General features: G+C 42.6%; 3 protein-coding genes and 1 pseudogene across 27 annotated transcripts in view; 3 read left to right on the top strand and 1 right to left on the bottom strand.

The window, feature by feature from the left end:
- Positions 1–1828, top strand: part of LOC124003067 (progonadoliberin-2) — a 2161-nt gene extending 333 nt beyond the window's left edge. Inside the window, exons 2-4 of the mRNA XM_046311096.1 lie at positions 658–803; positions 954–1037; positions 1535–1828. Coding sequence (XP_046167052.1) covers positions 666–803; positions 954–1037; positions 1535–1573 — 261 coding nt within the window. The 5' untranslated portion in view covers positions 658–665 and the 3' untranslated portion in view covers positions 1574–1828. The remainder of the gene's footprint in view (positions 1–657; positions 804–953; positions 1038–1534) is intronic.
- Positions 1829–8967: 7139 nt separating this feature from the next.
- LOC124003065 lies at positions 8968–13068 on the top strand. Its single transcript, XM_046311095.1, has 6 exons — positions 8968–9198; positions 10265–10624; positions 11285–11383; positions 11552–11638; positions 12099–12132; positions 12503–13068. Exons 1-6 carry the CDS (start codon positions 9150–9152, stop codon positions 12519–12521), a joined length of 648 nt encoding a protein of 215 aa, XP_046167051.1. The 5' UTR covers positions 8968–9149; the 3' UTR covers positions 12522–13068.
- Positions 13069–23882: 10814 nt separating this feature from the next.
- LOC124003066 lies at positions 23883–30811 on the top strand (annotated as a pseudogene).
- A 1727-nt stretch (positions 30812–32538) lies between these two features.
- LOC124003062 (calpastatin-like) lies at positions 32539–100275 on the bottom strand. 25 transcript variants are annotated; one of them, XM_046311068.1, is made up of 33 exons: positions 100105–100274; positions 98105–98194; positions 68640–68735; positions 47720–47785; positions 45943–46092; positions 45507–45602; positions 45011–45139; positions 44069–44191; positions 43650–43694; positions 43431–43532; positions 43228–43308; positions 42680–42715; positions 40019–40105; positions 39772–39852; positions 39212–39286; positions 38979–39053; positions 38661–38702; positions 38393–38491; positions 38183–38299; positions 37931–38044; positions 37549–37662; positions 37074–37319; positions 36856–36954; positions 36476–36592; positions 36091–36204; positions 35799–35888; positions 35490–35594; positions 35179–35271; positions 34691–34729; positions 34441–34554; positions 33273–33302; positions 33039–33145; positions 32539–32829 (listed from the first exon to the last, which is right to left on the bottom strand). In XM_046311068.1, exons 1-32 carry the CDS (start codon positions 100156–100158, stop codon positions 33047–33049), a joined length of 3018 nt encoding a protein of 1005 aa, XP_046167024.1. In that variant the 5' UTR covers positions 100159–100274; the 3' UTR covers positions 32539–32829; positions 33039–33046. The 25 variants fall into 25 exon arrangements, with proteins under 25 accessions (XP_046167024.1, XP_046167025.1, XP_046167038.1 ...); XM_046311069.1 differs by lacking the exon at positions 100105–100274 and adding an exon at positions 99329–99701; XM_046311082.1 differs by lacking the exon at positions 37074–37319 and having other exon boundaries at positions 100105–100275.
- Positions 100276–123917: the final 23642 nt, after the last annotated feature.

The following is a 123917-nucleotide window of genomic DNA, read 5'->3' as shown; positions in this document are numbered from 1 at the left end:
TCACATATTCTTTATTTTCAATCCTGCCTTGGTGGAATCTTGAGAAGAAATGACCTCAACAATTGCCTATGAGAAACTAATCTTTAAAACCCACTGCAAAATGTGTTTGTGGAGATTTCCCCCCCCCCTGCATAAATATTATTTGATTGTGTCAAATATATCTCCTGCGTTGGATAAGTTATGAGTGGCACAAGAAAAACACATTTGAAACTTTAAGGCTTGTTGTTGCGTGTTGCTGTTTGCCTGTCCAATTGTTCCTCTTTGCCAACATTTGGATACCCTGATTTGCAAGTCTGGCTGATCAGAAGGCGCCATCACACTTCTGACACCAATGTCACTACCAGCAGTAGTAGAACAGGCCACATAATCTGCGTTTACACAGACAGCCTAATTCTGATCTTTTGCCCAATTATTGGAAAAAGATGTGATTGGTCAAAAGACACATTTGTTTAGATAATTTTGGGGGGGGAATTGAGCAGCCTGTTAAAGCAGCCTCTCGCACTTTCTCTCGATACTGAGGCATTAATTGTATAACCAGCCCCCATCCCTCCCTTTCTTTCCTTGTGAAAGGTACACCTTATTGCACAGACTAGTGTTGCATGCTGTCTTCACCTACAACTTCCCTCTCCTTACACCTCTCCATCCCTCTCCACTCAGATCCAGTGATGGTGAGTGTGGCTAGACTGGTGTTTATGCTGGGGCTGCTGCTGTGTCTGGGAGCCCAGCTGTCTTCCTCCCAGCACTGGTCCCATGGCTGGTACCCTGGAGGCAAGCGGGAGCTGGACTCATTTACCACCTCTGAGGTGGGTCACAGTACTACAATCTCAATGACTCAAATGGATATTACATACAGCACTTTTCATCAGGAGTCAAGACGGGTGTTTTTAGCACCTGTCTGGGTAACACCCAGTAGCCATTTGTGTCACCATCATGCTGTTATCTCTCTGTCTCAGATTTCAGAGGAGATTAAACTCTGTGAGGCAGGAGAATGCAGCTACCTGAGACCCCAGCGAAGGAACATCCTTAAAAACGTTATTGTGAGTGCAGTGGCGGGACGAAAGTAATACATTAATTTAATGATACTGTATCAGGTGGCAATCATATAGGGCAGGGATAGCTCAAATCTGAGCCTGAGGGGACGGAATACTTCTCGTTTTCTTTTCTACATGGTCGATGAATAGGCAAATGTTGCGGAACATTGCATATGTGATGCCCTTTTCACTGTCAGAGGCATGTTTGTTCTACATAATGTATTTCTATCTGATATTTCCATAATGTTGTGCCCTGATGAATGTAGCCCTGGTGTTCCAAGTCTAAATCAGTCCCTCATTCAGGGTGAATAATGAAATGCCACTAGTGTGTGCTCGAGCATAGTATTATTATTTGTCTACAGATGTTACAAGCATGTTGCACATCCAGGGGTGGAAATGGTGGGGGGAACCGGTCCGGAAGTAAAATAACTTTGACATGTGGAATAAATTAAGGCAAAAAAAATACTGTACCTGTAATTCATGTCATGTTACTCTCTTTGCAGTTGGATGCCCTGGCCAGAGAATTTCAGAAGCGAAAATAACCTTAGACAACCTATCAACCGTGGCTGATTTAAATCCTTCCTTGTCTCTGTCTGTTTCCTTCATGACCTCTATTCTAATCTCATGTGATTTGGTCCAATGTTGTGGTTTATCCACTTTGATAATCATATAGCATCACTCTTTACCATTGCATTCTCCTTCTGTCCCCTTTTTGCTGCTGTGGACTATCAATTACAGATGTAACATCATGCACATGTCATTTCCTTTAATAAAGTATCTATTTTGTTATTAATGTCTTCAACATTGTCCTCTCTTTAATTGATTTGTTTCAACAAAAGAATAGGTCAAGAGACATATGATGAGAGCAATGTTATCCTTTTTGAAAACATGATTTGAAAATACAAACAAAAAGAAAAACAAACATGTTCTCAGTTATTATATGCACATTGAGTACAAAATCCTAACTTTACAGCGAGTAAATAAGATCTCAAAAAGCAGAGAGGAAGAGGCAAAGCGAGAAGGTTTACTCCGCTCAAAGTCTGTCCACAAATATAAGACCACTAAGGGAGGAATATTTGTATGGTGGTCATTTACCTTCACCATTTTAAATATCAACTTCAATGGGGGTAAAGTCAGAGTTGGGACATCCCAAGGAACCCAGACAACAAGGACCATTCTGCAACATATTTTTAGTTATCTATGCAATGCACATGCGCTGCTCAGGTAGGAACAAAGATGGAAGAGCAAAGTATGTTCTCCGCTGCTATTGGAGTCAGATACTAAAAATAACATTATTTCTACTCATAACGTGGGTTCTGTATAAACACTAATAATACCAATGTTTCACAGATTGAAAGTGAGTTCAATAAGAATGTGAAATTACAGTTCGTAGCTAAAAAGCTAGGTGGCAATGCTAATGTCTTTAGACAAGGCAAGGGCATTCTCAAATTAGGGAGCTAAGGTTAGTTCACTAACTGTTAAATGTCGAATAAGGCACTGTAGCATATGATAAGGTCAACTTTAGCTAACAGCTATCCTAGAGGACCCATTTCCGTCGGTAAACAATCGTCTTTCCAACTTGAATGTCGTTTTGCACTTTGCCTTGTACCTACTCCAATAGCTAGGTCCAAAGGCACGTTGTGTTAGCTAATCCAAGTTTATCATTTTAAAAGGCTAATTGATCATTAGGAAACCCTTTTGCAATTATATTAGCACCGCTGAAAACTGTTGTTCTGATTAAAGAAGCAATTAAACTGGCCTTCCTTAGACCAGTTGAGTATCTGGAGCATCAGCATTTGTGGGTTCGATTATAGGCTCAAAATGGCCAGAAACAAAGAACTTTCTTCTGAAACTCGTCAGTCTATTCTTGTTCTGAGAAATGAAGGCTATTCCATGCGAGAAAATGCCAAGAAACTAAAGATCTCGTACAACGCTATGTACTACTCCCTTCACAGAACAGCTCAAACTGGCTCTTAACAGACTAGAAAGAGGAGTGGGAGGCCCCGTGCACAACTGAGCAAGAGGTCAAATACATTAGAGTGTCTAGTTTGAGAAACAGACCCCTCACAAGTCCTCAACTGGCAGCTTCATTAAATAGTACCCGCAAAACACCAGTCTCAACGTCAACAGTGAAGAGGTGACTCTGGGATGCTGGCCTTCAACCTCATGAGAGAAAAGAAGAGTGATTTTTGTTAAAAAGAAAAAGATCTTACCTCTTCTATGCTTGGGCCAATATTTACCACAGGGGGGCAGCAGTCGATAATTCCAACTCTGCAATCTTGGAGTCTGTCACTTCCATGAAAAATACTCAAATGAACAAGCACACATGGTCTTCAACAAATCTACTTTTCTAGATTGTAAATTAGAAAGCATATATGTTATGTTGGCTATAAAATATATCAGGTTCTTAGAAATTAGGGCTGAAATGACTTTACTATTAGTTAGCTACAATGCTGTGTTACTCTCAGTGTAATAACATTAGCTGTAGGAGGAAATAAAAACAAATGTATCTCTGATTGAATGTAGAGGTTGCCTGATACCTCGATCTACATACCGGTAGATCTTGTTTCGAAGAGAGTGAGGATCTCTGGAACAATGTTCTGCAGAAAATGCAATGTGTCTGTGTTGGGTCAAACAGGTGCAAGTGGTAAAAATGAGGACACTTGGCTTGCTATGGTTTATTGTAGAATGAATGACAGTTTATATACAGCAGTTACATCTGGTGTATATTTGAACAATGTCAATTGGATCATTGTTATCAAGATTCCATGTTTTAATGACTTTTTTTGCAAACAATAATACAAACATACAGATGGGAAATAATGCTTGAACATTCTTAGATCTCCTACACTGTGTTCCTGAACAGACATGAGACTAAATATTTCTCCATTTCAGCTTTGTGACTCAAGAGCCCAACAAAGGCTTGACTGTTCTGAGGCGCGTAGAGATGCTCTGAAGCACTCTGAGATCTCCTGTTTTCAAAGAATCCTGTGGTTTGGTTCCTTGTCTCTCTCAAACCCTCGACCCCCGTAGAGCCGTGCTGTGCCCACATCCTCCTCCTATACGACCCCCACCTAGGCCTTGTTTCTCCCCTACACACACACTCTAAAAAATCAAGCTCCATAGCCATACAGTTTTAGTTAGGCATTAACAGCTTACAATTTCAGAATGCTTTTGCTTTACTGCAGCAAGGTACATTGTTAAAGGGAGGGTTCACCCAAATTACCAAATGTATTTTGTTACTCAGTCCTTGGAAAGGGTATGACAGCTTTGGTTTTGTTTACCTGACCTGACTGTTTCCAAATGCCAACCTTTTAGCATTTGTGGCACAAATCCAAAGCAAATCAATGGTACTGATATGAGCATTTTTCACACTTCACTTAAGTTACTTGGACATGAAGAATGTAAAATGCTAATATCAATATCATTGACTTGCATTAGATTAAGCATTTGGAAACACTGGCCTGGTAAATAGACCAAAGCATGGATTGCTGTCATATTTGTTCATAACTTGTAATTTGGGTGAACTTTCCCTTTATGACAAACTATCTCGCAAGATGACGTTAAATGCCAAGTTTATTAGCAATTATATAACAATAACCGTATTTTATGAATAGCATTTCTGAAATTTTCAGTTACATGGACTTTTAAGCACTTTTTTACTGCATTGTAGTACAGGGTAACTTTGCATGACCCCAACTGTATTTCTCCTGCAATATATACAGTGAGCTCCAGAAGTATCGGGACTGTGACACATTTTTTGTTGTTTTGGCTCTGTATTCCAACATTTTGGATTTGAAATTATACAATGACTGAGGTTAAAGTGCAGACGGTCAGCTTTCATTTGTGCAAAGTCCCCCATTTTAGGGGACCAAAAATATTGGGACAAATTCACTTAAGTGTATTAAAGTAGGCTATAAGTTTAGTTTTTGGTCCCATATTTCTAGCACACAATGATTATATCGAGTCTGTGACTCTACAAACTTGATGAATGTATCTGCTCTTTGTTTTGGTTGTGTTTCAGATTATTTTGTGCCCAATAGAAACTAATGGTAAATAATATATTGTGTCATCTTGGAGTCACTTTTGTTGTAAATAAGAATAGAATATGTTTCTAAACACTTCTACATTAACGTGGATGCTACCATGATTACCGATAGTCCTGCATGAATGGTGAATAATGATCAGAGAGAACGTTTATAACATTCCCTCAAGACACACAAATATCGTACCCTCAAGACATGCTATTCAAACCAAACTTTATTTGTCACATGCGCCGAATACAACAAGTGTAGACTTTACCGTGAAATGCTTACTTACAAACCCTTAACCAACAGTGCAGTTCAAGAAGAGTTAAGAAATGATTTACCAAGTAGACTAAAATAAAAAGTAATAATAAAAAGTAACAGAATAACGAGGCTATAAACAGGGGGTACCGAGTCAGTGTGCGGGGGTACAGGTTAGTTGAGGTAATTTGTACATGTAGGTGGGGGTGAAGTGACTATATATAGATAATCTCCCCTGTTATTGTAATGGTGAGAGGTTAGCATATCTTGGGGTTAGGATCTTTGTGCGTCTAACGTTCCCACTCATCATTATTCATTCAGGACTATCCGTAGTCATGGTAGCATCCACATTGATGTAGAAGTGTTTAGAAACATTCTTATTTACAATAAAAGTGACTCCAAAATGACACTACATTATTTACCATTAATTTCTATTGGGCACAAAATAATCTGAAACACAACCAAAACAAGTAGCAAATGCATCCAACGAATTTGTAGATTCACAAGCTTGATGTAGTCATTGCGTGCTGTGAATATGGGACTTAACTTTTGACTACTTTAATATACATATAAGGGAATTTGCCCCAATACCTATTAGTCCGTCCCCCCCCCCCCCCCCCCCATTTTAGGGGTCTATGTACGAAAGTACTGTAATCTCTAAACGGTTCGCCCGGTATGGATAAGAAATACCCTCGAATTAAAGCTGCCAGTCTGCAGTCTGCACTAACTTCATAGCCATTGTATAATTTCAAATCCAAAGTGCTGGAGTACAGAGCCAAAACAAAAAATGAAATAGCACTGTCCCAATACTTTTGGAACTCACTGTATCTGATGTAATGTTCCTACCGAAAGGAAATCTTTTGGAAATACAAAAATGAACCAATTTTGCGGATCGTTCCACATTCTATTGAATTGTATCCCTTAGTTGGTGTGCTGTGTGCGTCTCTCAGGGTGCCCATATAAAGGCAGGCATAAAGAGGATATAAGATAATGTACGTGAACAAAACACGAAAGCATGATCACATGTGGGTTGTAAGTGAGTGGTGTTAAATATATTTGTTCATGAGAACCAAAATTAAAAACGTATCCACAACATTGAAAATCTTGCTGTAAGGTTGTGAACAAGTAAATGTGAGTTACAATATTTGCTGTGAAATAGAATGTTTTAATATGAAAAATAGGCTACTTATAACTGAACTTTTGTTGTAGGAAAGGTGACCTCAATGCTGCTTCACATCTCACAGTGGTAAAAGGTTCATGCTTTGTTGAAATTGTCAAGACTCAGACATTTTCAGGTATTTATCAGGTTTAGCAATTACAGAAATACTCATTGAGCTTCATTTTTGGTTGGTTTTGTATTTCTTTGACATGAACTGGAGTTAAGGTAGCTTGATCTGCAGCCGTGCTCCAGTACTCAGTGCGGCTGCAGCTGGGCTAGGTCACACACCTGGGCAGAGAGGTTAGGAGAGGTGAGACTTGGTAATTGTGCAAACTAGTCACACCAGAAAAGCTTGGCCTTAGTTTTAAATGCATTGGTATAAAACAATTCCATATACAGTGCATTCGGAAAGTATTCAGACCCCTTGACTTTTTCCACATTTTGTTACGTTACAGCCTTATGCTAAAATGTATTTTCCTCAACAATCTACACACAATACCCCATAATGACAAAGCAAAAACAAGTTTTTAGAAATTGGCAAGTTTATTAAAAATAACAAACAAATACCTTATTTTCATAAGTATTCAGACCCTTTGCTATGAATCTCAAAATTGAGCTCATGTGATTATCCTTGACATGTTTCAACAACTTGATTGGAGTTCACCTGTGTTAAATTGATTGGACATGATTTGGAAAGGCACAAACCTGTCTATGTAAGGTCACACAGTTAACAGTGCATGCCAGAGCAAAAGCTAAGCCATGAGGTCGAAGGAATTGTCTATAGAGCTCTGAGACAGGATTTTGCCATGGCACATATCTGGGAAAGGGTACCAAAACATTTCTGCAGCATTGAAGGTCCCCAAGAACACAGTGACCTCCATCATTCTTAAGTGGAAGAAGTTTGGAACCACCAAGACTCTTCTTAGAGCTGGCTGCCTGGCCAAACTGAGCAATCGGTGGAGAAAGGCCTTGGTCAGGGAGGTGAACAAGCACCCGATGGTCACTCAGACAGAGCTCTAGAGTTCCTCTGTGGAGATGGGAGAACCTTCCAGAAGGACAACCATCTCTGCAGCACTCTACCAATCAGGCCTTTATGGTAGAGAGGCCAGACAGAAGCCACTCCTCAGTTAAAGGCACATTACAGACCGCTTGGAGTTTGCCAAAAGGCACCTAAAGACTCCCAGACCATGAGAAACAAGATTCTCTGGCTCTTTGGCTTGAATGCCAAGGGTCACGTCTGGAAGAAACTGGCACAATCCTTACAGTGAAGCATCGTGGTGGCAGCGTCATGCTGTGGGGTTGTTTTTCAGCGGCAGGGACTGGGAGACTAGTCAGGATGGAAGGCAAAGATGAACGGAGCAAAAGTACAGAGAGATCCTTGATGAAGCCTGCTCAGGATCTCAGATTGGGGCGAAGGTCCACCTTCCAACAGGACAATGACCCTAAGCACACAGCCAAGACAACGCAGGAGTGGCTTTCGGACAAGTCTCTGAATGTCCTTGAGTGGCCCAGCCAGAGCCCGGACTTGAACCCTATCTAACATATCTGGAGATACCTGAAAATAGCTGTGCAGCAACCTAACAGAGCTTGAGAGGATCTGCAGAGAAGAATAGGAGAAACTCCCCAAATACAGGTGTGCCAAGCTTGTAGCGCCCTACCCAAGAAGACTCGAGGCTGTAATCACTGCCAACGGTGCTTCAACAAAGTAAAGGGTCTGAATACTTATGTAAATGTGATGTTTACGTTCATAAAAAAAAGAGCACCGATTGTTTTGTCATTATGGGGTATAGTGTGTGTAGTTTGAGGGGAATAAATACACTTTTTTTTTTTTATTTTTGAAAAATAAGGCTGTAACCTTACCAAGTGTGGGAAAAGTCAAGGGGTCTGAATATTTTCCAAAGGCACCATAGTACAAAAATAGTGTAGACCAGCACTATTGTTACAGATTGTAAATACTGCGGACCTTGACTGAAATTTCTGCCTATGTTTCTAGATGTTCATCGGTTGGGAAAAGTAATTGTTGATATTATGGAATTGTTCACTTTGTTGGTCCATGAGCGTTACTTTATTCTGAGTAGATACATCTTTGTGTAGCATCCCCTTTACTGCAAAGTAATAGCAGTATATTACTGATGAGGGTTATAACTGGTGAGGTAAGTTTCTTAAAACTAAGTGAAATGATTTAGAAAGTGTCTGGGCACTTCTACAGCATACCGCAATAAACATTTTGAATTAGGAGTCAAAAGTGTTAATGTATACAAACTTCAAAGGATTATGTGTTTTTTAAATTGTATTTTACATGACTGATTCATACACTATTGATAATAGTGTATGATACTGTGACATATACAGACAAAGCCTTTTGAGCAATCAACAAGAGGATATGAAGCGTCTTATATGTGGAGAACTTCTGACATGTTGCCATTAGATATACATTGAACTTCATCTCATCTCTTCATTAGAAGTATGTGTGTGTGTGTGTCTCACTCTCTGATAGGCCTGGTGCGTGGCTGTGTGTTGTCACATAGGGGTGTTACCCAGGCGACACTTGGCCATGTTAGTTCAGTTGCTCCCCTGTTCTCTGACAGATGCAGAAAGGGAAAAGAAAGCAGTTTTGCCGACCCTCAGCTAACCCTCGAGACGACACGCATCATAAACACACGACCACTCAAGATGACCCCGTTGGCACTGGTATGGACAACGGTGTGCTTGTGGAAAACAGGTAAGGACCCCAATATTCTCTCTACCTCACGGTCAACAAGTTCTTTTCTGTTGAGGTCTCAGGAACAGCGTGAGGCCTACCTTGACAACTAGTGAGAGTCAGAATGACAAGTGTTATCGCTGTTGTTATTTACTTCTCATTCCATTTTGGCGAAGGTTGTTATTTCTGTCGAGACTTGTGTATGTTTGCAAGAAGGTTTGACACCAGGAAATGCTAAGTGTTAAAGGAGCGTGGATGAGGCCCCAGTGTTTTCTTTGTATGAAGTCATGTCAAATAGTTTTGGTGATTTGAGTGATACGTTGTTTTAGTGATGATCGGATAAACGTCAACGAAAAACAGTAGGCCGGAGCCAAAAATGCACAGACCTTCAATGATTGTCACATCTCCAAAACATGACTGACATTCAACGACAACCAATAGCTTTTCTTAAATCCAAACGAGAGCTCTGAAGTTAAGATGTGCATACATATTTCCGTGAAGCATTGCATGTAAAGAAGCGAAGCGAAACAGTTCAGTATTGTCTCTCGCAACGTTTGCCTCAGAATGTCACCTTTTCTAGATAAGTCTCTCGTCTAACCTTTCTGTCATGTTGCTACGTGTCATGGTTCCAAGGTGCCATAATTTAACACTTCCATTCTTGCAAAATGATTGGTTTGATCACAGTGTTCGTGTCTATCCCTCCACCACGTCAGGTTTTTTGCTTCATTTTAAAATGGAACAATCTCGAACCCTTTATCTCATTCTGTCTCGCTTGATGTATTTCTGGGTAAATGTACCTGTCGTAAATAAAACAGGTTTCAATAACACTGTTGAAAGCACAATCATTTATTTACAGTGAAGCACAAGCAAATAATGTTGCAATCCAGTAAAAAAGAATTGTCAGGGCAAAATGATGTAAGAGCATACCGGTGTTACGGACATCCGTCATGTCTTCTTATCATTGTGATCTCTGTCCAGCATGCACGAATGACAATAGGACCTTATTTCATCAGTATAGTTGGTCTTCTTTGATGTGGCGACAGTTTGTCCAGCCAAACTCAACCCCCATTCACTTCTCCTTTTTCAGTGTACAGCCTGACACCAACCGAGTCCCACTTCGTCCAGTACCCCCCAATCAACAACACAGAGGTCGTCAGCTGTGAGTGTTCCAGCCGCTCCTGCCAGACAGTCTTTTGGTTCCGCACACACCACAACAACTCCGGCTTCCAGTTCCTTCTCAGCCTCAACAATGCTGAGCGGACCATCTTCGGACCCGGGGTGGATGAACACGGGTTCAAGGCCAGTAAAAGGGACATGGGGAGCAAGGTGGTTTTCATACTGCGCATCATTAAAATAAAGGCAGAGGACGCAGGGTTGTACTCCTGTATGCTCCAGAACCAGAAAGTGAACGAGTTGTGGAGGCCAGGAGTTCTTCTCAGACCCGGAGGTGAGAGGAAGCCATTACTCTGCACGGCACTGACGCTTCCCATTGTTCATATGACTGATTAGAGATGAGAAGATTTCCTGAATCAATCCAGAATTGTGGGTCCTTCTGTAGCTCAGTTGGTAGAGCATGGCGCTTGTAACGCCAGGGTAGTGGGTTCGATCCCCGGGACCACCCATACGTAGAATGTATGCACACATGACTGTAAGTCGCTTTGGATAAAAGCGTCTGCTAAATGGCATATATATATACATACAGAATTCCTACATGTCCCTCCTAGAACGAGTTACACGACTGTGGACTCACTCACATCTGCCATATTATATTTAGAATGACCCGGGAACACAGCAGTTTCCTCATTTTCCATGTTCTTCCCGAAACAGTTCAACCTTTGATTCAGATTTCTCTTTGTGTCCCTTCAGAACTGGGTTGGAATTCATTACCAAATATTGTGAAGTCAGAACGTCAGTGCGGAATTCAGCCTTGTTATAGAAAATAAAATCAATTAGAAGTTTCCCTTGCGACCAGTTGCAGACCTGTATTTTGAGTTGTCATCCTTAAGCTTCTTCATCTGTCCAAATCTCTCTCCGTTATGTTTTGTTTATTTTGTTTCTCTCACGGTGTGTCTCGTACGTTTGTCTGTCTATTTTTGTGTCCCACCAGAAACTCGCCCAACATTAACCCCTGTCACGAAGCCCAAGGCCAAGCCCCCAGGAATCCCAACCGGCCGCTGCACCAAAAGGAACTATCAAACCCCAGAAGGTGAGGTTCATAACTTTTAAGAAGTCTGTCTAATAAGTTGTTTGTTGTCTATGTAACAAGTTGAATGTGTTACAGGTTCATTTTGTATGTCTAGTTATGTTACAACTGGTTGTATGTTGTGTTACAAGCTGCTAAAACACTGTAACAGTGTGTTGTATTGGGTTCCAGGCTGTGGCTACAAAGTCCTGTGGCCGTTGGTCGGAGTACTCCTCACCCTGGCTGTGGCTTTGATCTACACACTGTACTACTTCAGCCGTGAGTGTCTTTTCGCCTTGCTTACCTGCCGGTAAAGCAACATAGCAGAAGCACCCAGCTCCCGTGCTGTTTGTAATTTGGATTGTCAATTGTCAAAGACACTGCTCACGCAGGGCCTCATCCTTACCTGAGATGTACGTGCTTAACTCTCGTGTAAACTGTGTATTGATGTCAATGGAATATTTGCGGGAAAACTTGAGTTACGTGGATATCAAATTATAAATGAAGCCCGACCAGGGACGAACAACATTTTAACCTGCAACATTTAATGTTTGACAAGGGAAAGACAATAAAGTGCATTATTTTGGGAGTAAGCAACAACATCGTAATTGATGTATTCTGTGTGGGATATCAGTATACCTGCAGCTCCTGTGGGGTTGAAAGGGGGAGACAGTAATGTATTCATGTTTATGACTGTTAGTATGCTGTTCTGAATTAATTGTGTGCGTGTGTGTTGCAGGACTACCCAAAAAGTGTCGACATCAGTTTGCCAAGTAAGTTCCATGTGATGTTTATCTTCTCCTCTCCCCTTTTCTCACAACACAATAAAATATCTCTACCTGCTTCTGTATGGATTTATGTTACTTACTCTTTGAGTCTTTGATCTGAGCCTGTATTCATAAAGCGTCAGAGTAGGATCAGTTTTGCCTTTTAGATCACAGTGAGTACGATTACATGGACAGCGGGGACCTGCTCCTATACTCTGAGATGTTTTGTGAATACAGGTCCTGGTCACGCTTCTAATCTCAAATGTTGTGTGATCGATCTGACTTTCTCTATAATTGAGACAATCTTTGTCCCTGTATTCATCTCTGTGTAGTTGACTCTCTTTGACTGTTTGTCTGTTTTGTGTCTGCTTCACAGGAAAAGACCAATGAAGTAAGACAGAGAGCCCGCATTGCAGACTCTGAGACAGTGCTGTATGTGTCCTTGGCTCTCCTTCCAGGAATCCAATTCGACTGAATCTGAACACAGTTTTATTAGCATGTCACTTTTCTATTCTTTGTTCATTGCAGCAATGAACTTACCTGAAAATGTAACTGTCTAAAAGGAAACTCTTAGGATGCTGTCCACAATGTTACTGCCTCTGGCTATGGTTTTCTAATTAAGTGGATGTATTTAACAGAAGACATTTTTTATGAACTGATATTACTCTCATGTGCTAGTATACCACAAATGCAGCTTTTAATAAATAAATCAAATACATTACTTGTAAATAGGTGCATACTGTATATCTATTGTGTTGTGTTTGCCATGCATTGCCCATCTGGAAGAACAATACCGTGGTTTGCCTATTGATATTTGGCAAAACTGTACTTTCAATAGAGTCAAAGCAATATGAAGCATTGTATTCTGGTTCAGTAGCCTAATGTGATTATTGTCTGTGTGCATCATGTGTTGATGAATATATATATATTTTTTATCATTCATTACTTCATGTCCATTTACTGTCATCTTATCATAGGGACCAGAGCGAGGTGTGTGTGGTATTTCCTTGTTTAACTGTTGAGTGGGAGACTTTTATAATCTGACTGCGTTTAGACACAAACATAATCAAGCCTGCTCCACCATTTCACTTCATATTGCATTGAACAGAAAGCAGAGACATGTGACACACTATATAAAAACTGTCTTTCTTGATGTCAACCACAATATTAGTGTGTATATATATATATATAATAAACACAACGATAAGGCTTGTATGAAACAGCATGCACACCTGCAGCAAAAACATCTGTCTTCCGTGGTTCTTCAGGTCTCAGCGAGTGAACAAGACCCTTTCCTGTGTGACAGAAAGAGAGGGCACGAGAAAGAGAGAGGAGAGAGCGCACTGTGCACACTGAGACGCTATCACTCTTTCTCTGTTCTTTCAACTTTGAGCCCCTCTTCTTGACACTGAAACAAAACAACCACAGAGCGACCACAGAGCCCGCCACAGGCAGAGACAGAGAGAGAGAGAGAGGGAGGGAGGAAAAGTGAGAGAAAACACTGTCGTCAGACATGAAAAAACCCTCAACTTTATTAAAACTCCTCTCATTGTGTTGTCTCATTCTTTATTTCATTTGATATTTTGTCATGACTAAATAAATGGGAAAAGTTGACTGCAGTGGTTGAGATGGTGTAAGATAAGTGGGCATCAGAAATGTACACAGAATTTCAGTTCATTGTTTCACTTTATTTTACAGAGTTTTTATCTAATCACTTTGTAATAATTAGGGTAACATGGGGTAACTAGCCACCTGGGGTAACCATTTCCTCCCCCCAACACATTCCCTGTTTGCTGTCACAGATCCCCCCGGAACTTTCATCACGCACACCTGTCCCCTAATCCCACTGATTAGTATTTGTATATATGTGCCCTTTGTTCACCATGGTGCTGTCTATTATTGTTACAATGTCCGTTGGTGCGTGCGAGTACCTGAGTTGTGTGTTTTGGCTTTCGTGCCATTGTGGATTGCGCAGATGATTACAGGTCTCGTCCCTTGTGTTAATCATTGTGCGCGTATGTTCATTATTCGAGGTACTCCTCGCTCTTTTGTTTGGGTTTCAACCCTTTGTTTTTTGTATAGTGTTTGTTTGGTCTTCGTCCCCGTGCCTTTACATGGCACGCCGTAATTTGGGTAAAATGAAAACCCTTATTACGCATTCCTGCGCCTGTCTCCCTTATCATTGTAACCAAGGTCACAGTTTCCACTACTCTTGCTCAACTAAAAATGTTATCTGTCTCATTTAAGTCACTTTAACAATTCTTAGGTAAATGTATCAAATATTTCATCATTTAGATCAAGTTAAATATATAAATATATATATATATTAATCTGATTAAGTTAGATCTATAAACTTGTGTATAGATACAGTATATACCATTAGGGGAGCCTAAAGATAAATAATCCACTTGTTTAGAGATACACATTTTTATCAGTTTTTAATAAAGCAGTAGATCTCACTAAGGTGAGAATGTTGGGGGTAACTGCCTCCCCCCTCCAATGGGGCATCTTGCCCATCCGGCAATCCAGTGCAAGTGAATGGTGCCTAAACTAGCATTTACCAAATCATCTACAAGTAAATGAATCGAGTTACACATCTTTTATACTTTACGATGACTTGGAAATGGTTTGTCGCGTGGCACCTTACACAGCACTAGTTACCCCACGTTACCCTACACATAGTTTAAAAAAAATATTAATTGAAAAAAGCATCACTATGTATTTGGTAGCCTATGGTTGACAAACGATGTTTCTTTGTCACAGGTAACAGAACAAAAGTACCCATTGATACTATACTAAATACATAGGAAAACACTTTATTTCACAGTCCTGGTAAACACCAGTGGAAACAGTACTATCAAATTAACATTACTCATTTCACTTGCCCTAAATCAAGCATCCTATGTTCTTGCTCTGCACATCAACATGTTCCAATTTAGTGCACATGTTCACAACAGCCAATACATCTATCTGGAATGGTATTTGGTTATCCTAAAGAGAGATGTACTGAACGTGTATTAGAATAAAAGGTATATACAAAGAATAGTAATCACTTGAGAAAGAATATATCAATGATTGTTACGGAAGCATATACAGTAAAAAACTATCATTGAAAAGTAATCCTATGTTTTAATATATGGTATCTGTATGAGCATAGTAAAAAATAATGTATATCACTTTTATAAATATCCACTTCAACAAACACACTTTAGCCTATGAATGTAATGTGTAATAAGGATTATATGAAAAAACAAGAGTACTCCTAAAATTCTTCTTCTCTTTTATGTTTTTGAAAGATATCAAATCAAACTTTATTTGTCACATATGCCGAATACAAGTGTAGACCTTACCGTGAAATGCTTACTTACTACAAGCCCTTAACCAACAGTGCAGTTCAAAAAGAGTTAAGACAATATTTACCAAGTAGACTAAAGTCAAAAAATATATAAAAAGTAAAACAATAAAATAACAATAACAAGGATATATACAGTGGGTACCGGTACCGAGTCAGTGTGTGGGGGTACAGGTTAGTTGAGGTCATTTGTACATGTAGGTAGGGGTGAAGTGACTATACATAAACAGTGAGTAGCAGCAGTGTACAAAATAAATGGAGGGGGAGATCAATGTAAATAGTCCGGTGGCCATTTTATTAATTGTTCAGCTGTCTTACGGCTTTGGGTAGAAGCTGTTAAGGAGTATTTTGGTCTTAGACTTGGCACTCCGGTACCGCTTGCCGTGGTTGTAGCAGAGAAAACAGTCTATGACAATTTTATGGTCTTTCCTCTTATTTGACGAGAAAATGAAACAACCAAACATAGCTTTTTATGATACAAACAATAGTACTATATTTTAGTTAGAAAAGTATATGTATAAACCTTTGCACAAAATATTATGTAAGTATTGCTGAAGATATTGTTGCTCTTCTAGTCTCATCATGTTTAGTATTAGTAGTCTCAGTTGTAGATTTTTTTTTTAACCTTTATTTTACTAGGCAAGTCAGTTAAGAACAAATTCTTATTTTCAATGACGGCCTAGGAACAGAGGGTTAACTGCCTGTTCAGGGGCAGAACGACAGATTTGTACCTTGTCAGCTCGGGGATTTGAACTTGCAACCTTCCGGTTACGAGTCCAACGCTCTGACCACTAGGCTACCCTGTCCTTCTGACAGTAGCCATAATAGTAAACTTGGGCACATCCATTTCTGTTACGTTTTCTATTGTTACACCAAAGGGCAATCTACAGCAATGTCAAGAACCACATTTATTTACACTTGTTATTGTTTGGTTTTCCCCCTATTATGTGCATATAGCCGACACCACAGTCCCTGTGCATATAGCCGACACCACAGTCCCTGTGCATATAGCCGACACCACAGTCCCTGTGCATATAGCCGACACCACAGTCCCTGTGCATATAGCCGACACCACAGTCCCTGTGCATATAGCCGACACCACAGTCCCTGTGCATATAGCCGACACCACAGTCCCTGTGCATATTTGGTCAAATACTTTACCAAACATTTTTCATCTATGATCACTCGGCCATGGCTTGGTTATGTAATGTACGAAACATTGAAATATAGTTGACTATACACAGTGATTAATTCAACAATGCTAGACAAAACATTTGACAAAACATTTGAATGGAGTGCTGTATACAGTTTACATTTACATTTTAGTCCTAAACAAACACAGACAAAGCATTAGCTAAACTTAACGCATAAAGTTAAGACATCAATCTTTAGAAACAACGGAAACAATGTCAACCATGATAATAGATATCTCTCTCAGACAGCTTAAACTGAGAACAAATTATGTTGAAATATTTCAAATCTGCATCTTGAAAGGCCTCATGTCATTGGCTTCAGCATTCCCAATTAGAAACCCCTTAGCAAAATGTATTTAACTAATGTAGCCTTAGTTAATTTACAATGGACTGATAATATACTTGATCACTATTGTTTTACACACTGTCCTAGTGTCTTACAAATGGTCCTATTGTCTTACACATTGTCCTATTGTTTTACACATTGTCCTATTGTCTTACACATTGTCCTATTGTCTTACACATTGTCCTATTGTCTTACACATTGTCCTATTGTTTTACAAAATGCCCTATTGTTTTACACATTGTCCTATTGTCTTACACATTGTCCTATTGTCTTACACATTGTCCTATTGTCTTACACATTGTCCTATTGTTTTACAAAATGCCCTATTGTTTTACACATTGTCCTATTGTCTTACACATTGTCCTATTGTCTTACAAATTGTCCTATTGTCTTACACATTGTCCTATTGTCTTACAAATTGTCCTATTGTCGTACACATTGTCCTATTTTTTTACACATTGTCCTATTGTCTTACACATTGTCATATTGTCTTACACATTGTCCTATTGTCTTACACATTGTCCTATTGTCTTACACACTGTCCTATTGTCTTAAAAATAGCCAATTCCATATACTTTTTTGGGGGGTTACACATCTGCGAGTGTATACTTGCATAGGTGCATGTACGTGTGTACATAGACTGAAAGTATTTGTCCTTTTGTAGGCCTGCATAGTAGCAAGCTACTGCTCCGTGTCAGCTGTCATGGGCAGCTTAGTTGTTTGGAGAAGGAGGTGCTTTCTGTGTCCATAAGTGTCCAGATATCGGTGTCCTTTGAGTTGCTTAAATCCTTCTCAACTGTAATGAGATTTGTTGATTCAAATAAGGTATTTAAAATCTGTCTGTCTGTCTGTTTGCCGAGTCGGCCATGGCTACTTACTGTACGCTGAGTTCACCCAACTGAAGCTTCTCCGTCTCTTCCCTTCCCACAATCCATAGTGCCCCTATAAGGGCAGGGGAAATGATCCTAATACTGCTTTTGTTGCGTCTCCAATGACAGGAGCCTTCTTCTGACTACATGTCAATGGCACGTTACTCACACTCTTCATTTGTCTAATGTGGTGCTTGGTGCTAAATGTTCAGGGAACTCTCTTTCTCACCGGCATCCCCCGGTCATCCCCCCCACGTACACACACACTGTTTGGGGTCAGAGAGGCCTCGGTGTGACTAAGACAGGGAAGCCCAGGTGGGGGTAGACAGAAAGCACCATGGATGGTTAGGTGAGTCAATGCCGATACAAAGGAATGGAAACTGGCTAACTGTCAGGGCCCCTCTGTTTCTGTCTGACTGGCTCTTCCTGGACACCCACCTTCTAACTACAGAACACACCAACACAATCCCCCCCTGCTGACTGAAAAGGTTATGAGTTATTGTCTCAGTATACAAGATGACATTCAGATTTGGGTTACTATAGTATAATCTAAAGTAAGTAAAAGTGCTCTCTCCTTTTCCAAAGTAAAGTAAGGGCATGAAGTGACACACGCTGTCATTGCAACATGAACAAGACGAGAGGAGCACTTCATCTCTAAAATGGAAAGTCAAATGGAAGCGTTTTTACGCCCACATCTGCAGGTCGAGTGAAGATTGCTTCATATTGAAGATACAATGCATTTGGAAAGTATTCAGACCCCTTGACTTTTCCCATATTTTGTTACATTACAGTCTTGTTCTAAAATGGATTAAATTGTGTTTTCACTCATCAATCTACATACACTACCCCATGATGACAAATTAAAAACAGTTTTTTTTTTAAATTGTTGCAAATGTATACATTTACACAAGTATTCAGACCCTTTACTCAATACTTTATTGAAGCACCTTTAGCAGCGATTACAGCCTGAAGTATTATTGGGTAAGAAGCTACAAGTGTGGCACACCTGTATTTGAGGAGTTTCTCCCATTCTTCTCTGCAGATCCTCTCAAGCTCTGTGAGGTTGGATGGGGAGCGTCGCAGCACAGCTATTTTCAGATCTCTCTAGAGATGTTCGATTGGGTTCAAGTCCAGGCCACTCAAGGACATTTAGAGACTTTCACCGAGCCATTCCTGCGTTGTCTTGGCTGTGTGCTTAGGGTCGTTGTCCTGTTGGAAGGTGAACCTTCGCCCCATTCTGAGGTCCTGAGCGCTCTGAGCAGGTTTTCATCAAGGCTCTCTCTGTACTTTAATCCGTTCATCTTTCCCTCGATCCTGACTAGTCTCCCAGTCCCTGTCGCTGAAAAACATCTCCACAGCATGATGCTGCCACCACCATGCTTCACAGTAGGGAAGGTGTCAGGTTTCCTTCAGATGTGACCTTTGGCATTCATGCCAGAGTGTTCAATATTGGTTTCATCAGACCAGAGAATCTTGTTTCTCATGGTCTGAGAGTCCTTTAGTTGCTGTCATGTGCCTTTTACTGAGGAGTAGCTTCTGTCTGGCCTCTCTAACATAAGGGTAGAGAGTGCTGCAGAGATGGCTGTCCTTCTGGAAGGTTCTCTCATCTCCACAGAGGAACTCTGGAGCTCCGTCAGAGTGACCATCGGGTTCTTGGTCACCTCCCTGACCAAGGCCACTCTGCCTCGATTGCTTGATTGCTCAATTGCTCAATTCCTTCGACCTCATGGTTTGGTTTTTGCTCTGACATGCATTGTCAACTGTGGGACCTTTCCAAATCAGGTCCAATCAATCGAATGTACCACAGGTGGACTCCAATCAAGTTGAAGAAACATCTCAAGGATGATCAATGGAAACAGGATACACCTGAGCTCAATTTCAAGTCTCATCGCAAAAGGTCTGAATACGTATGTAAATATGGTGTTTCTGATTTTAATTTGTAGTAAATTTGCAAAAATGTCAAAAACCTGGTTTCAGTTTGTCATTATGGGTATTGTGTGTAGATTGATGAGGATTTGTTTTTCTTCGTCCATTTTAGAATAAGGCTGTAACATAACAAAATGTGGAAAAAGTCAAGGGGTCTGAATACTTTCCGAATGCACTGTGTGTATTGAAGCTAAAGTTATGTTTCCACACTTTTACAGGATGTATAGGCTACAGCGTTGCGCCACAGGTGATGTCACTTGGCTGATCGCATGAGTTGGTTTCTGAAGCCTACACTCTTCCGGTAAGTCTGTCTTTGAGTCAGGACTCTTTCCATCGAATGTACAGAAGCTTCTTTTTATATATCTTAGCTAACTGAAGAGAAACATACCGGAACAAAGGTATTAGGAGAAAGGACACCGGATTTTCTGGAACAGACCAGTAGAAGTGAAGGGAAGAGGAGAACAGGCCAGTAGAAGAGTAGAACAGACCCGTCATTGGTTCTGTCCAGCGTGCTGAAACTGTCATGTCCTTGGCTAAGTTTTGAGAGTGTGGCCAAACTTCTAATATAATGCGGGCGACACATTCGCCTACGCCAACAATTAGGCAAGAAATGATTATAATAGCCATTATCGGGCTGGTGAGACTGTAGCGTAATAGCCTATCCATGTTGATATGCGTAAAGGTGATAAATGAAGTGGATACATGAGTCTACAATGAGTCTTGACTACAAACGAGTTGCCTTTTGAAAAATGTAAATGTCTCAAAACATTGGGTTCTGCAGGCGGGTTTCCTTGCTCATTTTGACCTCCATCCTCAAATCCTCCCCACTGAGTCATCGATACAACAGGTGCAGTCATTCTCGTTTCCTCGACTTGAATCATCAATGGAAGTAGGCTAAAGTTAAACGTGGCAAATTTATATAAGGAACATCCCGTTGGGCAGATATATCAATTCAACGTCTATGCCACGTTGGCTCAACGTGGAAACAACGTTGATTCAACCAGTTTGTGCCCAGTGGGATGAGTTTGGAGGGTTAAAACGATGAAATATTAAGGCATTAAACATCTCTCTTAAAGCCAACATTATACCGAAATTATATCTAAATCCAAACCTAGTTTCCCGCAGGCTACTAAGAGAGACACATCTAATTTTCAAAACGTTCAAAAAAAAAAAAAAATAAACTGTCATACAGATTAAAACCAACCATTTCCGGTGGATTGACAATGAAACCCTGTTTAAAGTATCCTCCTTTTTAAATGAAACCATACAGAGTTGGGTACAATTCCAATAACATCCTCCAGAAGAGACAGAACAAATATTACAGCAAATGAAAAACATCAATGTACTGATAGAGGAAAACCTTGTTTCTTTGATAAATAAAAAGGTATAAGGAGGGTATCATGTTTATGAATGACATTGTAAATAAGGACGGTAAAATTGTCACACCAGCAATTATCGAATGTGTATGGAGACGTGTTCTCAATTACAAAAGTAATTCCAACTCACGCAGATCTGCCACAAAAATGGAAGTAATTACTAAAACGAAAAAGAAATGCATGGGTTTGAAATGCATGGGTTTGTCTGTAACTCGTAAAATGGAGCAGTTTCACTGAAGGTAGAGAGGTTTGACAACTATGCCGTATAAAGTTCAAGATAGTTGGGAACAGGGGTTTATGAACGTATATACAAAACAACAATCGATACATCAATCCGTTATTTTCACTTAAAATATTATATAAAATTCTTGCCACAAAAATAATGCTGAATATAGGTTTGATTTATTTTACCTTTATTTAACTAGGCAAGTCAGTTAAGAACAAATTATTTATTTATTTATTTTTTATTTCACCTTTATTTAACCAGGTAGGCTAGTTGAGAACACGTTCTCATTTGCAACTGCGACCTGGCCAAGATAAAGCATAGCAGTGTGAACAGACAACACAGAGTTACACATGGAGTAAACAATTAACAAGTCAATAACACAAAAGAAAAAAAGAGAGTCTATATACATTGTGTGCAAAAGGCATGAGGAGGTAGGCGAATAATTACAATTTTGCAGATTAACACTGGAGTGATAAATGATCAGATGGTCATGTACAGGTAGAGATATTGGTGTGCAAAAGAGAAGAAAAGTAAATAAATATAAACAGTATGGGGATGAGGTAGGTAAAATTGGGTGGGCTATTTACCGATAGACTATGTACAGCTGCAGCGATCGTTTAGCTGCTCAGATAGCAGATGTTTGAAGTTGGTGAGGGAGATAAAAGTCTCCAACTTCAGCGATTTTTGCAATTCGTTCCAGTCACAGGCAGCAGAGAACTGGAATGAAAGGCGGCCAAATGAGGTGTTGGCTTTAGGGATGATACACCTGCTGGAGCGCGTGCTGGAGCGCGTGCTACGGGTGGGTGTTGCCATCGTGACCAGTGAACTGAGATAAGGCAGAGCTTTACCTAGCATGGACTTGTAGATGACCTGGAGCCAGTGGGTCTGGCGACGAATATGTAGCGAGGGCCAGCCGACTAGAGCATACAGGTCGCAGTGGTGGGTGGTATAAGGTGCTTTAGTAACAAAACGGATGGCACTGTGATAAACTGCATCCAGTTTGCTGAGTAGAGTATTGGAAGCTATTTTGTAGATGACATCGCCGAAGTCCAGGATCGGTAGGATAGTCAGTTTTACTAGGGTAAGTTTGGCGGCGTGAGTGAAGGAGGCTTTGTTGCGGAATAGAAAGCCGACTCTAGATTTTATTTTAAATTGGAGATGTTTGATTCTTATTTTCAATGACGGCCTAGGAACAGTGGGTTAACTGCCTGTTCAGGGGTAGAACAACAGAATTGTACCTTGTCAGCTTGGGGATTTAAACTTGCAACCTTTCGGTTACTAGTCCAACGCTCTAACCACTAGGCTACCGTTGAACAGTCAGCCCTGTGCAGCACGAGGAAACTGAATCAACAGATCATCTCATTTGTTACTGTCCTTCAGTGGCTCGCTCTTGGAGTCAGGTCCAGGAATGGTTGTTAAATCATAATGTCTGTGTTCAGATGGACCTACAAACAGTGCTAGCAGATCTTGAACAAATAACACGACCAATCAATGGTAAATATGATTATATTCTTAGGTAAAGTATTTATTTTTAGGGCAATCACTGTAGAAATTGTACAAATACAGAGGTTCAAGACCCTCGTAAGACATCCCAGTAAAATAGTAGGAAGTATTGCAAAAGGAAATATTAAAATTGTAGAGTACTGGGAAAGATGGGTTAATCTGTGGACATCTGAGGGTTGAAATGAAGATTAGAGTGCACTGTGTGAGTAAAAAGTAGCTGTAAGTGTTGTCTATTAGTTTACTCCAATCAGGGAAGGGTTGGTTGGGTTGAGGAAAAATAATTTACAAAAATGTACTTTTGGTGAACTATTTCTTGCATTTAGGGGGCGGTGTAACCAAACATTTATTCACATTACTCTATATTTCATGAATAGGCCTTGTTATGTATGAGCTTTATAGTGTCAGATTGTTATCAAAATTGATCCAATAGTTATCAAAATTAATTTCGATTCAATGTTATTGTATTTGCACAAGAGAGGAACCCTAACGAATCTTATAAGCAGAGCCTCACCCTTCAAAACAAAATGTATTTGAACGTTATCTTACAGTATGTCAGGATCTATGGCTGTGTGAAACTCTTTCAGGGTTATTTCAGATGTCTAATCTGTTAATGTCTAGGGTATCTATTAAACTTTGACACCATGCACTGATTTAGGCTGTAGATGAGTGAAATATAGGCCTATAGCCTAATTTGGACATGATATAGGCGTTCTACGTGATAAGTACATTTTGTTGCAAATATAATAGCAATACTACAAATAAATAACATGTTAAAAAATGTGTTAACATTATTTGAAACAAATAGTCTCAAGGCTCGATAATAGCCTTTATAGGTATAGGCCTGCTGATGATATTTATAGGTATAGGTCTGCTGATGATATTATTCGGATATTCTTGCAACAGATGTTTATCAACCGGGCAGCACAGAATCTCGTCCTCAAAAGTGCAGCTGCTGCTCTTGTCTTACATTCATTCCCCCTCCGTTGAAAGTTTGACTCCATTCGTATTTGGCTTAGTCTTTACCTCGTTTTTGTCGCCACAATGTGCTGTGGGTGAGCGCACAGACCGCGTGCAATTTGTGCACAAAGCCGCCAGCCTGTTGTGAGGCGCCGCGCGGATTGGTGAGCTCTGCTTAAGCAGCCTTTACAGACCACCTGCAATGACTCCTGCAAATGATTCGATTTAACAGTGATGAGAAATGACTTGAGGCGGGGTTTAAGGTCGTTTTGAGCTCCTCATCATACCGGGTTCTACTGTACATACCATGATGGAGATCTTGGAAGTATTGCTGTGCCAAAATAGATGAAAATGGGCCAAAAGTGGTTGCAGACACTTGTTTCACTGTTCTTTTGTCAAGGTAAGCATGGTATAGCCTATGGAGTTTTTCCCTTCAATGTAGGGCGGATAGTTTAAACAACAGTGATCGATGGATTTCCACGTCGCCAGAATACATGCACTCTAAAAGGCCTAGTTCATAAGTGTGGCTATATATAATGTTTGAGCTTTTTCAATCTGAAATACAATTAGCCTAGGGAGGCCTATATGCACAACGTTATTGGCATTCATGTAGTAAACTGACTAAATAGTCAACTTTTATTGGAAGAAACAATACCATTGTAATAAATAGCATTGTCTACTGCTATTTAAATTTCGATGTGAACGGTAAATTAATTTATGTTGTATGTTTTAGGTCTTATTGTGAACAAAATGGTTTTAGGCGTATAAGCTTGTAACCCAGTTGTATAATAGATCACGTTTCAGTCATTTCCTTCTTTAAATAATAACTTATTTATGTATTTATTTGTTGAATCTCAATTATGTTCACAAACGCTATTAAATATCTCTCGAACTGAGTTCTCTAACATAGAAAAGAGATAGAGCCCGAAACCTAGGGGCAACATGTTGATTTGGTTTCGAGTGAAGGACAACGCTGGAATGGAGTTTATTGCAACGGTAAATTCCAATAATTAAGAAAAGCACATACTTTTTTTGACTCCGAAGTGTTCAGTGGGGACCAGAAAAACAAAGACATCTTGATATTGAAGGCTTTCAAAAAGGCCCGAGATAGTGTGGTCTACAGCTGTGCATCAATCAATAGTAATGCGCAAGTATTTGGTGATGTAATTTGACTTGCTGGGCCAGGTGAGTTAACTAGCTGGGCTACATTTTATACATTAATTTGATCAGAATAATCCAGTTCCAGACAACAATGGCAACAAGGGTTTTTCAATCAGAGGTTTATTGTGGCCAAAGTTAGCCTAAATAAGTTTTAAACGGTCTGAAAGTTATCCCTGCTAACACACCTCACTCCACTTAAAACAAACACGACAACGCCCACCAATGACCACAGGCATAGAGGTAACCAGATCTACAACTGCCAAGTTTTGCTTCATCATCATCAACATGATTTAAATCATCATTGATAGGGTTGTTTTGGATAACCAAAGTTACACTGACTGGGTGTTTGCCATTATCCAATGTGGCTGAACAAAAACGTGTTCCCTGTTTGACTTGTGCTTTTGCAGTGGGAAAGATGGACCCTAGTGCATCCTGTGATCTGATCATTTGGGCCCATTTGCTGCTGGCTGTGGCTTCCTCTTCCTCCTCCTCCTCTTCATCCCTATATGCCACTGCAATCGCGAGTCCTGCATATGTCTACACCCACTCATACCCTCATGTATTTACGAAACACCCACTTACAGTATATACACTCACACGAAACACCCACTTACAGTATATACACTCACATGAAACACCCACTTACAGTATATACACTCACATGAAACACCCACTTACAGTATATACACTCACATGAAACACCCACTTACAGTATATACACTCACATGAAACACCTACTTACAGTATATACACTCACATGAAACACCCACTTACAGTATATACACTCACATGAAACACCCACTTACAGTATATACACTCACATGAAACACCCACTTACAGTATATACACTCACATGAAACACCCACTTACAGTATATACACTCACATGAAACACCCACTTAAAGTATATACACTCACATGAAACACCCACCTACACTATATACACTCACATGAAACACCCACCTACAGTATATACACTCACATGAAACACCCACCTACAGTATATACACTCACATGAAACACCCACTTACAGTATATACACTCACATGAAACACCCACTTACAGTATATACACTCACATGAAACACCCCCTTACAGTATATACACTCACATGAAACACCCACCTACACTATATACACTCACATGAAACACCCACCTACAGTATATACACTCACATGAAACACCCACTTACAGTATATACACTCACATGAAACACCCACTTACAGTATATACACTCACATGAAACACCCACCTACAGTATATACACTCACATGAAACACCCACCTACAGTATATACACTCACATGAAACACCCACCTACAGTATATACACTCACATGAAACACCCACTTACAGTATATACACTCACATGAAACACCCACTTACAGTATATACACTCACATGAAACACCCACTTACAGTATATACACTCACATGAAACACCCACTTACAGTATATACACTCACATGAAACACCCACTTACAGTATATACACTCACATGAAACACCCACTTACAGTATATACACTCACATGAAACACCCACTTACAGTATATACACTCACATGAAACACCCACCTACACTATATACACTCACATGAAACACCCACCTACAGTATATACACTCACATGAAACACCCACCTACAGTATATACACTCACATGAAACACCCACTTACAGTATATACACTCACATGAAACACCCACTTACAGTATATACACTCACATGAAACACCCACCTACAGTATATACACTCACATGAAACACCCACTTACAGTATATACACTCACATGAAACACCCACTTACAGTATATACACTCACATGAAACACCCACTTACAGTATATACACTCACATGAAACACCCACTTACAGTATACACTCACATGAAACACCCACTTACAGTATATACACTCACATGAAACACCCACTTACAGTATATACACTCACATGAAACACCCACTTACATTATATACACTCACATGAAACACCCACGTACAGTATATACACTCACATGAAACACCCACTTACAGTATATACACTCACATGAAACACCCTTGCCCACCAAGCAAAAGAAGAGCATTGAACCTAGTTTATGGAAATACAATATCAAAACAGAAGCATATGCTTCATACATACAGTAAAATATGGTGGTGGATCAGTGATGTTATGGGGCTATTTTGCCTTCACTGGTCCTGGGGCCCTTGTTGAGGTCAACGGCATCATGAACTTTACCAAGTACCAGGACATTTTAGCCAAAAACCTGGTGGCCTCTGCTAGGAGGATGACACTTGGCCGCAGGTCATCTTCTAGCAAGACAATATCCCCAAGCAGTAATCAAAATTCACAAAGAAAAGGTTAATTGACCACAGAATCAACATTTTGCAATGGCCATCTTGGTCTCTGGACTTGAACCCCATTGAAAACCTGTGGTTTGAATTGAAAAGGGCAGTCCAGAAGTGCGGACGAAGGATATCAAGGATCTGGAAGGATTCTGTATGGATGAATGGTCTAAGATCCCCCCAAAATGTGTTCTCCAATGTCGTTATCCTCACAATAAGTTTGAATAATTTTGACCCCTACCTTATTTTTAAACTTGTTAAACAAAATCAATTTTTTTGTGCAATTTTAGTAGAATAAAATAATATACTATAAACCCAGGATTTATAATACAATACTTTCCCATTTAAAAATAAATAAATAATGAAACATACAAATGTAGCATACAATATAGCTCAGTATTTGAATAATATATTTTATACAGTCATTTTTGATAATATTTATCAAGGGTGTCAATAATTTCAGGCCTGACTGTATATGTTTCCATAGTAAATACAGTTGAAGTCGGAAGTTTACATACACCTTAGCGAAATACATTTAAACTCAGTTTTTCACAATTCCTGACATTTAATCTTAGTAAAAAATATCCTGTCTTCGGTCAGTAAGGATCACCACTTCATTTTAAGAATGTGAAATGTCAGAATAATAGTAGAGAGAATGATTTATTTCAGCTTTTAATTATTTCATCACATTCCCGGTGGGTCAGAAGTTTACATACACTCAATTAGTGTTTGGTAGCATTGCCTTTAAATTGTTTAACTTGGGTCAAATGTTTTGGGTAGCCTTCCACAAGCTTCCCACAATAAGTTGGGTGAATTTTGACCGATTCCTCCTGACAGAGCTGGTGTAACTGAGTCAGGTTTGTAGGCCTTCTTGTTCGCACACACTTTTTCAGTTCTGCCCGCAAATCTTCTGTAGGGTTGAGGTCAGGGCTTTGTGATGGCCACATTTTGCCACAACTTTGGAAGTATGCTTGGGGTCATTGTCCATTTGGAAGACCCAAGCTTTAACTACCTGACTGATGTCTTGAGATGTTGCTTCAATATATCCACATAATTTCCATCCTCATGATGCCATCTATTTTGTGAAGTGCACCAGCCCCTCCTGCAGCAAAGCACCCCCACAACATAATGCTGCCACCCCCATGCTTCACGGTTGGGATGGTGTTCTTTGGCTTGAAGGCCTCACCCTTTTTCCTCCAAACATAACGATGGTCCTTATGGCCAAACAGTTCTATTTTTGTTTCATCAGACCGGAGGATATTTCTCCAAAAAGTACAATCTTTGTCCCCACGTGCAGTTGAAAACCGTAGTCAGGCTTTTTATGGCGGTTTTGGAGTCACAAAAACTTCTTCCTTGCTGAGCGGCCTTTCAGGTTATGTCGATATAAGACTCGTTTTACTGTGGATATAGATACTTTTGTACCGGTTTCCTCCAGCATCTTCACAAGGTCCTTTGCTGTTGTTCTGGGATTGATTTGCACTTGTATTTTTTTTCACCCCCTCTTTCTCCCCAATTGTCATGCTATCCAATTGGTTGTAGTTACTGTCTTGTCTCATCGCTTCTACTCCCGTACGGGTTCGGGAGAGACGAAGGTCGAGAGCCATGCTTCCTCCGAAACACAACCCAACCAAGCCGTACTGTTTCTTAACACAGCGCACATCCAACCCGGAAGCCAGCTGCGCCAATGCTTCGGAGGAAACACCGTACACCTAGCGACTTGGTCAAGCGTGCACTGCACCCGGCCCGCCACAGGAGTCACTAGTGCGCGATGAGACAAGGATATCCCTACCGGCCAAGCCCTCCCTAACCCAGACGATGCTAGACCAATTGTGCGTCTCCCCATGGACCTCCCGGTCGCGGACGGCTGCGACAGAGCCTGGGCTCGAACCCAGAGTCTCTGGTGGCACAGCTAGCACTGTGATGCAGTGCCTTAGACCACTGCTCCACCCGGGAGGCCTGATGTGCACTTTTCGCACCAAAGTACGTTCATCTAATAATAATAATAATATATGCCATTTAGCAGACACTTTTATCCAAAGCGACTTATAGTCATGTGTGCATACATTCTACGTATTGGTGGTCCCGGGGATCGAACCCACTACCCTCGCGTTACAAGCGCCATGCTCTACCAACAGAGCTACAGAAGGACCACTCTAGGAGACAGAACGCGCCTCCTTCCTGAGCGGTATGACGGCTGCGTGGTCCCATGGTGTTTATACTTGCGTACTATTGTTTGTACAGATGAACGTGGTACCTTCAGGCGTTTGGAAATTGCTCCCAAGGATGAACCAGACTTGAATGAACCAGACTTGTGGAGGTCTACAAAGCTTCTAAAGCCATGAATTTCCCAAGCTGTCACATGGGAGACCCATGTGGTGGCGCACAACTGGCCCAGCGTCGTTCGGGTTAGGGGGGGGGGGGTTCGGCCGGCAAGGATGTCCTTGTGCTCTATTGACTCAGCTATAATTTATCATTGTGTATTTCAATGTTATACATTAATTTGTATTATTATTATTAATAATAATAATATCAATATTTATTTTAAAATATTTTAATTTAAAAGCTAGCCACACCAATGTGTCGTAGGAAACACCATACACCTGGTGACCGTGTCAGCACCCGGCCCCCAACTACGATGCAGTGCCTTAGACCACTGCGCCACACAGGAGGCCAGATTTATATTTAAATGTTACAATTATTTGTATGCCCACATTATTACAAAACAAAGTAAGTTTTACCTATTTATTATGGCAAACAGGTCCGAAAATATATTTTTTGCTCATCTTTATCAAGAGTGCCAATAATTATGGACCAGACTGTTAAGACTCTATTCAATCTGCATCACGGAAATTCAGCTTTACAGAGTGACATAAATTTAAAGGCAATGTTCCTGCTTTGGTGGAGACTGCTTTCATAGTAAACGCACACAAGGTGCACACTTTTGGGAGTTTTCTCCCCTAAACGACCTAACAGAGTCGTTAGAAAGACAAGCTTCTCTTTTGTTTTTCTCTTGTACTCAGGCCGAGAATGGGAGCACCAGGGAAACATCCGATAGCCAACAGACTAGTGTAATCTTCAACATGTATACAATGAATTACCTCTCCACAAGCATCTAAATATTCATTTGTTTTAAATTGAGAGGTGTGTTTTAGTGTAGGATAGTAAAAACATCAGGTATAGTAAAACCAGCATGTACAAGCTACATAAGAACACAAAAATAACATTCGTTAGTTGAAATATGATTTTGCATAATATATTTTATGGAATATTATTGGTCAGTGTTTATAGTAAAGTAATTACAATTATTGCTGGGGTGGGGGAAAACAAGACAGACCAAAACAACTACATAAAAAAATATTGAACAGATTGAAACTTCAACCTGACATTCACAATGTAGTTAGTGATGCTATTGACACGGCTGTTCCTTGTCTTTTCTTCTCACAGACAATGATTTCCACTGCGAAAGAGGGAAACAAGATGGCGCAACGTTGTCTCTTTGCTATGAACCATTCAATTGATTATATTTGATACATTTGAACTGTAACACAATTTATCTAGTTGAAATAGCCTAGTTCTCACTCTCTTCCTTTCATCAACATACTGGCTTTACGGCAGCTTTGTGAAGAAGATTCATGTCATTACTCTAATAAATGGAGATGTATTAAGATGCTTTTCACTTTCTGACTTCCATGTCCTGTAAATATTACCAGACACAAGCTCTGCAGTGAAACCCCCATAAAACTATTTTAACATTTTATGCCTCAAATTGTTGGACTACTTCCCCATACTATTCATTTTTGTATATTTGGAGGAAAGCAATATTTTTGGAATACTTGAATGATTGTAACATAGTGTATGTAAAATGTGAGTGTTCGTGTAACTGTAAAGGCATGTTAATGTTAAATCTCCATTACTTTATATTACTCATCTCTTACAATCTGAATGATGAGACAGAAATGGTAAAGCTACATCTTTTTTTATTCAAATGTTTTGTTTACAAACACTTGACATCTATTGAAATTATACTCTACAAGCATCCAAGGCTGTTGCACTTCGAAAAACAGCCAATATCAGAGGAAGCAGCGTTGTAAAACTTAACTAAATGTACAAACTTTTTGTTGCTTTGCACAAGATAAAGATTTTCCTAATATTGCATGCGAAATTCTTTCTAAAATATATTTTAAAGTATTCTGTCCTGCAACAAAATATACAGTAGGTTCCCTATACCAAATTACCCTCTTACCAATTGTGTATTCTACTAGTCATGAATGGTTTTTGACATTTTATAGGGCAAAGTACATTTAGGCTACCCCATGTTAGAATCAAAATGTTTGTTTTTCTGTTGTTGAGGCACAAGCAGTTACTATAGACACTTGAATACTGAATACACACAGCAAACCAATTCTTTTTGATATTTTTATTAAATTAGAATTCCCATTTCCAAAATATCTCTCAAGTTTTGAGTTTGAGACCTGCACCGAAATACTGTAAGTAGAATTCTGTCATACCAGCTTTGGACTTTTTGAGTAGAAGTGATAGCTCTTGGGACTGTTTTACAGTATACAAACAAAGGCAGTTCACAGAGGTAGTGACCACCCAAGTTTACTTGTAAGTGCACTTTCGGAAACCAATACATGCTTCTACGAGGCAAAGTACACACATATAGACCCTTCTGTAAAGCGATATCTATCAAGAAAGTAAATATATAGTATTGCATGAAGCTATCAGATGCATCCGTACCAAGCAGATCACTTCCTGTAAATCCTTTTACACATTTCAATATTGTAAACTAAGTATTATCATCAGACTAAGCAAGACTATGCTGTACGCTAGTGTCTTATGTTGGCTGTCCACATAATAGAAAACATGCTTTTCTGTGTACAGCTAGATTGCAAAGACATCACAATCCTATATACCCACTATACACTGTTCCTAAACCCAGATCACGCTCACTATTACCCAGATCACGCTCACTATTACCCAGATCATGCTCACTATTACCCAGATCACGCTCACTATTACCCAACATTGTAGCAATGTTGAAGCAACATCACTGCAACATTGGGGCAATACAGACTGTTAGCTAGGGCAACACCTCCATTTTATTTTTCTCACAGGATTGGACAGCTGCTCTGTCATTCATGAGGAATAAATTACAACAAACTCTCTCTCTCGCCTTCTCTCTCTCACTCTCTCTTTATTTTGCTCTCCTCATCTCAAAGGAAAGAAACCAAAACAAGTACAATCTTCTGTCATGTGCGAAACCAAGCAGGAAAGGCATTGCACACAGCATGTGTCTGTGTCTCTGTGTGTGTGTGTGTGTGTGTGTGTGTGTGTGTGTGGTCATGTTTGTTTTTCATCCAGTATACATTCTCCACCATTTAGAAAAATAGAATCATCGTTCACAGCAGCTCCCTCTAGTGGCGCCTCCATGTGGCAGGGGACATGTAGTGCGCTAGAAACCTGAAAAAAAAAACATATATCAGTCAATCTCACAGAAGACGACAAAAGAATCCTATACTATGATACTAAATCAGACTAAATTGTAAGTATGCTAGTACATATAGAAGCCTGCATTGCAGTATCACAGTCACATTGTTTCAAGTTGGTTGAGTCTTGTAGGCTACTTTTGAAATCTGTGCTCCTAAGGTACTTGATGGTCAAGTCCTTACCTAGAGGTCTAGCTCTTGCCACCCTTATTTTTGGATCCTGGCACTACATCTGAACTCATCTTTCCAGACAGGTGGTCTTTGGCAGATGGGTTCTCCTCCTGTTGTTTCTGAGACAAAAGGTCAAAGGTCAAGTCAATTAGAGGACATTTATATCAAATCACATGAATATGGGCAGTATCTCAAATGATTATTAGGATCTAATTTCCTTTGATTTTCTTAAGGTCTAGTTCTTACCTTTGACTTAGACCGTGACTTGCTGTTGCTCTGCAATAAACAAAATGTACACCTTGTTCAGTGTGGATATAACTTCAGGGAGGGCTATGGTAAAGTGATACGGGAGACTTGTAATACGTCTCAATAAGACTAGAGGGCGCTGTAAGACAACCAACAACCATATCTGTTGCTCCATAACCAGAGAATCAATGGCAAGTTCATCTTCCAGTGGAAACTGGTGGGCGGAGCTGTAGGAGCTATTGTAATGGCTGGAATGGAATTCATGGAACGGAGTCAAACATGCGGTTTCAATATGTTTGATACCGCTCCGTTTATTCCAGCGCATCCTCCTATCGCTCTTTCTACCAGCCTCCACTGTTGTAGGTTAAATTTTCTACTATGGGGAATAGTAGATTGACATAGGCTAGTGATTTTGCTGTTCGTTACTCGTCTTGTTGGCTGAGGATAAGTAAATGTGGACAGTAAGTATAACATCTTCAAAGTGCGCATCGGAATTAGGTTAGAAGGACCGCAAATCATTGCATCCTCGACTTGCCTGTTCTGTTAGAATGAATGACCATAATCTAAATGGGATTTCTGTCATTCTGAGCATCGTGGGTGGACGGCCCTAATCAGGTTACGCACCCAATGGGTATGGGTAATGCATAATATGCTAAGTATTTTTGCAAGGTGTCATGCATATGAACTCAAGATAGTTTTTTATTGTTACAGAGCAGACATCATCATGCCCTGTCTATACAAACGTAAAACAAGCAGGCCCCCTTGGAGGTTCTTGAAAGAGCAGCCAAGGAAGTAAGAGAATAAGTCCATTTGAGCAGCAGCAAGTGATGAAACAAATAGACTGAATGACACTTGAAGAAGTATATTGACAAAAAAAAGATGAACATGTACCTGTGTGAAAGAGAGGCCATGATAGAGTAGCAGAGGCACATAAAGGTCTTATCTGATAATGACATGGAGTCTGAGCTAAAGAAATAAAAAATATCAAGAATTTTGCAGACCAGCTTCATCATGGGCTTAGTAGCCTCAAATGCAGAGAGCGTATAAGGGAGCAACACCTGGAGAGTGCGTGACGCACATGCATTTGGTAAGTCTGTATACCAACTACTGAGAAGTGCTTAAATCAAAACGCGTCAAAAAAAGTCTGAATCGGGCCCTGTGTACGTACCTCCAGACTGGGCTGTGTCTGCTTTGTTGTCACAACTGAGGTTGCAGCAGGACAAGGTGAGGAAGAGAAGTCACTAGACAAGAGGTCGAGGGCACTGCTGTCATCCATAGATGGCTTTAAGGAAGGAGGAAGATGGGTCACAAGTGTACATACGGTTTACATGAATTCATGTGGCACTGTGTTCAACACAGTATGACATTGAATAGGACTGATCTGTACGATTATAGATACAATTGGACAGAAACGCTACCTGCTTGGGCCTAACATCCGCCTGGGCTTTGGCCTCTGCCTGTGAGGAGAAAATACACACAACCTTATTAAAATATACAGCCTTACTTACACCTGGGGTGGCAGGTAGCCTAGTGGTTAGAGCGGTGGGCCAGTAACTGAAAGGTTGCTAGATCGAATTCCCGAGCTGACAAGTTAAAAATCTGTAATTATGCTCCTGAACAAGGCAGTTAACCCACTGTTCCTAGGCCATCATTGTTAATAAGAATTTGTTCTTGACTTACTTGCCTAGTAAGGTCAAATAAAAAAATATTAACGTTTCCCAAACTTGGTTTTTGCATATTTTCGATAGAAGAGCGTAAAATAACATAAGGGCCGTTTACCACCATTTTATTTGGTGTATTGCATTTACCACGTATTAGCGTTAGCATTTATGCTATCATTAGCACATTACATTAGCATCTTCAGGAATACCCCTTTTATTCCCTACTACAACCCTGTCTATGTTACCTTAAGGTCTTTCTCTGTGTGCCGGTACTCAGCTGGAAGGCTGACATCTCTCTCCCCCATCTTGATAAGCTTCTCCTCCATGATCTTCTTCTCCTAGAATAAGCAGAGAGCAGACTCCGGTAAAACAACAGATAGCAGTAGCTCATATAGGCTAAAGGTTTCACTGCAGTGAGGTAAGGCTTATTTTTTTGACCAAGGAATAGCCTTCAACAGTTGTATTGCACAAGAGTGAATTTCCAGTCGGTCACACGTTAAACTAAATACATCATGTGTAGGCTTAATGAAGCCTTCATATCACTCTTTATAAGTACCTTGACGATGTCCCTGACTGAGACAGGAACGGGCTCTGGGATAGGAGTCATGTTCACTAAGGTGTCTGACAAGGCATCCAGAGCATCTACCGTCCCTGTAGACAGCTACACACACACACACACACACACACACACACACACACACACACACACACACACACACACACACACACACACACACACACACACACACACACACACACACACACACACGGTTACATGTCACTGCTTACAATGGGTATCTGACTGAGCCACTAAATGTGAATTAGGCAGGACAACAATAATCTCACATTGTGTGTGTATCAGTACCTGGCGGTTAGCAGCAGATTTGACTGCAGGGGCAACAGTTGGAGCTACAAATTCCCCTGCCAGGGCATCCAAGGCAAAGTCATCTGTGGCCTACAGACACAAAGGAGGAGAGGAGAGATGGAGGGAAAATGTATATGTGAAGTGAGTTGTTCTGCTACCGATGAAAAACGAAGAGACACTTAAAGCAACCAGACATAAAAACACGTATCGGCTGGTCATAGTTTTATAGGGAGCAGACCAATCACTGGATGGTTTGATAAGTGAGTGACCAATGGTAGAGGGTGTTGTTCACCTGTGTTGGACGAGCTGGGGGGCAGAGGACAGGAGCCTGGACAGTTGGAGCCACAGAGGAAGACATGAAGTCACCTGACAGGATGTCCAGAGCCTCACCTGAGTCCATGGAGGGCTAGAGAGAGAGAGAGAGAGAGAGAGAGAGAGAGAGAGAGAGAGAGAGAGAGAGAGAGAGAGAGAGAGAGAGAGAGAGAGAGCAGGGGAGGAGCGGACGGGAGAGGATAGGGAGGAGGAGAAGTGAAGAGAGGAAGAAGAGACAGTTATGATTATCAAATTCCCTTACACCAATAACTCCTGGTTATCTTTAGTTCTGTTTCTTCTCATAGTGAAAAGTAATGTATTTGTTGATCTCCCAATGACCTGTGCTTTGCGTAAATGAGGCTCACCTCTATCTTGAGAGGAGGCAGGTCTTTGCCTTTGTCCTCTGTGAACCTGTACTCTGGTGGGAGAGTGTCATCCCTTTCACCCACAAGCACAGCTTCCATCTCTGTCAGTTTGCCCTCCTATACAGCACATATAATAAATATAAAAAAACACACATGTATACACACACACACACACACACACACACACACACACACACACACACACACACACACACACACACACACACACACACACACACACACACACACACACACACACACACACACACACACACACACACACACACACACACCAGAGTTGAAATGAATACTATCCTATACTGTAAGCTAGTCATTGTAAGAATTGAATAGAATAACTTTATTGTTCAGCGTATGTATACCGTGACAATGTCCTCAGGTCTGATCTTGGGAGGTTCAGGCGCTGGTTCTGGAGCAGCCAGAGTGTCTCCCAGAGCACTGAGAGCATCCAGGGACATACCCTGGAGAGAGAGAGACACACACACACACAGGGATCAGCTGTGTGCAGGGACATTTTTTCTTCAGTTGAGTCTCTTACTGCGCCTTAGATTTCTCCTGTGTCTACACGTAGCGTGGTTACCTCATCAGTGGTGGTTTTAGTAGGTGCTGCGGGTTTAGTAGTGGCTCCGGGTTTAGTAGTGGCAGCGGTTTTAGTAGTGGCAGCGGTTTTAGTAGTGGCTCCGGGTTTAGTAGTGGCTCCGGGTTTAGTAGTGGCTCCGGGTTTAGTAGTGGCTCCGGGTTTAGTAGTGGCTCCGGGTTTAGTAGTGGCTCCGGTTACAACAGGGGACATGCTGGGGGCTTCAAGGTCAAATGTACAAACGGCGCTCTAAAGACAGGAAGCAAGAGCAAAACACATACACATATGATATGACCTGACAGTACGCAAGGTATACTGTACATATGCACACACACCATGACCCAATGGCCGGCAATACACAAGGTACACACACCTACACAAGCACTTGTACACACATACACACACAAACAAACAATATGATTTGAATACAATGTACACACAATATAACTAAACATATACAAAAGACCTGTGAGTTTACCTGTGGGGGGTTGTCGAAGTGAGGCACCACGGGGGCCTGGACAGCGGAGGCCTTAGTAGGGGCCACAAAGTCTCCAGCCAAGGCATCCAGGGCTGCTAAATCATCTATTTTGGCCTGGGAGAGATAGACTCACATACTTACAGCTTATAATGCCTTCCTAAGGCTGTCATAAGATTGACAAAATGGCTGTTATTGATTCTTACTCACATGCCATATTATGATAGCCCTAAAGTAATGGCACTGGAGTGACTTTCACTTAGAAGATTACCAATAGACCCATAGAAAATGAAACTATTGGAGTGGTAAATCGATTCATAACAGAGTTGACCAATTAGTGGATGGTTTGATAAGTGAACGACCAATGATAGAGGGTGCTGTTCACCTGTTTGGGAGGAGCTGGGGGGCAGAGGACAGGAGCCTGGACAGATGGAGCCACAGAGGAAGACATGAAGTCACCTGACAGGATGTCCAGAGCCTCGCCAGAGTCCATGGAAGGCTGGAGAATGAGAGAAAACAGAGTACAGAGGGGAGAAGTATGAGTACTGTGACCCAACATCACATCCCTTTGGAGGTCGCCACTGGTATTTACTATAGGTGTGGGACATGAGGCTTTTGATGGCTTCAGAAGGCTCACCTCTTTCTTGGGAGGAGGCAGGTCTTTGACTTTGTCCTTGGTGAACCTGTACTCTGGTGGGATAGTGTCGTCCCTCTCACCCACAAACACACCCGCCTCCGATGTCAGTTTGCCCTCCTGCAGAACGGAAATGTGCACCAAAACGTTTTACGCACGCGTACGCACTCGCACACACAAATGTAGCACAGGCGGAATACAAGTCAAGTGTACCGTGACAATGTCCTCAGGTCTGATCTTGGGAGGTTCGGGCACTGGTTCTGGAGCAGCCAGAGTGTCTCCCAGAGCACTGAGAGCATCCAGGGACATACCCTGCAGAGACACAGACAGGGACATGAAGAAAGAAAGGACAGACAGACAGACAAAGGGGGACACACAAGGGGTTAGATTGAATGATCAACAAGCACACAGGATGATACATAGTACAACAGTAACAGTATTTCATTGGTTAGATAGAAACTGTATCCCTCCTATGACAAACCTCATCTGTCTCAGGCTTGGTGTCCATTGGGGAGTCGGCCAACTGAAACGCAACAAACGTCAATAGATAACAGCTTCATGACCCGACAGAAGTATTACATGGAATACATATTTTGCATGGAAATATTTTTGCTGCCGACACAGTACAGAAGCCAACCCGCCTCAAAGCATGACAGGCGGAGCTGCAATGATGGACAACCCAATATAACATTGGACATAAGTGTTTGTCAGTGTTTATGTAGTGCTGATGACATTGCTGCGCATGGCGTATTAATGTGTGGTCATGACGTGGGACTTGCTTTCTTTGGGGTTTACTTACCTTTTCCACCTTAGCTTTCTTGTCCGCGGGGGGAGCAGCAGACTTGGTCACAACGGGAGACATAAACTCAGCTTTCTGGAATGGAGGAGAGAGATTATTTGATTCCGTTGGCTGAGCTGCAATGATGGACATAAGTGTTTGTCAGTGTTTATGTAGTGCTGATGACATTGCTGCGCATGGCGTATTAATGTGTGATCATGACGTGGGACTTGCTTTCTTTGGGGTTTACTTACCTTTTCCACCTTAGCTTTCTTGTCCGCGGGGGGAGCAGCAGACTTGGTCACAACGGGAGACTTAAAATCAGCTTTCTGGAATGGAGGAGAGAGATCATTTGAGTCCGTTGAATACATGTTGCTTGGGTTCTAGTTGAGAGGAAGATGGGGAGACCCTTTGGTAAAAAGCTCACTTGAACCCTTCACTATAAAGCGGTCTTCACAGCAGCGTATCTTTACATGACATAACAGTTGTCATAGGCTATTACAGCCGACATTGGTGTGCGTCAAAATGACATGACACTGTCATGTTGTTGGCAACAGTATGCATGGCAGGCTATTCATCCATAGGCTATTCATCCATGACGTAGAACCATGACATAGTAACCAGTAGGTGGCTAGAAAGTAAGCAGTCCGACAAGCTAGCCAAAATGTTGCCAGGTGTCGTTATGACCATGTTATGTCAATTGACATACCCTGACATGGCTTTTCATAAGAGTTTACCATGTCACGCTAATTTCTTTTAGAATACAGTTTTACAATGGAGGAGTCGAGTGAAATATCAGCCGCTCTTCAGTTACCTTGACAGGAGCGGCTGGAGGGGGAGCGAAGTTGGAGAAGCCAGCAGACAAAGCATCAATGGCAGCCAAGTCCTCCACTTTCTGTTAATAGATGAAATTGTATCACTATCATATGTTAAAACATGAAGAGTCGGGACCGCTGTCTCAACCGAAAGACTATGGGACTAATAACGATCCTGTTACCCAATGTATGTTTCAGGGAACATGACCCATAAGTGATTATAACCTGGAAATAGTGAAGTCTCACCTTCTCCTGTTTCTGAGGGATGGGAGCAGTAGAGGTCGTGAACCCAAAGGAGAGGGAGTCCAGCGCTTCATCTGTGCTCATGTGTTTCTGATACAAGCAAACAAACAAAGCTTAGTTATACACAAAGGATTACAGTAAAAATTGTGTTTTCATAATCTGTCACTAGATGGCGCTTTAGACTAACTCCAACCATTGAAAGAGGGCAGAATAATGTAGACCAGACCACACGTAGCAGACCAGAAGGAAAAGTACTGACACACCCATTACATTCCCTAGGATCCTACTCGCAACCAAGCACTTGGCAAAGAATCCCTTTACTTAGCATCAGTTGTATTATAATTTTAAAAAGCAACACATAACCAATGGCCAATTTTAGACAACTCACTTTGGCCAAATACTTGATCGGTAAAAGAGTTTGCCTCGTATCCAAAGAATTTCTTAGAAGCAGAGGTATACAACAGAGAGATCTACAGTGCAAGATGAGGTGTGGCCCAAAGTTGGGACAGAGGGTGAATAAGTGCGTGTATGGGTCGTTCCACGAAATGGGTTTCTTTTGCGTCCCTTTAAATACTTAAAGTAGAAATAGTGCACCAATATTGCATTTGAAATGCCCGTTATATTAAATGAAGTGCCCTTTTATATAGACAACATGAATTAAATAAATCTGAAGAAATCAAAGTGGCAAAATTCAGCATTTTGACATGTCCCTACGTCAACCCTGTGTATTTTTAACCCATTTAACAACAAAATTCCGCCAAGTTTCACCATCATCGTACAGCCCTAGTTAATTTGTTGCTTTGACAAAGTAATTTTGTCACGACTTCTACCGAAGTCATTGCCTCTCCTTGTTCGGGCGGTGCTCGGCGGTCAACGTCACCGGTCTTCTAGCCATCATTGATCCATTTCCCATTGGTTTTGTCTTGTCTTCCCACACACCTGTTTCCAATCCCATTCATTACCTGTTGTGTATTTAACCCTCTGTTTCCCCTCATGTCTTTGTCAGAGATTGTTTATTGTCAGTGTTGTGTTTATTGTATAGGTGCGCGACGGGTCCTCGTAACCATGTTTGTTTATATTCTATTCTTATTAGTGTTATGGAGCATGTTACGTGGACATTCATTAAAAGACTCCATTTTACACTCCTGCGCCTGACTTCCCTGCCACCTACACACACACACACACACACACACACACACACACACACACACACACACACACACACACACACACACACACACACACACACACACACACACACACACACACACACACACGACTCTGACACATTTCTGAAGATGATTATTTATGTCATGTGATTCATTTACATCTGTCCCTCATTTTAAGGTCAACCCTGTTATGTGTACTGAACTCTTGATTTAATATGGTGAAACTATACCTTTTTTAAATATTTTTTTCCCCCCAAAAGAAACATTGAACATCTAATAGTCAAATCATAGAGTAAAAGCAGGTGAGCGGTTTCTACTGTTTTTGGCCATGTTCTGGTGTAACACATCAAAACTTAGACAGGCACATTTTTATTTAACAATTTCAACGTTTTTGTAAAGCTTGCATTTAATTGCCACTCCTTATTGCACACAACAAACTTCCATTTCCCCTGTCACAATTTATGGCTGATTTAAGATGAAATTGTCAACCCTGTTACGGTCAACCCTGTTACGGTCAACCCTGTTACGGTCAACCCTGTTACGGTCAACCCTGTTACGGTCAACCCTGTTACTTTATTTGGCACTTAATTGAATAATAGGGCAACATTTTGATTTCCGCCAAAACAGACATAACCAAACGATATTCTTTTTATTTAAAACAAAGTGGGGCAATATGGCTTAAAATGACTAAAATGTTTTCTAAATATAGTAACAATCCAATTCTAAACAACTTTCACATTTCTTATAACTGTAAAAGAAATATGGTCATACTTAATATTACAATATTAGCACTATTTCATTTAACTGCCGACAGAGAATGTTCTATTAAACGTCCACTGAGCGACACCATTCAAATGTGTGCAGACTCTTTCCAACTTCAGCTTTAAGCATTGTTTCAATTCTATGAAATTATTTTGTATTTTTTCATGTCGAGAGCTTTAAATCCGGCAGAAAATATCACAGTGAGAGGAAACCACAACGGCTGGATTCACTAGACCGTCACCGTTCATATGCTGTCTCCCAGGCTGGGCTGGGTCGCTCAGAGGAAGAGCAAATTTATCTGGATAGTCCAGAAAATGTGACACGTCACTTCCCACACAAATGTGGGGTCTGTGTATGGGTGAATAGGCGTGGTGTAATGAGTGATTGTGTGTTGACAATGTATCCCCTTGTAGTGTGTGTGCACAAAAGGGTGTGGCAGAACTAGAACCGACTGGTTGAGATGGCTCTACTGTTGTTTGCAAAGCCAACACCCCTCAGCGCAATGCAACATTCCACACTGTAGAGGTATCCAACACTGTCAGAAGAGACCGGGGCATCAGGCCTATGGTTTATTTTGTTCATGAAGTGTGTGCGCGTGAGTCCGTGTGTGTATGTGAGAAGGATTGAGAGAGAGAGGCAGAGAGAAAGAGGAAAGGAGGAGGGGGGGGTCAATATCTCTGTGTTTTCGCCACAGCATACAGTGCATCGCCTGGTAGTAAATACAATGACTTACCGGGACATCCTTTGGCTTGACATCTGCAACTAGGGCCTACGAAAATGAAAAGAAATCACAAATTATTCTATATAACATAAGTTAATTAATTACATAGTTGAGTACGCCTACATTTAGATCAACTCTGATCATGTTCAGAAAATAATGACAAAAAGGTTATTCAAGGGCGGTAACGACACACAGGCTTTTCCCCACCTGGTCCAGAAACAAACCCTGGCTCTGACCCTCTAGGGCACATCACGTAGATCTGAAAGAATTGCATTGATATGGTGGTAGCTCCATCTTGGTCTCTGATCAGCTTGGTGGACCTTTGGCCCTATTGCTTACACCTATCAAGTCAAGTGTCCAGGGATAGGCTAAGGGCTAAGAGACCTGATGAACAAGAGTTCCAGTCAAGTGTGTAATGTCAAAGCCAGTACTGTAGCGCAACGCTAAAGACACACAAACGTAAAGCTCTCTAACAGCAACATAAGGGATGATGGTGACGACGAGGAGGAGCAAGAGGAAGGAGACTTGAGGAGAAGGGGGATTAAGAGTTAGGGACTGACCATGTCCTCAAATCGGTATCCTGGGGGCAGTGGGCAGTTGTTCCCCCCACATATCACTCCCTCCTGATGGGTCAAGCCATGCTGTGTGACACATGCAATAACACACATTGTTACATTTGGTGACTGGGTGGACACACACATACATCTATCCAACTCGTACCATGCGCAAACACACACACACACACTATGTGAGGGTGCTGTACCTCTATAACCTCTGGCCCGGTGTATACGGGGGCAGCAGGGGCGAGATTGTCTGACGAGGGCAGGAAATTAGCCAGGGCATCAAAGGGGTCCGCAGCAAGCTCCTACACATGACACGACAACTCAAACACAAGCAACGCAAATTCCATGCCATGCCATGCATTATTTGTTTGGTGCAATATAAAACCCACATAGAGAGAAAAGATAGATCAATGATTTACCTCTTTGGCTGTCTTGGCTGCTGGGGGACCTACTTCCACCTGTACCTGCAACCCAGAGCAGGAGAGGTTAGTGAATACAACACTGGGTTACTATCTTTGACACTGCTCAACTCCTATGCCCAACTGAGCTTCTGGGTGGCTGTGGACTCAATTCAACCAAACCCACAAAGGTAATACTCACGCAGGAGCAAAAGCACTCTCTTTTTCCTGTCGTCAAATAAAATATAGAATGGTACAGTAAACATTCCTCACCGCTTCCACTGCTTTAATTCACGGCTACATTGTGTGAAAACAGAGAAAGAATGACAAGGACACAGGAAGTGATCAATGATAACCCCCTAACACCAGGGATAGCCCCACCCCCAAGAGTCGTCTTCTACTATGGCGCAGTTAATATCGAACAGTAATCCGGAGTCTACCTTGGTCTCTGGACCTTTCTGAGAGGGGCCTCCAGCCGCGGCACCGCCTGCAGAAACAGCCTGGGGCAACTTAGCAAGATCCTTTTTAGCCATGTCAGCTTTGCTTGATGTGGTGGGCACACTCTATAAAAAGGCATATGGTTCACGCCATTAGACGAGGTGCAGAGCAGAGCTCAGAGAGCTGCGCATAGCCTTAGAGTCAAAGTTTAGTAGAGTGATAAGACGATAGTTAACAGCTTATCGCCCGTAGGTAAAGACAAAGGAAAGGCACCATGATAAGATAAGTGCCTAATCAGAATGTAATTTGCCGCCACCGTTAAGAAAAGTATTAGGACGGTAGTAAGCACCCCTGTAAGGCATCAAAGAGGGTAGAGCGAAAACAGAAATACAACAACAGGTCCCCCCAATCAACATAATCCACCTAATCCAGGTAAACAAAGCCAGAAGCAATACAAGATGTGGTGCAACGCAACCAGAAGAAAAAGTTAAAAAGGTGGAAATACCATTGTGCCTTCTCTGTGGTGACGTGTCAGACACCGTTTGTCTTGACGTGTTGAGAGTAACACAAGTGTGGACATGCTGGTAAGACTCAGTCGCATTAGAGCAGAAGTGTCCGTTCAATTCCCAGTCAGACACCCGAGGGCCAGAAGTAAGGAAGTCCAAAAGCAGAGATATGTTTTGAAGGATATCGCCGGAGAGAAAAAAAAACGGAGAACGGATACTATATAAAAGGCGTGGAAGAATATGAAGATAAAGAGAGTGACTTAAACCTCAAGGTCACGGGGAGAGATTAATGACGAAGAAGACGTGGAATAGTGACCCAGGAAGAGAGTGTTGAAAGGGGAGTGAGTTTTAAAAAAAAAGAGAGCCAGGCCGGGCAAAGAATAAAAGATTGAGAATAAAGCGGCCTCGCCCCACTTTCAGCGACAGTCTGCCATCTACCTTGGCTGCCTGTTTCGGGGACTCTTGGAGCTTCGGTACGTCAGCTCTCCACGGTGTCGCCGACACTCCGACAATGTTTACTCCCCCAGGGGCAGGAGGTGTAGCTTTGGCAGGGTGCATGGGTGCAGTCTATATTTAAGAGGAATGAGTTAAAAGTCAATGGCTACAACACAAACAGAGCGGATTCAATGTATTGGCACCCTTTAAATTCAAATATGTAAAGGTGAACGGGGCCCCAGTGAGTATGAGGTGCAGGGGACATTAAAATCTAAAGTAGGGTAAAGGTGTCCCTAGACACTAAACTACGGTCAGTTTTGTTTTCCCTTCCCAAATTGGTTAAGTTAGGCATTTAGAGAGGGTAAGCTGATCCTAGATCTCTGCCTACGGGCAACATCGACCCGGAATCTGAAACCCAGCAGTCATTCAGGCCAGTAAGAGGTCCAGGGCCAGAGGATGAGACCATTACTATATTTAGGGGAGGGGTGTTTGGCATTACCTTCGGGGTGTCTTTAGGACTGCCTCTGGTCCCAGGTGTTGGTATGTCAATAATAGTAGCACCTGCTCCAGCAGCGTTTGGAGAGACAAGTGTCGTCTACAAACCAAGAAGCAGGCGTAGAACACATTATGGAAACGTGGTTCAGAAAACCAGCCAGCAACATGTTATGCACATCACCAATGGACAGTGAAGGGTCCTAATCCCGTACACCAGCATGTAAAAAAAAGCACAGTCAATCAATAAGCTCATAGGGGTCATTGTGAATAGTGATGTAAGCAGATCGGAACACACCCTAGGCCAAGCTGTGAAGGAGGCAATGGTAAAGAGTGAGATTCCATTCAACAGAGTGTACACTATGCCCATGGGAACGCATTTGGGAAGAGAGTGAAAGATGTCAGAATAAACCATGATTGTCCCACAAGAATCTCCAGTCTACCTCTGGCATCTTCACTTTGGCCGCTCCACTCTGCTTTGTCCCGGCTGTCGTAGGACTTCCTCCCGCTGCGACACCACTCGCTGTGGTTCCACCCACTGTCACGGACTCCGCCCTTGGCTTCGTAGCCATGGTCGAGGCGGCAGATGCACTCTGCAATGCAACAAGGATTGTGATTGGCTCGGTAACATTTGATTATTTTCAGCTTGCCTTATCCAATTGCTTATCTATATAAAATTCCGTGCCTAGTGATGCTTTCCCCTCAGCAAACAAACAAAATGACAAGTAAAAATGACGACGATACGGCAGAGTATGTACAGATGCATATAGTACATAACCGTGTGCGTATGCATACATCTCTACATAGGTATGCAGTGCATGCATATGATACAAGTGAAACATTAGTAGCTTTCTAAGTGGCAAACTGTCTGTCACATCTTCACAAGGCAAAGGCATTTTCACTCTTCCTGGGTTTTACGTCAGATACCAGAACAGGTGACATTTTATGTTGTGTTTGTCATGGAGTTGGGGGACACGTGAATACGCCACCTCGGGTTGGCATCTATGCCCTGTGCTGTCGCCATGGAATTGTTTGGGCATAGGAGAGAGGACTTTTGGAATAGATTCAGGAAAGACATTCAGGGAACTGATACATCTTCTCTAGGGAAACCAGTTTGGTAATTCCTTTATCCTGAGTGGTCAACGACCTACCTTAACCAAGGTTATAAACTTTGTGTTTTGCGTGTCGATTAAAACCCATTTACAAAAAAACTACTTTCAGTTCCCCCACTGCCAGCCCAAACCCACAACAACAAAAACCGACATTCAGCCAAAGGAAGTTTGTCCAATCTGTAGTTCCCTATAAGTATTGGGCTGGAGACCAGTTAAAGACAGTGCTGTGCAATGTGTGCTGACTATAGGTGTTCTCTGTAGTTAAGCTCTCTCTTTTCTGGAGAGAAAGCAACTAAAAGAGTGCTACTGTTTAGCATAGAGCTTTTGCACTGACATTAGTAGGGAAGACACTGACTGTTGTGTTGCGGCTGGCCAAGTACATCACTACTACCCCCCCAGAACTAGAAATACTGCGCCCCCCCCCCCCTTCTCCATAACAACCTATTTTAACAGCCCATTTCCTCAATGGGTGACAACATAACAACACTGGTGTGGAATTATGTCTGGAGGTCATCACCTATACAGAGTCAAGAATTTAAAAACTTTTTGCAAAGTGCTGCATGTTTTCCCTCAATAAAGCCAAGCACAAAATAAACACAAAATACCAAGCCTATTGGAAATGTGTAAAATAATTCAGGATATGTTTAAAACATTCTAGTTGGAAGCAATTGCAAAATCAAAATGAGCTGAATAACATAAGCCTCTATCTAATTCTAAAGCCATTGTTCCACTCCCTGAACATTTGGGTGTGACCAACTCTTTGCCTGAATGGGAGGAAGAGGGGAGTGTTGTTTTTCTATGTGATCTTGCTTTTTGTTTCCCCTGTCCTTTATGGTGTTATGGTAATAACACAGACTGGGACACACTGAGCAGCCGCTACTCTGTCGCAACAGGAAAGATATTAACAATACCAAGCATCGCCCAAAGAAGGGGTCAAATACACTGGAAGCCAGATCAGAAACTGGGACCTATCCCAAAGAAAAGAAGGTGAAGGCTGGGCAGAGGAAGAGGAGGAAGAGGTGTGTGTGTGTGTGTGGGGGAGAAAGAGAGAGGGGCATGGTGAGAGAGAATGAGAGAAGATAGGTTAAGGAGTGTGTAGTAATGGTACCTCAAATTGTGCTGGATTCACGGCAACCTGGGCCACTGAAGTGGATGAATATTGTCTGGGCTGCGACTGGGGAGAGAGAGAGAGAGAAAAAGAGGGAGAGAGTTAAAAAAACATAAAATGAAATGGAGGAGTATCACTTATAGTAGGACACACAGACTTAATCCTTGTCAGAATCACTGACGCAATTAAGCATAATCTTAAATTGAAATTAACCACAGCAAAACAAAACATTCCATGCTGCTCAAATGTCTGTACAATTTCCTCACAAGGTAGGCGTAATTTCAATCATAGAAATATCATTAATAGAATGGACCTTCAGACCACAGCAATTTAGCTGGTCAACACTGGCATTTAAAAGGTGCAATAGGCAATATGTTTGCTATAATTCTAATAGTTTGTCTAATTTCAGTTTATGTGACAAAACAAGCAGTCATTGTGTAGAGTCATTGTACCATCTGTAAAATATGTTTTCCATAGCCCAAAATATTGTATTTTCAAAACCGAAAGTAAAATACAAAATTGTTTAACTTAAGCACGGAAGCATGGAAATAGTGCACATAGAACAGATCTACCGCATCTTAGACTTGCTTTCTATGAGAATGACAGATCTATAACTCACATTTCTATGTGGATTTGGTCAGGTTGCCCGAAAAGTTCAATATTGGTGCTTTAAACTAAATTTGAAATGGCGGCCATCTTTGTGGTAGTATTTAAAAGTCAACATTTAAATTAAATTTACATTTCAATGGTCTACCAGTGGTGTGAAGGGATAGGTCCATTCTATAAATTGTATTTCTATGATTAAAATGACAACCACCCTGTATTCAAGAGCATGTTGTGTCTCAACCGATGCGGTCGTCACTAGTTACCACTGCCACAAAGTGTCATGGTTATGTCTACACCTCGCTCATCCACCCACCGTCGAATGTGAACTTAAATGGTCATGTTTATTCTATTATCTATGATTTCAATAGGTTTCCTATGGAGGATTGACCGTATAATTTAAAACAGATATTCCCATTCAAGTCAACATTCTCTGATGTGTGGACCTCTAACCATGTTTGTGGTACCATTTGAATGTCTACGTATCAATTGTATTCCCATTTTAGTACATTTATCAGCCAAAACATGGACACCCATGCCATATTCAAGAGCATATTGTGTTTCAACCGATGGCGAGCACAACAAACACCTCAGATGATGTAAACTAGGGTCTAAGCTATAACATGTGCAAATATGAAAATAATCAGAGTTTATGCATTTTTTGGGGATAAATTATGTTTAAGGGAGAAAAAAAATGATAATAGAAAATAAAAAATGTATTACAAGAAAGGATGAAATAGTTTAACAATACTGTTTGTAAGCTTTTTACTTTTCCAGTGATGAAGACATGTATGTTTCATTGTATGGTAGGCAACTTTGATGTGGTGCTGTCAACTCTGAACACCTTTATCTCTTGAATGTTTTGGTATTCAGGTCCAAAAGGTCACTTTCTGAACCCTTCTAAAAACGGGCAAATATGTATGAAAAGTGTTGTTCAAATCAAAAGCGGTGGGTGCTGTGAAAAAGTTAATTAATTGTAATGGATTTTAACCGTGTGTTATTATAATATAAGTTGTAGTTCTTAATGATATCAATTTTCAGTTATATATTCAAGACCACAGTAGTCGACAATACATTTCCTTGAAAGTGTATCTAGACTTGGTCAGAACCAATATGACAGGAAATCGGGAATCTTTCTCTCGTGCCCTAGCTCACGTTCACACATCAAAGAGGACCCGTCAATTACCAACCTTAGTTGTGTATCCCAGAGGTTCTACATCCCCTGTTATACACTCTACAACTGAGACATGGGAAGGAGCTGATCGAGAGAGAGAGAGAGAGAGAGAGAGAGAGAGAGAGAGAGAGAGAGAGAGAGAGAGAGAGAGAGAGAAATGATATGACAAGACTGACACCCCACGTGTCAGTGGACTGATAGCATTATATAATAAAATCAAAACAGTTTGTCCAAAGACCTCTATACAGCTTTTTTTCCTGATATTACGTAACCAAGCACATCCCATATCCCTACTGTTTGGTGTATGTGGGATGTACACATTGTGACTGAAGCGGTGAGGGTAACTAACTAACATTGCTGGTTTGAGGAATGCAGAAACCAGGTGGAGTTTGAGTTTCACCCTCTCCACCCATACTGCCTATTGGAGAATCTCAATTGCATTCCCCTCATGTCCGCTCTACTTTCTTCGTTCGCAAAACCCATTAGAGTAGAAGGTGAGAGGGACGGAACCTTTGATTTGACCTCTGGCTTTCTTATCCAATGGGTTTTGAGAAGGAGGCGAGGAGTATGTGTTATGAGATTTCCAGGGTCTCAAAATGTCCCAGGGTTACAGCACAGCATAATGTATTTCTTATGGTATGAGTCCCAAGGATGGGTGTGAATGTCTCATACCCTGCTAAGTATCTTTAAGAAGTTTCGATTGGACCAAGCAGTCAAGCTTAAAACAATTCTACTGTTACACAGGGATTATAGGATGGGAGATAAAGACAGTGAGAGACAGGTGGAGAGAGCGAGAGAAAGAGTGGCAGAGGTTGAAATCTCACTAGTCAAACTGTATACTAAATTCTTACACGTAAAATCATGCGCTATACTAACTGTATACTACTTATACTATTCAGATTAACTTTATTTTGCCATACAACATTACTTGGAGATGATTACTGATTACAAGCATTTCGCTACACTCGCATTAACATCTGCTAACTATGTGTATGTGACCAATAAAATTTGATTCGATGTTCACTGACAACATTACTTAATCTATGCACTCTTAAAAAAAAGTGCTATCTAGAATCTAAAAGGGGTCTGCGGCTGTTCCCATTGAAAAACCCTTTTTGGTTCCAGTTAGAACCCTTTTGAGTTCCATATAGAACCCTTTCAACAGAGGGTTCTACGTGGAACCCAAAATAGTTCTACCCAGAACCAAAAAGGGTTCCACTATGGGGACAGAGGCAGAACCCTTTTGGAACCCTTTGTTCGAAGAGTGCATCTTGTGGAAGGAGAGTGGTGTTGACACAAAGGCCTTGTCAAAACCCAGCTAAGGGCCTTAGCGAGCTGGGTTTGAGGCAATCACTGATTTGTACTGTACGTGATTAGATGTGTGAAATAATGGTTGCGGCCTGCTGTTTTCACCAGTAATACTCAGTAATGAACCTCAAAGGAAGGAAGGAAAGGAAGGATGCATCTGTAAAGTATTGGAACAAGTCCCCACTCAGATGGGTTGGGAGGAAGTAGGGAGGGGAAAGTGAGATCACAGACACCCAGGGGCGGAAAGTGGGCTAACGAGTCACACTGCCCTCTCTTTGGATAAATATTTTTGCACTAGGCAACACACCAGACTGACGGCGAATGAAAGGACAGACACAGAGAGGGTGGAGGCTTGGGCGTGTCACCTGGAATTCTGACTGGCTCATCTTTTGGCAACCAAAGAGATACAATTCGTTTGTTATCTGTAGCTCTATGTTGGCAAAACTATACCAGAGTACCCTACTTGAATGACTCTGGTTTGATCCAAGCTACTCAAGTATGACTCATGTTTATTTCAAATTGAATTATGGTTTATAAACAAAACTGAAACAAAGACGTTGATTCAAAAGGCATTTGGCTGCACATCTACTCGTGATCATGGCAGCAAAGGAACACGGGCATCTCACTGCGAGCTTTCTCCTCTGTCTTCCAACCGACAGCACATGACAAAGGAAGTGGCTTTGGGTGTGTAAACAAACTGCACTTCTCATTTCTAATGCAACAAAATCTACTTCAACAAACCCCACTGACTAACTACCCTGCCCAACCTAACCTAACCCTAACCTAACGTAGCAGGCGTAAAATAAATGCCTGAAACTAGATCCCCTACATACTGGTCTTGACGAGAAGACTGTAGGAGGAGGTTCTCTTCTGCACTGTTCAACCAATCCAGTAAATGTGGAGGAGGAGTTACGATGGAGTGTTGCCTTGTTAACAGCCTCAATTCGTCGGGGGCATGGACTCGACAAGGTGTCGAAAGTGTTCCCCGGGGATGCTGGCCTATGTTGACTCTAATGCTTCCCACAGTTGTGTCAAGTTGGTTGGATGTCCTTTGAGTGGTGGTAACCATTCTCGATACACACAGAACATTGTTGAGTCTGAAAAACCCAGCAGCGTTGCAGTTCTTATCTTGCCCATTCACCCTCAATGGCACACATACACAATCCATGCCTCAATTGTTTTAAGGCTTAAAATGAATCTTTAACCTGTCTCCTCCCCTTCATCTACACTCATTGAAGTGGATTTAACAAGTGACATCAATAAGGGATCATAGCTTTCACCTGGATTCACCTGGTCAGTCTATGTCATGGTTTTCTTAATGTTCATGTTAAGTATACTCAGAGTATAACACACACCTGAACACAGAGGCTAACATCAGTACACTATAGATAGCAACAGCAAACCAAGCCCCGGGAACCTGAACACAAGAGACTGACGTCAGTACAACATAGAGATACAGAGATTTAACACGGGCACATCACTGTTACGATTTAGTAGAAAGCTAGATTATATGAACACATGCTCATGTCCGCATTTAACGGTTTTAACATGTATAATGCCATTGTTTTTACTCTAATTGTAACTCCTTATTCACTGTGTATTTAATGTTTGTATCTTAAACTCTGCATCATTGGAAAAAGACCCGTAAGCATTTCACTGTTTGTCTACACCTATATATACTGCTTTGTCGAGACAAGGCCCAAATCCCCGTCATCCACGTGAAGAAAAGACGGAAAAAAAGGGTGAGGGCGGAGTGCCTTGCAAGAATTCGCTGACAAGTAGGCAAACCACCACTACCTTCCGTATTATTGGCCAACATGCAATCATTGGAATAAAAAAACTGGACGATCTACGATTAAGACTATCCTACCCAACGGGACATTAAAACGGTAATATCTTATGTTTCACCGAGACGTGGCCATTTATGCTCGCTTCGAGGCATGCAACACGGAAGCAGGTATGAGAGCACCAGAAGTTCCGGGCGACTGTGTGATCACGCTCTCCGGCCCAGACGTATTACCAGGACGTGTACTCAAAGCATGCGCAGACCAGCTGGCAAGTATCTTCACTGACATTTTCAACCTCTCCCTGTCTGAGTCTGTAATACCTACATGTTTCAAGCAGACCACCATAGTCCCTGTGCCCAAGAAAGCGAAGGTAATCTGCCTAAATGATTACCGCCCCGTAGCACTCACGTCGGTAACCATTAAGTGCTTTGAAAGGTTGGTCATGGCTCAAATCAACACCATCATGCCAGAAACCCTAGCCCCACTCCAATTCACATACCGCCCCAACAGATCCACAGATGACGCAATCTCAATCGCCCTCCACACTGTCCTTTCCCACCTGGACAAAAGAAACAACTGTGAGAGAATGCTGTTCATTGACTACAGCTCAGCCCCCTCCTGTACTCCCTGTTCACCCACCACTGCGTGGCCAAGCACGACTCCAACACCATTATGTAGTTTTCTGACGACGCAACAGATCACTGACAACGATGAGACAGCCTATAGTGAGTGTGGTGCCAGGACAACAACCTCTCCCTCAATGTGAGCAAGACAAAGGAGCTGATCATGGAATATAGGAAAATGAAGGCCGAACAGGCCCCCATTAACATTGATGGGGCTGAAGTCGAGCAGGTGGAGAGTTCTCATTTCCTCGGTGTCCACATCACCAACGAACTATCATGATCCAAACACACCAAGACAGTTGTGAAGAGGGCACGATAACACCTTCTCCCCCTCAGGAGACTGAAAAGATTTGGCATGGGTCCTCAAAAAGTTCTACAGCTGTAGCATCGAGAGCATTCTGACCAGTTGCATCACCGCCTGGTATGGTAACTCCTTGGTATCTGACCGTCCGTAAGGCGCTACAGAGGGTAGTGCGTAAGGCCTAATACATCACTGGCAACAGCATACAAGCTAATAGCCATGCCAAACTTACCACGGTCTGCCTTAGCTCTTAATTCAGTGTCTAAAAGTACACACCAGACATCAACTCAGAGACATGTTTGTCAAGTCAAGTGAAAAAAATCAGTTGGATCAGTTAGTCTGCATTCACTACACAAGTGTAATGATGAACAGAATTGTAGCACATTTGGCTAATGTGTGCCAATGGGATTTCTCGCCTGGTGTGCTAACTGCTAGCTAGTCCTGACAAGAATAATGTTAACCAGGCATATGAGGGCCTCAGGAATGGGAAACATTTATCACCTAGCTGATGTCAGACCAGTGTGTGATAATTGTTGGCCTTTGACATCTCATTCACATTCCGTAGTCGGTGACCTCACGGCAGCAGATAGAGGATGACTGACCTTCTGCAGCATGGTTACTTACTTCAGTTGAACACACTGATTCGCTATAGCTCTTCCAGCCATACCATTCCACACTCCAGCTATATACAGCCTATGACTAGGGATGGGAATTGCCAGGGACCTCTCGATACGATATTATCACGATACTTTGCTGCCGATACAATATGTATTGCAATTCTCACAATTCTATATGTATTATGATTCGATACTGTGACCTTATTGCGAATTAATGTTCCAAACATTTCTCACCATATATCTGCTGCAGAGGAACAAGAGAGAGCCATGAGAGAACAAGTTTTGATCAGTCATGGAAATAAAAAAGTGCTGAAAATAAACTGGCACCCTATTTAAAAAGAAGATGGAGAACAAGCTATATAAACAGTGCTTTGGCAAGTTCAGACCCCTTCACTTTTCCACATTTTGGTACATTACAGCCTTATTCTAAAAGTCCATATATATATATATATATATCCCACATCAAATCTACACACAAAAACCCATAATGACAAAACGTTAACAGATTTTTAGAAATGTTTGCAAATTATTATTTTTTTAATAAAAAAAAAATCAGAAATACTTTATTTACATAAGAATTCAGACCCTTTGTTATGAGACTCAAAATTGAGCTCAGGTGCATCCTGTTTCCATTGATCATCCTTGACATGTTTCTACAACTTGATTACATTCAATTGATTGGACATGATTTGGAAAGGCACACACTTGCCTATGTAAGGCCCCACAGTTGACAGTGCATGTCAGAGCAAAAACCAAGCCATGGGGGTAGAAGGAATTGTCCGATGAGCTCCGAGACAGGATCGTGTCGAGGCACAGATCTGGGGAAGGGTACCAAAACAATTCTGCAGCATTGAAGGTCCGCTAGATCACATTGGTCTACATCATTCTTAAATGGAAGAAGAATGGGACCACCAAGACTCTTCCTATAACTGGCTGCCCAGCCAAACTGAGCAATCAGGGGAGAAGGGTCTTGGTCAGGGAGGTGACCAAGAACCCAAATGGTCACTCTGACAGAGCTCCAAAGTTCCTCTGTGGTGATGGGAGAACCTTCCAGAAGGATAACATCTCTGCATCAGTCCACCAATCAGGCCTTTATGGTAGATTGGCCAGACATAAGCCACTCCTTAGTGGCGTTTGCCAAAAGGCACCTAAAGGACTTTCAGAAACAAAATTCTGGTCTGATGAAACCAAGATTGAACTCTTTGGCCTGAATGCCAAGCGTCACGTCTGGAGGAAACCTGGCACCATCCCTACGGTGAAGCATGGTGGTGGCAGCCTCACCCTATAGGGATGTTTTTCAGCGGCAGGGACTGGGAGACTAGTCAGGATCGAAGCAAAGATGAACGGAGCAAAGTACAGAGAGATCCTTGATGAATACCTGCTCCAGAGCACTCAGGACCTCAGACTGGGGCAAAGGTTCACCTTCCAACAGGACAATGACCCTAAGAACACAGCCTTAGTTTTTGATTTGTCATTATGGTGTATTGTGTGTAGATTGAGGGACAAAAACAATTTAATCAATTGTTTAGAATAAGGCTGTAACGGATATGGGCTGTGAATACTTTCTGAATGCACTGTCTACACTGGAATTTTGGTGCAGGTACAGCCAACTAGCGCAAAGATATTGCAATATTGTCAAAACTATACCAAATACTGTCAAAAATAATATCCTGATATGTAACTCTATCAATGTTTCCCCCCCATCACTACCTATGACCCCCTATTCTCAAATCCGGCCTCAAGGTCCACAGCATTCTTCCTCACCAATAATGGACTGATTTACATTTGGGACACCAGGTGATTTACATTTGGGACACCAGGTGAGTGACATTAAATTAGTGACATTAAGCCCATGCTAGTGAACACAAAAGTATGCTGAATGGATTTGTATCTGCTTGAGTGGCACACCATTAAAACTACCAGTCACAACAACAAGGCTCTCTCTCAGGGAAAATCCCTGAGTAGGTGTCTACCCATGCAGACATACGTAGACAGGTTAGGCTATTTCACCTAGCTCCCAGAACCACCCAGATACCCTTTAATACAGGCAGATAGATAAACAGTCAGCCCTACTGCATACAGTCCATTAAGAATCACACAAAGCACTGGCAGGGTAGAGAATAGAGGGCGGGTACCAGGCAGCATAACAACAAGTCTTAATGTCAACAGTGACTGTACAGCAGAAACCAGCCAACCACACAAATGCATCTCTCAGGGGCCAACCTAAACAGTGTTATAAACTGTAATCAGTCCCTTTTACTGCTGATTGTGATACAAGACTGGGTGTAACTTATTGGAGTAGGCCTACTTCATAAGTCTAACCGGGAATTCTGTTCTGCTATTATTATTATTATTATTATTGAATAATAGCAAAACACTATTATTGCCAATCTGTTAGTAGTTAATGTATAGACTAGCGAGGCCAAACATTGCTTCTATAACTAAATTGTGGCCAAGCTACTGTACTACTGCTTATCAGAAAGTATCAAAACACAAATATTGATTAGCTGAGAGCAAACCAAACACTATTCCAGCAAAAACAAAGAGGAACAAAAACACTATCATCCTTATCAGACAGTTCCAAAACACTATCATCCTTATCAGACAGTTCCAAAACACTATCATCCTTATCAGACAGTTCCAAAACACTATCATCCTTATCAGACAGTTCCAAAACACTATCATCCTTATCAGACAGTTCCAAAACACTATCATCCTTATCAGACAGTTCCAAAACACTATTACTGATTAGAAGTCCAACCAAGCACTACTACTTCTCACGAGACAGTACAACCCAAAACTGTATCACTGAGGTAAAAACGTAGTCTGACCTAGCGCTCCTCCAGCTCACCTGAGTCTAGCCCAGAGTCTCAGTGTTTGTCTACCTACCTGCGTCCAACGTCGTTTCAACATTCCTCATGCACTCCACAGTGAACAGGTCTGTGGGGGGAGGTAACCAAACCCAAAATGCTAGCCATGACAGCCCCTTGTTTACAGTCAATAAACGGTTCTTATACATGTTCAGAACATGACAGATACATAATGATCTCTCAAAAACTTTTCAACCGTCTCAAACTGAATGTTATTTTGTCCGGGGTCAATATGAGATAAGACATTATAAATATTCACGACAAGTCTTACAATGGGGCGGCAGGTAGCCTAGTGGTTAGAACGTTGGACCAGTAACCAAAAGGTTGCTAGATAGAATCCCCGAGCTGACAAGATAAAAAAAAAAACATCTCGTTCTGCCCATAAACAAGGCAGTTAACCCAATGTTCCTAGGCCGTCATTGCAAATAAGAATTTGTTCTAAACTGACTTGCCTAGTTAAATAAAATAAAACATTTAAATGACAATGCATTATAACCCACATCATAATGCAGAGTGCTCATGTGTTACAATGATTTCTTCTCGATTTCTCATAGTTGTACTGGGTTGTGATTGACATGATAACGGGAAAGGGGCGGGAGTTGTCAGGCTTCTTTTTTATGAGGAAGGAAATAATGAGATGGTATTATTGTCCAAGGTATTATTGTCATTGAAAATGTTATTTGCAAAGAGGAGTACACATAGGATAAACATGCATTACTGTAACATTATTGTGTACACAGGTACACACACATAATGGGAGCTACTGGCAGCCGTTACCAAAACGGGACATTGGGCCAGAATAGAAGTGTCTGTTTTAAGGGACATTTGCCCTGAAACCAGTTGAAACGATCTACGCACACACACAAAGTCAGAGTCCTATAGCCACACCCGAGAAGGGTGTGTATCAATTGGTGGCACAGAAACATTACTCACAGCACCATTTAAATGGTGCATACAGGGGCAGCCAGCGTGGCACAGGAGCCAATTTGATTTATTTTACCTTTATTTAACTAGGCAAGTCAGTTAAGAACAAATTCTTATTTTCAATGACGGCCTAGGAACAGTGGGTTAACTGTTCAGGGACAGAATGACAGATTTGTACCTTGTCAGCTCCGGGGTTTGAACTTGCAATCTTCCGGTTACTAGTCCAACGCTCTAACCACTAGGCTACCCTGCCGCCCCAATGCGGCCATGGTTAATAATATATTCATATGTCAGTCTGTGTTACCAGGAGGGAGTAGGGTTGTTCTTCCTAGGGGTTTAATAGGAGCGCTTCTTCAACAATAGGGTTAAAGATAGTCTTTACTTTACTGAGCTGGGCTATGAAAAGTGTTGACTTATACTGAGCCCCACCCCACAGACAGACATGTGAAAAGGGCTGGGTAAAGCAACACGGCTAGCTGCTACAGTGATGACAAAGCATTTGGCTAACCCGGGAACAATGTATGTCATTACTTTGGAATTGACTCCAACCCTGATAGCAACAGAAAGCTAGATGCTACAGTGATACCAAATGAGTAAGCTAACCAGTGTAGGCTGCAAAGTATGTCATGCTGACTTAAATAGGGACAATTCTGCCTAGTAGTGTCATGTACTGGTTCAGCTTGTGTTATAGCTATGCTAATGGTCATTTACATCCAAAAGGACCCATGAGCACCAACATGTGACGTTCAAAGGAGCATGTCAAATTGGGTGTCAATGAAAGCTAAGAGTCTAGATTTTTGAGAAATGAAGACATGTTATACATTCTATACACATTTCCCATCCTACAAATTAGGAATAAGCAAAGGCTTTGATTTCTTGTCAAACAGATGGAAAATGGGTCTTGGACAACATCTACCAGAAAAAAAAGTCAAAAGGTATTAGAAATCAATCAAAACACAATCATGTTGAAGTAAAGATGCCTACCCAACTAATATCAACACTTACAGTCGAAGTCGGAAGTTTAAATACACGTAGGTTGGAGTCATTAAAACTCGTTTCTCAACCATTCCACAGATTTCTTGTTAACAAACTATAGTTTTGGCAAGTCGGTTAGGACATCTACTTATTGTTCCAATCATTGTTTACAGGCAGGTTATTTCACTGTATCACAATTCCAGTGGGTCAGAAGTTTACATACACTAAGTTGACTGTGCCTTTAAACAGCTTGGACAATACCAGAACATTATGTCATGGCTTTAGAAGCTTCTGAAAAAATGATGTCAATTGGAGGTGTATCTGTGGATGTATCTCAAGGCCTACCTTCAAACTCAGTGCCTCTTTGCTTGACATAATGGTAAAATCAAAAGAAAATCAGCCAAGACCTCAATTTGTTTTTGTAGACCTCCACAAGTCTGGTTCATCCTTGGGAGAAATTTCTAAATGCCCGAAGGTACCACGTTCATATGTACAAACAATAGTACGCAAGTATAAACACCATGGGACCACGCAGCCGTCATACCTCTCAGGAAGGAGACGCGTTCTGTCTCCTTGAGATGAACATACTTTGGTGCGAAAAGCGCAAATCAATCCCAGAACAACAGCAAAGGACCTTGTGAAGATGCTGGAGAAAACAGGTACAAAAGTATCTATATCCACAGTAAAAGAAGTCCAATATCGACATAACCTGAAAGGCCGCTCAGCAAGGAAGACTGCTCCAAAACTGCCATAAAAAAAGCCAGACTACGGTTTGCAACTGCACATGGGGACAAAGATCATAATTATTTGAGAAATGTCCTCTGGTCTGATGAAACAAAAATAGAACTGTTTGGCCATAATGACCATCATTATGTTTGGAGGAAAAAAGGGGAGGCTTGCAAGCCGAAGAACACCATCCTAACCGTGAAGCATGGGGGTGGCACCATCATGTTGTTGGGGTGCTTTGCTGCAGGAGGGGCTGGTGCACTTCACAAAATAGATGGCATCATGAGGATGGAAATTATGTGGATATATTGAAGAAACATCTTAAGACTTCGGTCAGGAAGTTAAAGCTTGGTCGCAAATAGGTCTTCTAAACGGACAATGACCACAAGCATGCTTCCGAAGTTGTGGCAAAATGGTTTAAGGACAACAAAGTCACGGTATTGGCGTGGCCATCAAAGCCCTGACCTCAATCCCATAGAAAATTTGTGGGCAGAACTGAAAAAGCATGTGCGAGCAAGCGGGTCTACAAACCTGACTCAGTTACACCAGCTCTGTTTGGCGGAATGGGCCAAAAATTCACCCAATTTATTGTGGGGAAGGCAATGCTACCAAATACTAATTGAGTGTATGTAAACTTCTGACCCACTGGGAATGTGATGAAATAAATAAAAGCTGAAATTAATCATTATCTCTACTAATATTCTGACATTTCACATTGTTAAAATAAAGTGGTGATCCTAACTGACCTAAACCAGGGAATAATTACTAGGATTAAATGTCAGGAATTGTGAAAAACTGAGTTTAAATGTATTTGGCTAAGGTGCATGTAAACTTCGGTAACGTTACGGTCTTTGTAAGAAAAAATGAACACATCACCCTTTAAACAATTAACTCTTTATTCTGCCTATAGACAAATAAAACATTTAGAAAAATGACTGCATGACTGACTAGGCCTGGTTTCTGTCTCTACTGTATGAAATCAAGGGGAGAAAAGCATTACAATTAAAAAGTACTTCTTAGCTTTGACTACCTGTATGTGCTTTGCCTGCTCTATTTTAAATAAACTTGTATAGGCAATATTAAAATGTAACCACCGAATAGGGCTGCAAATCGTTGGCTATGAATACTCCCACTGCTTTCGTTATTTCATTATGTTTTTCTGAATGTGTTGCGAATTGTTGTTGGAAGGCAGCAGCGAGAGATTGCTGTGTTTTCGCTAACGAGTGGACTCTCCTCGCTTCAGCTCCACCTGCCAGACATACGGCTTTGTGATGGTGACGTAAATGACACATGGTTAGAAGTGTTTCCACTCGAGTAGCTGACAGTGGAAAAGCAATGCTTGCAGACTTACTTTGTTTGTTTACGGTCTTCTTACCCTCGTCATCGTATTGAACGCTCCATCCAAAACGTTCCCACACAGCGGATTTGAACGACGGCGGTGCCTCTTCAAATGTGCTTCTGTCTGCCTCGGTAGTGCTCGCCATAGTCACGTTGGAGCTGAGAGAATATTTGTTTTTAGTTTCCGCTCTCTACATGGGGCCCCTTTAGGGAGTTTTCCTACTGAGGTGTCATTGCAAGTCTTCCATTGGTTGTTTAAGGGGGAGGTGGTTGCGGTCACCACATTTTGAGACATTGCTGTGGAGTAAAGTTTGTCACTCCTCAGGAGCCCCCTAACGGCCTGGGGCCCCAAGCAGTTGCCTGCCTTGCCTGTTCACAAGCTGTGCTTCTGGTTCTATGGGTCTGAATGTACAACGTGAGTATAGTCTGCAGCGCAATAAGCAATTTTTGGAAATGATAGAAAAATGACTGGCAGACTGTGTATTGAACCGAACCGAACGGTTCGACAACATACTGTGTACCGTTGCATCCCTAGTATGTATCCCTAGTATGCAGTAATCATATGCCTATGAACCAGAGTAATACTGTTAGCACTGAGGTGGTGTGCCCCAGTAGGAAGTCCACCATGTGCAGCTCACCCTCCACTATTAAAAATGACCTGAGCATGTCTAACTCTGTTTTTCTTGCTTTACTGGGAAGCTTAGCAAACAACCAACCCAAAAGTATTAAAAATAGCCCACATTAACATATGTAGCTTAAGAAACAAGGTTCATGAAATCAATTTCCTAGTAATAAATAACATTAATATTCTGACAATCTCTGAAACTCACTTAGATAATACCTTTGACGATACAGTGGTAGCAATACATGGGTTATAACATCTACAGAAAAGACAGAAATGCCAAAAGGTGTGGCTGTCTATATTCAGGACCACATTCCTGTAAACCTTAGAGAGGATCTCATGTTAACTACTGTTGAAGTAATATGGCTACAGGTTCATCTGCCTCACCTAAAGGCCATTCTGGTGGGAAGATGCTATAAACCACCAAGTGTTAACAGTCAGTATTTGGATAACGTGTGAAATGCTTGATAATGTATGTGATATCAATAGAGAGGTATACTTTCTGGGGGATTTAAATATTGACTGGCTTTCATCAGGCTGACAACTCAAACTAGTGCCTGCAACCTGGTTCAGGTTATCAATCAACCTACCAGGGTAGTTACAAACAGTACAGGAATGAAATCAACATGTATTAATCATATCTTTACTAATGCTGCATCAATTTGTTTGAAAGCAGTATCCAAATCCATAGGATGTAGTGATCACAATATAATAGCCATATCTAGGAAAACCAAAGTTCCAAAGGCTGAGCCTAATATTGTGTATAAGAGGTCATACAATAAGTTTTGTAGTGATTCCTATGTTATTGATGTGAAGAATATTTGTTGGTTCGTGGCGTGTAATGACAAGCAACCAGACGCTGTACTTGACACATTTATGAAATTGCTCATTCCAGTTACTATTAAGCATGCACCCATTAAGAAAATGACTGTACAACTGTTAAATCCCTGTGGATTGATGAGGTATTAAACATTTGTATGGTTGAGATGGATGAGGCAAAAGAGATGGAAAATAGGTCTGGCTGGACAACTGATTGGATAAAAAGAAGAAAAACTACACTATGAAACAAAGATAAATGACAAAGAATGATATTAAAAAGCTTTGGAGCCCATTCAATGAAATGTGGGGGAAAAGGGCATTCATTGAATCAGATGGCTCATTCATCACAAAACCCACTGATATTGCCTACTACTTTAAAGATCTTCCATTTGCAAGATTAATGGGAGGACCATCTTCCTCAGTGAATTTCATAAAAGGTACAACTATACTAAATATGTTCACGTCACCAAATAATTGATTAAAACCCAGTAATTGCAATAAAGGTCTACAGTAGCCTCAACAGCACTCTGTAGGGTAGCACTATGGTGTAGCCGGAGGACTGCTAGTTTCCATCCTCCTCTGGGTACATTGACTTCAATACAAAACCTGGGAGGCTCATGGTTCTCACCCCCTTCCATAGACTTACACAGTAATTATGACAACTTCTGGTAGTTGTGCTCCAACCTATCAGAGCTCTTGCAGCATGAACTGATGTCCACTGAATCAAAGGATCAGAAAATGAATCATACTGAAGGGCTACAGCTAGCTAGCACTGCAGTGCATAAAATGTGGTGAGTAGTTGACTCAAAAATAAAGACAATAGTTGAATAGTTAACAAATTAATTTCTTCAAAAATGATGGAGAAGCAAGAGAGAGACAGAGAGGTAGCTATATATATATATTTTTTTAAACGTTCAATTACTTAACTAGCCATTGCAGCTAGCCATTTTATCCTACTCAAACAGAGAGGGATGATACGTTACCTAGCTTCCTATGGCTATCCGACACTGGAACTCTTCCAAGTCAAGGTAAGCTTTCGGTTTTATAAATGTATTGCCACCGGGGCCCGGCGGTGTAACTGCTAAACTGCTTGCTAACTGTACACTGTACTGCGTGATTGTAGCCGGTTTACTAACATGTTAGTTCTAGCAGCTATGTTGACTTGATGTTACTTCATTTGGTGACAACGATGTAGGCTGTGTTTAGCGGTTAGCAGTTATGATATGAGATTTGTCTTGGAAAGTTTTTCTGATTGGTCACTGTGGGGACATTTTGTTGGTCCCCACAGGGTCAAATGCTATTTCTAGGGGGTTAAGGTTAGAATTAGTCTTAGGGTTAGGTTTAGGGTCAGAAGATGGGTTTAGGGTTAGAGTTTTGGGTTAAGGTACAGGATAGGGGTTAGGGAAAATAGGATTTTGAATGGGACTGAATTGTGTGTCCCCACAGTTAGCTGTACAAGACTGTGTGTGGGTGTGGGTGTGTTCGTGTATAAAAGTAGGCTCTCTCTTATCCTCAAATGATGTGGAGGATGTTTTGAGTCTAACTGTCTCATTGTGAACCTAATATAATCTCAACAGATCACTATATTTACACCGCCAGCAGCACTCTGATGACATCACAGAGTTCCCTTCCTAGACCCTTGCCAAGTAACATCTTACAGTACGGAACAAGTCTGCCTGAGTTCAACTGAATGACGAAGCAATTTGCCTCCAAGCGATGCATATAAGTATCCGTATTTTCCCCCTCGGTCACATACAGCAGTTTTGAGCTCTTCGCCAAGTTTCCTAGTTAACATGTTAAGAACATGTAAACAACATATAAACATCAGAAGCCCCATGGCTTCGTCTGACTGACTTAAGTAACATCTTTGGTGGATATGTCTGCTCATAACAGATAAAACATGACGTCACTCACCACAACAGCGTCTTTCAACTGCCCCCTCAGCGATATGACAAAACTATCAAACTAAATCTATAGGGCTGGCACCAGAAGAGGAAACCACAAATCACACACACATAGAAAAGCTTTGTTTAGGTACATACCATGGATTTGAGTGTATCCTATATTTATCTGGATAGTCCCCGACTTTGTCCTGATGCTAAATTACCTTATATTCCCTATGGATGAAGCATATACGTCCCACAAAACACACATGCATACACTTTCACACACTCACAAACAGACTAGAGATAAAAACATCTGCTCCTCCCAATGGGACAAGTCTGACAGGACAGTACTGCTCAAACCCCTCCCCTTTTCAAAAAAGGAAGGAGAGAAGCCTGGATCCGATTGGTTGAAAGGGGACACTGTGCCCGCCTCCTTCACAAGACTAGCCAGGAAAAACAAACAAGACCAGTCAGTTCCACCGAGGGAGTTTGATTAAAATAAACTGCGGTTCACCGGTCTATGGCCCGTGGTGTGACGGAAAAAAACGGTGAGGGAGGAGCGGCCTTCTAAAATCTAACAGTAATCTGCGCCGCTCTGCCATGTTGTCAATAAGGCAGCATGGTACATCGTTCAGAAACATACATCATCACGTTTCCATAAAATATATGTTGGAATTTTCAAGCTTGTTCTCATTGGGAAGGCAGACAAAGTATTTTTATCAAAAGCAATCACTTTTGAATTTGAAAACAGAATCCTACGCATTACTCCACGTGCTTAACCTACGCCACTTTTGTTTTGAGCTGACTTCGCCGCCAGCCAGAGCGGGGCACCTGGATCACGCCTGGGAGGCAGCCTGGTTCCAAAACGAATGCAATCACTTTTCACCTGGTGCAAATTCCTCCCACCGGGGCAACACGGGCCAGATAATCAAATCCCCTACATGTGTGAGGGAAGGTTTGGGCTGAGTCTTGTGACTGTATGTGTTTGTGCATATGTGGCAGTAGTATAATACAGATACAATAGCCTACATGTAGAAATTAGTAATGATTACAAAGCAGTGAATGTACCGTATGTGTTGTAATGTGAGCTGACCAAGTCCTAAGCATAGTGAAGTGCTGGTCATCGGCATATATTTAATAGTGATAGAGATGGGTGGAGCTGAAGCAGGCTGGGCAGAGGTGGCTTTGCTGCACGGACTGTCTGTCTGGCAGCAGTAGGGTGCGTCTGATACACTCACTGCTTAGGAATCTGAACAGCAGAGCCCCTCAAAAACAGAGAGGCAGAGAAAGGGGGTGAGGGGGAGAGAGAGAGAGAGAAGGACAGAGCAAAGAGAGAGAGAGAGTTACAGTTGAAGTCGGAAGTTTACATACACTTAGCTTGGAGTCATTAAAACTCGTTTTTCAACTACTCCACAAATGTCTTGTTAATTAACAAACTATAGTTGTGGCAAGTCGGTTAGGACATCTACTTTGTGCATGACACAGGTCATTTTTCCATCAATTGTTTACAGAGAGATTATTTCACTTATCACAATGCCAGTGGGTCAGAAGTTTACATACACCAAGTTGACTGTGCCTTTAAACAGCTTGGAAAATTCCAGAAAATGATGCCATGTCTTTAGAAGCTTCTGATTAGGCTAATTGACATCATTTGAGTCAATTAGAGGTGTACCTGTGGATGTATTTCAAGGCCTACCTTAAAACAGTGCCTTTTTGCTTGACATCATGGGAAAATCTAAAGAAATCAGCCAAGACCTCAGAAAAATAATTGACCTCCACAAGTCTGGTTCATACTTGGGAGCAATTTCCAAATGCCTGAAGGTACAACGTTCATCTGTACAAACAATAGTACGCAAGTATAAACACCATGGGACCATGCAGCCATCATACTGCTCTGGAAGAAGACATGTTTTGTCTCCGGAAGATGAACGTACTTTGGTGCGAAAAGTGCAAATCAATCCCAGAACAACAGCAAAGGTCCTTGTGAAGGTCCTGGAGGAAACGGGTACAAAAGTATCTATATCCACAGTAAAATGAGTCCTATTTCGACATAACCTGAACGGCCGCTCAGCAAGGAAGAAGCCACTGCTCCAAAACCGCCATTAAGAAGCCAGACTACAGTTTACAACTGCACATGGGGACAGAGATCATACTTTTTGGAGAAATGTTCTCTGGTCTGATGAAAGAAAAATAAAACTGTTTGGTCATAATGACCATCGTTATGTTTGGAGGAAAAAGGGTGAGGCTTGCAAGCCAAAGAATCATGTTCAGCATCATGTTCAGCATCATGTTTTGGGGGTGCTTTGCTGCAGGAGGGGCTGGTGCACTTCACAAAATAGATGGCATCATGAGGTAGGAAAATTATGTGGATATATTGAAGCAACATCTCAAAACATCAGTCAGGAAGTTAAAGCTTGGTCGCAAATGGGTCTTCCAAATGGACAATGACCCCAAGCATACTTCCAAAGTTGTGGCAAAATGGCTTAAGGGCAACAAAGTCAAGGTATTGGAGTGGCCACCACAAAGCCCTGACCTCAATCATATAGAAAATTTGTGGGCAGAACTGAAAATGTGTGTGCGAGCAAGGAGGCCTACAAACCTGACTGAATTACACCAGCTCTGTCAGGAGGAATGGGCCAAAATTCACCCAAATTATTGTGGGATGCATGTGGAAGGCTACCAAAAACGTTTGACCCAAGTTAAACAATTTAAAGGCAATGCTACCGAATACTAATTGAGTGTATGTAAACTTCTGACCCACTGGGAATGCGATGAAAGAAATAAAAGCTGAAATAAATAACTCTACTATTATTCTGACATTTCACATTCTTAAAATACAGTGGTGATCCTAACTGACCTAAGACAGGGAATTTTTACTAGGATTAAATGTCAGGAATTGTGAAAAACTGAGTTAAAAGTATTTGGCTAAGGTGTATGTAAACTTCTGACTTCAACTGTATATAAAGACAGACAAATGGTAAAAAGAACGAGAAAGAGGGGGAAAGGGAGGGAGTGAAAGCAAGAGAGAGGGAGAGTGTCACATGGAGCCTCTAGCTCAAACCGCACCCTTTTACAGAGAGGAGCAAGGGAGGAGGGAGAGGGCGAGCAATGATTATATGCTAAGAATGAAAAGAGAGGGAGGATGAGGAAAGAGCAAGGACAGGAGCGAAGATGAGAGAGTGAAGAAATTAGAGATAATAATGGAGGAAAAAATATGTGGACCCAAACACAAGCATGGACGTGCTTCTTCCCTTACCCAAAACTGTCTTCAAAGACCTTGTTGTAGCTACTATGAAAACACAAAGGAAAATGTTGCGACAGGATATTAGCCAAGCCTTATGTAAGATTGTGGAAAAACATGGCTACGTGCTTGTGTTTAAACTGATGCCACATGAGCTTGGATTCAACTGATTTACCAATGGTTCAATACTTCCATGTCACAAAACTCAATAGATATTAGACGTCATCTTCTAAGATGCAGAACCATTAAGTAAACAGAAGGGCCTGTCTAGCAGGCTGGCTCCCACTAGTGTCCAGAGACAGTATGACACTTATTGTAAACTACAGATGTGAGTGTTTGAAAGAGAACAAATTCTATTTCCTTCTAAGGGGGAATCCCAAACTCTGTACCATCGTAGTGTGACACTGCAATGTTCCTTTCCATTCAATGTACTTGTTACTTTGTATCTGTAAAGAATCGATAAATGTTATTCTGTGTGACAGTTTGTTTAACTGACAACGATCAAATCTACAGTACAATACATGGAATGTCCTCAGTCAAATTTTGTTGACAACGACACATGGAAGATAGAATGGGACAGATTATGTATAACTTGCCCTGGAAGGTTTTAGGAGTTTTATGTAAAAATGTCACGCAATATTGATATATCCATGCAGTGTATTGTTTGTGTCGTGTAAAAAGTTGAAAACTATACTTTGTTATGATTGATAATAACGCATGTAAATGTGAAATGCATTTCATTTGTTTAATGTAACATTTTTGTTTTGTGTTTTGTGCACACATACTTGATATCGTGCCTATACACGATATGTACGGGCTGGGCATCAAATGGTGCACAACATGGAAAGGAGTGTTCCACAGATGTCTGCACTCCTCCAACCAGATTGGGTCTGTCAAAACATTTCCTAAAAAGGAAAACCAAACAAACCACTGACCTCTCTGCTTGATCCGTAATCACTCCCCTTGGCATTTCTTTAGTTTTTTGAATTTGTTGTTTTTATTCAATTGTCTTTATCTTTATCTTCCCTACTGACTAAGTCAAGTCCTCACCACTAGTGTGTGTGTGCGCATGCATGCATGTGTGTGTGTGGGCGTGACATGCTTACACTGGGGTGGAACAACTCGGGTGGGACCGACTCACTCGGTAACTCTTGGTAACCTTTGGGTGCGTTCTGAAAGCATTGACAGCAGTCATAATCAGGCTGTTGCAGTCGGGGGAGAAACAGAAAGTTGCTGTTAGTGGTTGTCTAACAGCAAGGGTCTCATAACGTGGCATTGTTTAGAAAAGTTGTTTGTTAGAATGTCAAAATAAGTTATTCTCTAACCCCCCCCCCATATCATTATAAAAACACACTCGCAAACAAAATATCACAGAAAGGTTTCTTCAATTTTCATTTGAATAGCTTGTAAATGGCGGCAGAGCATCTTCTCCGTTTCAGTCACATCCACATGGGTTGAGAAAAACTCCCTAATGATTGGTGGACAATTGTGCCTCTCATTGACTGCCGTTTGCGAGCATAACATGATGTGATGCATTGTCCGTAAACGGTGACGGACTGACTGATGCACAAACAATAATGATTAGTTGCTTAGGACGCAAGTTGATTTGTAGATCAGTCAGTCTGCGGTTGCCGACTGCAATGCAGTTGACCTTAAACGCGGACATTATGACGGTGACGGCTGCAGGGTGCGGTTGACGGGAAAGAACCGCAGAGATGGCAAAAATCAAAAACTGCGTGAGGTGGTGGTACACATGCATATACACACACACTCTCATTCAAAATGCACACACATGCACACACACATATACGCATATGTATATAGCCGCCATACATGCACTCAAATGTATTCAGTTGGCCTTGCTGTTATGATTTTTGTTTTCCTTGCTGTTATGATTTTTGTTTTCCTTGCTGTTATGATTTTTGTTTTCCTTGCTGTTATGATTTTTGTTTTCCTTGCTGTTATGATTTTTGTTTTCCTTGATGTCTTTTGATTTTTGCATTGTTGTTTTCTGTTTTCATTGGTCTTTGTCTTTTTTCTCTTTGGTTTATTTTGTTGGTTGTCAGTACATTGGGGGACGGGGGGGGGGCATGGGGGTGGGGAATGGAATTATTTTATTTTATCATTATTATTATTTTTTGTGGAGGGGAGTGTGGGGGTCTCGGATGGTTGAGGGGCAGCCCTCGGGGAGCCTTTGTGGGGGGGGGGGTCTTGAAGGTCTGGTGGCCTGGCGGTTGGGAGCTTGGGCCGGTGGCAGATAGGTCGCTGGTTCGGCCCCCATTTTTGGCCTTGTGGGAGTTCTGTCGACGTGCTCTTGAGCAGGGCGTTGACCCTGGTTGCTTCTGTGGGTCGCTCTGGATGGGAGTCTGTTAGATGACGGAATGTAATATAAATGTTTAGCGCCTTTCACTGCAAGTAGATTGTACATTTTAATATGCAATATATGTATATATTTGTATACTGCATGACCCTCGATTTTGTGGTTATTGTCAAGTTCATGCAGTCAACATGTAGGCGCAAGTCAGATAACTTTCATCCCAATATGCAACACACATTAAAATATGCTGATCAGCAACTGCACAAAATGTATGCTCTCCAACACGTCCCATATATCTGTAGACAACTGAATGCTTAGCCAATGCAAGTCCCCACCCATCTCAGGGATCTAGACCAATCAGATAACTTGGCCTGCGTCAGGAACAAATCAGTGCAGGTGGGAGGGTTCAGTCTAGAGATTTTGTTCCTAGGGAGATACTCGTCAAACTGAGTGTGAACCATGGAGATAGTTAGAGGAGGCAGCATTGTATTGGTCCCGTTATAGCGTCTGTAAGAGCATGGGCAGCACTAGCGAGGCCATCTTCTTCTACTACATCTATAAGTTGGTAAGCAAACTAAAGGGTGCATACTGCCACCTGGAGTTTGCTGTTTGAACAGGTATAAAGCCAAGGTTGGTGATTTACTGCCACCTGCAGTTATTGAATGTTTGCTCACGAGTATAATTCATTGGCTAATCCCTCCTGATCACCTGGATGGAATTATGTGATTCTTCATTAACCCATAGGAAGTCTCACCCAGTTGACTACTTCAAAATAGTAAAAGTCCTCAATGGGGCTGCATGCTAAAATGGGCTTTTGGCCACTAGTCCTCAATATGGTGTGATCTCATACTACAACTGCAGTGTAACAATAGCTTACTGCAATTGCACTACATGGGTCGGTACAAAGCACAGTCAATGAGGGTAAAAACAACATACTTTTGTATATATATTGTGTGTGGACATCCCTTCAAATGACTGGATTTGGCTATTTCAGCCACAACCGTTGCCGACAGGTGTATAAAACTGAGCACGTAGCCATGCAATCTCCAAAGACAAACATTGGCAGCAGAATGGCCTTAATGAAGAGCTCAGCAACCGTCATAGGATGCCACCTTTCCAACAAGTCAGTTCATAAAATGTCTGCCCTTCTAGAGCTGCCCCGGTCAACTGTAGGTGCTGTTATTGTGAAGTGGAAATGTGTAGGAGCAACAACAGCCCAGCCACAAAATGATAGACCACACAAGCTCACAGAATGGGACCGCTGAGTGCTGATGCACGTAGCGCGTAAAAATCGTCTGTCCTCGGTTGTAACACTCATTATCGAGTTCCAAACTGCCTCTGGAAGCAACGTCGGCACAAGAACTGTTCGTCGGGAGCTTCATGAAATTGGTTTCTATGGCCGAGCAGCCACACACAAACCTAAGATCACCATGCGCAATACCAAGCTTCCGCTGGAGTGGTGTAAAGCTCGTTTGTCATAGTTTGGGCTAGGCCCCTTAGTTCCCGTGAAGGGAAATCTTAACTAAAGCCTACAATGACATTCTAGACGATTCTGTGCTTCCAACTTTGTGGCAACAGTTTGAGGAAGTTCCTTTCCTGTTTCAGCATGACAATACCCCGTGCACAAAGTGAGGTCCATACAGAAATGGTTTGTCAAGATCGGTGTGGAAGAACTTGACTGGCCTGCACAGAGCCCTGAGCTCAACCCCATCGAACACCTATGGGATTAATTGGAATGCCAACTGCGAGCCATGCCCAATATCAGTGCCCGACCTCATTAATGCTCTTGTGGCTGAATGGAAGCAAGTCTCCGCAGCAATGTTACATCTAGTCTTCCCAGAAGAGTGGAGGCTGTTATAGCAGCAAAGGGGGACCAACTCCATATTAATCCCCATGATTTTGGAATGAGATGTTCGACGACCAGAGGTCCACATACTTTTGGTCATGTTGTGTATAAGTATAATATATGTATATTTATAGGTCAAAATGTGTGTTTCACTTGGAACAAAGAGGTGAGCTTTTTTTTCTCCTATTGTTGGTCAGAGAGAACATGAAGTTATTAAATCTGTTAGGAGTAAAGCTTTGTTGAACAATAGATACAATCTGTCCTATATCCCACCCCTACAGTAGGCTCCTATATGTGGCTAATGTATTTGCTACACCATAAATAACTATACTGTATGTAGGTTGCCTGTCAGAGTTAGCACCACCCTAAATACACACAAAGAATCCCAATGTCACTATTGACTAGAGAACAACCAAAATCTGTTTTTAAGGGCTGATACCAATTTTTGGGAGTCAAGGAGGCCGATGGCCGATATTTAATGCTGATAATAAATATGATTACATTTTGACATTTTGGGGAGAAATATTCACAAGGACAACCATGTATGCAATAACAAATGAATTATACAACCACACAATCAATTTCACTTTGTGTTTAGCAATTTAACTACATAACATAATGGTAATAATTGTATTTGAATGGTATGTCTCTTGAAGAACTGGGTAAATCAAGATGTAGCGTAGGCCTATTCACAATACAGGTGAATGCATATTCAACAGGAGTGTATGCATGCATTGAGTTATTGAGATAGTTTTGGCTGATTTCAGTGGTCTTTGGTGCTACAGATGAACAAAATCAGTTTCCCTTTCATTTGGTCTTCCCTTTCATTTGGTCTACTGATCAACAACATTTTCATATATAAGTAGCCTATTGATTTATTTTATAAAAATGTGCGCTGTCTCCTTTAAGAGAAAAGAGACCACTTGTATGTCATTTAGCTAGGCAGTTCTGCTTGGGCAGTTCTCTCAGGAAGGGAAAGAAAAGTAATGTAGCTAGCGAACTCAGTGAATTAACTAAATGTATGCTGGCAATCAGCTTTGAAATTAGCATAGTTTGCATTATTGTTAGCTATCACAAATAAAATCTTAGTACTTGAGTACCCCTGCCCTATTTGAAAAGGTCCGGTCACACAAATGTCCTAGGTGTCAATGGTCCAGATGGATAATGTAATTTATCGGCATAGTAACAAACCCACACCTCGCAACCCATGCGACCCCAAACTGTTCACATCCCTTTTGTTGGCAGAGAGAGAATGTGCGGTTTCAAAGCTAATTTCCCACAATTCTACACATTTTGCATGGGGCAGAGATTTGGCTGTTTTAAAGCTAATTTCCTGCAATTCTATGCATTCTTCCGTGTCTTATGTGTGTTTACATGATACCAGGGGTCGAAGCCTGAATTAGTAAAAAAAGTTTGGGTCCAGATCCGGTCCACAGTCCGCCAGTTGAGTATGTTAAGTTCTAGGGTAACATTAGTGAACTGACGTTAGCTTCATATCTAGCAAAGTTAACTCTATGCTGAATGTTGTTGTTTACCTAGCTAGCTACCAGTATGTTACATTGTAAAGTGCTGCAGACTGTATGGACATCGTTTTGCCTAACACTAAATTAATTACCACTATCTCCATTTCTACATTCAGTGTGGCATTATAAAAGTGCAGCATGAGTGGGTAGCTATAGCAAGCAGCACAGACGTTCCTCTAGAACAGGCTAACTAGCAATGAGTGGCACCGGCTTGCAGAAGTTTCACACGAGGCAAGTGCGTTCACGCTATAAAGGGGAATTTGTCTGTGCCGATACTCAAGGGCCGATAGCTGATAGACTAGAAAAGGCCAAAGATATTGACAGACCGATTATCGGACATTCTTTACTTTGGACACACACACACGTCCACGCATCATGTCAGTGTTCAGAAGTTGCCACAGATTGCCAAGTAATTTCTCTCTGATAAGACACAGACATGTAATTGTCATGCAGGTGAATACTCAAAAGACAATTATCTTCAACATCCCCTTCTGTTGAACTTACTGACATTACAGCTGACTGAATGGCTGCTTGAGTGCCAATGACTGTTCTGTGCACTCTCAGATCACATCTACTGTTTTTTTGTCTCTGTACCGTGCTGCTATATTTAGCACTGTACATTCTATGGTGGAGTGTTTGCCCTCGCTGCCTGTCCATGTGGCTGAGTCCAAATATTTTCAACATTCAAATATTCATGTTGACATGAAGACCAACACAGAGCAGCTCAATGGATGATATCACCTCACCACTGTGTGTGATTGCTCAAGACATTGCTCATTGCTTCCTGTTAAACAGAAACATATTTGGTAACAGCAAATAGGGCTGTCTCTCAATAGTCTTAACTCACTTCCTTTCCTCCATTATCCAGTTATTTTTCTCTCACCTCTCCGTAGCAATGAGGGAAAGACGACAAGTGAAGGAGGCAAAAGTTAGCGAGGAAATTAACTTCTTTTAGAGTATTGGGACAGAGTTTACCTGAACCATAATAGATGTAAATAGACAGGAGAACAAACGAGTAAACGAATTGCCAAATGCCGTGTTGTTCAACGCCCTGGTAAAAAGAACATTCTCAGGTAAGCCCAAAGGCCTGGAAATCCTCCAAGATGTGCTTTTATATAACCAGAGCATGAGGGAGCGACTGAGCGTGTCATAATTGGATCAGCAGTCAGGCTCAAGACAAACTGACAGTGGAGTGAGAAATCTGACGGGCTGGACTATCTTTCTGATACACACAGAACCGTACATATTCAAAAGGAAATGGGCAATTCCACGGTAGCGGACCACGTTTTCTCAGAAACTCTTAAATATCTGCTCCGAATTAAGATTTAAAGATGACTGCAGAAAGACCGCGATGTCAGCTATGACATGACACCTTGAGGTTTAATTTTTAACATTTTATTTATTTATTTAACTAGGCAAGTCAGTTAAGAACAAATTCTTATTTTCAATGACAGCTAGGAACAGTGGGTTAAGTGCTTTGTTCAGGAGCAGACCTACTTTGTCCACTCGGGGATTCGATCTTGCAACCTTTCGATTACTAGTCCAACGCTCTAACCACTAGGCTACCTGAACAAATATATTTTGCTTATTGAACTATCGTAAGTGAGGTGGATTTACACCCGGTAACAGAATTGCGGTAATGGAATTACATCATGGTTCCCTGATCTGTACTACACAAAAATGCATAATTATGGATATGAAAGTTATTCTCTTCATGGTGATGTATCCTAAATAGGTACATGACTGTAGAAATATGCAATATCCTCCTTTGCATATGTGGGTATTATTCTACACGCTGGCTATCATTTTAATTAACAAGCTCCACCAACAAACAAGACCAAATTTGGTTGGTCCGAACCAAATCTGAACCAATCATATGTCTATGTTTCACAAGTTTGGACATCAAAGTACAGCACAGTAGAGATCAGTAGAGTACAGTACAGCAGAGAACATTGGGAACCTTAACGTTGAGAAAATCCCTAACCGAGAAATAACTTTTTTTCCCACGTAGATGCATAAAGTAAAACAGCATAGTGGGATCAATTTCAGCAACAAGTAAGAACGTTGAAGTGCAAGGCTCAACTTCTCTGTTTTGGTGCCCTGGCACCCAAGCTGGGAACAGCGTGAAGCCAACCCGTGCACATGGGCAGATACTGTGTTACTGTGTGAGAGTGAAGTGTTGCATCTCGCTCATCTCAATATCCTAGTCCATTCATTGATGATGCCCTGCTTTCCTGAAGTTTCCCCGAGACATTACAAGCCAAACAATCGTGAGATACAGCATTCCATTGCATGATATAGCTTCCTATTGCCGATAGATAGGCCTAGTGGACAGTTATGACTGTCTGCCCGGTGGTCGACCTGCCTATACTCTGCTCCTCTCCTCGCTCTCGGTTTCTCGCTAGCTTGTGTAACGGATGTGAAACGGCTAGCTTAGTTAGCGGTGCGCGCTAAATAGCGTTTCAATCGGTGACGTCACTTGCTCTGAGACCTTGAAGTAGTAGTTCCCCTTGCTCTGCTTTTGTGGAGCGATGGGTAACGATGCTTCGAGGGTGACTGTTGTTGATGTGTGCAGAGGGTCCCTGGTTCGTGCCCGGGTATGGGCGAGGGGACGGTCTAAAGTTATACTGTTACACTTGCTATGAAAGATGGATGTGAATACTGCATCTTAGGAGTCAATTCCCAGAGGAAACTAATCTTGACAGAAATAGGAGTCTAGGAATCCATTATCTTGGAGTCGACTCCCCACAACTACGTCAATATGGCAGAGAAAAGCAAGCGACAGGAGCGAAGTCTGTATGGCAATACTTTGAGAAGTTAAATGAGAAGGAAATGCAAGCTTTGCGAGGTGGAATTGAGGCACAGTAACAGTAGAGAGAGGCACCGTGAGATCCGAACCGTCGCTGGTAGCAGAGCATCTGCATTGTGAATTACCTTGTAATTGTATTTATTTTTCTTATCGTTTTAACGGAAAACCGATACAAAACAAGTTGTTTAAATGTTAACATTTTTCCATTTGTCAGATCCCTATTCAGTACAGTAGTACAGTAAAGTAGAGTATAGCTCAGTACAGTACTTTATAGTGTACACAACTCCAGTGTGCTCTACTGTGTACTGTACTTAACTCTACTCTACAATGCAGTACAGAACTGTCCTGAACTATAACTTTCTTTACCATACTGTACTTTGCTCATGAAACATAGATGTATATGATTGGTTACGATTTGGTTCTGGAACCAACCATGGACGTCTATGTTTTGGCCAAATGAAGGCACGTTTGGACCGGAACAAAACATCTGTGGATGTTCGAAATCAAAGGCCAAGAAGGACTTCAACCACTTTTGAACGCCCATGACCGTCCGGTGTCGGTCAGTGCTCAGTCGTGATGGGGCTGGTTACAGTACATGGAAAGAGAGGGGGCTCATGGGTAGGTGTCGGTAAGAGTCCGGGGGAGGGGTGACATTAATTGGGAAGAGAGCGAGCGAGAAGAGAGAGAGGAGTTGTCCAGACTTTTCACGCTCTTGCTTTGACCACCAGACGACAGAAAGAGAAAGAAAACAGTTATGAGCTGAACATAACAGTATGCCAGTAGGAGGAGGACAGTAGCAGTGTAAGGATGGAAAATGGTTGAAAAACATATATATGCCTTAATACATCAAATCAAAAAATAAATATATAGACTAAGAAAGAGACACCCAATTTGACATGTTCCAATGAACTTCACATGTTGGTGCTCATAGGTCCTTTTTACAAGGAAAATACCAAATAGTACAACAACAAACACACACTTCTGTGTGAATGTGCAGGCAGGCAGACAGACACAGACACTCACGCTTTAGGATATAACAGACATTTCCACGTGCTAGAACATAGGTCCCTACCCTCTTTACAGCTCTGGCCAATATAACAGACAAATCCACACATGACTACACTATGGGCCTTCACTTACCTGGATCTATAATAGGCCTATTCATTTTGTATGAATATGTTCTTATTTTCATTGTGTACAATGTAAAAGCCACGTAAAAACACGGCATATGTGTCCATATATTACAACAGAATATAAATACAGTATATGCGGCATATACTGTGAAATATATTTTGGTCATCCCGACCCATTGCATGCTCATCCGTACAGCTTAGAGTTACTACTGTATATATAGAGTTATATATAGAGTTGCATGCACGTGGCAACACTGAATGTGTGATTAGGAAATGTATTGGGAAATATAAAATATATGACAGCAGTTTATATTTCAGCACACAGTGCTCTGCTAATTGCACAAGTGTCAAATGTCACACCTTGATACTCACTAGTACTCACTACATCCCACTGAACCACTTACTGACACGTGTGTTTGACAGAAAGCATATATACATTTACATTTACATTTAAATCATTTAGCAGACGCTCTTATCCAGAGCGACTTACAAATTGGTGCGTTCACCTTATGACATCCAGTGGAGCAGCCACTTTACAATAGTGCATCTAAATCTTTTAAGGGGGGGTGAGAAGGATTACTTTATCCTATCCTAGGTATTCCTTAAAGAGGTGGGGTTTCAGGTGTCTCCGGAAGGTGGTGATTGACTCCGCTGTCCTGGCGTCGTGAGGGAGTTTGTTCCACCATTGGGGGCCAGAGCAGCGAACAGTTTTGACTGGGCTGAGCGGGAACTGTACTTCCTCAGTGGTAGGGAGGCGAGCAGGCCAGAGATGGATGAACGCAGTGCCCTTGTTTGGGTGTAGGGCCTGATCAGAGCCTGGAGGTACTGAGGTGCCGTTCCCCTCACAGCTCCGTAGGCAAGCACCATGGTCTTGTAGCGGATGCGAGCTTCAACTGGAAGCCAGTGGAGAGAGCGGAGGAGCGGGGTGACGTGAGAGAACTTGGGAAGGTTGAACACCAGACGGGCTGCGGCGTTCTGGATGAGTTGTAGTGGTTTAATGGCACAGGCAGGGAGCCCAGCCAACAGCGAGTTGCAGTAATCCAGACGGGAGATGACAAGTGCCTGGATTAGGACCTGCGCCGCTTCCTGTGTGAGGCAGGGTCGTACTCTGCGGATGTTGTAGAGCATGAACCTACAGGAGCGGGCCACCGCCTTGATGTTAGTTGAGAACGACAGGGTGTTGTCCAGGATCACGCCAAGGTTCTTAGCGCTCTGGGAGGAGGACACAATGGAGAGTTGTCAACCGTGATGGCGAGATCATGGAACGGGCAGTCCTTCCCCGGGAGGAAGAGCAGCTCCGTCTTGCCGAGGTTCATCTTGAGGTGGTGATCCGTCATATACACTTCCGTTCAAAAGTTTGGGGTCACTTAGAAATGTCCTTGTTTTCCATGAAAACATACATGAAATTGGTTGCAAAAGGAATAGTAAATATAGTCAAGACGTTGACAAGGTTATAAATAATGATTTTGAATTGAAATAAGAATTGTGTCCTTCCAACTGCGTTCGTCAAAGAATCCTCCATTTGCAGCAATTACAGCCTTGCAGACCTTTGGCATTCTAGTTGTCCATTTTTTTTAGGTAATCTGAAGTGATTTCACCCCATGCTTCCAGAAGCACCTCCCACAAGTTGGATTGGCACTTCTTACGTACCATACGGTCAAGCTGCTCCCACAACAGCTTAATAGGGTTGCGATCCGGTGACTGTCCTGGCCACTCCATTATAGACAGAATACCAGCTGACTGCTTCTTCCCTAAATAGTTCTTGCATAGTTTTGGGTCATTGTCCTGTTGTAGGAGGAAATTGGCTCCAATTAAGCGCCGTCCACAGGGCATGGCATTGCAAAATGGAGTGATAGCCTTCCTTTTTCAAGATCCCTTTTACCCTGTACAAATCTCCCACTTTACCACCACCAAAGCACCCCAGACCATCACATTGCCTCCACTATGCTTGACAGATGGTGTCAAGCACTCCTCCAGCATCTTTTCATAGGCTAGGCTACCTGTCGCATCTCAGCAGGAAGTGATCATGGGAAGCAGATTAACGTGACACCATTGTTGGAATGTGTAGCACAGATACATTTCCCCTTTGGCTGTTTCCTATGTGTCTGATGAAAGCAGCAGATGATGCTGAGCCGGAATGGCAGAGTGCACAGTCAGTATGTTGACAACGAAGGTCTGGGAAAGTATCCCAACTAGTCCAAAGCAGAGCCAAAAATCCCCTCAAAACACAACAGAGACAGAGGGATAATAGTCTGCAGCCCACTCAGTCACAAGTGCAAAACTGATACTCATATCATACAAATACTACTAGAACACATGGACAAACATACTATATACACACACAACTCTTAACTGAGTAACGCAACTGTAACTCATCAAAATAAGCATGTGTAAAGTATTATCCAAAATATGCTCAATCCACCACCAGAATTACATACACGCCCATTCTATGTTGCACCACGACACAAACAAACATTAAGGAACAGATATATTTTTTTTTTGGTAACTTAAAAAAAACATGATCAGCTCATCAAGGCCTTTTGGTCACAGTGCCTCTTATTTATTGATCGTGCCTTCATTGAGAAAACATTCTATTTTACAATAACGACCTGAGACCTCGACATTTTTCAGCAGACAAAGGAAAGAAAGGGTGCTCAACAACAATAACAACAATCAGGAGAAGGGCTTTTACCAAGAACAGGTGACTGGCGTTTTGACATCAAGCTGACGTCACTCTGAGGAAGATGTCAGCTTGACGTTGATCGCCAGTCACCTGTTCACATCTCGTACAATGGATTAAAGTGAGCGATAAGAAATCAATCCCTGCCTTTTTTTTGTTGAGTGCACCAATTGCCTTTTTTTTATATCTTGAATGAGTTCTTTTGGAAGATTGTCTTGGCAGGCCAGTCTCACCTTGTGACGACTGCTGATGTAAACAGTTTGATACATATATTTGATTGGTTTATTGTATAATACTCGAACTAACCAACGCAAACACCATGCAAATGAATAAACTACAGACACACTGACACAACTGGACGCAACACACTTTGTTGGGCCGTGTGAAGATCCCTTCTCTTCTCTTTGCCTTGGTTTAATATCCTCTCTATTATTACAGTACAGACTGGGCTGGACTTCTGTTCCCAGATGTGGACAGGCTACCATGACTTTCAATGCTTGAGACACAGACACTCTGAAACACCTGGAAGCAACACACAGCTTTCGTCTTTGTCTTGGTTCAATATAATACAGGTCTTGGTTCAGTGTAATACAGGTCTTGGTTCAACATTCTACAGGTCTTGCCAACCAGTCTATGGCGCTCTCCACGGCCAGGATCTATAGGGCCAAGTTGTCTACTCTGGACACATGGGGGGAAAAAAGTAGCAGCAGACAATTCTCAACTCCTAACCAACGGGCCTTTATACGTCCATGAATGTGTATCAATACTTTTTCACTATTTCTGAGGCTATATGATGTGTTGTTCAGTAGATTTACTGTGTAATATTAATGTATTCGTTTTTAATCTCATGATCTATTTTACATGCTATAAGACTGCTGGGGGGGGGGGCTTTTAAAATATATCTATATATTTACTATAAAGGTCTTGGTTCAATATAATACAGAATGTGCTTTATTTCTGTTCCCAGACGTAGACAGAGCAGCTCTCACATTCCACCGCTCCTCCTCCTCGACCAGAGAACAACGTCTGACTTGGATTAATGCCAGCAAAACTTTTCCTCCTGACTTGCATTCCCTTATAAGCCCTTCCACTAAAACATTCAAAACAATACACACATTAAAGAGCTCTGATTCACAAATACAGACACAGAGCCGCACACTTTCTGACACAGACTTTCTTCATGTGTACAACACACAACTCTTAAGACTCAAACAGACACACACACTCCTCTCTAACCTGTGAACAGAGTTACATTATAAAAGCTCACCTGTTGTTCCACGGCCACGTCCTGTAAGGCCTGATGGTCCCGAGGAGCTCGTATCCAGCTTAGTAACTGGCCCATTTTCGCCTCTATCTGTTGTGAATGTGTGTGTGAGTGTATGTGTTTGACTCTGTTCCTACTCCGTGAACTGCAGCATGTTCCCCAGTTGCACACAGGGAAGGGGCGGGAACAGGGAGAAAGGGGAGGGAAGGGAAGGGAGCACAGCAGGGGCAGGGTTAAGGGGAAGGGGAAGGAACAGGGTTAAAGGGAAGGGCAAGGGACAGGATTTAAGGGAAGGCGAAGGCCGAAAGGAAAGACTATATAAGGCCAATACGATTTGAAATAATTGAAAGGTTTGATTCCAAAACGCAATTTACGTACATTTTTCACATTTGTATGAATTCATATGAAATGAATGGTCATGGGTACCTTTCTATGTGTATGTATGTATTATTGCTTTTCTTAAACTTTTAAAACATTTACTTTAGATGCGGTATGAAACACATTCTAAAGTACAATATGCTATTTTCAGAGTCATGTGTTTCGAAAGTTGGGACATTTAGGTTTCTGCATTATGATGTATTTACATGACACTACAACATTCTATGACAGCCATGTTAGCTCCCATTAACACAGGGTGTGTTCGCAAATTCACCCCGTAGTGCCAGAGTGCGCTCAGTGTGCACTCTGGGTGTTAGTAAATTCAGAGTGTGCTCAGATAGTCCGTTTATAAATTCAGAGCGTTTCGTTCTCAGAGCGTTCACTGGACACTCCCGCCAACGAGTATGGTTGATCCGAGCATCCTGACCGCATAATGGCAGTCATGCACTTTTTCCTCGCCCCAGCAAAGATGGATAGAGTGTTTTCATGTTATCTAGAGCGTTGGTGACTGTAACTGTGCTGCTGGCAACCATTTAATGACGTTTTCTTGCCGACCTTAACTGACAGCGGTCATATTCAACGTCTGAGAATATATTTTTTTAAATGTTATGTAACTGAATGTGTAGAATTAGAACAACAAAAATATATATATATAGAAGTTGACCCAACTCTCTAAATATATGGCTCTCGCTATATCCAATGTCCAGATGCATGGAGAGTTCCATATGGTTTTTGCCTCTGCCGCCAAAAAAATGAGTCATTTAGCGAATCATTTCCATTACATTTGTCTGTTCACTTTTAAGTTAGGTTTCTCCAAATATTTTTTCCAGATTTAGGAACTATTAATTTAGCCAGATGCGGTGATAGACAGCTGTCACGCTGGCCACCTAGATTTATGTTAGCACTGAGCTCTAGAGTGTCGTGGACCTTTTGATTATTATGGATTCCTTCGACAGTTTGGAGCCGGTGATACCTGTTACTGTTGGCCGAAAGAGGAAACGTTCTAAAGGTCATGAAAAGGAGAGAGCCAAGATCCAGCGATGCGAAACCCTGCAAACATACCGAGGCTGCAAACAGCAGGCTGTATCACTCCGATAATAAGAATCAATCCATCCTTAACTGGCAAATTAATTGCGACAGACTTCCAATGTCCTTACTATTCCTTAATTTAAAAAAAACTGTAAAACCCCTATAACATTTTTCCAAAAGTTTCTTACATGTCCAAAAATAAATCACGCATTTTATAGGTTACACTGTTCACCCTCAGGATACAATCAATCGGCTTTGTGATAGGCTATTTGCACAATATAGTTAAAACAAATGGATTATTTTAATATCGATACTTTATTACATGTAACTGTTTAAGAAAACAATTGGGAGACGTTAACTACTGGGGTTCTGTTGTTTGGGGGCGGATATAGGACGTTTAGCCACAAATGAACATTATTATTTGTCTCAAAAATAAAATTGCCCTGCAAAATATTTCTAACAAAATCACGTCTCTCTTCACTAGTCCATGTATTGATAAGATGAACAAATAATATACCTTTCACAAGATGTGTTTTTAATTGATGTCAATTTACCAACATATCTGAAAATGGATGTATTACGTTTTGGAATGAAACGCTTCAACTTCATATATTTTTTCTGTGCTCGTTTGAACTTGCTTGCTTAACAATGAACCAATAGAAAAGTCCAAGACTGCAAACCCTGCACATCTGACACTCAGGTAGACTTAAGAGTATTTGAAAGATATCAAATAGTATTTGAACCCAGGTCTGCAGTCAGTACAGCCTGGCGCCTTGGGCTATAAAGGGAAGGACAGTGATACTGGAGTGACACCACCTGACAAGAGGCCACATCTGAGTCGCTTCTCAGGGAAGTGGCCACGGACCCACACAATTATGACCGCACACACACACACACACACACACACACACACACACACACACACACACACACACACACACACACACACACACACACACACACACACACACACACACACACACACACACACACATAAATCAGACACAAATATACAGTGGGGCAAAAAAGTATTTAGTCAGCCACCAATTGTGCAAGTTCTCCCACTTAAAAGATGAGAGAGGCCTGTCATTTTCATCATAGGTACACTTCAACTATGACAGACAAAATGAGAAGAAAAAAATCCAGAAAATCACATTGTGGGATTTTTAATGAATTTATTTGCAAATTATGGTGTAAAATAAGTATTTGGTCAATAACAAAAGTGTATCTCAATACTTTGTTATATACCCTTCGTTGGCAATGACAGAGGTCAAACATTTTCTGTAAGTCTTCACAAGGTTTTCACACAATGTTGCTGGTATTTTGGCCCATTCCTCCATGCAGATCTCCTTTAGAGCAGTGATGTTTTGGGGCTGTTGCTGGGCATCACAGACTTTCAACTCCCTCCAAAGATTTTCTATGGGGTTCAGATCTGAAGACTGGCTAGGCCACTCCAGGACCTTGAAATGCTTCTTACGAAGCCACTCCTTCGTTGCCCGGGCGGTGTGTTTGGGATCATTGTCATGCTGAAAGACCCCAGCCACGTTTCATCAGCAATGCCATTGCTGTAGGAAGGTGGTTTTCACTCAAAATCTCACGATACATGGCCCCATTCATTCTTTCCTTTACACGGATCAGTCGTCCTGGTCCCTTTGCAGAAAAACATGTTTCCACCCCCATGCTTCACAGTAGGTATGGTGTTCTTTGGATGCAACTCGGCATTCTTTGTCCTCCAAACACGACGAGTTGAGTTTTTACCAAAAAGTTATATTTTGGTTTCATTAAGCAGAGGGACACGTCTGGCACTGCAGGATTTGAGTCCCTGGCGGCGTAGTGTGCTACTGATGGTAGGCTTTGTTACTTTAGTCCAAGCTCTCTGCAGGTCATTCACTAGGTCCCCCTGTGGTTCTTGTGATCATTTTGACCCCACGGGGTGAGATCTTGCATGGAGCCCCAGATCGTGGGAGATTATCAGTGGTCTTGTATGTCTTCCATTTCCTAATAATTGCTCCCTCAGTTGATTTCTTCAAACCAAGCTTACCTATTGCAGATTCAGTCTTCCCAGCCTGGTGCAGGTCTACAATTTCGTTTCTGGTGTCCTTTGACAGCTCTTTGGTCTTGGCCGTAGTGGAGTTTGGAGTGTGACTGTTTGAGGTTGTGGACAGGTGTCTTTTATACTGATAACAAGTGGAGGACAGAGGAGCCTCTTAAAGAAGAAGTTACAGGTCTGTGAGAATCAGAAATCTTGCATTTTTGTAGGTGACCAAATACTTATTTTCCACCATAATTTGCAAATAAATTCATTAAAAATCCTACAATGTGATTTTCTGGATTTTTTCTTCTCATTTTGTCTGTCATAGTTGAAGTGTACCTATGATGAAAATGACAGGCCTCTCTCATCTTTTTAAGTGGGAGAACTTGCACAATTGGTGGCTGACTAAATACTTTTTTGCTCCACTGTACATACATGAACACATCGCAACACACAAATGTGCATAATGCACGCACACACAGTGTTAAAATGCACTGACAGAAAAGGAACTTGATAAATGCACTTCAATCTGTGTAGATGAAGGGGACGATACAGGTTAGACATGGATAGACATGGACAATTGAGACATGGATTGTGTAGGTATGCCAATCGGAGAGTGAATTGGCAAGACGAAAGATTTAAGTGCCTTTGAACGGGGTAAGGTAGTAGGTGCCAGGCGCACTGGTTTGTGTCAAGAGCTGCAATGCTGCTGGGTTTGTCACGCTCAACAGTTTCCTGTGTGTATCAAGAATGGTCCACCACCCAAAGGACATCCAGCCAACACAACTGTGGGAAGCATTGGAGTCAACATAGGCCAGCATCCCTGTGGAACGCTTTCAACAACTTGAAGAGTCCATGCTCCGATGAATTGAGTCTGTTCTGAGGGCAAAAAGGGGGTTCAACTCAATATTAGGAAGGTGTTCCTGATGTTTGGTGTACTCCGTGTATAAATCTACAATATACAGCGCACACTCTTAACCACAAAGGAAAAGTACACACCCTCTTCCACATGGAGTACAACTCACACAATCACTAAGCAATAAGAGATAAGTTGTGCAAACAACATGACAAGCTCCTTATGTGGAGGAGGAGGGAGGGGCAGGAGTTCTGTTTCTATCAATTTTCACTGCCAAGTGTGGCCAAGTTCAACCTCAACTTTCTTGACTGTGTTACCGTAACCACCAGTTCTTATCGGCTACTGGAAGAGGCTAGCATTCCACTGTCGGAAGACTAGCAATGAAATCAGGGTGAGAATCAAAATGAATAATGCACTTAGCCAGTGAGAAATTGCAATATAAGCTATTACTAGTTCTTAGGTGTGCAAAGATCTGTGGCAAATTGCTATGTGAGGACTGGCGGCATGCCTTGTGATACATCCAGGCTGTATCACAACCGGCTGTGATTGGGAGTCCCACAGGGCGGCGCACAATTGGCCCAGCGTCGTCCAGATACAGTATGTCCGGTGCAGGCCGTCATTGTAATTACAATTTGTTCTTAACCAACTTGTCTAGTTAAATAAAAGGTTAAATTTAAAAATGTAAAAATGACTCATTTGTCTTGAACAAACAACTTTACTCTGATGTGAGTTGTCGATGTGACACCTACTCACAAAACTCCAATAGTTTGTAGGTCAGCAACATGATGTTGGTCCATGGTCCAGCAATGATTAGCATTGGTTAAGATAGATAACTTTTGGACCTTACAAATCTACCTTGTGCTTTTGCGTGGACTGTAGATAAAGGGAATGCAAACAAGTTAGTAACACATGTAAATGTTCTCCTGCCTTGCATGCAGGTGTTGCATGTGCATGATTCAGTATCTTTCCCTAAAAACTAGAGTATAAGTCAAAGAACAATACCCTGACTCTGTTGTATTGCACAGAAATATACCTAATCCACGACCTCTCTGTGGGCGGGGTGGGATGACAATGCAGTCTTGAGTGAGTCATTGTGACAAATCAGTCTGTGGCCAAAGGGTTGAGCTGTGTCCTTGGTCCCCCCAGTATTAGAACTACTAGGGGTGGTCCCAGTATTAGAACTACTCGGGGTGGTCCCAGTATTAGAACTACTAGGGGTGGTCCCAGTATTAGAACTACTAGGGGTAGTCCCAGTATTAGAACTACTAGGGGTGGTCCCAGCATTAGAACTACTAGGGGTGGTCTCAGTATTAGAACTACTTGGGGTGGTTCCAGTATTAAAACTACTAGGGGTTGTCCCAGTATTATAACTACTAGGGGTGGTCCCAGTATTAGAACTACTAGGGGTGGTCCCAGTATTAGAACTACTAGGGATGGTACCCATATTAGAACTACTAGGGGTGGTCCCAGTATTTGAACTACTAGGGGTGGTCCCAGTATTAGAACTACTAGGGGTGGTCCCAGTATTAGAACTACTAGGGGTGGTCCCAGTATTAGAACTACTAGGGGTGGTCCCAGTATTAGAACTACTAGGGGTGGTACCCATATTAGAACTACTAGGGGTGGTCCCAGTATTAGAACTACTAGGGGTGGTCCCAGTATTAGAACTACTAGGGGTGGTCCCAGTATTAGAACTACTAGGGGTGGTCCCAATATTAGAACTACTAGGGGTGGTCCCAGTATTAGAACTACTAGGGATAGTCCCAGTATTAGAACTACTCAGGGTGGTCCCAGTATTATAACTACTAGGGGTGGTCCCAGTATTAGAACTACTAGGGGTGGTCCCAGTATTAGAACTACTAGGGGTGGTCCCAGTATTAGAACTACTAGGGATGGTCCCAATATTAGAACTACTATGGGTGGTCCCAGTATTAGAACTACTAGGGGTAGTCCCAGTATTAGAACTACTAGGGGTGGTCCCAGTATTATAACTACTAGGGGTAGTCCCAGTATTAGAACTACTAGGGGTGGTCCCAGTATTAGAACTACTAGGGGTGGTCCCAATATTAGAACTACTAGGGGTGGTCAAAGTATTATAACTACTAGGGATAGTCCCAGTATTAGACTTCTAGGGGTAGTTCTAATACTGACCATGTGAGACCATGGCCAACCGGCACCCTCACACCACTCCCATTGCACCATATACCTTACGACACTGAGTAAGAAAAAGGGTATGACCACATGACTGAGATTGTGAAAACTTTATTGGCGGCATGAATCAACCAAGCAGTGACCCACAGCTTCAGTGCATAGCTCAGGCAATAGATATGTAAACACATAGAGGTTGGCCAGGACACCTAAGATGAGAAAGACAGATGGATTAAAAAAATTGCAATATATGTCAGTGTTGTATCAAATACTGATCAGACATAATCTTATAACTTTACATGGGAAAGTTAAAGTCAATTTCAGAAATGTAAATCCCAGTGACCATTTTAGAACTTAGTGGTTACATTTGGATTCATTCCCGAATGGTTCGGGTAAGGGTTAAGGTTTGGGGTAGGGTTAAAACAGAAACAACTCAACGGTGAAGTTTAGGAATGAATTCCGAATGGTTCGGGTTAGGGTTAAGGTTTGGGGTAGGGTTAAAACAGAAACAACTCAACGGTGAAGTTTAGGAATGAATTCCGAATGGTTCGGGTTAGGGTTAAGGTTTGGGGTAGGGTTAAAACAGAATCAGCTCAACGGTGAAGTTTAGGAATGAATTCCGAATGGTTCGGGTTAGGGTTAAGGTTTGGGGTAGGGTTAAAACAGAATCAGCTCAACGGTGAAGTTTAGGAATGAATTCCGAATGGTTCGGGTTAGGGTTAAGGTTTGGGGTAGGGTTAAAACAGAATCAGCTCAACGGTGAAGTTTAGGAATGAATTCCGAATGGTTCGGGTTAGGGTTAAGGTTTGGGGTAGGGTTAAAACAGAATCAGCTCAACGGTGAAGTTTAGGAATGAATTCCGAATGGTTCGGGTTAGGGTTAAGGTTTGGGGTAGGGTTAAAACAGAATCAGCTCAACGGTGAAGTTTAGGAATGAATTCCGAATGGTTCGGGTTAGGGTTAAGGTTTGGGGTAGGGTTAAAACAGAAACAACTCAACGGTTAAGTTTAGGTATTAATTCTGAATGGTTAAGGTTTGGGATAGGGTTAAAGGGAAACGGCCTCCTAGAACCAACTTCTCTGGTTATAAACAGCCTATGTAGCATTGATATGATTCAGAAACATTAATTCCAGAGTCAAAATTGACTACAAAGTGTAAATAGGATAAGTTTGGTCATAAAGTCTCATCCAAAATGAGATTTGGAAGTAAGTGTGTGTACAGGTATGGATGGGTCGGGTATGAATTACTTACATGCCCACTTTTGCCAATGATGCCAATTATTGCCCAGAGACAACAGGGTGTGGTCTGCACCCCCTGCTGCTTTGTTTTTTATTTCACCTTTATTTAACCAGGTAGGCTAGTTGAGAACAAGTTATCCTTTGCCTGGCCAAGATATAGCATAGCAATTCGACACATACAACAACACAGAGTTACACATGGAACAAACATACAATCAATAATACAGTAGAAAAAACTACATAGAGTATGTGCAAATGAGGTAGGATAAGAGAGGTAAGGCAATAAATAGGCCATTGTGGCAAAGTAATTACAATATAGCAATTAAACACTCGAATGGTAGGATGTACAGAAGATAAATGTGCAAGTTGAGATATCGGGGTGCAAAGGAGCAAGATAAATAAATAAATACAGTATGGGGATGAGGAAGATTGGATGGGCTATTTACAGATGAGCTATGTACAGGTGCAATGATCTGTGAGGTGCTCTGACAGCTGGTGCTTAAAGCTAGTGAGGGAGGGAGGTAAAAGAGCCTCCAGCTTCAGAGATTCTTGCAGTTCGTTCCAGTCATTGGCAGCAGAGAACTGGAAGGAAAGGCGGCCAAAGGAAGAATTGGCTTTGGGGGTGACCAGTGAGATATACCTGCTGGAGTGTGTCTTACGGGTGGGTTCTGCTATGATGACCAGTGAGCTTAGATAAGGCGGGGCTTTACCTAGCAGAGACTTGTAGATGACCTGGAGCCAGTGGGTTTGGCGACGAGAATGAAGCGAGGGCCAGACAACGAGAACATACAGGTCGCAGTGGTGGGTAGTATATGGGGCTTTGGTGACAAAACGGATGGCACTGTGATAGACTGCATCCAATGTGTTGAGTAGTGTTGGAGGCTTTTTTGTTAATGACATCGCCGAGGATCAGTAGGATGGTCAGTTTTACGAGGATATGTTTTGCAGCATGAGTGAAGGATGCTTTGTTGCGAAATAGGAAGCCGATTCTAGATTTAATTTTGGATTGGAGATGTTTAATGTGAGTCTGGAAGGAGTGTTTACAGTCTAACCAGACACCTAGGTATTTGTAGTTGTCCACATATTCTAAGTCAGAACCGTCCAGACTAGTGATGCAGGATGGGCAGGCAGGTAAGGGCAGCGATCGGTTGAAGAGCATGCATTTAGTTTTACTTGCATTTAAGAGCAGTTGGAGGCCACGGAAGGAGAGTTGTATGGTATTGAAGCTCATCTGGAGGTTAGTTAACACAGTGTCCAACGAAGGACACGTGTTATAGACGTGTTGTTATGTCTTTAACTAACTAAATACATACTAGTAGCCTCTCCATAATGTGTAATGTGATGTCATGTCAAAGAGAGGAAGATTTGCATAGCTAACGTTGCACCTGACATTTAGGTTTGATTGAATGTAACGTCAGCCAGCTTGCAATCGATAATGTTTCATCTCAAACTGGCTAGCTAAGAAGATCCCTGCTAGCTAATGTTAGCAAGCTAGCCAATTCATTTAAATTCAGACAAAGATATTGATAACTAACCAGGGTTTGCAAGTTAGGTAGCTAGCAACTTTTATGAGAATAGTGCTACTAGTGCTAAAACAACATGCCTGTTCTCATTAAAGTCGAGTGTATTTTTTTAGGGCAAAAACAAATGAATAATGGTACTTGTCTAGCATGAGTACCAGTATTTTTAGCTAACATGCTCCAAATATGTGTCAGCATGCATTCAGCAACGTAACGCTACACAGCTGGTTGCATATGATGCTTTCAAGACAACTGGGAACTCTGAAAAAAACAAGATCAAATCATGATATCAGTGATCTTCAGGTCGGAAAGTCGGAGCTCTCGAAAGATGCCGAGTTTCCAACTTGGGTTTCCGAGTTGGATGACTGTTAAAAGATTTTTTCCATTCGTAGCTAGTTTTTTCCAGTTCCCAGTTGTTTTGAACGTCAGCGTCACTGGTCTGAATCTATTCTGTACATACAGTCACTCTATTAGTATTGTAATGAAACAGGCAGGGAGCAGGTCTCGAACCCTCGACCTTCTAGCCCGAAGTCCAGCGTGCTATCGACTGTGCCCCAATAGCATGCTCGAGCGGCAGAGTCGATATCCGCGCTTATAAACCCAGGGTCGTTACACTACTCCCTCCTTTCAAAGAGTGCGTCCTCACGCTAGCTTGCGACTCTACGTCTTATAGGGACGAGCTCACCGGCCAAGCACACGCACTGTCGTGGATGCAAGGTCCGATCACTTCTGACACCATTGTAATGTAACAGGCAGGGAGCAGGCCTCGAACCCTCGACCTTCTAGCCCGAAGTCCAGCGTGCTATCGACTGTGCCCCAAAAGCATGCTCGAGCGGCAGAGTCGATATCCGCGCTTATAAACCCAGGGTCGTTCCAGTATGATTACTTCCACACGTTAGAAAATGTCATTTTCTCGCTATACTGTATGTTTATTTTATTTCATTCACAGGCTACTTACAAACCTGTTGGATTTGTTGTTCAGCAGTGTCGTGGGAACCCGCCTGCCATATCAAATCAAATTTTATTCATCACATACACATGGTTAGCAGAGGTTAATGCGAGTGTTGCGAAATGCTTGTGCTTCTAGTTCCGACAATGCAGTAGTAACCAAGGAGTAATCTAACCTAACAATTTCACAACAACTACCTTATACACACAAGTGTAAAGGAATGAATAAGAATATGTACATAAAAATATATGAATGAGTGATGGCCGAATGGCATAGGCAAGATGCAGTAGATAGTATAGAGTACAGTATATACATATGAGAAATGTAGGGTATGTAAACATTGTATAAAGTGGCATTGTTTAAAGTGGCTAATGATACATTTATTACTTCAATTTTTCCATTATTAAAGTGGCTATAGTTGAGTCAGTATGTTGGCAGCAGCCACTCAATGTTAGTGATGGCTGTTTAACAGTCTGATGGCCTTGAGATAGACAGAAAAACAGCTTCTCTCGGCCCCCGCTTTGATGCACCTGTACTGACCTCACCTTCTGGATGATAGCGGGGTGAACAAGCAGTGGCTCTGGCTGGTTGATGTCCTTGATTGTCTTTTTGGCCTTCCTGTGACATCGGGTGGTGTAGGTGTCCTGGAGGGCAGGTAGTTTGCACCCGGTGATGCGTTGTGCAGACCTCACTACCCTCGGCAGGTGCCGTACCAGGCGGTGATACAGCCTGACAGGATGCTCTCGAGTGTTTTTGGTGACAAGCCAAATTTCTTCAGCGTCCTGAGGTTGGAGAGGCGCTGCTGCGCCTTCTTCACCATGCTGTTTGTGTGGGTGGACCATTTCAGTTTGTCCATGATGTGTACACCGAGGAACTTAACTTTCTACCCTCTCCACTACTGTCCCGACAATGTGGATAGGGGGTTGCTCCCCCTGCTGTTTCCTGAAGTCCACAATCGTCTCCTTTGTTTTGTTGACATTGAGTGTGAGGTTATTTTCCTGACACCACACTCCGAGGGCCCTCACCTTCTCCCTGTAGGCCGTCTCGTTGTTGTTGGTAATCAAGCCTACCACTGTAGTGTCGTCTGCAAACTTGATGATTGAGTTGGAGGCGTGCATGGCCACGCAGTCGTGTATGAACAGGGAGTACAGGAGAGGGCTGAGAACGCACCCTTGTGTGGCCCCAGTGTTGGGGATCAGCGGGGTGGAGATGTTGTTACCTACCCTCACCACCTGGGGGTGGCCTGTCAGGAAGTCCAGGACCCAGTTGCACAGGGCGTTGTCAAGACCCAGGGTCTCGAGCTTAATGACGAGTTTGGTGGGTACTATGGTGTTAAATGCTGAGCTGTAATCGATGAACAGCATTCTTACATAGGTATTCCTCTTGTCCAGATGGGTTAGGGCAGTGTGCAGTGTGATTGCGATTGCGTCGTCTGTGGACCTATTGGGGCAGTAAGCAAATTGGAATGGGTCTAGGGTGTCAGGTAGGGTGGAGGTGATATGGTCCTTGACTAGTCTCTCAAAGCACTTCATGATGATGGAAGTGAGTGCTACAGGGCGGTAGTCATTTAGCTCAGTTACCTTATCTTATCTCCACAAGGGTGGCCCTCTTGAAGCATGTGGGAACAGCAGACTGGGATAAGGATTGATTGAATATGTCCATAAACACACCAGCCAGCTGGTCTGAGCAATGCTCTGAGGATGTGGCCGGGGATGCCGTCTGGGCCTGCAGCCTTGCAAGGGTTAACACGTTTAAATGTTTTACTCATGTTGGCTGCAGTGAAGGAGAGCCCACCGATTTTGGTAGCGGGCCGTGTCAGTGGCACTGTATTGTCCTCAAAGCATGCAAAGAAGTTGTTTAGTCTGTCTGGGAGCAAGACATCCTGGTCCGCGATGGCACTGGTTTTTCTTTTGTAGTCCGTAACTGACTGTAGACTCTGCCACATACCTCTCAAGTCTGAGCTGTTGAATTGCGACTCCACTTTGTCTCTATACTGACACTTAGCTTGTTTGATTGCCTTGCGGAGGGAATAGCTACACTGTTTGTATTCGGTCATGATTCCGGTCACCTTGGCCTGATTAAAAGCAGTGGTTTGTGCTTTCAGTTTTGCGCGAATGCTGCCATCAATCCACGGTTTCTGGTTGGGGAATGTTTTAATAGACACTGTGGGTACGACATCACTGATGCACTTGCTAATTAACTCGCTCACCGAATCAGCATATTCATCAATGTTGTTGTTTGACGTTATGCGAAACATATCCCAGTACACGTGATCGAAGCAATCTTGGAGCGTGGAATCCGATTGGTCAGACCAGCGTTGAACAGACCTGAGTGCGGGTGCTTCCTGTTTTAGTTTCTGTCAATAGGCTGGAGGCAATAAAATGGAATCATGGTCAGCTTTTCCGAAAGGAGAGAGGTGGAGGGCCTTATATGCGTTGCGGAAGTTAGAATAACAATGATCCAGGGTTTTGCCAGCCCAGATTGCGCAATCGTTATGCTGATAGAATTTAGGGAGCCTTGTTTTCAGATTAGCCTTGTTAAAATCACCAGCTACAAAAAATGCAGCCTCAGGATATGTGGTTTCCAGTTTACATAGAGTCGAATTAAGTTATTTCAGGGCCGTCGATGTGTCTGCTTGGGGGAGAATATACGACTGTGATTATGATCGAAGAGAATTCTCTTGGTAGATAATGCGGTCGGCATTTGATTGTGAGGAATTTTAAGTCAGGTGAACAAAGGGACTTGAGTTCCTGTATGTTGTTATGATCACACCACGTCTCATTAATCATAAGGCATACACCCCCGCCCTTCTTCTTACCAGAGAGATCCTTGTTTCTGTCAGGAGCAGAAGGCTGAGGCATTATGTGGCCAGGCATCAGTCCTGCTTCGGGTTGGTCACATTTGATCTGGTCATAGGTCAAAATACTATCACTTGTCTGTCCTGGAATTCACCTAACAACCATTGATGTAATCAGTGCCGTGTATATCAACTCTACCAGAATTGTTTTTGTAACACAAACACACCCACAGGAAATATCTATCAGCGGACACAAGGAGACGAGACTAGCCAGTTATAGAATATTGTGTTGACAGCTGAGCTCACTGAAGACTGGGCATTCAACTCACAGTTGATGATATCGGTTTCACGGTAATGTGTCTTTACATGACCTGATAAAAACTTAAAGTCGCAAGCTACTTTTGTAGCAAGGTGTTGTAGAACGAGTGTTTCATGAAATACATTCCAGACACTGGTACTTCTTGTTATCTTTGCATAACTGTGATTCGTCAGAGAAATATCAGCTAGCTAGATAGACTAGCCAGCTGTAGCTAGCTTTCCTCAAGCTATGCTAACTAGCTAGCTGCTGTAAGGTTGGCTAAACATAAGGTCAGCGCAGGCTTTAGCAGTGGTGTAAAGTACTTCAGTAAAAATCATTTAAAGTACTACCTAAGTAGTGTTTTGGGGTATCTGTACTTCTACTATTTATATTTTTGGCAATATTTACTTTTACTTCAATACCTTCTGAAAGAAAATCATTTACTTTTTACTCTTAACCCTAACCCTACATTTTCCCTGACACCCAAAAGTTCTCATTACATTTTGAATGCATAGCAGGACAAGAAAAGGATCAAAATCACACAATTATCAAGAGAACATCCCTAGTCATCTCTACTGCCTCTGATCTTGTGGACCCACTAAACACAAATGCTTTGTTTGTAAATTATGTTTGTAAATTATGTCTGAGTGTTGGAGTGTGCCCCTGGCTATCAGTAAATTTAAAAAAAACAAGAAAATGACACCTGGTTTGCTTCATATAAGGAATTTGAAGTGATTTGCACTTTTACTTTTGATACTTAAGTATATTTTAGCAATTACACTTACCTTTGATACTTAAGTATAATTAAAACCAAATACTTTTTGACTTTTACTAAAGTAGACTTTCACTTGAGTCATTTTGCGTATGAAAATGATGTAGTTTTTCCACCACTGGGGTTTAGCCTACACATAGAACTGAATTAGCAGATCATCTTGAGATGGCGAGTCAGTCAAGAGAAGTCCTCAACTTCAAAACTTCTCTCCATGGCAAAGCTAGCTGTTTTGAAGCCACCGCGCCTCCATCTTGGCACTCCCCCACCGTTGTAAATTTTTAATTTTTTAAATTTTAGAAATACATTTATTAATGTCTACATTCATTTTTGCCACATTTATTCTATATTTATTCTATATTTTGGAAAGTTCTAATGTCGCTGGCCCCACTACACTAAAATATACTTAGATACCTGTCATTTCTTCCTTGAAACATTTAATTTAAATACTGTAAAATTCCATTAATTCCTATGTAGGACTGCTCTTTCTGAGGAGTGCCAATATGGCAGTCTGGTGGCTTTAAAGCTTCTCATTGGCCAATGGATAGCATCAGCATTCCAGGGTTTATATACATATTTGGATTGAAAACCTCAAAGTCAGAGCTTGCTGCTTACACCCAGCCGCCATCCCCATCCCCAACGTCCTAGCAAGCCACAAGGATACTTGATTGTAATAGTGCTCACCGTTGCCCCTAGTGGCGGGTTTTAAAGTCATCTCCCAACGTCCTGGGGACCTGGACGAACTTCGACCTGACTTTTTCACAGTTGAAAACATGCGAACGCACATCAAAGCACATGTGTACACACACATAGCCTACAAATATACATTGAGTGTACAAAACATTAGGAACATCTTCCTAATATTGAGTTACACCTCCCTTTGCCACCAGAACAGCCTAAATTCGTCGGGGCATGGTCTCTACAAGGTGTCGAAAGCTTTCCACAGGGATGCTGGCCCATGTTCACTCCAATGCTTCCCACAGTTGTGTCAAGTTGGCTGGATGTCCTTTGGATGGTGGATCATTCTTGATACACACAGGAAACTGTTGAGTCTGAAAACCGTTGCAGTTCTTGAGACTCAAACCTGTGCGCCTGGCACCTACTACCATAGCCCGTTTGAAGGCACTTAAATCTTTTGTCTTGCACATTCACCCTTTGAATGGCACACATTCACATTCCATGTCTCAAGGCTTAGAAAATATTCTTTAACTTGCCTCCTCCTCTTCATCTACACTGATTGAAGTGGATTTAACAAGTAACATCAATATGGGATCATAGCTTTCACCCAGATTAACCTGGTCAGTTTATGTTTTGTACACTCTGTGTATGTCACGTTCTGACCTTTATTTCCTTTGTTTTGTATTCATTATTTAGTATGGTCAGGGCGTGAGTTGGGGTGGGCAGTCTATGTTTGATTTTCTATGATTTGCAGATTTCTATGTTTCAGCCTAGTATGGTTCTCAAACAGAGGCAGGTGTCATTAGTTGTCTCTGATTGAGAATCATACTTATTTCAGTTGTACCTTTCTCATTTCCCTGTGTTTGGGGGCATTATTATTAAAAGAGCACAGCCTTGCACTCTCTGTCTCCTGCGTCTGACTCCACACCCACGCCACCCTGGAGCATTACAGTGTATAGATAGGCACTGAGGCGCACAAACACACATTCCAGACTTGTCTTATCCACGCATAATCATCAAGCACACTCATTCTTCTAAAAACACCTTCAGAGATGTGTTGTGTCAGCTCACCAAGCCTGTAAAACCAGCTGTTGCATCTTGGGAAGACACACTGGAACCTAGACACACTGGAACACTTGCTAATATGTGCATGTAACATAAACATTCAATTGAAATTAAGTCAGTAACTTCAAGAAAACCTTTTGAAGCAAAGAGAGAGTTTACCACCTCCCTCTGAAGCGAATTGGTATGCACAAATGTTTGAATGTTGTGCATGTGTGTAAGTATGTGCATTTGGGTTCAACATGCATGCATACTGTGTGTGTGTGTGTGTGGGGGGGGTTAATTTAATTCCTCCCTAGTTTAATTGTCTCAGAGTACTGGGCTGTGTTCCTTTGGCCTGGACTGTTTCTGTCTGTCTGTGTAACTGAACTACTCAAAGAAGGGGAGTGAAGCTCATCACTATATTTAGATACGTCATTCATCACAGTCCTTTACTGCTCCAGCCGAGGCTGTTGAGGGGAGGACGTCATTATTATGAGCCGTCCTCCCCTCAGCAGCCTCCACTGTACTTCTCATGTCACCAGACTTGGAACCTCAGCCAAACGCTGCCTCAGAAGTCCCCTCAGAAGTCCCTTATCAATGAATATAGATGTTTCTAAACAATCATGGGCAAGTTCATTCCTTTTTCCCGTCTCCTTTATTAAATAGTGACCAGGAATAGATTGATGTCAACTATAATATAAAACTAATCTTTAAACTCTGGTGAGGTCTGCTCTCATAAGAAAATGGAAGGAAGCCAAATCACAACCTAAAATGTTGGAAAAATGCCTGTTAGATGTAATAGTGGTTGTTAACAGCTTTAGACTTCCAACTTTTACAAAAGTTGCAACCAAACAAACAAAGTCCCAGAGAGCCTTGTGAAACCAGATCACTGATATGGATAAACAAATGGATCCAGTCAAGTGTGTGGTGAAATTACCAGCCTGCATGCCCACATGTTATCCCACTCAATTCATGTGACTAGGTACATGCCTCTTTACCCCACCAGAGGGCAACAAAGTCTACAGAGTTAAAGTAGAACAGAATAGGATAGAATAGTATAGCATAACTTTATTTTTCCCCAAAGGGAACGTCAGCTGTGGCACAGACAAAAGTCTAGCTGTTGACTCGGAGCAAACACAGGTCCTCAGTTCTACGTCAGTTATTCATCCCATTAGTGTAGCTGAGTGCCCCACCTCCGCAATAACAGAGGTAACTGTCAAGTGTATCCGCACCAAGATGTGAACATTGTTTAGAAGGGTCTTACCTGAGCCTTAGAGGCTGCAGCAGCTCGAGTATCATAAGGCCTGTCATCCACCTGCTTCTCTCCAAGTGTGGTACTAGGACCTGTTCTCTGCTGCAAAAGACAAACGCACACACACACACACGCACACACACACACACACACACACACACACACACACACACACACACACACACACACACACACACACACACACACACACACACACACACACACACACACACACACACACACACACACACACACACACACACACAAATATACAATGTTAATGTTGAACAAATCACATGTAGTCAAGACAATTGAGTGTGCGTGTGCTCCAATAGCCAACTGCACCCTTTGAAGACCTTAGGTCCACAGGCAACCACCTGGGTCTTGTAAGGAAGTGGTCATCTGCACCCACTGTCTGAAAGGTCACTAATGTTGGTTTGGATATTACAGTAAAGTCCCTAACTTGCCGTAATGCCTATAATGTTCTGAAGGCAATTAAGTTATGCTCCATTTGATTATATTAGAAGAGTGACATTAATTAACCTGTAATAGCGGGTTATAACAACCAGCTTTTGACACGGTAAAAAGTTCCATCAAAATGCAGATGGAGCTGCCATATTGTTTTTTTTTTTTTACAAATGATCACATATGTTGCCAAACAACTTTATGAGATATGTAAGTGAAGAGGTAACACATGATTCAGTCTCTACTTGGACTTGCGCACTCAGGAGACGTTCAGAGGTGGACATAAAGACTATATTTGGATATCTAACAGTTGCATTCCAATAAGAGTTAAAGGTGATAGGCTGACCAACCGTAATGCCTCTCTAAATCTGCATCTGTTAAAGTCCAGGCAATTGTGCCAGGAGCTGAATGTGTATTTTATCATGTCTAATGTTTAAACAGTCACACGCCCTACAAAATAATGCTCTAACCCGCCAAACCTGCCAAGAAATGCTGGTCCAACCCTTTTTTTATGGTTCTAGAACATAAGTCATTAATTTCATATCAATAGGCTTCTTGTTGATTCTACAACTTATTGTAAACTAATACGTCAACACAACTTTACCATGACAAAAGTTGGAAAGGCTGTTTGTAGAACTATTTACATCGAAGTCCCTACTACAATAATGCTTCCTAGAATGGAAATGGATTTACTCAGACACATCGCTACCAGAGGGATGTTATTTTAATACAGAAGTTGGAGAAATCGGTGGCTTATAACCATATACTCACAAGGCTGGTCCAATATGCAGCATACGCCATGATGGAAACTGTGACGATGAGAAGAATCGTCTATTGCCTACGGATACCTCTTGTCTAAATATGTGTAGCCTCTAGTCTAGCCTGTCTCCCGTGTACCTTTAAAGCATAATTATTTCCCATGCGTTCCAGAGGGCCACTCCCGTCCCGTAGGTTCAAACAATGGTTCAGTGAAGCCGACTGATCATTACCATACCCTAAACGAGCTGTCTATATAGCGCAGCTGTGGTGATGTCAAGAGACTGCTAGGTTTGCATTTCACGGCATATAGCTAATTCTCTTTTTAGTTAAGTTTGCCAGACGAGTCTATCGTTTCCGCATAACCCACTGACAATCGACGGCTGGACTGCATTTATAGCCTATCATCCAAAACCACAATTCATGTTTGGGGTTGACGGGGGGGATTGCGCAATTGGTGCGTAATGCAAATGCCTCAGATAAAACGATTAACGTTGCAATAATAGTAGCCTATACTCTTTTCCATAAGGATATCAGCTTATCGTTTCTCAAAGTTAGCTATTAGAGATATGTACCTGGCTACGATCTATAAGAGGATGCCAATTGAGGCAAAACTCGCGCGTAGCCTACTCATTGCCTACTCATTGCCTACTCATTGGACATTCCTGCATCCAAACGTTGGACCATTGTTTGGTCGATTGCACAGTTGTGGCCAGCTTTTGACCCGAGGTTAATTCATTTAAACATTTTAATGAAAAACTCTATGCCAACTATTTAGAAGGAAAACTCACCTCCGGTGACTTTTTATGATGGGCATTGGCATGGCTTCTCTTTTTGTGTGGCATCGCTGCAACGTAAATACCTTTTTTTATGTCCAAAACTTAACAGTGGCTCAACAGATATTCTTATAGGAACCGCTGGCTGGCTGGGGAACCGAGTAAATCAAATTGGCCCCTCTGGCGCGTAAGTGTGCCCCTCCCGCTATGAACTCAAAATATTTTTGCTCAAATGAAATCAACGTGTGTGTGTGTGTGTGTGTGTGTGTGTGTGTGTGTGTGTGTGTGTGTGTGTGTGTGTGTGTGTGTGTGTGTGTGTGTGTGTGTGTGTGTGTGTGTGTGTGTGTGTGTGTGTGTGTGTGTGTGTGTGTGTGTGTGTGAATCAGGAGGTTAAAGCACTTAAGAATGGGGGCTTTTGTCTTTAGTTTCTTATCTTACCAGTAGCACCCTTCCTTCCTATTGTTCCCCAGTTACTTTAATAGACCAACAACCCCCCGAAAATTATACACAGTAACCAAGAATAAGGAAGCTGAGGTAACATACCCATTAAATCTCATTTGAATGTATTTCGTATGACATCACATCCCAATGATTTACTTAGTGAAGTAAATAATAGGGAAGGATCAAAGCCAAATCCTCAAACATCTACATGTATATGGACACATCTGGTCTACCAAATACAACCGACAGATAGGGCTTGATAGGCCATAACATACTTCAGCGCGCTATATGCCTACATTTTCCCTCTTTATGTATGTTATTCTTGACAGCTTCATATTGTTGGCCTGATGTAGCCTCACCAGCTGCACGAGGGGGTATACTACATATATTCTGAAATAACATTTTATATTTTAGAAAGATAAGCTTGAAATGGGCCTGGTCTAATTGACTCAACAACCAAAAACACATATCTAAATTCCGATGTCTTAATGAACCAGAACATCTGTAGTTATTTCTGGTTGTTTATCACAGTTAGCGGACCAACTCATTGGTTCTGTTTGTAGTAGGCTACACCCCTCCCGCAAGCGTACATGCATGTTGACGCGTATCTAGATTGCGGATTTCCTTTCTTTTCTTAGGGTACTAGATGTAAAGATGAGTTCTGTCGTTTGTAAACATACTTTTTTCCTGGTTTTAAATTACAGAAGAGGGAGAAGCCACATTCTGTTATGAGTCACACATGGTTGTTTTCGTTACACTCCCAGTGGGCGTTCTATCATTTATGCCCCCTGGTGGTATTCAATGGTACTGGTTGCCACAGGGATATTCCATAATGGACATTCCCACACATTTGATCTATATTGACCTGACTCAAATAATACAAGGACCAGCCAAAGTAACACAGACATCCCAGACTTTGATTGATCTGGTGTTCTTTAAACAGACCTGATCGAATAACTAAGTCCATTAACTTATTAACTGGCATATCTGACCGCAATGTGACATTGATGGTTAGAAAGCTCACTAGAAATAGTTTTAAGAACCATATCAATGTGCAACAGTACAATAAAAATAAATCCAGGAAATAAAGCAGAGTAACTATGATGCAGCTATAAGTCAAATTGACTGGTCTGATCTGTTATGCAATGAAGACCCAGTGTAACGATTGTCTTCGGGAGAAGAGGACCAAAGTGCAGCGTGGTACAAATTCATAATCATCAATCGAACAGTTCTGTAAGGTGCAAAAAAAACACTAAACAGAAAATAACTACCCACAACCCATAGTGGGAAAACAGGCTGCCTAAGTATGGTTCTCAATCAGAGACAACGATAAACAGCTGCCTCTGATTGGGAACCATACCAGGCCAAACACAGAAATAGAAAAACATAGGACAACACATAGAATGCCCACCCCAACTCACGCCGGGACCAAACTAAAATAGAGACATAAAAAATGAACTAAGGTCAGGACGTGACACCAAGAGTCTGGAAACAGAACATTTCTGTCAGCTATTAACAAAGTGAATACATCTTTCACCAGGAAATGTCAACGTAAGCCAAGAAGTAAAACCTATTTACCATGGCTCAACGAGGACATCTGGAAGCAAAAGAGAGAACAGGAGCTTTCCTTGAAAAAAGCACTGAAATATGGTCAGAATGACAACATTACCCTAGTAAAAACTATCCTACCGATCCTCGACTTCGGCGATGTCATCTACAAAATTGCTTCCAACACTCTACTCAGCAAACTGGATGCAGTTTATCACAGTGCCACCCGTTTTGTCACTAAAGCACCTTATACCACCCACCACTGCGACTTGTATGCTCTAGTCGTCTGGCCCTCGCTACATATTCGTCGCCAGACCCACTGGCTCCAGGTCATCTACAAGTCCATGCTAGGTAAAGCTCCGCCTTATCTCAGTTCACTGGTCACGATGGCAACACCCATCCGTAGCACGCGCTCCAGCAGGTGCATCTCACTGATCATCCCTAAAGCCAACACCTCATTTGGCCGCCTTTCGTTCCAGTTCTCTGCTGCCTGTGACTGGAACGAATTGCAAAAATCGCTGAAGTTGGAGACTTTTATCTCCCTCACCAACTTCAAACATCTGCTATCTGAGCAGCTAACCGATCGCTGCAGCTGTACATAGTCTATCGGTAAACAGCCCACCCATTTTTACCTACCTCATCCCCATACTATTTTTATTTATTTACTTTTCTGCTCTTTTGCACACCAATATCTCTACCTGTACATGCCCATCTGATCATGTATCACTCCAGTGTTAATCTGCAAAATTGTCATTATTCGCCTACCTTCTCATGCCTTTTGCATACAATGTATATAGACTCCCCTTTATTTCTACTGTGTTATTGACTTGTTAATTGTTTACTCCATGTGTAACTCTGTGTTGTCTGTTCACACTGCTATGCTTTATCTTGGCCAGGTCGCAGTTGCAAATGAGAACTTGTTCTCAACTAGCCTACCTGGTTAAATAAAGGTGAAATAAAATAAATAAATAAACATACAGTGGGGCAAAAAAGTATTTAGTCAGCCACCAATTGTGCAAGTTCTCCCACTTAAAAAGATGAGAGTGGCCTGTAATCTTCATCATAGGTACACTTCAACTATGACATACAAAATGTTGTAGGATTTTTAATGAATTTATTTGCAAATTATGGTGGAAAATAAGTATTTGGTCATTAACAAAAGTTAATCTCAATACTTTGTTATTTACCCTTTGTTGGCAATGACAGAGGTCAAACGTTTTCTGTAAGTCTTCACATGGTTTTCACACACTGTTGCTGGTATTTTGGCCCATTCCTCCATGCAGATCTCCTCTAGAGCAGTGATGTTTTGGGGCTGTTGCTGGGCAACACGGACTTTCACCTCCCTCCAAAGATTTTCTACGGGGTTGAGATCTGGAGACAGGCTAGACCACTCCAGGACCTTGAAATGCTTCTTACGAAGCCACTCCTTCGTTGCCCGGGCAGTGTGTTTGGGATCATTGTCATGCTGAAAGACCCAGCCACGTTTCATCTTCAATGCCCTTGCTGATGGTAGGCTTTGTTACTTTGGTCCCAGCTCTCTGCAGGTCATTCACTAGGTCCCCCCGTGTGGTTCTTGTGATCATTTTGACCCCACCGGGTGAGATCTTGCGTGGAGCCCCAGATCGAGGGAGATTATCAGTGGTCTTGTATATCTTCCATTTCCTAATAATTGCTCCCACTGTTGATTTCTTCAAACCAAGCTGCTTACCTATTGCAGATTTAGTCTTCCCAGCCTGGTGCAGGTCTACAATTTTGTTTCTAATGTCCTTTGACAGCTCTTTGGTCTTGGCCATAGTGGAGTTTGGAGTGTGACTGTTTGAGGTTGTGGACAGGTGTCTTTTATACTGATAACAAGTTCAAACAGGTGCCATTAATACAGGTAATGAGTGAAGGACAGAGGAGCCTCTTAAAGAAGAATTTACAGGTCTGCGAGAGCCAGAAATCTTGCTTGTTTGTAGGTGACCAAATACTTATTTTCCACCATAATTTGCAAATCAATCCATTAAAAACCCTACAATGTGATTTTCTGGATTTTCTTTCTTCATTTTGTCTGTCATAGTTGGAAGTGTACCTATGATGAAAATTACAGGCCTCTCATCTTTTTAAGTGGGAGAACTTCCATAATTGGTGGCTGACTAAATACTTTTTTGACCCACTATACCTATATTTATATCACTGAAAAATAATTTGGTATGGAATATACAAAAAGCAAAAGCAGAGTTCGTCCTCAGAGTGATCAATGAAGCAAAGGAAATGTCAAAGTGATTTGGGAAAATCTCAGCAAACTAACAGGGAGAGGAGCTGAGTAGTCCAAAAACCACCCTGATGTAAAGGTTAATAATGGGATTCTTATTCAAGACTCCAATTTGATATCCACCACCTTTAACAATTTTTTTGTTGACTGTCAGGGAACTGGCTCAGCGATATAAGCACGACGGCAGTTCTCACCCCCCGTGGATAATAATAAACCAATATTCAAAATTCCTGAAATCTCAGCCTCCGCAGTGAACAGTATTGTCAGCTTCTTCAGGAGCTCTAGAACAAAATATGTATTTGGATCAAGACACTCTATTCCTGAAGACATACAAATATTATTTGATTTCCCCTATTGTACATCTAGTTAATTTGTCCATCAAATATGGGTTCTTTCAAATATTGGTTCCCCAATGCTTATGAGTCTGCTGCAGTGATACCCGTTTTAAAGTCTGGGGACCCAACACTGGTGGAAAATGACCGACCTATAAGCATTCTATCAGTGGTTTTAAAAGTAGCAGAACGATGGGTGGTCCCGGGAATCGAACCCACTACCCTGGCGTTACAAGCGCCATGCTCTACCAACTGAGCTACAGAACGATGGGTGGCTGATCATCTGACCGATCACCTCAATCAGGGCAACTCCATACATCAAATGCAATTTGGATTCAGAACTAACCATTCTACCGAAACAGCCAATTGCTATTTTCGGGAGTGCATTAAATCTAAACTGGACATAGGTGGTGAAGTCAGCGCAGTCTTTATGGATCTTCATAAAGGCCTTTGACACTGTGAATCATGAGGTCCTCTTTTCCAAAATACCCTCCCTTAATGTGTCCACTGAAGCCATTAGTTGGATGTATTCCTATCTGGCAAAAAAAGAAGCCAAAGGGTTAGTCTGGGACTCATCAATATTAGGCCCCCTTCTGTTCACCATCTATAAGAATTCTCCCACTTGCTTGCCTACAAATTGACATGCATATTTATGCAGATGATACAGCCCTGTATGTACACTCAAAAAATAGACAACAAGTTTGTCATGTTTTGTCTTATATTGTCTTGTCATTTTGCTTTTCCTTCTGTTCGTTTTCCCCCTGCTGGTCTTTTTAGGTTCGTTCCCCTTTTTTCTCTCTCCCTCTCTCTCTCTCTTCTCTCTATCGTTCCGTTCCTGCTCCCAGCTGTTCCTATTCCCCTAATCAATCATTTAGTCTTCCCACACCTGTTCCCTATCTTTTCCCCTGATTAGAGTCCCTATTTCTCCCCTTGTTTTCCGTTTCTGCCCTGTCGGATCCTTGTATATTGTTCACCGTGCTGTGTCTTTGTATCGCCCTGTCGTGTCGTGTTTCCCTCAGATGCTACGTGGTGAGCAGGTGTCTGAGTCTGCTACGGTCAAGTGCCTTCCCGAGGCAACCTGCAGTTTATTATCGAGTCTCCAGTCAGTTCTCGTGATTACGAGTGGAATTGTTTTTATGCTTTATTTACCGCTCCGATTTGTCTAGGAGTATTGCTATTTCCTTAAACTGGATTAAAGACTCTGTTTTCGCCAAGTCGCTTTTGGGTCCTCATTCACCTGCATAACAGAAGGATCCGACCAAAGAATGGACCCAGCGACTACAGACGCTCGTAACACTGCCGTCGAGATCCAAGGAGCCATGCTCGGCAGACACGAGCAGGAATTGTCTGCTGCTCGTCATGCCATGGAGAACCTGGCCGCTCAGGTTTCCGACCTCTCTGGACAGTTCCAGAGTCTTCGTCTCGTGCCACCTGTTACTTCCTGGTCTGCCGAGCCTCCGGAACCTAGGGTTAATAACCCACCTTGCTACTCCGGGCAGCCCAAGGAGTGCCGCTCCTTTCTCACCCAGTGTGATATTGTGTTCTCTCTCCAACCCAACACATACTCTAGAGAGAGAGCTCGGGTTGCTTACGTCATTTCACTCCTTACTGGCCGGGCTCGAGAGTGGGGCACAGCTATCTGGGAGGCAAGGGCTGATTGTTCAAACAATTACCAGAACTTTAAAGAGGAGATGATTCGGGTTTTTGACCGTTCAGTTTTTGGTAGGGAGGCTTCTAGGGCCCTGGCTTCCCTATGCCAAGGTGATCGATCCATAACGGATTACTCTATAGAGTTTCGCACTCTTGCTGCCTCTAGTGACTGGAACGAGCCGGCGCTGCTCGCTCGTTTTCTGGAGGGACTCCACGCAGTGGTCAAAGATGAGATTCTCTCCCGGGAGGTTCCTTCCAGTGTGGACTCTTTGATTGCTCTCGCCATCCGCATAGAACGACGGGTAGATCTTCGTCACCAAGCTCGTGGAAGAGAGCTCGCCTCAACGGTGTTTCCCTGCTCCGCATCGCAACCATCTCCCTCCTCTGGCTCAGAGACTGAGCCCATGCAGCTGGGAGGTATTCGCATCTCGACTAAGGAGAGGGAACGGAGGATCACCAACCGCCTGTGCCTCTATTGCGGATTTGATGGACATTTTGTCAATTCATGTCCAGTAAAAGCCAGAGCTCATCAGTAAGCGGAGGGCTACTGGTGAGCGCTACTACTCAGGTCTCTCCATCTAGATCCTGTACTACTATGTCGGTCCATCTACGCTGGACCGGTTCGGGTGCTACATGCAGTGCCTTGATAGACTCTGGGGCTGAGGGTTGTTTCATGGACGAAGCATGGGCTCGGAAACATGACATTCCTTTCAGACAGTTAGACAAGCCTACGCCCATGTTCGCCTTAGATGGTAGTCATCTTCCCAGTATCAGATTTGAGACACTACCTTTAACCCTCACAGTATCTGGTAACCACAGTGAGACTATTTCTTTTTTGATTTTTCGTTCACCTTTTACACCTGTTGTTTTGGGTCATCCCTGGCTAGTATGTCATAATCCTTCTATTAATTGGTCTAGTAATTCTATCCTATCCTGGAACGTTTCTTGTCATGTGAAGTGTTTAATGTCTGCCATCCCTCCCATTTCTTCTGTCCCCACTTCTCAGGAGGAACCTGGCGATTTGACAGGAGTGCCGGAGGAATATCATGATCTGCGCACGGTCTTCAGTCGGTCCCGAGCCAACTCCCTTCCTCCTCACCGGTCGTATGATTGTAGTATTGATCTCCTTCCGGGGACCACTCCTCCTCGGGGTAGACTATACTCTCTGTCGGCTCCCGAACGTAAGGCTCTCGAGGATTATTTGTCTGTGTCTCTTGACGCCGGTACCATAGTGCCTTCTTCCTCTCCGGCCGGGGCGGGGTTTTTTTGTTAAGAAAAAGGACGGTACTCTGCGCCCCTGCGTGGATTATCGAGGGCTGAATGACATAACGGTTAAGAATCGTTATCCGCTTCCCCTTATGTCATCAGCCTTCGAGATTCTGCAGGGAGCCAGGTGCTTTACTAAGTTGGACCTTCGTAACGCTTACCATCTCGTGCGCATCAGAGAGGGGGACGAGTGGAAAACGGCGTTTAACACTCCGTTAGGGCATTTTGAGTACCGGGTTCTGCCGTTTGGTCTCGCCAATGCGCCAGCTGTTTTTCAGGCATTAGTTAATGATGTTCTGAGAGACATGCTGAACATCTTTGTTTTTGTCTACCTTGACGATATCCTGATTTTTTCACCGTCACTCGAGATTCATGTTCAGCACGTTCGACGTGTTCTCCAGCGCCTTTTAGAGAATTGTCTCTACGTGAAGGCTGAGAAGTGCTCTTTTCATGTCTCCTCCGTTACTTTTTCGGTTCCGTTATTTCCGCTGAAGGCATTCAGATGGATTCCGCTAAGGTCCAAGCTGTCAGTGAGTGGCCCGTTCCAAGGTCACGTGTCGAGTTGCAGCGCTTTCTAGGTTTCGCTAATTTCTATCGGCGTTTCATTCGTAATTTCGGTCAAGTTGCTGCCCTCTCACAGCTCTTACTTCTGTCAAGACGTGTTTTAAGTGGTCCGGTTCCGCCCAGGGAGCTTTTGATCTTCTAAAAGAACGTTTTACGTCCGCTCCTATCCTCGTTACTCCTGACGTCACTAGACAATTCATTGTCGAGGTTGACGCTTCAGAAGTAGGCGTGGGAGCCATTCTATCCCAGCGCTTCCAGTCTGACGATAAGGTTCATCCTTGCGCTTATTTTTCTCATCGCCTGTCGCCATCTGAACGCAACTATGATGTGGGTAACCGCGAACTGCTCGCCATCCGCTTAGCCCTAGGCGAATGGCGACAGTGGTTGGAGGGGGACCGTTCCTTTTGTCGTTTGGACAGACCATAAGAACCTTGAGTACATCCGTTCTGCCAAACGACTTAATGCTCGTCAAGCTCGTTGGGCGTTATTTTTCGCTCGTTTCGAGTTTGTGATTTCTTACCGTCCGGGTAGCAAGAACACCAAGCCTGATGCCTTATCCCGTCTTTTTAGTTCTTCTGTGGCTTCTACTGATCCCGAGGGGATTCTTCCTTATGGGCGTGTTGTCGGGTTGACAGTCTGGGGAATTGAAAGACAGGTTAAGCAAGCACTCACGCACACTGCGTCGCCGCGCGCTTGTCCTAGTAACCTTCTTTTCGTTCCTGTTTCCACTCGTCTGGCTGTTCTTCAGTGGGCTCACTCTGCCAAGTTAGCTGGTCATCCCGGTGTTCGAGGCACTCTTGCTTCTATTCGCCAGCGCTTTTGGTGGCCGACTCAGGAGCGTGACACGCGCCGTTTCGTGGCTGCTTGTTCGGACTGCGCGCAGACTAAGTCAGGTAACTCTCCTCCTGCCGGTCGTCTCAGACCGCTTCCCATTCCTTCTCGACCATGGTCTCACATCGCCCTAGACGTCATTACCGGTCTGCCTTTGTCTGCGGGGAAGACTGTGATTCTTACGGTTGTCGATAGGTTCTCTAAGGCGGCACATTTCATTCCTCTCGCTAAACTTCCTTCCGCTAAGGAGACGGCACAAATCATCATCGAGAATGTGTTCAGAATTCATGGCCTCCCGTTAGACGCCGTTTCAGACAGAGGTCCGCAATTCACGTCACAGTTTTGGAGGGAGTTCTGTCGTTTGATTGGTGCGTCCGTCAGTCTCTCTTCCGGGTTTCATCCCCAGTCTAACGGTCAAGCAGAGAGGGCCAATCAGACGATTGGTCGCATACTACGCAGCCTTTCTTTCAGAAACCCTGCGTCTTGGGCAGAACAGCTCCCCTGGGCAGAATACGCTCACAACTCGCTTCCTTCGTCTGCTACCGGGTTATCTCCGTTTCAGAGTAGTCTGGGTTACCAGCCTCCTCTGTTCTCATCCCAGCTTGCCGAGTCCAGTGTTCCCTCCGCTCAAGCGTTTGTCCAACGTTGTGAGCGCACCTGGAGGAGGGTGAGGTCTGCACTTTGCCGTTACAGGGCACAGACTGTGAGAGCCGCCAATAAACGTAGGATTAAGAGTCCTAGGTATTGTTGCGGCCAGAGAGTGTGGCTTTCCACTCGCAACCTTCCTCTTACGACAGCTTCTCGTAAGTTGACTCCGCGGTTCATTGGTCCGTTCCGTGTCTCCCAGGTCGTCAATCCTGTCGCTGTGCGACTGCTTCTTCCGCGACATCTTCGTCGCGTCCATCCTGTCTTCCATGTCTCCTGTGTCAAGCCCTTTCTTCGCACCCCCGTTCGTCTTCCCTCCCCCCTCCCGTCCTTGTCGAGAGCGCACCTATTTACAAGGTACGTAGGATCATGGACATGCGTTCTCGGGGACGGGGTCACCAATACTTAGTGGATTGGGAGGGTTACGGTCCTGAGGAGAGGAGTTGGGTCCCGTCTCGGGACGTGCTGGACCGTTCACTGATTGATGATTTCCTCCGTTGCCGCCAGGATTCCTCCTCGAGTGCGCCAGGAGGCGCTCGGTGAGTGGGGGTACTGTCATGTTTTGTCTTATATTGTCTTGTCATTTTGCTTTTCCTTCTGTTCGTTTTCCCCCTGCTGGTCTTTTTTAGGTTCGTTCCCCTTTTTCTCTCTCCCCTCTCTCTCTCTCTCTCTATCGTTCCGTTCCTGCTCCCAGCTGTTCCTATTCCCCTAATCAATCATTTAGTCTTCCCACACCTGTTCCCTATCTTTTCCCCTGATTAGAGTCCCTATTTCTCCCCTTGTTTTCCGTTTCTGCCCTGTCGGATCCTTGTATATTGTTCACCGTGCTGTGTCTTTGTATCGCCCTGTCGTGTCGTGTTTCCCTCAGATGCTGCGTGGTGAGCAGGTGTCTGAGTCTGCTACGGTCAAGTGCCTTCCCGAGGCAACCTGCAGTTTATTATCGAGTCTCCAGTCAGTTCTCGTGATTACGAGTGGAATTGTTTTTATGCTTTATTTACCGCTCCGATTTGTCTAGGAGTATTGCTATTTCCTTAAACTGGATTAAAGACTCTGTTTTCGCCAAGTCGCTTTTGGGTCCTCATTCACCTGCATAACAAAGTTAACTGAAGCTATGCTAAATGGATGACTGATTCTTCCCTGCATTTAAATATTGACTGGACTGTTTGTATGTACTTCCCTAAAGAAAACCAATGATTCTTCCCAACGAGCTGTTCTTGTCGACGGGGAGAATCTGAAGATTGTGTCTAACATCAAGTATCTCTGCCTCATTTTGGACTCCAACTTAACATTTAAGAAACAGGTGATAGAAGGTGGTTAACACGGTCAAGTTTGGATTATCCAACTGTAGACCTTTAAGACCTTATCTTCCCCTGTTGGGGCAAACGTCCCATTTGTTTTTAGATGCATGCCAGCAAAGCCACGACACAACACAACACAACACTAAGCAATACTTTAGTTGCACTATAACGGTGACAAACGGTGTCTGTCTGTCACGTTGTATAAGGACCAGAGGCAGGTGCAGGAATAGGTAATAGGGGTTTTTGTACTCCACCCAAAATACAACATGTCATGAAAAAGGCACCGGTTGAAATGACCAAAACAAACACTTATGTAAAATACACAGGGATGTAACCCAAACAAAAGAGCGAGGTTTAAACCTCTAAATATTACACGGGACGAGACCCGAAATAACAAGTGCACAATACAGGTAGCACGAAAGCCGAATCAATGCACAGGTACTCACAAGACCAACGGACAATGGGAACAATAACCGACCAGGACAATGGGGAACAGAGGGCGCATATATAACATACTAATCAAGGGGAATGGGAACCAGGTGTGCGTAATGAGACAAAACAGTCTGGGGTTGGTGATAATGAATCCAGTTTAGTGACGCCTAGAAAGCCAGTGACATAGACCTCTGAAGCTGGTGCACGGAATGAGCAGCAGTACCGGGGGAGTCCGTGACAGTATCCCTCAACGAGCTGCTGGTAGCGGGACGGCCGACTCCAGGATGTCTACCTCAGGAACCCAGCACAGCTCCTCTGGGCCGTACCCATCTCAGTCTGTACTGGAGACGCCTCACCCGACGCCTCGATTCCATAACTTCACGGACCGAGTACGCCGAACCTCCCTTTATGTAGAGATGAGGTGGGGCGTTACTGGGTCCAGCCTCAGCGAGGGGACCAGGCACCATTGGCCTGAGGAGAGATGCATAAAAATTTGGGTTAATGCGGTAATCAGCAGGGAGTTGCAAACGGAACGTTACCTCATTAACCTTCCTCAGGACTTTAAACGGCCTCACAAACTGCGGGCTCAGCTTCTGGCAGTGCAGGTTCCGGGTGGAGAGCCAGACCCGGTCACTTGGAGAGAAAACAGGCCTCTCACTGCGGTGGCGGTTGGCCTGTTCCATGTGCGGACGCACAGCCCGCTGGAGACGAGTGTGCACAGCTTTCCAGGTCTCCTCAGTGTGTCAAAACCACTCATCCACCGAAGGGTCCTCGGTCTGGTTCGGATGCCAAGGTGCTAGGGCCGACTGACCGTGACCCCCAGGCGATCCATGAATGCTTTCCATGTGCGTGAGGTGAATTGAGGACCATTTGCAACTGGGACCTGGCCAAGATAAAGCATAGCAGTGTGAACAGACAACACAGAGTTACACATGGAGTAAACAATTAACAAGTCAATAACACAGAGAAAAAAAGGGGAGTCTATATACAATGTGTGTAAAAGGCATGAGGAGGTAGGCGAATAATTACAATATTGCAGATTAACACTGGAGTGATAAATGATCAGATGATCATGTACAGGTAGAGATATTGGTGTGCAAAAGAGCAGAAAAGTAAATAAATAAAAACTGTGGGGATGAGGTAGGTGAAAATGGGTGTGCTATTTACCAATAGATTATGTACAACTGCAGCGATCGGTTAACTGCTCAGCTAGCTGATGTTTGAAGTTGGTGAGGGAGATAAAAGTCTCCAACTTCAGCGATTTTTGCAATTCGTTCCAGTCACAGGCAGCAGAGTACTGGAACGAAAGGCGGCCAAATGAGGTGTTGGCTTTAGGGATGATCAATGAGATACACCTGCTGGAGCGCGTGCTACGGATGGGTGTTGCCATCATTTAGCTTGCGAACTAAGATTTGAGAGTAACATGATCAGTCCAATCACAGCTATGGTAGATATAATGTGATTTGATGTCATTTTATCTGTGGCCAATGACCTTGAGCCTTCTCGCATGGGCACTTCTAATGTAAATCTACGGCAGCACCAAAAGGGCGCTTGAACTGCCTAAATCTCCCTGTAGATTCTGCAGTGACGTAGTGTCCCCATGAGTGACAGAACACTGAGCCAATCACGGCGCAACTAAAGAAGATCACCGGCACCTAAGCTCTGTATATTCTGCCGGCTGCCCCTCCACCACAGAAAGCACTGAGCTAGGCTGAAACACCTGCATTTTGGAGTTGCCTTGACTAAAAGAAGAGACCATGTTTGTATGCGGCTTTATTAACTCAATAATATGCTGTATATATATTTTCTAGCTAAACAGGTGGGGCTCAAAACAGGTGGGTCTCAATCCTGAATGACGGGTCGCCACTTAATGCCAGGCTCGGCCTAGTGGTCAGTTGTCTTTTATCTAGATTGTGGATTTCCTTTCTTTGCTTAGGCGACAAGATGGAAAGATGAAAGATACTTTTGCCCTGGCTTTAACTTGCAGGAATAGGGAGAAGTGAGTGACACAAGATTGTTTTCATTATACTCCCAGTAGAGGTTCTATCATTTATGCCCCCTGGTGGTATTCAGTGATTCTGCTTGCCACGGGGATATTCCATAATGCAGGGGTGTCAAAGTCAAATGGACGGAGGGCCAAATAAAAAATTTAGCTACAAGCCGAGGGCCGGACTGTTCGAATGTTCATTGAAAAAATGTTAAATGACGCATATAGTCTAGTGAACCTAATTGAACCTACTGAAAACCTAACAAATATATTCCAATATGATCAGATAAATAAAGCAATATTTTCTTATGGCTCTGTCAGTAATCTTTCATTTTCAACAGACACAAAAGACAAATTTCCTTTATATAAAAATCCCCATAACATGAACATTAAATGAAAGAAACCGGTATTCAAGGCACCATCAGTAGCCTATATTTTCTATTTTAGCAAAAGTGGGCTAAATTTACTTCAAAGAAAAAAACAATAATAGCAATTTTCTATCATCCACTCAACTTGGTTTTAAATGCCTTCACTGTACTGTACATATCAGAGATGACACGATCCCGACCCTGCAGCTGCAAGTTCATTGCATTCAGATGACTCGTAATGTCACACAGAAAAGCCATTTCACACAGAAACATTTCGTCTCGGAGTTGTGTTGTGTCTTTCCCTTTGCTGTCCAAGAACAGACAAATCTCCTCACGAAGCTCGAAACATCTTTGAAGCACCTTTCCCTGGCTTAGCCATCGCACCTCTGTGTGATAAGGCAAATCACCATGCTCCGTTTCTAACTCCGTCAGAAATGCCTTGAACTGGCGGTGATTCAAACCTTTGGCTCTGATAAAGTTAACTGTGCGCGTGATGATGCTCATTACATGCTCCATTTTCAAGGCTTTACCGCACAACGCTTCCTGGTGTATGATACAATGATAAGCTGTCAGCTCACCTGTCGCGTTTTCCTCTTGCATCTTTTCCCGTATCTTCTCCCCCAGTCCGCTCCTGTGTCCACACATCGCAGGTGCTCCGTCGGTTGTCAAACCCACGAGTTTTTCCCAAGGCAGCTCCATCTCATTTACACATCTTGACACCTCTTCATACAAATCATGCCCCGTAGTTGTGCCATGCATAGGACGTAAAGCCAAAAACTCCTCTGTCACGCTTAGGCTGGAGTCCACTCCGCGGATGAAAATTGACAACTGGGCAATGTCAGAAATGTCGGTGCTCTCATCCACAGCCAAGGAATATGCAATGAAATCTTTTCCCTTTTTCACAAGCTGCTCTTTTAGATTGATGGACAACTGGTCTACTCTCTCGGCAATGGTGTTTCTGCTCAGACACACATTTAAAAAGAGTTGCCTTTTTTCTGGGCAAACTTCGTCACAAACTTTAATCATGCAGTTTTTGATGAAATCCCCCTCCGTAAATGGCCGGGCTGATTTAGCGATCTCTTCTGCCAAAATGAAACTGGCCTTGACAGCAGCCTGGCCTTGTGATTTGGCTTTTTTGAACAGAGCCTGTCGAGATTTGAGGCCTCGTTTTAATTCCTCTGCCTTTTGTAGCCTTTGTTCCATGTCCATATTCTTGTTTTTGTCCGCGTGTTTCGTTTCATAATGTCGTCTCAGATTATACTCTTTCAGTACCGCCACACTTTCTCCACACAGAAGACACACAGGTTTTCCAGCTACCTCCGTGAACAAATACTCCGACTCCCACCTTGTTTGAAACCCCGGTTCTCAGTGTCCACCTTCCGTTTTGCCATTTTTGATGGGTATCTGAAAGTTAATTTTACTGTGATGCTGACAACTGCTGTGCCAATAAATATTGAAATGAAGCAGCCTACTGCTCGGTGCGTCACCGTTGCATTGTGGGAAATGTAGTATTGGTGCGTGTAAAAGATCTGCGGGCTGCCGGCTTGCTGCGGTCTGCGGGCCGGTTCTAATAACAAATCAAGATCATCCCAGGGGCCGTAAAAAACCTTCTCGCGGGCCGGATGTGGCCCGCGGGCCTTGACTCTGACATATGTGCCATAATGGATATTCCAACACATTTGATCTATAATGAGGTAATGAATCGTTCTGTTTGTCAACCCTGTAAATCCATGAAAAATCTTAGTCAAGAACTGAAGTATTGATAGACATGATCAGATTTAAAGTCTGTAAGGGTGAAATGTCGGATTTTGATGATGCACCAGCTGTCCGTGGAACATGTGTGGTTGTTTCATGTTTCATCACATTTGAGGTATGTTTCTCTATATGTACCAAGATGTTCAAATTAAGCTAAACCTATATAGGACCCTTTGGGTACATGTAATATAGAATATGCACGTTTCACTCGTTTGTTACATTTTCACAACAGGTGTTGGACTGACAGTCCCAGGGACCCTGATTACAGAAAGTAATAGTCTGCAGGTATGGTGACGCAACCACGGGTCACACTCGCAGCATGGGAGTTTTGCCCAGGAGGTGGTGCAATTTTCAAATGTATCTGTTCCATTGTTATTGCTGTCAATGTTACTGCTAATATTCTTACAATTCTCCACAAAAGCACTGTTTTGGTCATGGCCAGTACTAGCAATTGGTAACTATTGGTGGTACTGATTCAAACTTACTGCCATTTCATGGCATTTGCCTATTTTCGCAGTATTCCCAATGCTCCTCGTATATTTCTAGATATTCAGTATGGCATGAAACATCTGAAAGCATATGGTGCTCAATAGAAAACAGCATTTAGAGCACAGGTTCCGTTGTATAATGTGAAATGTGTTGAGGGCATTTCATCAGAAGTGCTGGGTTGGGAATGAAGCGGTGAAGCCTACCGCCCCCACCCCCTGGTGTTTAGACTGTGACGGGAGAGAGGGAGATGTGCGTCACCAGCGCGTGTGTGTGTGAACATCAATGAATGTGACCCAGGGACCAGACCTGTGTGTCTGTGTGTGCGCGTGTGTGTGGGGTCGTGCCTGTCGAGTGTTTGTGCAAGCGCATGTGCGGAAGTGTGTGCGCACATGGAGGAGAAATTATGCTGACTGACACATGACCCTATTTCCGTCGCGATGAATCCCTTTTCAACTGAGAGATATGGCCAATGGGATATGGTAGCTCTTCAGAAAAACACAGTGCCTTCATAGTCCCGTCATAAGAATGGCATAACATCTGTCATAACATAACATGTCATAAGATTGTCTATAGAAATGACTTGTGTGGCTGTACACTTGTTCAAGTATCATCTTTCAGATGAAATGTCAGAGGTTAGTACAGAGTAGGCGGTGTCCTGGCTAAATCCGCAACCCGCCCCTCATACAGGTCATGTTGCTAGCTGACTAAATTGCAAACACCGGCCAGATCTCACAGCGCCTTGACAGGGGTTTTAATGTCTCAGACAACCACATCATCTGACGTGGCAATCTGATGCCCGACTGCAAAGTCGATGACGTGGCGCACAACCATTGGTATCGGTTGATGCAGCGCATGTAGTCGGCCGGGAACACAACTTCTATCTGGGGCCATCTAATCATCCCCTGCTTCCTAACTGGTATGATCACTCCTTGGCTCTGTGATAGGTGACGGGGGGGGGGGGGGGGGGGGGGATTTCTGGTTGTGAAGGAGACGCTCTTAGCATGGAAGGTTTCATTGAGGAGCAGACAAGATGGTAGCGTTCCAATGCCCAGGATGAGGCGTTTATTTACTCCGGAGAGTAGTTGGCAAGCGGTACACTATGTCCATATGTAAGGCCTACAACAAAACAAGAAACATGAGGTGGACTGGAAGGTAACATAAACTGAGAGTTAAGTGAATGTACATCAAATAATAAGTTGAGCTCAAAACGAACCAGGCCTCAGTATGCCAATGTTATCTGGTCAAGAGAAAAATTACAAGATTTAAAGGAAACTGGGAATGAAAATGAAATCCCAATAAACATGAAATCCCAATAAACACACACGTTTTCATTTACCACTTTATATAATAGGGTATCACCTTGCAATAAGCAGAATTAAACCGGGATAAACATTTCTCTCCCTAATTACCACAGGATAATTAGGGTTAGGGAGAATGCAGCTCTGTTTCAGAAATTCAACCCCCAACCAAAGCCAAAAGTATGCTGCTTTCATAACCAAGTGGGAAGGTGGTATTTACCACATATGACTGGGAAGGATCCACATGAACGCCCCTCCAAATGGTGATTATTAGTGGGGAAATTGTCTATCATCCCTGAGCACCGACTTCTCCCACATGTTGACCTCTGACATCACCTACGAAGGAAATTACCTTGATAAATGCATTTTCAGCAGTTAAATGCAACAAAACATTCTTTATAAAAAGCTATCTTTTAATATGATTTTTAAATACGATCATTTTTTCCCCCAAGCATGATAGCTGTGCAAATGTACTAGCTCAAATCTTAATTTGAGCTAGTTTGCTACAGCAACAGGAAATGTGAATTATTATGTGGATTATAATACATATAAAACTTTGAAAGGGTTGATGCATTTTTTCATAAGGGAAAATCAAGTCTGACATTTCAAAGTGAAAACTACAAACATCAGAAGCATTTTTAAACCTCAAATACACTAAAAGTTTCACATTTCTTGCAAAGTTCTCCTGCCACAGGGTGATCAAATTAAGATCCTACATCTGTACTTTTAGCGTATGGTTGACACAGCTTGTTGGCCATTAGCCAATAACAGTTCCTCTCAACCAGTTAAAAGCACATGAATGCATTCAACTGGTCTTTATGACTTCACAACCACCTTCCCACTTGATTATGAATGCAGCATAGCAATTATAAACCAGGTAGTTTGGATCCTGGATGCTGATTGGCTGAAACAGCATTTCAGCCGTGTGTATATCAGACAACATCCCATCGGTATGATGCAAAAATGCTTGTTTACTGTCCTATTTATGTTGGTAACCAGTTTATAATAGCAATATTGCACCTCAGGGGTTTGTGGCATATTGGCAATATACCATGGCTAAGGGCTGTATCAAGGCACCCACTTCGCATCATTCATAACAACAGCCCTTAGCCATGGTATACTGGCCATATATCACACCTCATTTGTGCTTTATTGGTAAATTCACCTCTTCAATTATGAGGATTCATTTGCAGCATTTCGTAATGTAGAAATAGTGATTTAATTATCAAAAAATATGAACTTTGTAGTGGTAACAAAAGATATGATTAGAAGTGGTAGTATTAGATCAACAACAAACAAAAGGTTTGCACGCTAAAACCTTTTCCCTGCCGGCGTTCAACCAAATAACTGACGCGCGTTTACTTTTCTTTTACATTGGCAGAACCAGAGCAGATAGATTATTACATTATCAATAAACCATTTAACACATCTGGTTAGGCGTATTAAATAAGGCAGGGCAGCCTATAAAGCACGGACTGACAGGAACTCCATCCAGCATCAACCAGATGGGTGCTACACATCGGGGGTGGTGGATAAAGTGAGTTGTTCCTTACAATGTAAAGTGCTTTGAACACTTGGAAAAAGGTGCTATCTGTCTGAATGGCCTTTTCTTTTGTCTTCCTGAATGGGGTTTTCTCGTTTGCGCAATGAGTCCTTGTAAGAAGGTTGGATTGGGGGGGAGATACTGAGATTGGGCCAATGGCCCTGAGCACTGTAGTGGTGTGACACAGATGACATTTAATCCGAGACGACAGGGAATGAAGAAGGCTGCTGCTGATAGGGTTGTCTCAGGGCCAATGGGTAAGCTTTGTATGAACTGAGCTCAGAACAGCTCTCCTGACCAAAACCACTCAATTTGAGAGAGAAAGGATACAATGGAATCATGATAAAGCAATACTAAATAAGAGTGTGCGCCTACACCTAACCTTGGTTTACCCTAACTAGAACCCTAACCACTCGCTAGCATTGTCTCAACGTTGCGCTTGCATGTAGATATCAGACGTTTTGTGTTTTGGAGTATAAGTTGTGAGAGTGTTTGTTAGGGAGTGTTTGTAGTGAACTCAGGAGTTATTCAGATATTATGGCATACAGCCTTATGCTCTTTTACAAAGGAGAGTAAGTACTGTCACGTCCTTAACCCAACTTCTAGCAACCTCGTCAAGCTCCTCGGTTCTCTTGGCGTAATGGCTAATTAGATGGTTTGACAGATGCTGGACCCAGGTTCTGTCTCGGTCGGGCAACAGTACCCCTCATTTCTTTTTCAAGCACTTTATACATTTTTTACATTTAATTTGATTATCCAAAACATTAAGAACACCTGCTCTTTCCATGACAGACTGACCAGGTGAATCCAGCTGAAAATGATGATCCCTTATTGATGTCACTTGTTAAATCCACTTCAGTCAGTGTAGATGAAGGGGAGTAGACGAGTTAAAGAACGATTTTTAAACCTTGAGACAATCGAGACAGGGATTGTGTATGTGTTCCATTCAGAGGTTGAATGGGCAAGAGAAAAGATTTAAGCGCCTTTGCATGGGCTATGGTAGTAGGTCCAGGCGCACCGGTTTCTGTCAAGAACTGCCACGCTGCTGGGTTTTTCACACTCAACAGTTTCCCGTGTGTATCAAGAATGGTCCACCACCCAAAGGACATCCAGCCAACTTGACACAACTGTGGGAAGCATTGGAATCAGCATTGGCCAGCATCCCTGTGGAACGTTTTGGACACCTTGTAAGGTCCATGCCCCGCTGAATGAAGACTCTTGTGGAGTCAAGCTGTGGAATGATCTCACCTGCTCCACTCCTATGGACTATGTCTATGGACGTCAGCTGTCGGTCAAGATGGAGGGGCTGTACCTGGTTTCCTAAGACTTCAATGGCTTCCATTCTTAAACAATAAATAAAAACCTTTTCTTGAAAGTATTGTTTTTAATTGAAATGTAATTGAAATCATTGTTAATGAATTGTAAACACAAAATGTGTGTGCTTATTTTGATGGTAGGAGAAGGTGTAGTGGTACTGGGATTGATGCATTCATTTTGAGATGAGGAGGGTTTTGAAAAACAGTCAACATTCACTCCGACTTAATTTCTCCCCCTTGTGTATGACTCAACGAACATTGGTTTTCTATTCACACAAACACACAGGTGCACCACTTGTACACTCCTACACCCACTGATTTATTTTCAGCCAGGGATCGTTTCAGACACAAGTGCTGTCCTTGGTAGCTTGTTAATTGTCTCAAATCTAGACTGTTTCTATTGTAGCCTATACATTTTCAAAACGATGAATGGGAGGGATCGTTTTAGATGCTGATGACTAGGAGATTCTGGGAAACAGAAATGCTCAGAGACAATTATGTCATTAATTAAAGTTCCTCTCCGGGTTATTGAAAATACTTCATATTAATTCATATTTTGTCATGAAATGTCTTTCTTCTTCAACTGGACAACGCATTTTTATAAAGAACTTCATGCATCTATTGAGTCATCTACATTCACATGGTAGCGGGTGTATTTTCACGTGATCTTGTTTTTCAGCATCTTTGATCGGGTTCTGTTGTAGGTTATATTTGGGATCAAAGAGCATGCCCAGAAGGATGACTCACTGTCTAGTTTGATTGGATTTTTAAAAGTAAGTCAACCCTCTCACTTCTACTTCCACCCCAATGGTAGAAATAATTTACTGAAGGTCAATATGACCACTGCATCAAAATCCATGTGTATGGGCTCAATATTGTTAGACATTATATGGTAAGGATTGTAAACAATTCTTACCGCAAGACTCAAAACAAAACAGTCCCTTTCTTTCTAATTTCCTCTACCACCTTTCTCTCTCTCTCTCTCTCTCTCTCTCTCTCTCTCTCTCTCTCTCTCTCTCTCTCTCTCTCTCTCTCTCTCTCTCTCTCTCTCTCTCTCGTTATTTCTCTCAATTCAATTCAAGGGGCTTTATTGGCATGGGAAACATATGTTTACATTACCAAAACATGTGAGATAGATAATACAAATAAAAAATAAAAAATTGACAGTAAACATTGCACAAAAGTCATTACAGTGTTGTAATGATGTGCAAATAGTTAAACTACAAAAGGGAACATTTTATAAAGATGGGTTGTATTTACAATGGTGTTTGTTCTTCACTGGTTGCCCTTTTCTTGTGGCAACAGGTCACAAATCTTGCTGCTGTGATTGCACACTGTGGTATTTTACCAAATATATATGGGAGTTTATCAAAATTGGATTTGTTTTCAAATTCTTTGTGTGTCTGTGTAATCTGAGGGAAATATGTGTCTCTAATATGGTCATATATTTGGCCGGAGGATAGGAAGTGCAAGTCAGATTCCACCTCGTTGTGTGGGCAGTGTGCACATAGCCTGTCTTCTCTTGAGAGCCAGGTCTGCCTACAGAGGCCTTTCTCAATAGCAAGGCCATGCACACTGAGTCTGTACATAGTCGAAGCGTTCCTTCATTTTGGGTCAGTCACAGTGGTTATCTCTCTCTCTCTCTCTCTCTCTCTCTCTCTCTCTCTCTCTCTCTCTCTCTCTCTCTCTCTCTCTCTCTCTCTCTCTCTCTCTCTCACTCTCCCTTGCTCCATCTCTCTGTCAATACTCCTCTTTCTTCCCACTATCTCCTTTGTCTCTCATCTCTGTCTCTCCTTCGTCAGAAAGGGCATGGATGACGTGTGCAGTAGGGTGTTTTGTTTAGCTCAGCCCCCAGATGCAGATGACCGTTCGTGGCCAGGTGGAACGCAGAGCCAATTAGGTGACAATGACGCTGTGAGCCGTGGCGATTGCTCTCACAGATACAGCTGACCTTCAGACTCAATCTCCTCCATACAGATAACAGCCTATCGCTACCACACAAACGTTGGCGGAACGTAAGGGAACAAACATTCCTCCAATGTTTCCAAGGTCTACGAGCCACGTTGCGTTGGATTTTGGAGGTTGAAGGAGAGGACACAATTTCAATCAGGGAGACATTTTAACCGTGTTAAATTGTGGAGATCCAGTAACGTATGTATTGTTCAATGCCTATTATGATGCTGTTTCTATGTTTTGTGTGGTCAGGGTGTGATCTGAGTGGGCACTCTATGTTGGATGTCTAGTTTGTCTGTTTCTGTGATTGGGCCTGATATGGTTCTCAATCAGAGGCAGGTGTTAGTCATTGTCTCTGATTGGGAACCATATTTAGGTAGCCTGTTTTGTGTTGGGTGTTGTGGGTGGTTGTCTGTACAAGACAGAACTGTTTCGTTGTTTTCACATTTGTTATTTTGTAGTGTTCACAATTATCGTCTTTATTAAACATGATGAACACTAACCACGCTGCACTTTGGTCCTCTCCTTCGTCCACAGAAGAAAGCTGTTACGGGACCACCCACCACAACAGGACCAAGCGGCGTGCTGACAGGCAGCGGCAGCAGGAGCAGCGCAAGGAGGAATGGACATGGGATGATGTATTGGACGGCAAGGGTTGCTACACATGGGAGGAGATCCTGGCGGGAAAGGATCACCTTCCATGGGAACAGGTGGAGGGAGCTAGGAGAGTAGAGGCAGCCGGACAGAGAAGCCGGCGGATATGAGGGAACACGGCTGGCAAGGAAGCCCGAGGGGCAGCCCCCAAAATGTCTTTGGGGAGGCACACAGGAAGTATGGCGAAGCCAGTTAGGAGACCTGAGCCAAATTCCTGTGCTTACCGGAGGGCGAGAGAGACTGGGCAGGCACCGTGTTATGCTGTGGAGCGCACTGTGTACCCAGTGCGGGTGCATAGCCCGGTGCGATACATACCAGCTCCTCGTATCGGCCGGGCTAGAGTTGGCATCGAGCCAAGTGCCATGAAGCCGGCTCTACGCATCTGGTCTCCAGTGTGTCTCTTTGGGCTGGCGTACATGGCACCAGCCTTGTGTATGGTGTCCCCTGTTCGCCTGCACTGCCCAGTGCGGGCTATTCCACCTCGCCACACTGGCAGGGTGAGCGGGAGCATTCAACCAGGTAAGGTTGGGCAGGCTCGGTGCTCTAGAGCTCCAGTGCGCCTGCACAGTCCAGTCTATCCAGTACCACCACCACGCATCAGCCCTCCGGTGGCAGCTCCCCGCACTCGCCCTGAGGTGCGTGTCCTCGGCCCAGTACCACCAGTGCCGGCACCACGCACCAGGCCTACAGTGCGACTCACCTGTCCGGCGCTGCCGGAGTCTCCCGCCTGTCCGGCGCTGCCGGAGTCACCTGCCTGTTCGGCGCTGCCAGAGCTTCCGCCCCTCAGTCCAGAGGCGCCAGAGCTCCTCCGTCCAGCGCTGCCAGAGCTTTCCTCCTCTCCAGAGCTGCCAGAGCCGCCAGTCAGCCAGTATCCGCCAGAGCCGCCAGTCAGCCAGGATCCGCCAGAGCCGCCAGTCAGCCAGAGCCGGCAGTCAGCCAGGATCCGCCAGAGCCGCCAGTCAGCCAGTATCCGCCAGAGCCGCCAGTCAGCCAGGATCCGCCAGAGCCGCCAGTCAGCCAGGATCCTCCAGAGCCGTCAGTCAGCCAGGATCTGCCAGTCGTCAGCCAGTATGGAGCTACCCCTCAGCACTGAGCTGTCCCTCAGTCCCGAGCTGCCCCTCTGTCCCGAGCTGCCCCTCTGTCCCGAGCTGCCCCTCAGTCCAGTGGGGTCATTTAGAAGGGTCGCCGTGGTTAGGAGGCCACG

This window comes from Oncorhynchus gorbuscha, linkage group LG18, assembly GCF_021184085.1.
Source record: "Oncorhynchus gorbuscha isolate QuinsamMale2020 ecotype Even-year linkage group LG18, OgorEven_v1.0, whole genome shotgun sequence".
NCBI classification, from domain to species: domain Eukaryota; kingdom Metazoa; phylum Chordata; class Actinopteri; order Salmoniformes; family Salmonidae; genus Oncorhynchus; species Oncorhynchus gorbuscha.
Note: the sequence above shows the minus strand (reverse complement) of the source record. Positions and strands in the feature narration are given on the sequence as shown.

Excerpts from the sequence above, each read along its gene's own strand:
- LOC124003065 (XM_046311095.1), top strand. The coding sequence starts at position 9,150 with ATGACCCCGTTGGCACTGGTATGGACAACGGTGTGCTTGTGGAAAACA. Across the intron at positions 10,625-11,284 it reads AGTTCTTCTCAGACCCGGAG|AAACTCGCCCAACATTAACC; the intron begins GTGAGAGGAAGC and ends GTGTCCCACCAG. Across the intron at positions 11,639-12,098 it reads CACACTGTACTACTTCAGCC|GACTACCCAAAAAGTGTCGA; the intron begins GTGAGTGTCTTT and ends TGTGTGTTGCAG.
- LOC124003062 (XM_046311068.1), bottom strand. The coding sequence starts at position 100,158 with ATGCCACACAAAAAGAGAAGCCATGCCAATGCCCATCATAAAAAGTCA. Across the intron at positions 43,695-44,068 it reads AGAAAGGTCCAGAGACCAAG|GTACAGGTGGAAGTAGGTCC; the intron begins GTAGACTCCGGA and ends TCTGGGTTGCAG. Across the intron at positions 43,309-43,430 it reads CCGGGCCAGAGGTTATAGAG|CATGGCTTGACCCATCAGGA; the intron begins GTACAGCACCCT and ends TGTGTCACACAG.